Source organism: Mytilus californianus, unplaced genomic scaffold (genome assembly GCF_021869535.1).
Source record: "Mytilus californianus isolate M0D057914Y unplaced genomic scaffold, xbMytCali1.0.p SCAF_19, whole genome shotgun sequence".
Classification (NCBI taxonomy): Eukaryota; Metazoa; Mollusca; class Bivalvia; order Mytilida; family Mytilidae; genus Mytilus; species Mytilus californianus.
This window is the reverse complement of record NW_026262667.1, coordinates 10,603,304-10,727,489: the sequence shown is the minus strand read 5'-3', so window position 1 is coordinate 10,727,489 and position 124,186 is coordinate 10,603,304. Positions and strand designations below refer to the sequence as shown.

Here is a 124,186-nt window from a genome sequence, read left to right as displayed (position 1 = left end):
TTCATTCGGTAAACTTCGGAATTTTTTATCGGAAATTACCGAATACAGTCATAATTGATAGTGCCCCGCAAACATATTGAAACAGTTGTTGAAGTCATGTTATCAAGGCAATTCCACAGGCACTCGTCTCAGAAAATGTTTTCCTGTTATATAAAGGTATATAGGAAATTTTTTTCTGAGACGAGTGCCTGTGGGCAATTCGACTGAAAACTATATCAGAAAAAAATAACGCCTGCTATTGTCTGCAATTGGACAGACATAATTTTATTAATTTATTGGAAGTTCATTCTGAGGAAAAGATGAAACTAAGAGGTGAACGAGTGAACTAGTTCTATTCGTCGTAAGAAATACGCATGGCATTATGTAAGTTAAATAATGAAAGTTTTAGATAATGAATTATCGAAGGAAAATTTGTATGATATATGCCTCGAGTTCATTTCTTACTGAAGAACTTTAGCAAGGTGCCACTTTACAGTGCGGACGCATTGAAATTATTAAACGTGTTGTTTTCAATTTTTTATAGTCAGTACTCAGTTTTAAAAAGCTTAATTACATTTAAAATAAAATAGTCCTAAGTGCCATATTACGCTAGCTTATATATGTATTGATAGAGTCATTGTTTGGCATCGATTTTCAGAATTTGGCATTTTTACATGAATAAGTATCTAACAGATATGGAAAATGCAGTTTAAAGCATTTCATTGTAGGTGTTTAACATACTTTTACATCAATTATTCCAATTTTTTTTACAAGCTTTTTAGCACGTCAAACAGTTTGTCTTCTAAATATAAGCAGCAGCCTTATATAGAGATATAAACTTTCATAAAAAAATTTTACCCTTTCAAGACCCAGTTTAACATTTTCATTTATAGTTATCATCTCTTATGAAAACTGAGTTTGTGGGGGTGAATAAAACGTTTACTACGTTTGTTCGTCGGTCTTCACGGTTAATATATGAAAAAAAGTGGTATGCTTGCCAATGAAACAACTTTCCACAAGAGACCAAATGACACAGAAATTAACAACTATAGGTTACAGTACGGCATTCAACAATGAGCAAAGCCCATACCGCATAGTCAGCTATAGAAGGCCCTGAAATGATAAACGTAAAACATTCCAAACGAGAAAACTAACGGCCTAATTTATGTACAAACAAACGAACGAAAAACAAACATGTAACACATCAACAAACGACAACCACTGAAATACAGGCTCCTGACTTGGGACAGACACATACATACAGAATGTGGCGGGGATTAACATGTTAGCTGGATCCCAATCCTCCCTCTAACCTGGGACAGTGGTGTAACAGAACAACATAAGAACGAACTATGAAAATCAGTTGAAAAAGACTCAACTCATCAGATGGATACAAATATAAATACATCTAACAAAGTGGACGTGGCCGGGTACTTGTATATCCCAACAACAAAAAGACACTAAGTACTGATCTGAGAGTACTCGCAGTTACTGACAGCTAGTTCAAAGCCACTAACAACTAATAAAAAAATCATGCATCTAAGTTTTGCATTTAGGTAAAGATTGAAACAAACTGTGATTAAAAAAAGAATGATTTACTATTATTGGATAGTAACGATTGTCCATGAAAAAAGAGTAATCTTGACCTAATTAATTCTGGTTAAGATACATTAAGTCATAGAAGAATTATATCTTTTAGATCGCACTTCTTTGATAACAATGGACCTTGAAAAAAGTTGGTCGCCTCGACCTATATTTTACGCACGATTGGTTAATTCTGATTACAATTTGTGTTAAGGTCCAGATGATAGCAACAACACATAAAAGAGGAATGCTATTTGTTAATGAGCACCTCTTTGATTTTATTGAAGGTCCGCACAAAATTTTTGTAACCATATCTGAAGCACAATAAAAAAACGACACTCGTTATTATGTCAATATATAATTGTAATATAATTGTATTAATGGAGAACTACTAGTTTTGTTTTACTGTGAATTCTTCTCGTTGTTGTTATTGGCGTTCTAATTCTTCTCACATAAAAGCTTGTCTATAGTCTGGGGATTTCTGTTATTTTCGCTAACAATTTTTTTTCCATATCCCATGTTAGGATCAATGTAAGAGGTTGAAAATTTCATATCTGAATATTTTTCGTTATCTGGAAAGTTACTTTTGACGATGGATCTTGATTGTTTCTGTGGGGCTTCTTTCTCTTGTATATGGATCACTCACGGGGTAAAATTGGAAAATTGTCGAAACTTATTTGACTTGTATTATGTATAGCATAGTCCGAATTATATACTTAAAAGGATTAAAATTCACAAAATAGTTATTTTGTACTAAAAATTGCTGTGCCATGCCTTTTAAAATAAGATTGAAAATCGTATATGTTTTTAGTAAAAATCTATTTCGAATAACATCGCTGACCAACAAACATCGCTGACCAACATTAATAAAAAAATATAAAAAAATAATACAATGAACAGTATACTTCTGACAGATATTTGGTTCTCTTTGAAAAATACTGGGTCATAACATATCTAAATTGCAGTCCCGAGTAATCTGAAGATATTTATTAAGAGTTAAATGATCAGAAAAGCACAATTATATATGTGTATAAATATATATGTTTTAATACGACCGCAAATAATGGTCGTATAATGCTATCACGTTGTCGTCGTCGTCGTCGTCGTCGTCAGCGTCATCCGAAGACAGATGGTTTCCGGATAATAACTTTTGTATAAGTAAATAGAAATCAATAAAATTTTAACACAAGGTTTATAACCACGAAAGAAAGGTTGGGAGTGATTTTGGGTGTTATGGTATCAACTGTTTAGGAATTAGGGGCAAAAAAAAGGGGGGCCCAAATAAACACGTTTGTAGTTTCCAGACATTAACTTGTGTTTAAGTGTATGGATCTCTCTGAAATTATACCACAAGTTTCCATACCACAACGGGATGGTTAGGATTGGCTTGGGGGGAGGGGTTGTGACTCAAACCGTTTAGGAATTAGAGGCAAAAAAGAGGGAAGAACAAGGGTTTCTTGGTTAATGGCCAACTAAGACAATTTGAAACCAGTGTAAGGAAGGTAATCCAAATATATTGAGGTAATACAAACATAATGTTTGATAACCTCCCTTACACTACTTTAAAATTATGTGTAAAGAATTTTTTTTCTCTAATTTTTGTGCTATTTTCACATTTCCTGACCGCTGTGAGAAAAATATTTCTCTAATTCTTCGTCAATTTATCCCTTTCTGCACCCATTGTATAAAAAAAATTTAATCAACGTGTGGTTCGTTTGATCTCAGTTCATCATTGGTTAAAATCCGATTATGACATCGAATTTTCTTGCTTTCCTCTGAATTTCCTATTGTGACGGCATGAAAAAAGGCGACCATGTCTGATGACGTCACATAGAAAGAACACATCGTTTTGCAGATCATTCGAAAAGAAGGAATAACTTTGCCTGCATATTGTTAGAAAATCATCGCGTTTTAAATTTGAAAATTTAACTGTCTCGAGTGGATAAATATCGTATCACACTCGATGCAGTGGTAGAATCTATATTTCTCATATCAGATTTCAGATATTAAAAAGAAAATTTCTTCATATATTTTTTTGTTGAAAAAAAAGTGGGGGATACATTTTTCTTTTCTTTTTCGGGTTGGGGTCAATATGCAACAGCATAGTGTATTGCACAAAATCCAAAAAAAAAAGGGGGGGTATTTTTTTTAATTTTTTGGGAGGGGGTGGGGCAATTCGCAACAGCGTAGTGCAAAAGCAAAAAATTAAGTATAAATTCAAATTATATAACCAATTCTAAGTTCTTTGACTACAGTTATTCTGTGTCAGAAACCTATTATGTGTCAAATATTTAATTACAATCCAAATTCAGACCTGTATCAAGCGTGAATATTGTGTCCATTTTTGTCCCAACGGTTCAGGGTTGGACCTCTGCGGTCGTATCCAGCTGCGCTCGGCGAAGCAATTTATTAAATACTTAAAGTATATACATATTAATTGTGAATATGATGAAACTGATCAACAAAATAAGTTAAAAATGCCCTGGTGTGGAATAAATGTGTGGTAAATTGATCATACTCCTTAATTTCCTTATTTCAATCAGTTTTAAATATTGTATACTGCCTTACTGATAACATGACTTTAATAACTGTTTCAATTTGTTTGCTTGGCATTAATAATTATGGATTCGGTAATTTCCGCTAAAAAAAACCCGAAGTTTACCGAATCTGAACCACCACCATCACTCACATACATCAAACATCATCATCACCATCACTGATCATCGCCTTCATCAACAAAAAACGTATAATGTTGTGACCACTGCATATAATGTTGTGAACACTGCATATAATGTCCCGACAACTGTATATAATGTTTGGACCACTGCGTATAATGTTGTGAGCACTTCATATAATGTTGTGAGCACTGCATATAATGCTGTGAGCACTGCATATAATGTTGTGAGCACTGCATATAATGGTGTGAGCACTGCATATAATGGTGTGAGCACTGCATATAATGTTGTGACCACTGCATATAATGCTGATCATCAACATAAGGCAGTTATGGCGTTCCATATAATTAAGTATTCCAATTAGTAAAACATAGGGAGTTATCTTTATATTTTGTATGGACCAAAGGCTGGATAGTTTTAAAAATATGTATTTTTTATGTTTTTCTGAAAATACTTTTTTACTGGATTATCTCACTTGGAATAATCCACAAACTGCTTCTTGGAAATTTAAGTACTGATGAGTTACTAAAGCTTCAACACTTGATTATTCAATAAATCATCATTTTTTTTCTCGTTGTTTTTATGCATTCATAAGTTTCAGGGTGTTGAAATTGGTCATTTTCATAGAAAAATACTGCCTCCAACATGGGGAAACTGCTTCCCGGTACATTACAGCATCTCCTAACCGAAAGGCATGGGAACCAGATGAAATATTTGTTTTATGGACTTCTTTCATAATGTTGTTTAAGCACACAAAGTTTCAATTAAATCTGATGACCCCCCTTGTGGACTGTTTTGCATGGTTTTATGGTAGACTGAGTGTTAAACAACAAACAATCAATTAGTATTCATTTGATAATGATCATCTCCTTTCAATATTTCCTTGATAAAGGTTTGCTACTTACAAGTAAACAATTGAACCAAGGGTTCTTAGTTGTTTACGTTTGAAGTAATCTTTTTGAATGTTTTAAAGACACACACCATCATGACTTGTTTGACCTTTATAGAAAAATTGTATGATAGATGACAATGGTTATGTTCCATGTGTCTTAACAACATTCATGTCTGCCTTTCCCCATGTATGACTTTACGTCTTTGCATTTTTACTTGCATGAGAAACACTAAGTGCAGCAGAGCACTTGGTTGGGTTTATGTTGCTCAATAGATAGTTTTCTGTGTAGTGTTTTGAAAATATTGTCTTGTTTCCGTTTGCAATGCCTATGATGTTGTCTGTCCTTAAACTTATGTTTTAAATTATCCTCTCCCTGGGTAGAGTTGTACTTCGAACTAGAAAGCAACTGTGTATAACATATGGATTATGCCACTCAAAATCGAACTAGAAGGCAACTGTATACAACATAGGGATTATGCCTCTCAAAATCGAACTAAAAGGCAACTGTATACAACATATGGATTATGCCACTCAAAATCGAACTAGAAGGCAACTGTATACAACATATGGATTATGCCACTCAAAATCGAACTAGAAGGCAACTGTATACAACATATGGATTATGCCACTCAAAATCGAACTAGAAGGCAACTGGCAACTGTATACAACATATGGATTATGCCACTCAAAAACGAACTAAAAGGCAACTGTATACAACATAGGGATTATGCCTCTCAAAATCGAACTAAAAGGCAACTGTATACAACATAGGGATTATGCCACTCAAAATCGAACTAAAAGGCAACTGTATACAACATAGGGATTATGCCTCTCAAAATCGAACTAAAAGGCAATTGTATACAACATATGGATTATGCCACTCAAAATCGAACTAAAAGGCAACTGTATACAACATAGGGATTATGCCTCTCAAAATCGAACTAGAAGGCAACTGTATACAACATATGGATTATGACGCTCAAAATCGAACTAGAAGGCAACTGTATACAACATATTTGTCTTAGTCCTTTGGTTCCCCTTTTTCCTGACAAAACGATTCTAGTTGGTTGTCTACCGCTGCCTTCAAGGCAATAGAAAAACTTTAAGAAAAAAAAAACAAAGGTCGTTCTTTCAGAATTTTTTGTTCTGGATTTTTTAGGTAGGGTTGAGTATTTGGAAAAACCTGTGAAGATCATACAAAAACAATTTCAAGTTTGATTCAAGTTATCGCTGTAGTTTTTTTTTCAGAAATGCACCTGTCAATCATCTGACATTTGTAAAGGACCATCTGATCACATAACTACAAAATTTGGTTTTCACTGACGCAGCCCTCAATAAAGCAATAAAGTTTCTAAGGAGTTGTTGAAAAGGACAGTTTACGACGACAGACACAAAGTAACGATAAAAGCTGACATTTATCTGTAAATTCTAAGCAAATTAAAAATGCAGAAAATAATTTAATTATCTTATTCTTTGATATGTATTATGATTTATGAACATATTGATATAAAAATCCTTTAATCGTTAGATGTGAAATCAACCAAAAGCTTTCTGTACTAATCTGTCGACTTGGTCGATACTAATTCCCGAATGAACAGCACTATATGTGTCTCCTGTACCTGAACCGGAACCGGAACCTCCTGATCCTGTTAACGTTCCTGTTCCCGTCCCTGTTCCTGTTCCTGTACCTGAACCTCCTAATCCTGTTAACGCTCCTGGTTTATATGTACCAGACGGTGGATATGTGAATCCCGGACCCGGAGTAAGATATATTGCTTTAGTCGATGGAAGATCTGGTGGAAAAGGCTTCCCCGTATATCCTGGTGGATAAGTGTATCTTGGACCAAGAGTAGGAAGTGGTGCATACTTTCCTGGAACATACGTTGGATAAGGGTGTCCTGGAATATATGTTGGATAAGTGTAAGGTTTTGCAGTTGCCATATGGAAATGTAGTCGTACTTCCGCCATGGATGTAGCCGATGCTAGTTGTTTTGCGGCATCAGTTGTGCCTTCTAACGTTGCATTGTTTAATAACAAATGAGTCGACGTTGCTCCCGAATTAACTAGCTCGTTATATACAGTTTGTGAAATTTTCTCTTTATTAATAGGGCCTCCTGCTGCAATTGCTTTCTGGACCTCAGCCTGCACGAGCTTATCGAATTTTTGAATTGACAGTTCTTCTTGTGCACCACCTGTTATAACATCAACCAGAAGCTCCGGCCTTGACAGAGGTACGTATTGCCCACCGGCCAAATAGTCAAGTGCCATGAAAAAGTCTTTATACGGAAGTATAGCTGGTTCACAACCAATAACATATAAGGTCACACCCATTTGAGCTAGGTCACGAACTATCTTCATTGGATCGTGTCCAGTAGGAGATCCGTTTGGAAATGAACTGTCTTGCGACGGAACAAGTCCATGAGGAGGTGCATCAGAAATCAGTACAGTTATTTTGGTGGCCTCGGGACGCCATGATAGTTTCGTGGCTTTGAACAAAGCTTCAGCCACTGCCTCGGGACCATCCCCACCTCCAGTGGCGCGCGCAGCATTTAGCCAAATTTTCATCCTGAACACGGAATCGGTAAAATTATATGTTTTTGTAACAAACGTATTATCCTGCGGAGGATGATCTCGATATTCAATCAATGCTAAGCGAACAGTGGTGTTGGAAGAAGTTACAATTTCGTCAACAATGGCCTGGATATGTTGTCTGGCAGTATCTATATACGATCCCATGCTCCCAGTACAGTCCATAACAAATGCTAAATCCAGTGCTTGTCCACCAGAACTGCCCACAATGTCCCTTTGTACTTGTGGATTTAAACCATTGACGGCCATTGATTCTACGAGCGATACAAACATCAACAAAGCCAAAATCCTTTGACCAAGAGGATGCATAATGTGTACCATCTAGATATGTATCTTGAAATGACTTCACAAGATTAGTATACTTATTTATGTAGATTTGTCTATCGAAGATAATTTCACTAGCACCTGTTTTGTTTACATGGGTCCCAATAATAGACTGCCAGTTCCTGTTTACCATGATACCTATATCTTAGTAGGTGTATGTCACAGCAATCTTTATAAATCAGACCCACATAACCTTACATAATTGTGTTCTGTGTTTGATTTGATTATATATCAGAGAAGGCATAAGATAGAGGAGTTGCGATTGTTAGTTTAAGTCTCAAAGTAACGATACCAAATTTCAGAAGTCAGAGAGCAGGCAGTTTTAAATTTGAATATCTTCTGTCTGTAAGGACTATATTGAGAATTTAATTTCTAAGTGATTTTTTTTGTTTTGTTTTGTGTCGTTTTTTATACGACCGCAACCATTTGCGATCGTATAGACATAGACATAGACATATTGTATTACTTCCAACCAATATGCCCTAAATAGAGCAATACAATCACTCATAACTAAATAAACAGATTCATAAATAAACAAGAAAAAAGTTATTTTTATAATTGAATATTTATCATAATGGAGCAGAAAAAAAACCTGAAGTACAATATAATAAATTGATATAGGAAGATGTGGTATGAGTGCCAATGAGACAACTCTCCATCCAAGTTACAATTTATAAAAGTAAACCATTATTGTATAGTTTTGAGGCGTCTCTACCTGGGGAGGGGAGAGAACTCCTACTCCAAAGTAGCAATCTACTAACTGTAAAAATATATTAGTTATGCACATGACTAGTTTGTTAATATTTCCTCTCTTTTATCAAACAAAGTTTACAAGATACAACTTAATTTTAATATAATGTTTTAACTTCATTACTGAATAACCAAATTAATTTAGTATCAGGGGACAAAAAAGAAAAGTTTTACAATTTTTGCTGAAAAAATTTTATTAGTCATTTCTCACATTATGGAGACAAGGACAAGGAAATAAGAAGTGAACCTCATCTTCTACTTTATTATGGCAAATATCACATATTATATCTTTAATATCCAGCGGCTCTTTTCACAAAAAATCTTAAGAGTGAAAATACTCGTAAGCCATACACATTTCAGTATAACTTACGATCAATTTTAATCGTAAGATTTTTTGTGAAAAGAGTCGTAGATTCTTATATCTTCCCTTTTCAATATTTAAGCTATGAGCACTAAGTCTAAATTTAATTGAAAACTCCTCTGGTTTTCATTGCCATACCTCAGATATGTTTCAAGCTGAAAGCAAGACTTAAACTTCCTGCATGTTCTAAGCTTACTTCCAACTTTAGCATTATGTATATTATCATTATTTAGTTCTGCTGTTCATCAATGTATGAATTGTGTAGGTAAACAGAATTGTATTTTATTCAATATGTAATTATTAGTTATTTTAAGATCTCTTTTGAATAAATGACTCATATTTATGGGTCTGTCGTCGTTCGTTCACATTTGATTTCCAGGCTATTAATTTAGTTAGTGATATCCAATCTTGATGATAATATAATAGAAGCTTGTATTCCGAGGGAAAATACCTAAGTTTATTGATTTTGGAGGTTCCGACCAAACCCGTTTCTGAAATAGGGACAAGATTGGTAAAACAATTATATCAAGTTGTTAGCCAAAGGGACATAACTAAAAAAAATCATTTACAATTTAATATTGTATTATACTATACCTGAGAAAACTATCCCGGCTATTCCTGTACATTTGACAGGATACCTTGACAGGGTAATGGGTGCTTAGGGACAAGACAATATTTTTTAGCCCTCCCCCTTTTTTCTAAAATCCGTTATTTTTGTGTTTACTATCGATTTCAATTATTTTCTCGTTTTTGTGTATTATATGAACATAAATATACTAGAAATCACTTTTATTTGCTATTTTCTATCAATTCCTAGTTTACTATCCACAGCGGTCACTCCAAGTTTAATATCCAAAGCGATCAGTGACCGCTGTTGATAGTAAACTTGGAATTGATAGAAAATAGCAAATACAAGTTATTTCTAGTATATTTATGTTCATATAATACAGAAAAACGCGAAAATATTTAAAATTAAAAGAAAAAAAATAACGGATTTTAGAAAAAAGGGGAGGGCTAAAAAAAATTTGTCCTGTCCCTAAGTACATATGGACAGGGGATACGAGCCTCTATTCCCTATAAAAAAATATTACTAATGTTGAAAACAGGGCCGTCAAGTATGATATAGTTGTATATCAGTGACCACTGTGGATAGTAAGTAAACTTGGAATTGATAGAAAATAGCAAATACAGGTTATTTCTAGTATATTTATGTTCATATAATACAGAAAAACGCGAAAATAATTAAAATTGATAGAAATCAAAAAAATAACGTGAGGGCTAAAAACAATTGTCCTGTCCCAAAGAAAAAAATATGATTAATGTTGAAAACAGGGCACTCAAGTATAATATAGTTGTATTTCGGACTTCATAGGAGAAACGAGCTCATAGATTCCCGGTGAAGATCACGAATTACATGTAGTTTACAGAACTAATAGTGTGTCACTATGAGTATTGCGTTCCGATACTTGCCCAATTTTCAAATTTTCGACAGCTGCATGCTGTCGAATTAAGCTACGTTCGGCGCACCAATTTGTGTCATCAGTGAAGTTTCAGCTTATCTATTTCAGAAATCCAATACCAATATCATATACATAATCAAATTGTTCGGCCATTCGCGCACATGTATGACAACAGTAAAAAAAAGTTTCATTCTTTATTGTTTAAAGATATATCTTTTACCATTCCGAAAAATATATCAGATTTTTAAAATGGATGAAGTTAAGGGTTTTTCCTGATATCTTCGGATAGGGAATTCCAAAAATAAGAGGAGTGTAAATGAAAGACTGTTTCCCATACCTTGTGGTCTTATCATATGGAATTTGAAATCAATTAGAAAATTTAAAGTTGTATCTATTATCTTGTTTGACCATAAGGTCTGATAATACAGTGGGTGTTCAAATCTACTGATCTTACTAGTGTCAGCCTGGTACACATTTTACATATAGATTCTACCACTGCATCGAGTGTGATACGATATTTATCCACTCGAGACAGTTAAATTTTCAAATTTAAAACGCGAGGCTCGCCGAGCGTTTTAAATATTTCAAATTTAACTGTCGAGAGTGGATAAATATCGTATTACGAGATTTGGTGGTGGAATCTGTTTCTCTAATGATTTTCAAACAATACGCAGGCAAATTTATTCATTCTTTTCGAATGATCTGCAAAAAGATGTGCTCTTTCTATGTGACGTCATCAGGCATGGTCGCCTTTTTTCATGCCGTCATAATAGGAAATTCAGGGGAAAGCAAGAAAATTCGACGTCATAATCGGATTTTAACCAATGAAGAACTGAGATCAAACGAACCACACGTTGATTAATTTTTTTTTATACAATGGGTGCAGAAAGGGATAATATGACGAAGAATTAGAGAAAACAGATTATTATCTTAATGTTTTCTCTTAGATCTGTTGTCATTTTTTCTCGTATTGGAATAAAAACAAGAATGCGATCATAATCGGCAACAATTAAAGTCGGACAACATAATAAATCTATGAAACAATGGCAAGTCTATTAACTTTAATCAGCATGTGACCAATAAGCCTCAAAATATTTAAATGTTACACAGCTTTCTTGACATATATGCTTGATGAGGTTTATAAATAAATTTAACATCTAATTAATTTCTACACTCAAATAGTTTGACAGTTTCATCCCAAAAAATGTCTGCATTATCAGTAGTAAAAACATGGGTGCTTTGTAATAAGACTTTTCCACAACAGCAATTGCCTTGTTTTTTTTCTTGTTTGGCTGCATTAAGTTAAATGAAATAGCTATCGATAAGTCCCATGAAAGTAGCAGCCAAATATGCATTGCAATCTAAACCCAGTTTCTAATCTTTCAAAAGTTTTTAATAGTAGTTTTGCATTAATGTCCTTGCCTGACGGTGCAATAAAACCTATCAAATATTCCAATAACTGTGCTGCTAGCACTTTTTCAAATAATATAGAAGGAAATTGGAATATACTTTTTAATATAAGATGCTGCTTCCTTGGTTTATAGAATAATTTTCTAGTTTTGGCATTAGATTTCTGTCATTTTGGAATATGCTTCATTATATATCCTTCATATCTTATTTTAATGTCCATTACAATATTACTGATCAAACCACCAGCAAGAAAATAGTAAGAAGGCATCGGATAGTCTTCCACATTCATAAGGAAAGGGTAGACAATCGAAACGTTAGTCAAGAAGAAGGGAACACGGGACAAAGACAAATCCCGGGACAAGAAAGCGCACAACTTTTTTTCGCTTATCGTTAGGCCAAGAAGTTGTATTAGGTAGCTGAATACTTTTTTGGATGCACTAAGTTTTCTTGCTCAAACTAGTGGTTTGTCGTTTCTCTCTGACATCCGTCGTGTTTCTCATGAATGTTGTGTTCGTGAACAGATGAAAGGAAACTACGATCAAGGGAGAAACTCTGTCGTCAATCGGGAAAACAGACATCCAATTCACATTCGTTCCGGAAAACTCAGTCAAAAAGCAATGGGGTTAGGTGGAATACAAATGGCCAGATCTAACGTAGAACCAAAGAAAAAAATCTAGACACGCCGGTATTAAAGTAATAAGCCCACAAAATATACTCAGATATTCAGAATATTTTTTTTCGCATATCTCTCGATTTTCTATTCCGGACTACAAAATATCTAACCAAATTGTTCCATTCAAAACAAATGAGCATATGCAGAGATAAACTAGCAATTGAAGGTTGCTGATTTGGGAGAGGCGCATACAACTGTGGTTGGGATAAAATCTGGTTTAAAGAGTTAACATCATGAAAGAGATGCTAAGTATGCTCAAACCATTATGTCATTGGCAGAACAGAGAAATATACTTACTATTTAAAATATCATGCACGAAAAGGCACCGAACTTAAAGGTACGCAGAACTATATGAAAAATAAGAAAACTCTCTGTATAATAAAAAAAAAAAAATAGATTGATATTTTTGGAGGGTTGGTGAAAATATGCGATTCATAATCCTCAGTGTTTTTGTCGGAATATGGCATTTCAACAGGAATGAATGGAAACTCATTTTTGTAAGTACAATTTGGGTGTGTGCCAACGATGTAAACACCAGACTATCGTTAAAGACTATATGATACCCTGTTTTTGGCTGGAAAGGAAAATAATTTCAGTTTTCTTTACACAGCAGCGTTATGAACGACCGAGTTCGTTCCTACTCATTATTCTATAAAGGATCGAGTCCTTTCCAACTCACTATTCTATAAACGATTGAGGTCCGTTCCTTAGTACTCATTATTCTATAAAGATTGAGGTCTGTTCCTTCTCATTATTCTACAAACAACCCGTCCGTTCTTAATCATCATTCTATAAATGACCGAGTCCGTTTTTTCTCATTATTCTATAAATGACCGAGTTCGTCCCTACTCATAATTCTATAAACGATCGAGCTCGTTCCTACTAATTATTCTATAAACGATCGAGTTCGTTCCTACTCATTTTTCTATAAAGACTGAGGTCCTTTTTTTCTCATTATTCTAAAAACGATCCCGTCCGTTCTTACTCATTATTCTATAAATGACCGATTCCGTTTTTTCTCATTATTCTATAAATGACCGAGTTCGTCCCTACTCATAATTCTATAAACGATCGAGCTCGTTCCTACTCATTATTCTATAAACGATCGAGTTCGTTCCTACTCATTTTTCTATAAAGACTGAGGTCCTTTTTTTCTCATTATTCTAAAAACGATCCCGTCCGTTCTTACTCATTATTCTATAAATGACCGAGTCCGTTTTTTCTCATTATTCTTTAAATGACCGAGTTCGTCCCTACTCATAATTCTATAAACGATCGAGCTCGTTCATACTCATTATTTTATAAAGGATCGAGTCCTTTCCAACTCACTATTCTATAAACGATTGAGGTCCGTTCCTTAGTACTCATTATTCTATAAAGATTGAGGTCTGTTACTTCTCATTATTCTACAAACAATTCCGTCCGTTCTTACTCATCATTCTATAAATGACCGAGTTCGTCCCTACTCATAATTCTATAAACGATCGAGCTCGTTCCTACTCATTATTCTATAAACGATCGAGTTCGTTCCTACTCATTTTTCTATAAAGACTGAGGTCCTTTTTTTCTCATTATTCTAAAAACGATCCCGTCCGTTCTTACTCATTATTCTATAAATGACCGATTCCGTTTTTTCTCATTATTCTATAAATGACCGAGTTCGTCCCTACTCATAATTCTATAAACGATCGAGCTCGTTCCTACTCATTATTCTATAAACGATCGAGTTCGTTCCTACTGATTATTCTTTCTTACTGATTATTCTATATACGATCGAGTCCGTTCCTGCTCAATATTCTATAAGAGTTGATCTAGTACTTATAAAACATTTTCATCTGATTAAATCAGTTATCATTAACAGTTATTTGAAAGTAATATACCCCCACATTTTCACAACTGAAATACTTTGTTTACACCTGACTAGATTCCATGTACGTAGTTTAAACAGGAAGTGATAATATGTATGATATATATGGATTTAAAGTATACAAGCAGGCGTTAAGTGCACTTATCCTTATAAGTAATGGTACGTTTTCTACGAATCATTTGGAAATTCGACACATTATGAATATTCCTTGTAAAATAATTTGGTCTTTTTTGCTATTTTTGTCGGTCGTGGACTCAATGGCTTTCTTACAATTTATTTGATCCACAAACACGGAGGGACATTGTTGAGAGATCTAGTGGTCAAGAACTGGATTTTTCCTTTGTGATGTACTGGGAACATGGGGTCGTATATAGATATAGGCCATTGTTGACGAAATCGTAACTTCTTCCAACACCACTGTTCGCTTAGCATTGATTGAATATCGAAATCATCCTCCACAGGATTCTACCGTGGTTACAAAAACATATATTTTCACCGATTTGGATTAAAGCTGCGCGCGCCACTGGAGGTGGGGATGGTCCCAAGGCAGTGGCTGAAGCTTTGTTCAAAGCCACGAATCTATCATGGCGTCCCGGGGCCACCAAAAATAACTGTACTGATTTCTGATGCACCTCCTCATGGACTTATTCCGTCGCAAACCAGTTCATTCCCAAACGGATCTCCTACTGGACACCATACAATGAAGATAGTTCGTGACCTAGCTAAAATGAGTGTGACATGACCTTATATGTTATTGGTTGTGAAGCAGGGAATTCTTCCATATAAGGACTTTTATGTGGCACTTGACTTTTTGACTGGTTGCAATACGTACATCTTTCAAGGTCGAGGCTTCTGGTTGATGTTGTTACTTGAGGTGCAAATGAGGAACTTTCTATCCAGACATTCAAACAACTCGTAGAGCCGGAAGTTGAAATGCGGTCGCGAGGACAAAGATGAAAAATACTGAAACTGTTTATAATCATCTAGTTAATTCGGGAGCAAAATCGACACATTTATGGATAAACAATGCCACGTTAAAAATTCCTTCTGATTCTGCAAAACAGCTGGCATCAGCTACGTCGATGGCGGAAATTCGACTGCATTTCCATATGGCAACTGCAAAACCTGTCATTTATCCAACATATGCACCAGGATATAATCAACATAAAAGCCTTTCGTGTCATTTCCGACAGGATATCCAGCGATGACGTATACACCATTTACTACTCCTGGTCCAGCCACGTTTCCTCTAGTTTATAAAGCAGCAACATAAGCCATGTACACGTATCCTCCATTTCCCACGGCAGCACCAGGAGCCACGTTTCTGCTAATTCCAACAGGTATCCCTGCACCAGGATTGGCAGGATGACCTACGTCTGGTGACGCTTTTGGTGGATTGGGTGGATCAGGATCAAGCTTCGGAGATAAAGTCAGTACCGTTCAGTCAGCAGTTAGTAAAACCTGGGACATAATATATTATAATAGTCCCAGGTAAAACACAAGTAGACAGACAATATATTAGTCCCAGGTAAAACACAAGTAGACAGACAATATATTAGTCCCAGGTAAAACACAAGTAGACAGACTGGTACAACAAGTTCCTGGCCGATTATTTTCAAAAACTTAAATGAAGATATTTTGATTAAAAGGATTGGCAAACAAAGTGTCCAAGTGAATTGTCAATACCTAATTCCTTCATCAAGCAGTTTATGTAATATGATTTAAACACACAGACAATGTTGTTTGGGGCTTTATCTGCGAGCACAACAACATAATTGTAATCGAGGTAGGACAGGTGTTTAGCAACATTTGGGTCTTTAAAGATCGATGTAGCTTGTGTATTCATAGACTTAAAGGAGTCATTGTCCTTTAATGAAATTTTTACCAAGTTCATTTATTTATTATCCCGTATTATCTTAGAAAAGTATAATAAATAGACTTAGTCAGAGATTGAAAAATTGAAACTATAAATGGTGAAAATAATCAGCAAGACAAGATCTTCAAATATGTATAATGAAATATAATCTAGTTTTTCATGTTGGAGAGTTCGCATTCTTGAAAATGTTCGTAGATCCAGGTGAGCGGCACAGGCTATTAAGAGCCTCCGATTTTCTCTATCGTATTATTTTTTTAGTTATGTTCTAGTTCGCCAGATTTAAACGAACATAAATTATTTATACAATAAAACTCAACATATGTATCAGAAATGAGCTCTCCTTGTGAGAGTAGCATAGTTTTATTATCGAATGTATAAAAAAACTTCACAAAAATCAGTTCATTTTACTTCTCACCCACATTACGGCTCATTTCCAGTCGTTACTAGTGTATAAAACAGACTCAATCACAGCCATCCAGTCAAAACATACAAATATACATCAATCTTCAAAACAAGAAATACAAAGTTGATATAAAGTATTATGAATAACCACTACTTTCCATGATAAGAACAATAGACTGTCAAGATGAGGGTGGGTGGGGTGGTCTTAACACCGGCAGGGCATTTGTAAGGCCTGAGTATGCTACTCGGTGTATATGCCAGAACTTCGAATATTTACATTATAAATTACATTTAATTTATATTAAACGGAAAGCACGAGCACAAGCCAAATCATACTATACATAGAATACATATGTTTAAACCCAGGTATTCTAAAACACGTGTTAATGAAAACAAACACACTAGTTTTACCAAAACAAATACATGTGCTTTCGTACTATTAATAAATATTTTAAAATTGTTTAATTTTACCTGGGACCCCAGATCATACTATACATTTGGTATGTTGTTGCTCTTTTCCATACGATAATATTAACAGTGTAAGTTTTGTTTATCTTTAAACACTGAAACCTGTAACTACAAAAATTATCATCAAGGCAAGACAAACAAATTATTAATAAACAATACCCGTTATGAGAATGAAAGCTGAACCTAACGATAAATCAAATGGGTCACGTGATCTTACTCAGGTATATGAACTGTAATCTAATCAGTTAATAGTTGTGTTGGCGTAGTCAAGTGGTTACTTCGTAATTGTAATGGCACAAAATTCATATTGGAAATTGAATCTTAACGGGTTCGATTCCCGTAGAAACCACTGACGCTATCCAGCATTTTTGCCCCTCTTTTTGTGCGGTTTTGATTTGTGTGATGTCACTGTATATCGAGTCTTAGATTACATAGTTTAAACTGGTATATATATAATATATACTATTCCCAAGCTTAAGATTATAATTTTTGTTCTTGCTGTCAAATGTCAAAAAATTACAACTTACACCATCTCCTCTTAAACCGTTCTGGGCCAATTAGAAACAAACTTGGCCACACACATCATTGGGAATATCTCGTTTAAAAATGTGTCCGATGATTTCCAACCAACAAAAATGGAACATAGGGGTAAATGCATGTTTTGTCCATCATCTTGAAAACTGCTATAGATAGAGAAAACCTGACTGAAATGTTAAAATGTTGAGATACTGCCCATTTACACCAAAACTGTCAGATGACTCCTTTTAGGATGTATTGCCTTTAAAGACAATTTTTACTAATTTCTTTATTTTTGCCTTTTATCTATGAAAACTGTAAAAGATAGAGTGACACTTTATAAGGCGAATATGATTAGAAAGACGAGATAAAAATATATATTATGGCCGAAACGGCGGGTCGACTACTCATAGTAGTTATAGCCCCTAAATGACAATTTCTATCAAATATGTCAACATGAAAGAAATCGTTAGTAGACTCCTGGTAGGGGCTATTGCCACTGCAAGAAGATTGTTATCAATTTTTGCCTTTTTTGCCAACAATATAGATAGGAGAAAAACTGTTATCAGCAAAAATGATTATCAGTACAAGATCTACAAATTTGGCAAGATGGCATAAATCTTCGGTTGCCTCTTTATAGAAGCAGAGACATATAATACACCAAATATATGTGTCTGATAGTAGTAAGTTCACGTTCTTAAATGAATCTTTTTTGGCCATGTGAGTGAAAAAGATGTAGTGGAAAATTAACCCTACTTGTAATTTTTTTAAGTAAAACCAACTATATGAATTTACCTGCTATTTGGATTAGCCACAAATGTCAACTTGCCCAACAAAACTGGAGTTTTAGTATATGTGTCCATTTAATGTTCCCTATATGGTCTTACTTTGAAATTTATTCATTTTTATTTTTTTGTCATTCTCTTCTAATCTATAAATTCATATAGTGAAAGGTTTGTCGACTATAGCTATCTTCTAAAAGGGGCAAGAATTGATCTTTTTCTCTTTGGGAATAAGTCAAAATTTAGTTGTCCTATCGTTTTGACAGTGTCCCAAGGTTTTGTTTTAAAGCTTCAATAAATGATCTGTATGAAGTCAGAGGTGATGATGATGGGTTGGTGTTCCAGTTCATAGACAAATAGTATATCAGGACCAGAACATGTAAAACTATGACTTTAAGAATATGAATATAGACCCTGATCTGTACTAGATAGATACTCTCATCTGGCTTTTTTTAACGTTTAGTTTACTTTCCGAAGGAATATATGTTACATCCCGTATTATAAGCTGAGGAGAGGCAGCACATTTTACTAATATTAAGTCAGTTGGACTTGTTGGTCTATAGCATTACCTTTAATTGCCCTAGCAATATGCATTGTCATCATGGCAACTCTTCAATTGCCCTAGCAATATGTATTGTCATCATGGCAACTCTTCAATTGTCCCACCAATATGTATTGTCATCATGGCAACTCTTCAATTGTTCCACCAATATGTATTGTCATCATGGCAACTCTTCAATTGTCCCACCAATATGCATTGTCATCATGTGAACTCTTCAAATGTCCCAGCAATATGTATTGTCATTATGGCAACTCTTCAATTGTTCCAGCAATATGTATTGTCATCATGGCAGCTCTTCAATTGTCCCACCAATATGTATTTTCATCATGCCAACTCTTCAATTGTCCCACCAATATGTATTGTCATCATGGCAACTTAATATTTGAAAGAAACTGTTCTTGATACCAAATTGATATATGTTATATCTTTCATAGTTGTTTGCCAACATTTTGTGGTATAGTTTTATAGTTTTATCTTTCTGCAGGAAAACTGACAATCCTAATCATTTGTGATTCGAACATAAATAAGTATAATGAATTATAATCTAGTCATTTGAATGTTGGACAGTGACCATTGTTGAAAAAAAAACATAGATTCAGGTGAGCGACACAGGCTCTTTAGAGCCTCTGATAATCTTTATAGTTTTATTTTTCGAGTCCTTAATCTTTTTTAGGTAAATACTCTTTAATCATACTATAAATTTAATGTGTTTTGCTCTTATCCATACAATAATATTAACATCTCATAATGGATAATTAGAATACAGGGGCATCATATATGCATTCTGTTATTGTAATGTGGTATGGATCAAGAACACATTAAATAAATGAAAATATGTTAAATAAAGGCAAAAGTAGTAAAATTTTAAACATATTTCTTTCAAAAAAAAATTAAAACACAAAAACAAATATTTAGAAAAAGGGGGTACATTCCCTTAGCACCTCACGGTGGTTAAAACACTTGATTATTTACTTGCATTGGAATATTTCACATCTTGATCTCTTTGTTTAACTCTAATTCACCTACAATTACATATCTAGGTACAATATCAATTAAATCTTGCAGGATTCCTTATATTGATGATATTTTACTACTAGTATCTACTTAAGTTCATATGATAACACTTAAATGAAAATGAAATTTAGTTGGGTTGTAAATATAAAAATAAGAAGATTTGGTATGATTGCCAATAGAACAACTCTCCACAAGCGACCAAATGACACAGAAATTAACAACTAGAGGTCACCTTATGGCCTTCAACAATGAGCAAAGCCCATACCGCACCGAAATGATAAATGTAAAACAATTCAAACGAGAAAACTAACGGCCTAATTTATCTACAAAATAATGAACGAAAAACAAATAAGTTACACAGCAACATACGACAACTTCTGAATTACAGGATCCTGACTTGGGACATGTACATACAAAATGTGGCGGGGTTAAACTAGTTTGAAGGCGCCAATCCTCCCCCTAACCTGGGACAATGGTGTAACAGTACAACATAAAAACAAACTATCAAAATCAGTTGAAAAAGGCTTAACTCATCTAATGGATACAAATAGAAATACTTCTAACAAAAACACAGAGTGGACTTGGCAGGATACTTATAAATCTCCACAACAAAAAGACACTAAGTACAGATCTGAGAGTACTCGCAGATTCTGATAGCTAGTTCAAAGCCAATAAAAACGTATTGTATATAAAAATAATATTTAGTTTAATTTAAATTTACTGATAACAAAATCAATATTAATACCAATAAAAACAATATTCAAAGATCTAATTACAGTGTTGAATTGGTAACCTTTTAGAATAAGTTTATCTAAAGGATCGATAAGTTAATGATTGCGCTTTTTTTAAATAAGTGCTTTTCTTAATTATCCTCCCCATCATACCACCGTCAAACTAAAAAGTTTAGAGGGTCAAAATAAAGACATGCAAAAATTGTCCATATTTTAAGTAAAATATTTACAGGTCAACCAACATTTTGTTGACAAAAGTTCTGTAGGAACTAGACAAAGTTTGTAATTGTAGATTTTCTATGAGTGTGTTCTGACGTATCACTTAATTAGCTTATACTGAAACCTATTAGAAAAAAGTAAGTTTTTTTGTTTAAGTTCCAATTGAAATTAAGGGTGACTTCAGAATGGAATAAAGCATGGCAAATACACACAATCAACTTCTTCATGTCCACCAATGCTGGTGTTTGCTTAGACCATATGGAAAATAACATCAACAAAACCATTTCCTGTTATACTAAAATGTGTTGTCCTTTAAAGACCTCCACAGAACTTCCATCTCTGTTAAATTAACTGAATCCCCCTTCCTGCCATATTTTGCTTCTGCATAAAAAAAAAGCAACAACATCCAGTTTTTTTTTATATTATCATTAATTCAAGTTTTATACCTTGTAAAAAATTTACCAATACAACCATTCTATTGAAAATCTCTTGTCGAAAATAAACTGACAACATCATGGCAAAAAAAGATAAAGACTAAAAGACAAACAACAGTACACAAAACACAAAATAGAAAACTAAAGACTGAGCAACACGAACCCTACCAAAAACCAGCGGTGATCGCAGGTGCTCCGGAAAAGTAAGCAGATCCTGCTCCACATGTGGCACTAGTCGTGTTGCTCATGTAAGTACAAACCCGGTGATAAGTCTAGTTCGGTTGTTCTCATTCGGGGAAAAGAGGACGGGATTGTGGTAATAACTGGAACATTTCTGTCGTCATCTCTGAAACAGATATTCCATAACGGTCAATCATCTCGTGATGACGTCCGTAAAATTTACGAAGGGATGATTTCACCTTCACCACTTGGAACTCTTAGTTAGATAGCTTCCTTGTGAGCAGCAACCTTCTATAAAGGAAATCATGATGGGAAATGCAAGCCCTTCAATATCGTATCAATTGGGAGATATATACTCCATATGCATGCGCTGCTAGAACGTTTCTGCATAGAAATGGAAAGTTCACAATTGGGATGCTGAAATCATCTCTTTTGTCGTAAATTGTGTTTTCAACCGACCCTCATTGTCAATTTCTAGATGTGAGTCAAGATATGAGAAAGACTTAACAGTATCTGTTGTATCCTTTATCTCAAGTTCGATGGGATAGATGAGTTCAACATAGTCACCCATCTTTGAATTACTTAGTAAGAGAACATCATCTATATAGGGGAAAGTGAAGTTAAATGATAATGCTTACTTCTTTTCTTTCTTCCTAAGAAGCTCCTGTAATGAAGTCAGTCTCATATGAATAAAGGAACAAGTCAACAAGAAGAGGAGCACAGTTGGTTCTCATTGGATTGTTTTGTTAAAACACATCCTCCAAACCTAAAAAAATATGTTGTTAATCAACAAATCAAACATTTTTATAATGTCAGTTTTAGAGAATTTTTTGTTTGAATCAGAGTGATTTTTTTACAAAGTACGATGTATCCCTCCCTTACACAAGGTACGTGTATACCAAATAACAAATATGTCATACTCCCCATCAAACCCTATAAAATAGATACTGGGATAACTCATCCATGAGTTCTCATATAAAAAGTATTAAACGAGTGACCGTTATCGGTGTTACTCTGTCTGTTTTTTTCTTGATGTTCACTTTTTTTCTTTTGAATATTTTCCTTGATGGTTCCTCTCAATTTCTGTATTATTTTGCTTGTTTCTTGTTTTATCTATATGAAAAATGTTGTATTGGTATCAGGCATATATAACAAAACATAACAAATGTAAAGATAAGTATTATTTCTTAAAAAATCATCTATATTAAACTATATACAATCAAATCCACAAAGTAACAGAGCTATATAAATCGACAAACACCGACTCAAATATACTACCACACAAAAAAAAATATAAAGGAAAACGACAAAAATGATGGACTGCGTCAGTAGTTTCTACGGGATTCGAACCCGTTTAGATTCAATTCAAAGTTGAAGTTTGATACCAATTCAAAGCGAAGTAACCACTCGACTATGCCAACACATCAATTATTGATTTATATATATTATATATATCTACTTGTGTACTGTGACGACATGTGACACAGGTAATGTGATATTTACCTATCCACAAAACAACAAATACCCAATTGATAAAATGACCTTTTCAGTAGTCATAATATATTAGGACAGGATCAGTATAAAAGATTAATTTCAATTTAATATTTACACAACTATGTATATGAGTATTAATCTGTATCTGTTTCTTTTATACCTTTTCAACAACGGTCTACATCTACAGTTGAAAACGACTCCGTGTCGTTTCAAAAAATAATAATTATCGTATATTAAGGTTCATCATAACAAATGGACAAACATGATTGTATTAATACCTCAAAATCTACTCTTGATTACAGAATAACCTGGGCAGTTGTAAAATTTTTAAGACCTGACATCCACTAGATATATAAAATTTGAGTGCATTTTGTGTTTCAGAAAGATAAAATCTTTTTTGGATTTTGATGGGTATTTTTTCGTTCCTGCTGTTGGTGTAAAAATAAACAAACACCTGAATTACATTTGATACTGTTCACTCAGTTACATCCTTTAACTCTCCTATTGTTATGTAGATATCTATTGTCCTTATTTTGTCCATGTCAATACTATACAATACAGTTGTTACCTGAGATGGAGCCGATCTCAAAGATTTAACCCAACTTAGTTTATTTTTACATCTTCTGCAGGAACAGAAAAAAATGCCCAACAAAAAATAAAAAAAGATTTTATTATTGCAAAAAATGCATTTAACTTTTATATATCTAGTGGATACCAGAAAAAAAGTAAAACAAAAATACCGAACTCCAAGGTAAATTCAAAGGGGGATAATCCATAACGCTGACAAAGTCAAACTTAGCCTCGGATCCCTCAAAAACATGCTCTTTTCTTTAAAGTTTTTTTTATTTGCTGTTCAACTTATTCTATATTCAGTGACGTTTAAGATTTTGACATTTGCTTACAATTTTCCACCATCGATTGATTTGAGGTGTCGTGAATACTGTTAACAAAGGGTGCCTATTTGGGTACATTTTATCTCCACGGAAAACACAGTTTTTTGGGAAAATAACGGACCATGTCTACCAATTTCTTGCATCAACATGAATTGTCGGGCATTATTCTGATCAACACCAACCAGCTCGTGATGACGACCACAAAACTTAAAAAAAAAAAGGATTACCTCAATCGCCAGACATCAAACACCTGTTTCAGTCATAAGTTTGTTCCTTGTCTTAAGGGTCTCTGTATTGGCAATAAGCTCTCTAGTAATATAAGAGTTAAGAGATGTTAACTCCATACGCAGGCATATTGCTACATTGAAATGTAAAGTTGATTCAAAATTGCTGCAATAGCATTTAGGAAGTTTTTAAACATTAAAAAGGGTACAATGAAGCGGAAAATTCCCTTGGAACAAAAATAGCAATGCAACCTTGTCCTTCGTCCATTGAAATCATGCAATTTGCTCTTAGTCCTACCAATAGTTAATGTGTACATTAAGTGCGGTGAAGATCGGTTCAACCCTATTGTGCGATAATGCTCCAGAGGAGCTCTGCACAGAATAGAAAGAAGACGAAACAAGCCATACCATTTCCACACCATGTTTTACGAACGGACAGACAGTCACGTTACAATATCACGACCTTTGTTGCGAGAAAATTATGAAATGGAGACATGAAAAAGGCATTCCAAAAACGAGTTATCTTTAATCGCTTAATCGCTATTGACATTTGCCACAGTTTTCTATATATGAAAGATTACTACACATTTAAATTCATAGTCATATAGTTTTAGATAGAAAAGGGTTCGGATGTGAATTGATTGCAGTATTTTGTATTTGAAGGTTTATACAAGTCAACGTGAAATGCTGTAGAGAGAATAAACCCTGGAAAAAGTAAAATAACAAAAATACCGAACTATAAAGAAAATTCAAATTGGAAAGTCCCTTATAAAAGGTCAAAATCAAAAGCTCAAACACATCAAACAAATCAAACGAATGGATAACAACTGTTACATTCATGACTTGGTACAGGCATTTCCTTATGTAGAAAATGGTGGACTAAACCTGGTTTTCTAGCTAGCTAATCCTCTCACTTATATGACAGTCGCATAAAATTCCGTTATATTGACAACAATGTGTGAAAAAAAACAGACATAATAGGTAAAAATTTCAAAAATAGGGGTACAGCAGTCAACATTGTGTTATAATCTTAATCACTATAAAAACAAACAAATATGTCAACAAAGAATACCAAAATGGCATATAGACTTAGCACATAAGCAAAAATGAAAGACAAGAATACAAAAATGACCACAGCACAAAAACACATTGGCGGGATGCTTAAGTTCGGAGCCACATCAAAAGGATATTACCAAAAATGAACTAAACAGTACAGGTTAATAATTTAGAAAGACAAATAAAAGAACACTTTAACACGTAATTAAGATTATAAACAACGTCAGCACCTAGAATCTATACTTCAAGACCATCATGTATTATTTGAGAAGTTGATACGGAATATTTATCAACAAGGTCTTTGTATCTATTGATGAAATTTTTTCAGAAAAAGGACGAGACGTTCTTTGACTTAACCCTGCTTCATCAACTTTCTGCTAAGACTTTTTATGAAAAAAAAAATTGAGAATGGAAATGGGGAATGTGTCAAAGAGACAACAACCCGACCATAGAGCAGACAACAGCCGAAGGCCAACAATGGGTCTTCAATGCAGCGAGAAACTCCCGCACCCGGAGACGTCCTTCAGCTGGCCCCTAAACAAATATGTATACTAGTTCAGTGATAATGGACGTCATACTTAACTCCAAATTATACACAAGAAACTATAATTAAAAATGATACAAGACTAACAAAGGCCAGAGGCTCCTGACTTGGGACAGGCGCAAAAATGCGGCGGGGTTAAACATGTTTTTTGAGATCTCAACCCTCCCCCTATACCTCTAGCCAATGTAGAAAAAACAAACGTACAACAGTACGAAGTCTGAGTAGCAGCTGCAAGCTCTTGAAAACCGAATGAGTTGGGAAATGTATATTCCATATGCAGGTGAAGTTAGTATATTGTTACTAAGGTGGGGGAAATTGATAATTTCAAAATTAAAATCGTCTCGTTTGTCATAGATTCTGGTACTCAGATGACCGCTTATGTAAAATTCGAGGCATAAGTCTAAAAATGAGGCGGAGGAAGTCGTATCTGTTGTTTCTTTAATTTCTAGTTCTGGAGGATATATTAATGGAACCCAATCAGAAAAGTTTGGATTGTTAATGGAAAGAACATCATCAATATATCTGAATGTGAAATTAAATGATATGGCTTCTTTGATCTTCTTGTTCTTGACAAGTGTCTGACGGGACTCCGACTCATATGAAAATAAGAAGAGGTCGGCAAGGAGTGGCGCACAGTTCGTTCCCATAGGAATGCCGACAATTTGTTGAAAAAGTCTACCTCCAAATTCAACAAATATGTTGTCAATAAAAAACTCCAGTATACTGATCACTTGTTCCTTTGTGTAGCATTTTTTACCTTTTTGTTCACTATTAACAATATATGTAATGTGGTATCCCAAAATAATAGATTTATAGCGTATGGTACCATTTTTTTTTATTGAAAAGCATTGTGGATTATTTCTTTTAATTCAATTTCACATGGGGAATGGTGGTATAAAGGGTTGAAAAATCAAATTATTGCCACTGAAAGAAGATTGTATACCTAAGAACAAATTTATTTTCATTTACCTGTGTTTAAAGTTATTGCAAATGGCTGGTATTTTTGTTCAAGCATATTGTTTTCCTTAAATTGTTACACATTTCACAGCGGTATAACATGTTACTTTTATTATTCTTCCCTTAGTTTATTTATTTTGTATTTACATTGTATCATAGATCAAATTTATTTGTTCAGTGTATGTTCACTGGTGATGATATGTCTTTTGACTAAGTTAAGCCATTTCAGTTGATATTTTATAGTGTGTCTTTCTATATTGTGATGTTACACTATTGTTTCAGATAAGGGTGAAGGTTTGGTACCATCAAAACGTTTAAACCCGCTGAAATTGTTTGGACCTGTCCTAAGTCAGGAATCTGATGTTCAGTAGTTGTCGTTTGTTGATGTGATTCATAAGTGTTTCTCGTTTCTCGTTTTTTTATATAGATTAGACCGTTAGTTTTCCCGTTTGAATGGTTTTACACTAGTAATTTTTGGGGCCTTTATAACTTGCTGTTCGGTGTGAGCCAAGACTCCGTGTTTAAGACCGTACTTTGACCTATAATGGTTTACTTTTATAAATTTTGACTTGGATGGAGAGTTGTCTCATTGACACTCATACTACATCTTCTTATATCTATTTTTATCAATTTTTGCCTTTTTGGCCAACAATATAGATAGGAGAAAAACTGTTTTCAGCAAAAATTATTATCAGGACAAGATCTTCAAATTTGACAAGATGGCATAAATCTTCGGTTGCCTCTTTATAGGAGCAGAGACATATAATACACCAAATATATGTCTCTGATAGTAGTAAGTTCACGTCCTTAAATGAGTCTTTTTTTGGCCATGTGAGTGAAAAAGATGTAGTGGAAAATTAAACCTACTTGTAATATTTTAGGTAAAACCAACTATATGAATTTACCTGATATTTGGATTAGCCACAAATGTTAACCTGCACAACAAAACTGGAGTTTTAGTATATGTGTCCATTTAATGTTCCATATATGGTCTCACTTTGAAATTCATTCATTTTTATTTTTTGTCATTCTCTTCTAATCAATAAATTCATATAGTAAAAGGTTTGTCGACCTTATCTATCTCCTAAAAGTGGCAAGAATTGATCTTTTTCTCTTTTGGAATAAGTCAAAATTTAGTTGTCCTATCGTTTGGACAGTGTCCCAAGGTTTTGTTATAAAGCTTCAATAAATGATCTGTATGAAGTCAGAGGTGATGATGATGGGTTGGTGTTCCAGTTCATAGACAAATAGTATATCAGGACCAGAACATGTAAAACTATGACTTTAAGAATATGAATATAGACCCTGATTTGTACTAGATAGATACTCTCATCTGGCTTTTTTAACGTTCTAGTTTACATTCCGAAGGAAGATATGTCACATCCCGTATTAAATGCTGAGAGGCAGCACATTTTACTAATATTAAGTCAGTTGGTCTTGCTGGTCTATAGCATTACCTTTAATTGCCCTAGCAATATGTATTGTCATTATGTGAACTCTTCAATTGTACCAGCAATATGTATTGTCATCATGTGAACTCTTCAATTGTCCCAGCAATATGTATTGTCATCATGTGAACTCTTCAATTGTCACAGCAATATGTATTGTCATCATGTGAACTCTTCAATTGTCCCAGCAATATGTATTGTCATCATGTGAACTCTTCAATTGTCCCAGCAATATGTATTGTCATCATGTGAACTCTTCAATTGTCCCAGCAATATGTATTGTCATCATGTGAACTCTTCAATTGTCCCAGCAATATGTATTGTCATCATGTGAACTCTCCAAATGTCCCAGCAAAATGCATTGTCATCATGTGAACTCTTCAAATGTCCCAGCAATATGTATTGTCATCATGTGAACTCTTCAAATGTCCCAGCAAAATGCATTGTCATCATGTGAACTCTTCAATTGTCCCAGCAATATGTATTGTCATCATGTGAACTCTCCAAATGTCCCAGCAAAATGCATTGTCATCATGTGAACTCTTTTCTTGATAACAATTGCATCATATATGCATTCTGTTATTGTAATGTGGTATGGATAAGAGGAAGAACACATTAAATAAATGAAAATATGTTAAAATTTTAAAACATATTTCTTTCAAAAAAAATTAACACACAATATTTAGAAAAAGGGGGTACATTCCCTTAGCACCTCACGGTGGTTAAAACACTTGATTCTTTACTTGCATTGGAATATTTCACATCTTGATCTCTTTGTTTAACTCTAATTCACCTTCAATTACATATCTAGGTACAATATCAATTAAATCTTGCAGGATTCCTTATATTGATGACATTTCACTACTAGTATCTACTTAAGTTGATATGATAACACTTAAATGAAAATGAACTTTAGTTGGGTTGTAAATATAAAAATAAGAAGATGTGGTATGATTGTCAATAGAACAACTCTCAACAAGAGACCAAATGACCCAGAAATTAACAACTAGAGGTCACCTTATGGTCTTCAACAATGAGCAGAGCCCATACCGCATAGTCAGCTATAAAAGGCACATAAATGACAAATGTAAAACAATTCAAACAAGAAAACTAACGGCCTAATTTATCTACAAAATACTGAACGAAAAACAAATAAGTTATACAGCAACATACGACAACCTCTGAATTACAGGCTCCTGACTTGGGACATGCACTTACAAAATGTGGCGGGATTAAACTAGTTTGAAGGCGCCAATCCTTCTCCCTAACCTAGGACAATGGCGTAACAGTACAACATAAAATCAAACTATAAAAATCAGTTGAAAAAGGCTTAACTCATCAGATGGATACCAATAGAAATACATCTAACAAAAACACAGAGTGGACGTGGCAGGGTAATCTCCACAACAAAAAGACACTAAGTACAGATCTGAGAGTACTCGCAGCTTCTGATAGCTAGTTCAGAGCCAATAACAACTAAATTATATAAAAATAATATTTAGTTTGATTTCAATTTACTGATAACAAAATCAATATTAATACCAATAAAAACAATATTCAAAGATCTAATTACAGTGTTGAATTGGTAACCTTTTAGAATAAGTTTATTTAAAGGATCGATCAGTTAATGATTGCGCTTTTCTTAAATAAGTGCTATTCTTAATTAACCTCCCCATCATACCACCGTCAAACTAAAATGTTTAGAGGGCCAAAATAAATACAAAAACATGCAAACATTATCCATATTTTAAGTAATATATTTACAGGTCAACCAACATTTTGTTGACAAAAGTTCTGTGGCAACTAGACTAAGTTTGTAATTGTAGATTTTCTATGAGTGTGTTCTGGCATATCACTTAATTAGCTTATACTGAAACCTATTAGAAAATGTAAGTGTTTTTGTTTAAGTTCCAAATGAAATTAAGGGTGACTTCAGAATGGAATAAAGCATGGCAAATACACGCAACCATCTTCTTCATGTCCACCAATGCTGGTGTTTGTTTAGACCATATGGAAAATAACATCAACAAAACCATTTCCTGTAATACTAAAATGTGTTGTCCTTTAAAGACCTCCACAGAACTTCCATCACTGTTAAATTAACTGAATCCCTCTTCCTGCCATATTTTGCTTCTGCAGAAAGAAAAAAGCAACAACATCCAGGTTTTTTTTTTATATATAATCATTTATTTCAAGTTCTATACCTTGTAAAATATTTACCCATTCAACCATTCTACTTAAAATCTCTTGTCGAAAATAAACTGACAACACCATGGCAAAAAAAAAAGATAAACAACAAAAGACAAACAACGGTTCACAAAACATAACATAGAAAACTAAAGACTGAGCAACACGAACCCTACCAAAAACCAGCGGTGATCGCAGGTGATACGGAAAAGTAATCAGATCCTGCTCCACATGTGGCACTAGTCGTGTTGCTCATGTAAGTACAAACCCGGTGATAAGTCTAGTTCGGTAGTTCTTATTCGGGAAAAAGAGGACGGGATTGTGGTTACAACTGGAACATTTCTGTCGTCATCTCTGATACTCCATAACGGTCAATCATCTCGTGATGGCGTCTGTAAAATTTACGAAGGGATGATTTCAACATCACCACTTGTAACTCTTAGTTAGATAGCTTCCTTGTGAGCAGCAACCCTCTATCAAGAAAATCTTGATGTGAAATGCAAGCCTTTGAATATCATATCAATTGGGAGATATATACTCCATAGTCATGCGCTGCTAGAAAGTTTCTGCATAGAAATGGAAAGTTCACAATTGGGATGTTGAAATCATCTCTTTTGTCGTAAAGTTGTGTTTTCAACCGACCATCATTGTCAATTTCTAGATGTAAGTTGTTGCGTAGGTAATTGTTAACGAACACTATTTTGTTTGTTTGTCTTGATTGAGAGGTTCACCACTAATTCCACATTTTATAATGAAAAACACATCAGCGTTTTAACATTTATTTTATCATTTATAATACATCATACATACAGTTCACATATTCCAGTTCAATTCTAAAAGTTCCTCCAAATCATATTTTCCATTCTTATTTATAGGGACAAATAAAGCATAAAGCACGAGATATTAGTGAATATAAAGTTTTCTATAACAATTAACGGAGATACTCATTTATAATCAACGGAGAAACATATAACAATCAAAGGAGATGATTAACGGAGACAAAAGTTATGATAAAAGGAGCAAGTTTCATGTAAAACAAAATGTCAAAGGAGAAATATGTTTAATCATTAATAATGTTATTCGCAATTCGCGACATAAGTCAAGGTATGAGAAAGACTTAAGAGTATCTGTTGTATCCGTTATTTCAAGCTCGATGGGAAAGATGAGTTCAACATAGTTACCCATCTTTGAATTATTTAGTGAGAGAACATCATCTATATAGGGGAAAGTGAAGTTAAATGATAATGCTAACTTTTCTTTCTTCCTAAGAAGCTCATGTAATGAAGTCACCCTCATATGAGTAAAGGAACAAGTCAACAAGAATAGGAGCACAGTTGGTTTCCATTGGATTGTTTGTTTAAACACATCCCCCAAACGTAAAAAATATGCTGTCGATCAACAAACAAACATATTGATAATGTCATTTTCAGAGAATTTTTTTGTTTGAATCAGAGTGTTTACAAAGTATGATTTATCCCTCCCTAAGACAAGATTAGTGTTTACCAAATAACAAATCCCCAGCAAACCATATAAAATAGACATGCTACAATAGTTTGTTTGATTTTTATATATTTTTGCTTGCATTTCTCTGTACCTTTGATTTTATTGGTTTTTACAGAAATAAAGTATTGTAGTTGTTGATAAATATGGGATATCCAAGAATTCTCATATAAAAAGTATTAAACAAGTGACCGTTATCGGTGTTGCTCTGTCTGCTTTTTTCTTGATGTTCACTTTTTTTCTTTTGAATATTTTCCTTGATGGTTCGTCTCATTTTCTGTATTATTTTGCTTGTTTCTTGTTTTATTTATATGAAAAATATTGTATTGGTATCAGGCATATATAACAAAACATAACAAATGTAAAGATAAGTATTCATTCTTAAAAATTATCTATATTAAACTATATACAATCCAATCCACATATAAATCGACAAAGACCGACTCAAATATACTACCACACAAAAATGTATAGTGGAAAACGACAAAAATGCTGGACTGCGTCAGTGGTTTCTACGGGATTCGAACCCGTTAAGTTTCAAGTGACAGTTGAAGTTTGATACCAATTCAAAGCGAAGTAACCACTCGACTATGCCAACACAACAATTAATGAACTATATATATTATATATATCTTCTTGTGTACTGTGACGACATGTGACACAGGTAGTGATATTTACCTATCCACAAATTAACAAATAAGCAATGGTTAAAGTGACCTTTTCTGGAATTATAATATATCAGGACAAGATCAGTATAAAAGATTAATTTCAATTTAATATTTACACAACTATTTATATTGTGTATTAATCTGTCTTTGTTTTGTGGCTGTATTAACACCTCAAAATCTACTCTAAGTACAGACTAATCTGGGCAGTCGTAAAATTGTTAAAGCCTGTATAAATTTTGAGTACATTTTGTGTTACAGAAAGATAAAATCTTTTTTTCGTTCCTGCTGTTGGTGTTAAAATAAACAAACACCTGAATCATATTTGATACTGTCCACTCAGTTATACCCTTTAACTCACCTATTGTTAAGTATAGATATCTATTTTCCTTCTTTTGTCCGTGTCAATCAAGGACAATCAATACTATACAATACAGTTGTTACCTGAGAGTGAGCCGATCTCAAAGATTTAACCCAACTTAGTTTATTTTTACATCTTCCGCAGGAACAGAAAAAAATGCCCAACAAAAAATAAAAAAAGATTTTATTATTCTGAAACACAAAATGCATTTAACTTTTATATATCTAGTGGATACCAGAAAAAAAGTAAAACAAAAATACCGAACTCCAAGGTAAATTCAAAGGGGGATAATCCATAACGCTGACAAAGTCAAACTTAGCCTCGGATGCCTCAAAAACATGCTCTTTTCTTTAAAGTTTTTTTTATTTGATGTTAAACTTATTCTATATTCAGTGACGTTTAAGATTTTGACATTTGCTTACAATTTTCCACCATCGATTGATTTGAGGTGTCGTGAATACTGTTAACAAAGGGTGCCTATTTGGGTACATTTTATCTCCACGGAGAACACAGTTTTTATTGGAAAAATAACGGACCATGTCTACCAATTTCTTGATCAATATGAATTGTCGGGCATTATTCTGATCAACACCAGCCAGCTCGTGATGACGACCACAAAACTTTAAAAAAAAAGGATTACCTCAATCGCCAGACATCAAACACCTGTTTCAGTCATAAGTTTGTTCCTTGTCTTAAGGGTCTCTGTATTGGCAATAAGCTCTCTAGTAATATAAGAGTTAAGAGATGTTAACTCCATACGCAGGCATATTGCTACATTGAAATGTAAAGTTGATTCAAAATTGCTGCAATAGCAAAAGGGTACAATGAAGCGGAAAATTCCCTTGGAACAAAAATAGCAATGCAACCTTGTCCTTCGTACATTGAAATCATGCAATTTGCTCTTAGTCCTACCAATAGTTAATGTGTACATTAAGCGCGGTGAAGATCGGTTCAACCCTATTGTGCGATAATGCTCCAGAGGAGCTCTGCACAGAATAGAAAAAAGAAGAAGACACAAGCCATACCATTTCCACACCATGTTTTACGAACGGACAGACAGTCACATTACAATATCGCGAGGAAATTATGAAATGGAGACATGAATAAGGTATTCTAAAAACGAGTTATTTTTAATCGCTTAATCGCTATTGACATTTGCCACAGTTTTCTATATATGAAAGATTAGCACACATTTAAATTCATAGTCATATGGTTTTAGACAGAACAGGGTTCGGATGTGAATTGATTGCAGTATTTTGTATTTGAAGGTTTATAAAAGTCAACGTGAAATGCTGTAGATAGAGAAAAAGAGAGAATAAACTCTGGAAAAAGTAAAATAACAAAAAATACCGCACTCCAAAGAAAATTCAAATTGGAAAGTCCCTTGTAAAATGGCAAAATCAAAAGCTCAAACACATCAAACAAATCAAACGAATGGAAAACAACTGTCACATTCATGACTTGGTACAGGCATTTCCTTATGTAGAAAATGATGGATTAAACCTAGTTTTATAGCTAGCTGAACCTCTCACTTATATGACATAAAATTCCGTTATATTGACAACAATGTGTGAAAAAAACAAACAGACATAATAGGGAAAAAAGGTCAAAAATAGGGGTACAGCAGTCAACATTGTGTTATAATCTTCATCACTATAAACACAAACAAATATGTCAACAAAGAAAAACAAAATGCCATATAGACTTAGCACATAAGCAAAAATTATAGACAAGAATACAAAAAATGACCACAGCACAAAAACACAATGGCGGGATGCATGAGTACCGAGCCACGTCATAAGGGTATTACCAAAATGGACTAAACAGTAAAGAAAACAAAACTTTACGACAAAAGAGATGATTTCAACTTCCCAATTGTGAACTATCCATGTCTATGTAGCAACATTCCAGCAGCACCTGCATACGGAGTATATATCTCCCAATTGATACGATGTTCCCGGGCTTGTATTTCCTATCATGATTTCCTTGATAGAGGATTGCTGCTCACAAGGAAGCTATTAAACCAAGAGTTCCAAATGGTGAATTTGAAATCATCCCTTCGTAAATTTTACGGACGCCATCACGAGTTGGTTGACCGTTATGGAATAACCGTTTCACAGATGATATCGGATATGTTCCTTATGTCGTAACTACAATCCCCTTCCCTTTTCACGAATGTGACCTACCGAATTAGACTATTTACCGGTTTTGTAATAACATAAGCAACACGACGGGTGCCACATGTGGAGCAGGATCTGCTTACCCTTCCGGAGCACCTGAGATCACCCCCAGTTTTTGGTGGGGTTCGTGTTGCTTAGTCTTTAGTGTTCTATGTTGTGTCATCTGTACTATTATATGTCTGTTTGTCTTTTTATTTTTGGCCATGGCGTTGTCAGTTTGTTTTCGATCTGTGAGTTTGACACTGTCCCTCTGGTATCTTTCGTCCCTCTTTTTTAAAGGTTAATAATTTAGTAAGACAAATAAAATATCACTTTAACACGTAATTAGATGATAAACAACGTCAGTACCTAGAATTTATACTTCAAGACCATCATGTATTATTTGAGAAGTTGATACGATATATTTATCAACAAGGTCTTTGTATCTTCCGATGAACTTTTTTAGAAAAAGGACGAGACGTTCTTTGACATAACCCTGGTTCATCAAATTTCTGCTCAGACTCCTGTGACGTTTTATAAAGTCTGAGTAGCAGCTGCAAGCTCTTGAAAACCGAATGAGTTGGGAAATGTATATCCCATATGCAGGTGAAGTTGGTATATTGTTACTAAGGTGGGGGAAATTGATAATTTCTAAATTAAAATCGTCTCGTTTGTCATAGATTCTGGTACTGAGATGACCGATTATGTCAAATTCGAGGTATAAGTCTAAAAATGAGACGGAGGAAGTCGTGTCTGTTGTTTCTTTAATTTCTAGTTCCGGAGGATATATAAATGGAACCCAATCAGAAAATTTTGGATTGTAAATGGAAAGGACATCATCAATATATCTGAATGTGAAATTAAATGATATGGCTTCTTTGATCTTCTTGTTCTTGACAAGTGTCTGAAGGAACTCCGACTCATATGAAAATAAAAAGAGGTCGGCAAGGAGTGGCGCACAGTTCGTTCCCATAGGAATGCCGACAATTTGTTGAAAAAGTCTGCCTCCAAATTCAACAAGTATGTTGTCAATAAGAAACTCCAGCATAATGATCACTTGTTCCTTTGTGTAGCATGTTTTACCTTTTTGTTCACTATTAACAATATATGTCGTGTTGTATCCCAAAGTAATAGATTTATAGCGTATGGTACCATTTTTATATTGAAAAGCATTGTGGATTATTTCTTTCAAAAGTTTTTTTCAATTTGACATGAGGAATGGTGGTATACAGGGTTGAAAAATCAAAAGTTTTGATAGAATTAATTTCAGAGAAAGATCGAGATTTAAAATTATCCAGAAGTTCTTTAGAGTTTTTAAGAATCCACATATGGTTAATACCACTATGCGAGAAAACAGTTTCACAGTATTTCTGAAGACCCTCTTTCACTGCGGACAGAATTTTTGTCAATCTAATGGACAATTCTTTTCTAGAACATGCATATGAGCCGGCAATGTACCGTTGTTTGAAAGATTCGCATCGATTCACTAGTGAAGGACGGTTAGTACGATGCAAGTCTTGCATGTGGTGTTTGCTTGTGGGAAAAGTGATAACCCGTTCGAAGTGATATGCTTGTACTAAGTCCAGAAAGTACTGTTTACTCGTGTTGGATTTTGGTGGTCAATGCTAGATTGTGTTTTCAACAGATATTAGGTAGATTTTTATCTCCTCCAAGTCAAAATACTGATTTATTTCTAATCAAGTTGTAAGCGATTTGTTGTTATGAAGCGACATTTTCTATGTCTACAAGCTCACTAATATAGCTTTAGATGATTATATTCATACCTATATATGATTATCAAAATTATTGTGTCAATTTACTTTGCTCTTCACTGGCCTTTTAATTGGAATAGAAATATCTTATTTTATCTTATACCGTGTACCCATCAGGGAAGATCTAAGAGCTACTGATTTCACTACGTAGCCAAGTCTCTGTTCCTATCACTGACTTCACTACGTAGCCAAGTCTCTGTTCCTATCACTGACTTCACTACGTAGCCAAGTCTCTGTTCCTATCAGTGATTTCACTACGTAGCCAAGTCTAGCCAAGTCTCTGTTCCTATCACTGATTTCACTACGTAGCCAAGTCTCTGCTCCTATCACTGATTTCCCTACGTAGCCAAGTCTCTGCTCCTATCACTGATTTCACTACGTAGCCAAGTCTCTGTTCCTATCAGTGATTTCACTACGTAGCCAAGTCTCTGTTCCTATCAGTGATTTCACTACGTAGCCAAGTCTCTGTTCCTATCAGTTTACTAATATTTGGATTTGCCGAGTCTATCAAGTTGCACAGTTCTTCTTTATTGTTTTTAATAATCTGAAAGTTGACAACTGGTGCCTTTGTATTCCTAGGTTCATGTTAGTTGTTCCTATATGTTCTGTTGGTTTCTATTGGCGATGTTGTGATCGAAGGTAGGCCTTGACTCACAGTTATACATTAGAGTGACAAAGATTCAGGCATGCCACAAGTAACGCATTGCCATGACATGTTTGAGCTTGCTGAATCATTATATACAGGAGTTGACATGTGATGCACCGTACTACTTACTGTCGTCATCGCATACTATCCCTCTGTCCTTCCTAGTTACTGCAGTCATCGCATACTATTCCTCTGTCCTTCCAAGTTACTGCAGTCATTTATCAAGAATTTAATACTGAGCTCTAGAGTTTCATCGTCATTTGTTTTATTCTCATATGTTATGTCTTTCTCAATATAAAAATAAGGAGATGTGGTATGATTGCCAATGAGACAACTATCCAGCAAAGTAAAAACGGCCTTCAACAATGAGAAAATCCCATAACATATAGTCGGCTATAAAATGGCCCGACATGAAAAATATGAAACAAATTGAGAAAACTAACAGCCTAATTAATAACAAAACAATTTACGAAAAACAAATATGACAGACATGAACCAACGACAACCACTGAACTACAGACTCCTGTGACAGGCACATAAAGAATGTGGCGGGGTTAAACATGTTTGTGAGCGCTCAACCCTCCCCATAACCTGGGACAGTGGTGTAAGAGCCCAATATAAGAACAAACTATAAAAATCATAAGTCTACATCGGACTTATGATAAATTGGAATTTAAAGGTAACAAAAGTATGCTAATCCTAATATTTTATGAATTTTTACTGCTAACAAACTTTCCTATCAACTTTCAAAATATTAGACAATGACTTGCGTTTTATCCATAGGTTTTATTTCTAGCAATTTGGCATGGTGTTTGTTTTGTATGAACAAAAAACACGACTAATATACTATTAAAATCCCCCTTTTAAATTTGGCTTCACTGGTAAATTCACTGGGGATTTCGTTACCACAAATACTTAAATAAAGGCAACAGTAGTATACCGCTGTTCAATAGTCATATATCGATTAAGCGAAAACAAATTCGGGTCACAAACCAAAACCGAGAGAAACACATCAACTATTAGAGGAAAACAACGGAACAACAGAAACACTGAACTGCTACAAAAACAAACGCCAACACCAATTCGTGATGGTGTCCATAAAATTTTCAGAGTGTCATTTTTAATCTTTCCTCCTCATAACTCTGTTGGAGCAGTTTCTGCGTAAGGAGCACACTCCTGAATATGAAGTCCGTATAGTGTGGACATGCACGAGCATAACGTATCAACTGAGATATGTAAACACCATACGATGGAGCATAGGGTATGTTACTGCTGGGAAATGGGAAATTGATAATTAGGAAGTTGAAATCGTCCCGTTTGTCAGAGATTCGTCCATCTGTGTCAATATTGAGGAAAAGATCAAGGTATGAAGCAGTCCGTCTAGTATTAGTAGTATCCTTAATTTCAAGTTCACTGGAATATATGAGATGTAAGTACTGGTTGAAATATGGGTTATTCAGTGATAGGACATCATCAATATATCTGAAATTAAAATTAAAGAATTTCGCAAGGTGCTTTTTCTTTCTATCTTTTAGAAGGTTCTGAATGAGTTCTGCTTCATACGAGTACAAAAAACAAATCGGCCAGGAGGGATGCACAATTAGTACCCATTAGAATACCGACTGTCTGTTGAAATATCAATCCTCCAAACTCAACAAATATATTGTCGATTAAAAAAGCCAGCATTTTGATAATATCATCTTCAGTATATTTTCTGATAGAATCAGTGTGGTTCTTCACAAAATAAGAATTATTATAACCGAAAACAAGAAATTTTATGGTGAAGTCGATCTTTCAATTGTGCATGGGGAATAGAAGTGTGAAGCGTAGAAAAATCAAACGTTTTAATGTTGCTGCAAAATTGCAGAGATTGTGATCTAAGATTTAGCAGTACATCTTTAGAATTTTTAAGAATCCACACCTGAAAGACACCACTGGTTTAGTATATCTCATCACAATATTTTTGAAGGCCATCTTTTACTGTAGAAAGAATAGTAAAATTGAGAATGGAAATGGGGAATATGTCAAAGAGACAACAACCCGACCAAAGAGCAGACAACAGCAGAAGGCCACCAATGGGTCTTCAATGCAGCGAGAAAATCCCGCACCCGGAGGTGGTCCTCAGCTGGCCCCTAAATAAAATTGTGTGCTAGTTCAGTGAAAATGGACGTCACACTAAACTCCAAAACATATAAATGAACTAAAATTAAAAAACATACAAAACTAACAAAGGCCAGAGGCTCCTGACTTGGGACAGGCGCAAAAATGAGTAGTCAGTACTTTAGAAAGATGTTTAGCTGAACATCTTGATGATCCAGCTATGTATCGTTCTCTATAAGGAGTTTTGTGAAGTTTTGGTATCCAGTAAAATGACGGTAGATTTTCTTCGTTTTTGTTTTTTTTTATGTTTATACCGAAGGAAAGAGGGACAGATTTGTGATTTTGTAAAATTTCATCCTTTGTAAATGATGTTAAGGAAAATGTAGGATTACCAGTTTTGTTGTTTATTCCAAGCTCTTTTGTGAGACATTCCAAGTATGGTTTATACATATGAAGACAATATTATTGAAGGCTTTATCTGCTTGAACAACGACATATTTGTCATGCAAAAAGTATAAAGCATCCACAACCTCCGATATCTTGAATGGGTTAGAAACCCTTGTGCTCATAGTACATCGTAGTTTTTGAATACGTGTCTGAATGAATGATCGAATAGCTTTAATCCATTCAGACAAAGAGTCCAGTTCTGATTCATCTGGCTCGCACTTTACCCATTTTCTGGCATAGTCTTCAACTGCATCCATCAGTAACCTGAAGTTCTTTTTCCAGTTGATGGGCTTGGGAATTCTATATTTTGGTCCCTTGGCTAACAACTCTCTTAGTTGTTCATTGGTTACGATGCCAAGGTTGCCAGTCAGAATAACATGACCAGTTGGACTAATTGTATCTTGACGATGCACATGAGCAATCCGGAGGTTAAAGGCCTCTAAAACTTTCTTGTGGTTGAAAATCTTGGATGCAATAGGCTTGGTGTAAATATTTGAAATTACAGGTGTAGCTTGAATTTTGAAGTAATCAGGTATAGTTTTATGTACAGATTTCTGTTGGAACATATTGCAAATATTGATTTCATCTAAGCCTTTATTGGCGAATTCTACTTTTAAAAAAATACGTTTTTTCTCATCTTTAGAAGTAGTGGATACGGGTTTGAATAGTCTATGGTTAGCAATGTCCATGATTATTGCAACTAATCTCTACGAAACAGAATTAGAATCAATAACGGAAGTATTTTGGGCCTCTTGAAATAGTAAATAAAGTTTAGATAATGGAATGGAGTATAATTTAGTTCTGATATGGTGAATTCCTAAAGGTTTTTGAACAGACGATAACAAACTTTCAATTGTCACGCTGTGAACAACAGGTGGTGTATAATTTCTGTGACCATGACTTCCATTTCGTCGAGCAGAAGTGTTAAATAATTGTAATGTGTTGACAGTACTACACCTGGGACTATACAAAATACCTACACCATCAATTTTGTCATTGCATCCATAGGGAATGGCTGTTCCCAACTCTCTAATCCAAAAGTCTTCTCTTTGTAACCGATATGGTGTGCTCAATATTGGATCGTTTGTTGAATGATAAATTTTCTCTATAATCCGGACTTTCATTGAAACAATAGAAGGGTCAGACTATTAAAATTTTTATAGAGAAATATGTTGTTATTAGGATCATTAGCATTAGACCGATGGTCATTTATTCTAAAATTGAGTCTTTGTCGAGTTTCCCCGACATAGATCGGTCCACAAAGAGCACATTCAATACCGTACACAATATTGGAACCAGTACAATTTAAATTAAGCAGTACAATTTAAATTATCATGACTGTGTGTATTGTAACTTTTGGTGGTCAAGTTACTTTGAAAGTAGGTATCAGATATTAGTATATCACAGGTTTTACAGTTTTTACAGTTACATTTGGAAATAGAGCAATATTGTAAGTTGTCACTGAAATCTAAAATATCTGAAAGTTGAACAGTACATGGCCGAATATAACTTGTGACTAACTTGTCTGAATTATAGTACAATGAGGAATCAGAAGACTGCATATGTGTCGTTTTCATTACATCCTTTAAGATGATCCTTGGGACACCTGATAAAATCGGTGTTGTTGTGTCCTTGACAACATCCGATTGACACCTTTTTATCCTGGGCGACGTGTCATCCAGTAAAAAATTATTTATTCTACATGTATTCATGCTGTTTATAGGCTACTAAACGGGTAGAATCCTCAGGGACAGTACTGTCCACCAGCAGAGATTCCGATTCGGTGGTGATAAGTAACACCTTTACTAAATTCGTCGATAGGTACAAAGACTTTGTTTGGAAGTTTGACTGTACTTACTACTTACGAGAAAGCACATCCTAAATTTATGGTGATAATGTTTATAGGGCCTATAAATTTCGATGCAATCCTTGTAAACTTATCGATCCTTTGAAAAAACTTATTCTAAAAGGCTATTAATTAATCTGTTAAAACTGTTATAATATTTTTGATTATTGTTTTATAGTTACTACCATTGATTTTGTTATCAATAAAGTAAGAATAACTAAATATGTATTGCTATACAGTTGTCACTACTATGGTCCTACATCTAGTCAATATTTCTTTTTCGATATATTTTGGCATTATACACGGTTGTATATTCTCCTGGATGTTAATGACGTTTTACAATACATCCATTGGATGTATACTGATAGACATTTAGTCTTGGATACATGTTTTTTGTACATTTGTGTGTTGTACATCATATTTATGTTTCGTGTATAATTATTTTATATATAATGCTTTCTCGTTTAAATTGTATACCATTTTGTCATGCTAGGAAGTATGGGTTTTGCTCATTGTTAAAGGCCGTACGGTAGCCTATACATTTTTAGATTATAGCCTCTACGTTATTTTATCTCTGATGGATAGTTGTCTCATTGGCTATTATACAACATTTTCTTTCTTTTATCTCCAATTCAGAAAAAAAAAATGTTGGAAAGCGTCAGTGGTTCTACGGGGTTCGAACCCGCCAGTTAACAATTGTCATAGTTACAATATACAAACGAAGTAACCACTCAACTACGCCAACATCTCTGTAAACTGGTCATTTAAACTATATATTTTTAAATCTATACAATCCTACCAAGGTAATTCATCCAAATAACTAAGTATCGTGAATATTAAATACTTTCTATATAATCATATTAATGCCGAGCTACATTTCTGTTTGTGGAATTTAAAAAAAATCTCAATCGGCATCTGATACATGTGACACCGAGTTAATTACCCTTTCTAAAGGGGAAAGATAAAAACTATACTGTATAATGACAACACAAGATATCATATGAACACTCTCTACAAATTTAGGCGATCATTACGTTTTGGAAACTTTTAAATGACTTCTGATACCGATAATATAGGGTATAAACGAAAACTCTTCATATTCCCAATTTTAACCATGACGTCCGGTATTTTTTTAATGTATCTATTATCATTTATGAATATCTCTTCATATTGACGCCTGATAACTAATGTAGCGTGTGCACCGGGTTAGCGTGTCTATGATTTTTATTATAGAATATTGTCCTGTACGGTACAATTTGTGCTTGACAAGCTCAAGGATTTATATAGTAATCTTACTATATGAAATCTTGACAAGCTATAACTCGTACAAATAAAAAGAACAGGCACCAACCTTGCCCTTTGTTGAAGACTAAAATCTCTTATAATTACGTACGATACGTATCATAAACACCGTCTCCGTAAAAATAAGACGAATGACACTGAACCACTATTAGTGGCGTTTAACGACCTTGACTACCCCCGAATGCTCGTCTGTTCATGTATGATTCTAAGGGTCATACCATTATTGCAGAAGGGATGTTCCCTCACATCCTCATTGTTCATCTTAGAATTTCCTTACGAACTCACCGAAAATGTACTCGCCAATTATCTTGCTCTTTTCTTTGTTTTATCTGTGTATAACCAAAACTTAAAATAATATTGCTCGAATCCCGTAAACTGTCAAAACTTAAATTTAGTAAACATCACGCTAGTATATGAGCCATTAAAGAAACTATGACGTCAATTATAAATGAAATACACGTTTCAGTAGTGACGAAATGGACAAAGAAAATATCACCACCAGTTTTTGGTTGGGTTCGTGCTGCTCAGTCTTTATTTTTTTAAGTTGTGTTTTGTACACTGTTGTTTGTCTTTTGTGCTTTTTTCGTTTGTTTTTTTGCCATGACGTTGTCAATTTATTTTTGACTTATGAGTTCGAGTGTCCCTTTGGTATCTTTCGCCTCTCTTTCATAAGGGTGCGCCAGAAGTGCTCTTCATCAAGAACTATTAAGCCAAGTCTATAACAGTACTGGGAAAGGTGACGATGCAAGACTTGATTCGGCCATAGTACCAATTCTCCCATTCTTGGTTAAGGACATGCGATACAGTTTTGATCCCAAGGTGAATTATTGACGAAAATTTGCATACAAGGTATTTTTCACCTAGTCAATTAAAATATGTTATAAAAAAATACCTTCATGTGCTTCTTTTAGAGATAAATTTGTTCGAAATTATAGACATTTCAGTACTAAAAATTTCGGTTTCTTGGACAACTATCCTTTGGCAGTCATACCCAATTTTTTGGTTTCAAATGATAAACACAAGCGGATTTTTGTAATAGCATTTGGAATATCTTTTTGAAATAAGTATGCTCTAAATTTGTGTACAATTCTATGGAATTGATTCATTTGTAATAGATTTTCATGATTTTAGAAAAAAACGGCATGTTTTGATGTATATTTATCTAATTTAAAAAAAAAAATATCTGTGATTTGTTTATCAAAATTGGAACAAATAATCTTTATACATAACTAAGCTAAATGTAATTTTAAAAAGAGGGGCCCATGCACTTGTTTTCAAGCTAATGGTTAAAATCACTCGAAAAATGCATCTTTTCCCGAAATGTCACAGTTTGACGTCGCTTTAGTAGTTTCGGTTATGGATTTTTGTTATAATTATTATAATTCGGTGAGGGAAATACAGTGTATTTGTCTACCTGAGATAAGTAACTCCACGTTATGACAAATCAAACTCTTTTGAATTCCTTAGTCTCAGTGTCTACAAAAACCGACATGAACCACTAGAAAATACATAATTTGATTGATAACGTTTGATCTTGTCAAGTTTTTATGACTTTCCCTTATTGAATTTGCCTTGGAGTTCTGCATTTTTGTAATGCTTTTTTCATAAATCATGCTATATTCGCGGTTTATAAGACTTTGTTTAAATCAAAATAAGCACCAAATACAATCAATCAGAAGTATAATGATGGTTTTAACTTTTCTCTGAATCCGGGAAACAAACTGAAACCGAGGTAAACACATCAACTATAAGAGGAAAACAACGGACCACAGAAACACTGAACTACAACAAAAGCAAACTCCAACATACACAGAAACGGACTGTGTGATAACAACTGCCATATTTCTGACTTGGTACAGGACATTTTAAGAAAAAATGGTGGGTTGAACCTGGTTTTATGGCTAGCCAAACTTCCCGCTTATATGGCAATGTTAAAAATACAGCTAAAATAACAACACTTCGAGACAGGAATACAGTACAAATAAACGCAAGATCACTTAGCACAGAGAAATACATAAATATATAATATATTAGTACATTACAACATGAAAACCGCAGAATAACAACGGACACCTCTCTTAAATTTACGACAGCACAACAGGACACCACAAACGAAATATAAACTGCACGTCACATGAATGGATTAACGTCTCAAAAAGTGACGTATTATGTGACGTTCATATTATCACAGGTAAGTTTCTATAAAAAAAAGGCAACAGTAGTATACCGCTGTTCGAAACTCATAAATCGATAGAGATAAAAACAAATCCGGGTTACAAACTAAAACTGAGGGAAACGCATCAAATATAAGAGAACAACGACACAACAAAAACACAACATTAAAATGTAACACACACAGAAACGAACTATAATATAACAATGGCCATTTTCCTGACTTGGTACAGGACATTTTAAGAAAAAAATGGTGGGTTGAACCTGGTTTTGTGGCATGCCAAACCTCCTGCTTTTATGGCAACGTCAAACACAACACCAAAACGACAACATCACATGACAGGACCACAATACAAATAAATGGGAGAACATATAGGACAAAGAAACACACGAATAATAGCTAGCAGTAGGTACTAGAATTAAAATTCAATACGCCAGACGTGCGTCTCGTCCACACAAGACCAACCTGTGACGCTCAGATAAAAAAAGTTTGAAAGCCAAAACAAGTACAAAGCTGAAGAGCACCGAGGACCAAAACTTCCAAAAAGTTGCGCCTAACACGGCCAGGATTTTTTGCCTGGGACAAGAACATCCTTATTATTTATAATTTTGCAAACAGTAAATTTTATAAAATGACTATATAATAGATATACATGATAAAACCAAAGTGGGGACTAACTACAGAATAAAAACGGATACATTACATAAAACAACTTAATCCAACATATAAAAATACACAGCCGAGGTAGCTAAAGCCTCAACGCACAAAGTGACGTCACATATAAAAGATTGTTTTAAAGTCCTCATCATAATAATCCCAACAGAGACATATAATGTCTCGGATCCCACTGATCATTTGATAATTGTTAAGTAAATCCTTTCTTTGATAAATCTGGAATATTGATTATGCTTTTTCTAGTAATTGTTATCAATACTAAGAACAGGATCACACAGACACTTGGGTAATGGACTCCTCTTTTTTTTTTTCTTTTTAAATTCATAGAGTCAGAGATATGTCTCACGTAGAGTTGAGGGGTATCGCTCTATAGTAATGTTATTGTTGAATTATAAAGATAATAGCAAGAATAAAATAAAAAATGGGAAAAAAGTTAAAATACTTAAGATATAACGAAATTGTGTGTCAGTTTGGAGTGAAGAAAAACAATCGTTTTTGAGTTTCGCTCCGAGACATGTGGGTTTGATTCCCGTGTTATAGAAACTCAGATTCATATGAGGAATAAAAGGTTAGTAAAATTGTTCTGGAAAGGGTCCTTGGTTTCCACGGATATCAAACCAGGCTTCAAGGTGACAGTCGAAATTTTGAACCGATTCAAATGAAGTTACAACTCAAATACGCCAACATAACACAAATATAAGCCTAAACAATTATAATCACAGTACATATTTGTAAATATATATTTATGATTAGTACTATGTCCATTAAATACTAAATGAAACACTGCCGATCTTCAAACATGCCCGGTATGTGAATATTTAGAAAATGAATAATAAATAAAAAAAAACAAATGATTTGTGTATATTTGTTTGTTGAAAATAAATAGCATAAAATAATGTGCAAGTATAGCTTATTCCCCTGACTTTATTACACAATTTACACATACTTTGTACAACATACGTTCATGACTTTAAAGAGCATGTTGTGTTTTGTATACAGTTGTTTGTTTTTTGGTATTTTTTCGTTATTTCTCCTGGCGTTGTCAGTTTTTCAGACTTTATAGTTTGAATATTTCTTTGGTATCTTTAGCCTCTTTTTTTTTAAACAGATCAATAAATGGGTAGCGTATTAGTATAGAAAATAAACAGAAATCCGATCGATGGCTAAAGTAGAACTTACTGTCCTGTTACTTTGATCGATGGCAAAAGTAGAACTTACTGTCCTGTTACTTTGATCGATGGTAAAAGTAGAACTTACTGTACTGTTACTTTGATCGATGGCAAAAGTAGAACTTACTGTCCTGTTACTTTGATCGATGGCAAAAGTAGAACTTACTGTCCTCTGTCTGCTTTGTGAAAATTAGTTAGCTGTGATTTCATAGCAAACTCATTACTTTGAGTTAAAAGGAGAAAGAATGCAAATGACAGCCGTGAGAACTTAAGATCATAATTGTGATTGGCAACAATGATTATGGTGACTGTTTGATTGTTGGTGCTAAACGCCACTTTCAGCCACTTTGGCTATATCATGGTGACTAGATTTTTATTGTTGGTGTTAAACGCCACTTTCAGCCACTTTGGCTATATCACTTTGGCTATATCGCTAAACCTTCATTAGCGCTAATGGGAGTGATTGTACTGCAAAAGAGGGACGAAAGATACCAGAGGGACAGTCAAACTCATAGATCGAAAACAAACTGACAACGCCATGGCCAAAAATAAAAAGACAAACAGACAAATAATAGTACAGATGACACAACATAGAAAACTAAAGACTAAGCAACACGAACCCCACCAAAAACTGGGGGTGATCTCAGGTGCTCCGGAAGGGTAAGCAGATCCTGCTCCACATGTGGCACCCGTCGTGTTGCTTATGTTATTACAAATCCGGTAAATAGTCTAATTCGGTAAGTCACATTCGTGAAAAGGGAAGGGTATTGTAGTTACGACATAAGGAACATATCCGATATCATTTGTGAAACGGTTATTCCATAACGGTCAACCAACTCGTGATGGCGTCCGTAAAATTTACGAAGGGATGATTTCAACTTCACCATTTGGAACTCTTGGTTTAATAGCTTCCTTGTGAGCAGCAATCCTCTATCAAGGAAATCATGATAGGAAACACAAGCCCGGGAATATCGTATCAATTGGGAGATATATACTCCGTATGCAGGCGCTGCTGGAATGTTGCTACATAGAAATGGAAAGTTCACAATTGGGAAGCTGAAATCATCTCTTTTGTCGTAAAATTTTGTTTTCAACCGACCCTCATTGTCAATTTCTAGATGTAAGTCAAGATATGAGGCAGACTTAACTGTATCTGTGGTGTCCTTTATCTCTAGTTCGATGGGATAGATTCGTTCAACATAGTCACCAAATTTTGTATTATTTAGTGAGAGAACATCATCTATATAGCGGAACGTAGAGTTAAAGGATATTGCTAACTTCTTATCTTTCTTCCTAAGAAGTTCCTGTATGAAGTCAGCCTCATAATGATAAAGAAACAAGTCGGCAAGAAGAATTTTTTGTTTGAATCAGAGTGATTCTTTACAAAGTAGGATTTATCCCTCCCCAAGACAAGATACTTGTATCTACGTTCGCCATTCTTTTTAATGAAACAAAGTAATACCAACTCTTTCAATTTGTCTTTTAGTTTGGAATGGGGAATACTTGTGTAAAGTGTAGAAAAGTCAAATGTTTTAATACTATTGCAAGATGAGAGAGTCTTAGATTGTATGTACTCTAAAAGATCTTTGGAATTTTTTAGTATCCACATCTGATTCACGCCACCTCTAGAATAGGCAGTTTCACAATAACTTTGGAGCCCGGCTTTGATTGCTGATAAAATAGATGTTAATAATTTAGAAAGAGGTTTCGTGGAGCACTTGGAAGACCCAGCAATATCCCGTTGTTTGTAAGGACACTTATGTAGTTTAGGTATCCAATACAGTGATGGAAGATCCAGTTCTTCATCTTTGGTTGAAATTCCAAAGGAACATAGAACAGACCTATGATTATCCAGGATTTCCTCTTTGGTAAGTGTCGTGAGGGTATATGTTGAGTTTCCAAGTGAATTGTCAATACCTAATTCATTTATCAAGCAGTTTATGTAATGATATTTACACACAAAAACGATGTTGTTTGGGGCTTTATCTGCGGGGACAACAACATATTTGTCATGGAGGTAGGTCAAGTGTTTTGCAACATTTGGGTCTTTAAAAATTGATGTAGCGTGGGTATTGATATGCCCATTTAGTTTCTTAATTCGGATTTGTATCAACGACCTCACAGCCTTAATCCATTCGGAAAGAGTGTCTACGTCTTCTCTCTCGCGTTTATCCCATTGCTTGGCATAATCCTCGACTGAATCCATCAGTATTTTGAAGTTGTATTTCCAATTGATGGATTTAGGCTCACGATATTTCGGACTTTTGGATAACAAATTTCGCAGGAAAGTGTTATTGACAATGTTGAGGTCTCCGGTAATAACGTGGCCAGCCGGATTATACGTGAATTGGGAACTAGCATAGGTGCAATCAGGAGGTTTAGACTTGAAGTCGTCAATGTTGAGATCCTGCAAAACGTGTTTGTAATTGAAAATTTTAGTTGCAATTGGTTTGGTATAGGTATAAGAAATTATTGGTACAGACTGATCTTTAAAATAAGGAGGTATTTTCGACTGAACTAATTTATGATGAAGGATATTGCCTAAATTGACGCCATCGAGACCTTTGTTGGCAAAGGAAAGTTTAAGAAAAGATCTTTTCTCTTTTTCATCTTTTCCAATGCGAACTGGTTTGAAAAGTCTGTGACTTGCAATATCCGAAATGATAGCTGTAAGTTTGTATTGGTTTGAATGAGGGTTTGTAAAAGTGGTTTCCAAACATAAATTGAACAGAGAATGAAGTTTTGAAAGGGGAAATGAATACAGTTTCGTGCGAATGTGATGAATACCTAATGGCTTTTGTATAAATGGCAGCAAGTCATTAATAGAGACATCATGCAAAGTAGGTGATGTATAATGACGATGACCATGACTGCGTCTACGTCGAGGAGTAGAGTTGAAAATATTCATCACATTCACCGAGCAACAGGAAGGACTAGATAGAATACCTATACCATCAATTTTGTCATTGCAACCATATGGTGTTGCAGTTCCCAATTTCATCCAGTAATGGCTGCAAAACTTGTGAATCCAGTAGTCCTCTTTTTGTCTACGGAGAGGCGTTGCAAGTTGAGGATTGTTAGTCTTGTGGTATATTTTTTCGATTATACGAACTGTCATAGAAACGATGGAATGATCAGGCTGGTTAAAATGCTGGTACAGAATGTCGTTTGCATTGAGGTTGATATCTGATCTATGGCCGCACATACGTTTGTTTAGCCTTACTTTCGTTTCACCGACGTAAACCAATCCACAAAGGTTACACTCTAATCCGTAGACGACATTTATAGATTTACAATTCAGATCATCGTAACTTCTAGTAAAGTAAGACTTTTTAGTTAAATTGCTAGTGAATTGAGCGTCAATTATTAAAATTTCACAAGTTTTGCAGCCATTAGTTCCACATTTCGAAATGAGACAGTGTTGTTCAGAGTCATCAAAATCCAATTGACTATATACTTTTTCAAGAAACTTTTAAAGAATCTATCATTAATATTAGTAAATGTGAATTTACTGGGAATGTATCTGACCACTATCCTTTATTATTGACTCTGGATTTCCAAATAGTTAAGAGTTCAAATAAGAAAACAGAATTTAAGCCTAAAGCGAAAGTTAAATGGGATCAAGCAGACTTGTCCAAGTATACTGAGATAATTAATGAAGGACTTCTTACATCTCTACAAGATATGAAAACAAAAGACGATATCGAAAAAGGTTTTCATGATATAACTGCTGTAATAACTAAAGCCACCAATGTGATCGCACAAAAACCAAAAACTCGAAAGAATAAACCAAAATTACAAGTAATGTCTGATGAAATATTGAAAGCTATTAGGAATAAGAAAACAGCCTTTTATTATTGGAAAGCAAATGGACGTCCAACTGATTGTTTAGATCCTTTTCTATTTGAAAAGAAAATTACAACACAGGAATGGAGAAAGCTATGTAGATTAGAAGCTGCACAAAAACGTATACAAGACAGAAATGAAATTATTGAGGCAAGATCATTAAACAAAACTCTCTTCTATAAACTTATTAACCAGCAACGTGGAAAACAATCGAGACGAATTGATGAGCTAAATGTAGGAGACAAAATTTATAACACTCCGGATCAAATAATGGAAGGATGGAAGAAACATTTTGGTCAATTAGCAGAAAACACCCTTAATGATAATTTTGATACGAACTATCTAAAGATTACAGAAAATGAATATAAAAACATCATTGAACTCTGCAGTGAGCAATTTATACATGTTGATGTAACACAGGAAGAAATATTAAAAGCTACAAACAGTTTGAACCGCAACAAGGCAGCAGATTTCGATGGCATTACAGCGGTAAATATTATCTATGGTGGTGACAATCTAATAACATATTTACAAGCCTTAATCAACAAATCTTTTCAAATGCATTTTATTCCTGATTCACTCAAAATTGGAACCCTCTTTCCGGTATTTAAAAATAAAGGTGACTGTAAAAATGCAAAAAAATACAGATGAATTACTGTAACACCAACATTTTCAAAAGTAATTGAGAAGATACTGAAAATGAGAGAGAACTGTAAAATAATTTTATGTCAAAATCCATTACAAAGAGGTTTCACAGAAACTTCATCACCATTACTTTGTGAACTTATAGTAGAAGAATTTGAAAGAGAGAATAAAGATCTTAAACGTCCCACATATATAGGGCTTTTAGATGCAAAATCAGCCTTCGATGTAGTGGTTCACGCAAACTTGATTAAAAGACTTCATCAATATGGCTTTTCAAATCAATCAATATTAATGATCGACAATCTTTATCAAAATGCAGTTTCACATGTCAAATGGGACAATGGCTTTTCAGAAGATTACTTTAAAATAGAACAAGGTGTTCGGCAAGGTGGACTTATATAAATTATATATAAACCCTCTTTTGAATTTTCTATGTGACTCAGGGCTTGGTTGAAAAATTGTTGTGCCCCAACCTGTGCAGACGATGTTGCATTACTTGCTTGTAACCCTTTAGATATACAAACAATGGTAGATATTGTCGTAGATTTCAGTAAGCGTGAAGGATACCAGCTACAACCTTCAAAAAGCGTTATTTTACCTGTAAAAAAACAGGCTAAAAGTATAGAAACTAATTTAGGATTTTGGAAATTGAATGATACTGTAATGCCAGTAGTGGACAAAGCTACACATATTGGAATACCGAGATCTCAAATCAATTCTGCACAATTAACTGTTGAAGAAAATTTAAAAAAAAACAGAAGAGCTATCTACATATTAATGGGAACTGGTCTGCACGGGGAGAATGGACTTGATCCAGAAACTTCAATTGCACTGTTGAGAACTTATATTCTACCAAGACTAACCTACGGGCTTGAAATTGTGTTACCAAAAGGCAAAATTCTTGACAATTTACAGCTCCAATACAAAAAGTTACTTAAACAAATTCTTTCTTTAAATATTAATTTTGCTGATCCTGATGTTTATTTAATATCTAGATTACTACCCATTGAAGCAGAAATACATCTGAAAATCCTTACAATGTTTGGAAATATTACAAGAGCAAATAAAAACTCATCTGAGTGGAGGCTAGCAGAAAGACAACTACAGATTAAGAACATGGATAGCAACACCTGGTTTATAGATATGAAAAAGATCTGTATCAAATGTGATTTAGAAAACCCATTATCAGTACTTTATAATGGAAGAAAATGACTACAACAGCAGTACATAAATATTGGACAACAAGAATTAACGAAGAAATAATGTATTACTCCAGCATGAAATACATTCCGACATCTTCATATAAAATTGGGAAAATTCATCCTTTGGTCATAGCGAATAGTGCTAATCAAAGAGACATCAACAGAATTCCAATTAGAGTAAAAATTGCAACTGGAACCTATATTCTACAGAAAAATAGAGAAGCTTACAATCAAAACAACGTTGATCCAACATGTAAATTATGTGACCAGGCTGAAGGAACACTAACACATTTTTTGCTGTGTTGTAAAGCCCTAGACCAAATTCGAACACCAGTACTGAAAAACATTATATGTAAATGTAGTGAGCTTCCTGCTTTGCAATTTACTAATACACAGCTAGACATTTTGAAACTAATTATTAACCAATTCCACTATGCTAGCAGTGATGATTTAGAAATTGATAACAGCTGTAAAATAGAACCTCTGTGTAGACAACTAATCTATAACTTACGCAAAAAGAGATATGAAATGCTTGCAAAAATGGACTTGATAAGCAGTAGGAGGAAAATGAACTTTAAAGTCAAATAGATAGGTCGCATAGAGTGTTTGCAGATCGCCTAGACTAAGTCTTAAATAGAATTTTTAAATTTCTACTTTCTAGTATACAGACATTTTTTTATCTTTTACATAAACAATGATAAATAAGTATCTTAATTGAAACTGTGAACTGTTTACATAATGCTTAAAGTGAAAATATATTGGTGGAAGAATATTCATATCCTATTGCGGTGGTGGAACTATTTTATTGTTTTACTCAAAAAACGGAGGTGTGCCTATATTGGCAGAATTTCATTGGATAAAGATACAGATACATGGTGACCAGATTTTTATTGATGGTGTTAAACGCCACTTTCAGCCACTTTGGCTATATCATGGTGACCAGATTTTTATTGTTGGTGTTAAACGCCACTTTCAGCCACTTTGGCTATATCATGGTGACCAGATTTTTATTGTTGGAGAAAACAGCAGTACCTACAGAAAACCATCGACCTTTGGAAGGAAAACTAGCAAAACTTGTTCGTCCAGATTGGAACCAAACACACATAGCCATGAGTAGGGTTCAAACTCATAAACTAGTGGTGACTGAGGACGAACTACTAAGACCACTTGACCATCTAGGAGCCTTGATGTTGATAAGGACAGTTGTTTTCCATTCTTTTGATGTGTTTGAGCTTTTGATTTTGCCATTTGATAAGGACTTTCCGTTTTGAATTTTCCTTGGAGTTCGGTATTTTTATTATTTTACTGTTTACAATGATGATGTATAAAAATGGCAATGAAATTATACAAAAATTAAAAAAAATAAAACCAAAAAAAAATAATAATAGATGAGATTCAATGTTTGTGCTAACTTAACAAATACAGTCAAACCAGCTATTAAGGTCACCCCCATCTATTAAAAGAAACCCTGTCTTGTCAGGTCACCTTTTTCTTGTCCAGATGCAGTAATACCTATGCATTTCAATCCAATTCAAAGGTCAACCCTCTTACATATGAGGTCAGTTTCTGCAAAGGTTTTACTGTGTGTTTGAACAAAAACAAAAAGGGATATACGAAAAATCTATTTATTTAAGAACAAATTAAAGATATAGTATGCACAATCATACTTAACATAAGACAAGGAAACATCATTAGTCAATAAGCATTTTATATAAAATAATTCCTTTTTTTCACAATTATCACAGATATAACATCCTATGTACACTAGCACTTCCTCAGTATTAAATACACTATGAGGTATAAATTATCAAACAAATAAGATACCATTTACTAAAGTAAAATTGGTAAGACCTAATTCAAATATGGCTGAACCTCATTAATATACTGCTAAATACTAATGGATAAAAAATGCTAATAACTGTTTAAACAATTAAACGTACCATAAGAAAACATTCACCTTCAAGTTTTGTAACCTTTAAATAAAAATAAAAGCATTAAGATAAAAGCTTGCCTTACATAAAATAATAAAGTACAATAATTTACACTATTACTTATTATTTGCATGGTTCAAACTCATAATCACTCTTAATAGAGAAATCAAATGGCTAACAGATGTGGCTGGAACATCCATGGTTCACTTTTCTCTTCACATATTCAATCACATATTGATGAATAGTCCATTTGCCCATTGCCCATTTTAATTTGTTATCACTACAATAGTTGCTTCCCTTTGTCAATCCTAGACTGGTTCTATACCAGACAACATTGGCTTCTGCCTTCACGAAGCATGATAAGTTGGAAGTGATATATAGATATTTTAACCAATTCTTAGTGAAAAATAAATACTGGTATCAAAAGTTTTAAGTTTAACAAAAAATGAATGCAATTAAAAGATTTGAAAAACTTAAAGGTTTAACACACATTAGGAACAGATACATTTGCTCTTTCCTCTAGCTCTCCATTGTCACTGAAAATTTCTTTCACTTCTAACCAAGGCATCTAAAAAATGGATGTCTAATTGCAAGGTAAATTTGGGGAATTGGCAAATAGATTGGTGCCAAGGTAATTCAGGGCTTTATGCTAAAATTACTAGGAAATTAATGAAATATAGTAAATCAATTTTAACCTACAGGATGTGTTAATTTCACTTAGTTTTTAAGTTTATATAGGGAAGTCACAATTAAGTGAAAGAAAGAAAACCAAAGATAATTTTGAAATGATATATATGAAGAGGTAGCTTCACTGAATACTTCATGAAATTAAAATTAAAAAAAATAGTCACAGTGCTTGTTTTCTTTCAACATGACAGAATAGGCAAAAATAGAGTAAAATCTGTTATAACAATATATCATTGGAGTTACTTCCCCTTAAACATATCTTTTTTTTTTTTTTTTTTTTAGAAATCATAAGAAAATTTCTGTATATGCTAAAAACTATGACAACACTTTAAGAGATTATCATACAAATAAATTATCTGCATTTTCATATTTAAGTTCACTTCATTAGTAAAAATCAGTGCTGACCATTTGAGCAACCACCAAATTTAAAGTATTCTCAACCACCTTAAGCATTAATACAGCAATATACAAATCATTCATACTGAAATACCTTTGAAAATTACATGCTTTCAACAATATACACCTAATTATACTATTTCCAAATCTATATTGTATTATTTTGATTTGTTAGAATTGTTATGTGTATTCTAGCATTATTTACAGATACTGGATTTGTTTATTATATCATTGTACTTTAAACCTTTTCTCATGACAGTAATCAATTGACTGTCAACAACCTTTTTTTCGTTTAAACGATGAAACAACGTAATCATATAGACAAAACACTAAAATCAAAACCAATTATTGTTAGTATTTTTTTCTGGTGTTTTGCTTTTGCGCCAATTGGCATTTCATTTGCGCCAAAAAAATCTTTCATTTGCACCACAAACCATATTTCATTGCGCCAAAAATAAAACATTTCATTTGCGCCTATACAACTGGTAAATACAGATAAATAATATAAAAAAATAGATTTATTGAAAAGAGACTTTTAATAATTACTTTAAAACACAGTTTTTGTTTGCATAATAACACATATTCATCAGAAATATATTGTAAAAGCAATAGTGTATCGTATTTGGCAAGAGAATTTTCTTGTAGTTCTCTGCGTATTACATTTGATGGTCCTTTAGAAATGTCACCAGATGCTTTTTCGAATTTTGATTCTGAGTTGTTGTGATTCACGATATATCAATGACTATTCAAACTTTTCCGGTATATGTTACCTGCAAAATGGTGCAAATATAGTTTTTACTTTTTGGCGCAAATGAAATATAACCTTGTGCCACAAATGAAAGATTGGATTTTGCAAAAATTGGCCCAAATGCAATGCGCCCATTTTTTTCCACTATCTGCATCTTGGTGCAAGATCATACATTAACTATGTGATATTATATAAAAACTATACATCTGAAATGAAGGTAAATATGTGGTATAAATTCTCTGTTAGCACTAAACAGGAGCCTGTTGAAATTAAAATAGTACATCATATGGTTATACTATCATAACTACAATATACCATCTGATTAAATACGGCATCCAGTGACATGTAAATATTCCTTTCATTCTATCTAAGAAAAAGCTACCACTTAAATATAAAACATTGTCTGAGTTCACAGGTTTAACTTTCTCTCAACCTCCTCCTTATATATTTCTATAATTCCATTTTATTATATTATTCTTTTACATTGCTTGAAGTGCAATACTATGATTCAAATAAAACCTGATATTTCACCTGTTATACATTCTGTAGTTTTACTTGTCTGACATCTTACAACACTAGACGATGTCAAAAGAGTTGCATCAAAACTAAGTGACAACACATGGAAAAAGTGTAATCTTATTTGATTAATTCCAGTAAACACACAAAATCAATGAGTCAGATGTCAATTTGTTCCAATATCTAATTTAGAACTAGTTACATTTTCAGAATTAGTGTTTACAGTAGCACAATGTTTACTAATATACGTGTAATATAATTTAAAGGTGTTTCCATTTAATTATCTGATTATCATCATGGGATGGCAGAAAACAATGGATGGCTGTTATTCACATTATGCAGTTATTTAAAGAAAAAAAAATTTCCATTATAAGATTGACATAACAATGTACTCATTAAATGAGAAAAGTATTATGCATTGAATCCAGTATATCATCTCCTACATTTGTATATTTTTAAGGATTCATAGGTTTTTTTTTCATTCTTTTACTAATGATTTATATATAATTACTCACTAACTAAAATTTTAATTTATCTTAAAAAAATTACAATACCACACAGTTATAAAATTTCTCTACTAAATTAAAATCACATCTATATCTTTAGCTAAGAGCTTTAACTTTTTTTAAAGTCACATACTATATAAGTAGTCATTTTTGTGGTGTATGAATTTTCTCTTGCAATTAACCCAGAAACACGTAAATAGAAACCCACTAAAACTTAGATTATTAATAGAATACTGATTTAAAACCAAACTAATAAATACTTAAATGCTGTCACAAATATTTCTTTGTTAATAGTATATTGTCTATAATATAAAAATATCACACAAGTCAAAGCTGAGGGACAGAAGTTAACTTACAATAATATAATATAGCTTTTCTTTGACAGGAAGGTTACTTATGAATTGCAATCATGTTTTTAACAGGTATATATATATATATATATATTACTTATTCCTCTCATCAGTAGAAATATGGACAGAGCTGTTTAATTCTCAAACTTAAACACTTGTCCACTATGACATCTTAGGGCTTATGTAAAGCATGTCATAGTAACAATAAAGAAAAATTAAATAATTAAATTGGAATAATACATTCATGGGCTTTAGTCAAAGAACTATTCCAAAGACTTCTCTTTAGAGGAAAACATTCCCTAAATCAATTCTCCTAGTACATATAACACTGTTCTACCAATGTTAACTTAATGAAGTACAATTTCAAAGTGCAACAACTATTTTAGAATATAAATTAACATTTCCAAATATCCAGTTGAATAAGTGTGAAGCTCCATCCTACATATATACCAAGGACAAGCATCACCTATAATGTATGGCATCTCATGAAATACATCATTATTATCATTGTTCAATCCCATGGTCAGACTTGCTATTTCATACAATAGGTTTCCTTTCATACATAAATGACTAATATTTGACACATATTTCACAGCCTGAGAGGTTAGTTTTCCCATCATGCATCTGTCTGTCCAGATCCACTCTTTAGTTTATCCAAATTATATTCAAAATTCTTACAATAAAACAACTGAACTCCAGTCATAGCAAACTTCTCTGGTGTCAAAAGTTTTATCAACTTTTCCTGAAAGTAAATAATATTGGATGAATTATTTTTAATATTGTTTTTACTGATATGATTTAAATTGTTCTACAATGGCCATTTTTTTTTCGTTAACAAAAACTGACTAAAACTAATATCTTGTATGACTATACGATTTTACACTGGTCGATTCATCACATTAGCAAGTAAACCAACTAAAACTTACATCATATATTTTTATAAGATTTTACACTGGCAATTTAGTCACATAAACAAGTACTGACAAAATGTAAATCATGTAAGACTATATTGTTTTAGATATGCAACAAAAAAATAGAATCCATTGAACCTTTGTTTATCAATATTGCCATATTGATTACAATATTAATTCTTCAAGATACATTAAATTTTTAAACTTTTTAAGATGTGTAAATTTAACTATTGTAGTCAACAGGGTAAAGTGGTAGAATCTGTTTCTCTCGTAATAAAATGGAAAAGGCGGAGTGCAATGTTCCAAATGGATATTGCAGGAAATTACAAGAGACAACATGTGGTTTATCAAAATTATCAAACTGGTCAAAACAGGTTTAATTGCATTCAAATCTATGTAAAAATACTATATTTGAGTTTTCTTCAGTAGATCATACATCAAATCTTTCTGTTACTAGATTAAAATTACCTCTAATTCCATATTGTCATCTGTAGCATCTAACAGGTCATAGGCTCTCCTAAACATGGGAAATCCTAATACTTTACAACAGTGCCTGTCAATTAAAAATATCAATCCTTTCATAAAAGGTCTGTACGGAAATTCAGGAAAATCTATCAGCTATATTTCAGATCTATAAATTTTCTTCATTTTTTGCAGATTTTTTATTTGACTAAAAATATCACAAATAATCAGAATTTCAATGTGAGAGTTGTAAGGAACTTATCAGAAATGTTCATAGCATGAACTAATTTCATAATTAACTTTTTTGGTTGTAATAAACATATCTTATTTGGTAAATAACATTTTTTTCAAAGTCTTACAACATGTAAAAAGGAAAAAATACATGAAATTTAAATTAAATAGCAAAAATGTTTTCCTTATTTGTGACTTGCCTACATAAATCTATCAGTACAAATAATCCTACAAGGCAAGAAATATTTAGCCTAAGGAACCTACAGTGTAGGGCGAGAAAAAAAAATTTAAGCAGATTCTAGATTTCTTTTCTTTTGATTTGAGACCCAAATAATACCAATGCAAATATAAGGTAAAAGTCCGCATCAGCCTTTTGCCGCCATTTTTAAAAAATCAAATATCTCAAAAAGGAGCTCCATAACCTATCAATATTTCTAGCTTATTTTGTTCCTCTGACTTATAGTATCAATTTTAATTTCACCTAAGTACAGCCTTAACTTCTAATTATGGATTTCAAAAATGACTTTTCGATGGATGATCTGTTGCCAGATTAAAAAGGCAGATTTCACTGCATAAAACAACTTACGCTTGAAGCATAGCTATCTGATGTAAAAGTAGTTCTTCAGGTGTCATTTTAGAGGTGTCTGTAAAACATAATCACATACAAAATTAGGACTCATAGACTTATCTACTTAATTCAATATATGCTTTTATTGTTAGTGATTGTCTTGTGTCATTTATTATCGGCTTATGTGTTATTTTGATAATTTGGTGTTGATGGCATTTCTGTTTAATTTATTCACAACTTTTTCTTATTGACGTATATCCAAAATCTTCTTTTATTCATATTTTTACAGTATGACTGCAATATTACAATGCCTATTTCTGGTGGCAGCATTATCAGGATGTCCATTTCTGGTGGCAGTATTATCAAGCTGCTCCTTTCTGGTAGCAGCATTATCAGGATTTCCATTCCTGGTGGCAGCATTATTAGGAAATTGGAGTTTCAAATGCCAAAATACAGTATGAAGGAATGCCTTATATAATTTCAATAAATGTGGATAGTGGCCACATGTGGACACAGTTGATGCCCCCGCTTGCATATCACATAGTTATAAAGGGACATAAATGAAGAACAATAAAAGTGACGCTACCCAAATTTGAACTTGATCTGAGTTTTGTGGTAATAAGCATTGTGAGTAAGTCTCATAACATTTGGTTGAGGCTAACTTAAGTAGAGAACAGAAACTAAAAATTCACCAATTTTTTTATTTGTAAACACGCATAACTCTAGAACGGTTGTGTGTAAGTTTTATAACATTTGGTTGAGACAAACTAAAAAATTCAGCAATTTTTATGTTTATAAAGGGACATAACTCAAGAATGGTAAAAGTGTCGCCACCAAATTTCGTACTTAATCTGTATTATGTAGTAATAAGCATAGTGTATAAGTTTCATAACATTTGGTTGAGGCAAACTAAAGTTAGAAAACGGAAACAAAAAATGTGTACTTGATCTTAGTTTTGTGGTAATGAATATTGTGTATAGGTTTCATAATGTTTGGTTGGGGCAAACTTAAGTTACAGAATGGAAACTAAAAATTTTGCAATCTTTTGAATTTTAAAGGGGCATAACTCAATAATGGTTAAAGTGACACTACCCAAATTCAACTTGATCTGCGTTTTATCACTGGAAGTCAAAATTAAATATTGCATTGTATAAAGCATTTATTGTAGTTGATTCAACTATAATCATGGACAAAGGAAGATAACTCCAATTTTAAAATTAGAAGAAAATAAAAATTTTGCAATTTTTCCATTTATAAAGGGCCATAACTCTAGAACAGTTAAAGTGACGCCACCAAAATTAAAACTTGATCTGTGTTTTGTGGTAATAAGCATTGTGTATAAGTTTCATAACATTTGGTTTAGGCAAACTTAAGTTAGAGAACGGAAACTAAAAATTTTGCAATTTTTCCATTTATAAAGGGCATTACTCTAGAACGGTTAAAGTGACGCCACCAAAATTCACACTTGATCTGTGTTTTGTTGTAATAAGCATTGTGTATAAGTTTCATAACATTTGGTTGAGGCAAACTTAAGTTAGAGAATGGAAACCAATTTTGGGACGTACGGACGTACGTACCTACGTACGGACAAGGGTAAAACTTAATGCCCCCACCGCTATGGAGGGGGCATAAAAATTAACTGCTGTAACTCCATACAAATATTAGGCAAACAGAAACATAACTTGTTTTCCTATTTCTACCTATATCTTGACTTTTAATTATCATCTCAAGCAGATATCTTGGAAATATATGTTATGAATTATTAATGAAATATCAATGTTCAATTTAAAAATGTTACTTGTGTACTTGACAAATTAGAAAAATAACCAGCATGTCCCATATACTATGCATTTCCAGTGATAATAGTTAGTGTATAGACAACAAACCAGTCCTTATAATCTGAACAAAGAAAATTACCTGCAGCATTCAATGCTATAGGATTAGTGTCTACTTCACCATCTTCTCCCTAAAAAGGAAGTATTTTTACATAATTATCACAAATAAATTAGAAATCTTTGGACTGGAATTCTGATTAGACAAGGTCTACGTAGTTTATAGGAGAGAGTTTTACTAAGAATATTTTTTTTAAATTTGGGAAAAGAAAAACAGTTTAATAAGGTACTGATTTTACAGGTTTTACTGTATTTTGATTTGATAGAGTGAGAAAATAATAAATGATTTATACTTATTCACTGTTGTTCCTTCAACCATGAGGATAGACTTTCACTGATAAGTATCATTTAAATCTACACAATTTCCAATTTATAAACAAGTTCAGAAAAGAAGACATTATTTTTTTGAATTAATAGATATTTCCATCTATACTACTAAAATAACGAGGTGCAAGTTGTTAGCCGGCATGATGTAAAAATGATGAATCAAAGAATTCAACTTTATATATTACTAATACAGGACAATGGTGTTGTTTAAAAATGACACCATTTCAGGCCCTTTTGTTTTCCACATAATTAATATTACCAATAATTAACAAGTTCTGTGTCGAATCTGATACTGATACCAATAGTATATGTCAAATGTAGTTTTCTGTTATAGTTACCTGTTACCTTTTGTAAATCCCTCCTCTATCAGGAGAACCTGGAATTCTTCCAGTGGTTATTATAATATATCTATGTTACACTATAGAACTATTTTAATAAAAATTCTGTTTTCTTACACCTAAATACCACTATTAATTTTGGTTAATTAGTTAAAATATCAAATTTAGTTTATAGTATAAAGTTTATTGTAGCAAGAAAACCAGGACAGGTTCAAACGGAAAGATTTTGAAAGCAGAGAAAACTGTGCACCTTACAAACAGCATGACTTTATCAGATGACAATACAAATACTAAAAATCCAAGCTAAAAATAAGGCATAGGGTACATTGTACTTTAATTCAGTCATGGACCCGCGATGTCGAGGGTGTCTTCTAGTTTTAGTACAATAATGTGCACTTATATAAAGCAAGCAAACATTAAAGAAAAAAATGTCATATATAAATTGGGTTGAATAGGAATCAAACTTGCAAAAACATGTGCACATTTAATAAAAAAATTCGTAAGGGTTCCGCGGAACCCAGTGTCTCGCCTACTTTTGCTGTTAATCGCAGGCTCAACAAAAATGAGGAAAAAAATAAATAAAAATATTCCTCTCTATACTATCTTTTGATTGTTAGTAGCTTCTGTCCAAGTTTGGTAAAAATCCAGGATAGTTTATGAATCTAATAAATGTTTAAAAACTTAAACTGCAGACTGTATGTAATGTTAACTGGAAGAAAAACAAAGTCTATTTATAAGTAAAATACGGAAAAAATCAAACAAAATTTTAACAAAATTTCCTTCTAGATACTAGCTTTTAATCATAAACAAGCTTCTGTCCAAGTTTGGTACAAATCCAGGATAGTTTAAGAAAGTTGTTAAAATTTTAAAACTTTAACCACTGAGTGAATGTAATGTTAACTGGCAGAAAAACTAAGTCCATTTATAAGTAAAATACGGAAAAAATGGATTTTTTTTTTTACAAAATTTACTTCTGGATACTATCTTATGATCATAAACAAGCTTCTTTCCATGTTTGGTAGAAATCCAGGATAGTTTAAGAAAGTTATTAAAATTTCAAAAACTTCAACCACAGAGTGAATGTAATGTTTCTTGGCAGAAAAACTAAGTCCAATTATAAGTAAAATAAGGAAAAAATGGATTTTTTTTTTACACAATTTACTTCTGGATACTATCTTATGATCATAAACAAGCTTCTGTCCAAGTTTGGTAGAAATCCAGGATAGTTTAAGAAAGTTATTAAAATTTCAAAAACTTTAACCACAGAGTGAATGTAATGTTTCTTGGCAGAAAAAACTAAGTCCATTTATAAGTAAAATACGGAAAAAAATGGAATTTTTTTTTTACAAAATTTACTTTTGAATATTATCTTATGATCATAAACAAGCTTCTGTCAAAGTTTGGTAGAAATCCAGGATAGTTTAAGAAAGTTATTAAAATTTCAAAAACTTTAACCACAGAGTGAATATTTGTGGACGCCGCCGCCGCCGCCGACGACGACGACGACGACGACGACGCCGACGGAATGTAGGATCGCTATGTCTCGCTTTTTCGACAAAAGTCGAAGGCTCGACAATAAAATAACATGTTATTGTTTAATACTTACCTTTAGAAATATCTGTGTCAAGGTGTGTACAACTAAATTCACCTTGTGTCTTACCTATGGAAATATCTGTGTCAAGGTGTGTACGACTGAATTCACCATGTGTAATACCTTTGAAAATATCTGTGTCAAGGTGTGTACCACTAAATTCACCATATGTCTTACTTATGGAAATATCTGTGTAAAGGTGTGTACGACTAAATTCACCAAATACTTACCTTTGGAAATATCTGTGTCAAGGTGTGTGCGACAAATTTCACCAAATACTTACCTTTGGAAATAACTGTGTCAAGGTGTGTACGACTAAATTCCCCAAATACTTACCTTTCGAAATATCTTTGTCAAGATGTGTTAGACTAAATTCATCATGTGTCTTACCTTTGGAAATATCTGTGTCAAGGTGTGTACCACTAAATTCCCCAAATATTTACCTTTGAAAATATCTGTGTCAAGATGTGTTAGACTAAATTCATCATGTGTCTTACCTTTGGAAATATCTGTGTCAAGGTGTGTACCACTAAATTCCCCAAATACTTACCTTTGGAAATATCTGTGTCAAGGTGTGTGCGACAAATTTCACCAAATACTTACCTTTGGAAATAACTGTGTCAAGGTGTGTACGACTAAATTCCCCAAATACTTACCTTTCGAAATATCTTTGTCAAGATGTGTTAGACTAAATTCATCATGTGTCTTACCTTTGGAAATATCTGTGTCAAGGTGTGTACCACTAAATTCCCCAAATATTTACCTTTGAAAATATCTGTGTCAAGATGTGTTAGACTAAATTCATCATGTGTCTTACCTTTGGAAATATCTGTGTCAAGGTGTGTACCACTAAATTCCCCAAATACTTACCTTTGGAAATATCTGTGTCAAGGTGTGTACAACTAAATTCACCAAATACTTACCTTTGGAAATATCTGTTTCAAGGTGTGTACCACTAAATTCCCCAAATACTTACCTTTGGAAATATCTGTGTCAAGGTGTGTACAACTAAATTCCCCAAATACTTACCTTTGGAAATATCTGTGTCAAGGTGTGTACCACTAAATTCCCCAAATACTTACCTTTGGAAATATCTGTGTCAAGGTGTGTACAACTAAATTCACCAAATACTTACCTTTGGAAATATCTGTTTCAAGGTGTGTACCACTAAATTCACCACATACTTACCTTTGGAAATATCTGAGTCAAGGTGTGTACAACTAAATTCCCCAAATACTTACCTTTGGAAATATCTGTGTCAAGGTGTGTACGACTTAATGCACCAAATACTTACCTTTGGAAATATCTGTGTCAAGGTGTGTACGACTAAATTCACCATATGTCTTGGATCTATAGGTCTCAGTGCTTCATCCTGTTTTAGTGTATCCTCAAAATCTACACCTATATCATCTGTGTTTGCTGGTTTCTTTTTCTGCATAAAACTCAAACTTTTTAATGTTTTATCTTTATCATAATTTTTCTTATTCTCAGTAATTGTCTCCTCCATGATATTCTCTACCCCTTTAGTAGAAGCTGCCCATACACTGCGGGCATATTTTTGTTGTTTGTCATTCAATGTTCCTACTAATTCTTTCATATCAAAAGCATCTTTTTTCTTTGCTGTTCCTTGCATTATGATGCTTTCAAATCCTGCTTTGGACATGGTTGAGGCAAACTGGCTTTTCTGTGGGAGCACTGCGGGAGGGGTCTGCAAAACAGAAAAAATATAATATATACATTCAAAAATTAACAAATTAAACTTTAAAATTTTAGAACTGTATATCGTAGTGTGAAAGAATGATATGTTGGACACATTTAAAAATTCTAAGAATAACATATAAATATGTATTTACTAAGGAAATATATTAGACAGCAACCAGACAAAACTTTAACATCATCATCATGTGAACAAAAATCATGATTCCACTTTTTGGTTTATTTCCTTTAGCATAGTAGAAACAAAACAAATGCTGTATCTGCAATTATTATCATCAAACTATTTTTTCATTAAGACTGCACACATCATTTTCTCTATTATTCAAAAACTTAAACATAAATTCATATCATTAAAAAGGAGACAGATTTGTAAAAGCAAAAATGCTTGTTTCTGAATCCTAAATACTTATTGCAATTGTATTATATCGTCATGTGATGATTTATCTGAGAATAAATATTGCTTAAACTAAAATGCTTCCCTCTAGTTATGTTTTTTTTTGTTGGGTAGATGCGTAATTCCCACATCTACCTTTATTCATGGTCTTGTGTCTTTGGTATGTTTATCTTGTGTCTGGTATGTTTATCTTGTGCCTCTGGTATGTTTATCTTGTGTCTGGTATGTTTATCTTGTGTCTGGTATGTTTATATTGTGCCTCTGGTATGTTTATCTTGTGCCTCTGGTATGTTTATCTTGTGTCTGGTATGTTTATCTTGTGTCTCTGGTATGTTTATCTTGTGTCTGGTATGTTTATCTTGTGCCTGGTATGTTTATCTTGTGCCTTTGGTATGTTTATCTTGTGCCTTTGGTATGTTTATCTTCTGTCTGGTATGTTTATCTTGTGCCTTTGGTATGTTTATCTTGTGTCTGGTATGATTATCTTGTGTCTGGTATGTTTATCTTGTGCCTCTGGTATGTTTATCTTGTTATGTTTATCTTGTGCCTGGTATGTTTATCTTGTGCCTCTGGTATGTTTATCTTCTGCCTATGGTATGTTTATCTTCTGCCTATGGTATGTTTATCTTGTGCCTTTGGTATGTTTATCTTGTGCCTGGCATGTTTATCTTGTGAATCTGGTATGTTTATCTTGTGTCTTTGGTATGTTTATCTTGTGTCTTTGGTATGTTTATCTTGTGTCTTTGATATGTTTATCTTGTGTCTGGTATGTTTATCTTGTGCCTCTGGTATGTTTATCTTGTGTCTGGTATGTTTATCTTGTGTCTGGTATGTTTATCTTGTGTCTTTGGTATGTTTATCTTGTGTCTGGTATGTTTATCTTGTGCCTTTGGTATGTTTATCTTGTGCCACTGGTATGTTTATCTTGTGCCTCTGGTATGTTTATCTTGTGTCTCTGGTATGTTTATCTTGTGCCTTTGGTATGTTTATCTTGTGCCTCTGGTATGTTTATCTTGTGCCTGGTATGTTTATCTTGTGTCTGGTATGTTTATGTTGTGCCTCTTGTATGTTTATCTTGCCTCTTGTATGTTTATCTTGTGTCTGGTATGTTTATCTTGTGCCTCTGGTATGTTTATCTTGTGTCTGGTATGTTTATCTTGTGCCTCTTGTATGTTTATCTTGTGTCGGGTATGTTTATCTTGTGTCTGGCATGTTTATCTTGTGCCTTTGGTATGTTTATCTTGTGCCTTTGGTATGTTTATCTTGTGTCTGGTATGTTTATCTTGTGCCTGGTATGTTCATCATGTGTCTGGTATGTTTATCTTGTGTCTGGTATGTTTATCATGTGTCTGGTATGTTTATCTTGTGCCTCTGGTATGTTTATCTTGTGTCTGGTATGTTTATCTTGTGTCTGGTATGTTTATCTTGTGCCTTTGGTATGTTTATCTTGTGCCTTTGGTATGGTATGTTTATCTTGTGTCTGGTATGTTTATCTTGTGTCTGGTATGTTTATCTTGTGTCTGGTATGTTTGTCTGGTATGTTTATCTTGTGTCTGGTATGTTTATCTTGTGCCTCTGGTATGTTTATCTTGTGTCTGGTATGTTTATCTTGTGCCTTTGGTATGGTATGTTTATCTTGTGTCTGGTATGTTTATCTTGTGTCTGGTATGTTTGTCTGGTATGTTTGTCTTGTGCCTTTGGTATGTTTATCTTGTGCCTTTGGTATGTTTATCTTGTGCCTCTGGTATGTTTATCTTGTGCCTCTGGTATGTTTATCTTGTGTCTGGTATGTTTATCTTGTGCCTCGGGTATGTTTATCTTGTGCCTCTGGTATGTTTATCTTGCGCCTTTGGTATGTTTATCTTGTGCCTTTGGTATGTATATCTTGTCTCTGGTATGTTTATCTTGTGTCTTTGGTATGTTTATCTTGTGTCTGGTATGTTTATCTTGTGTCTGGTATGTTTATCTTGTGTCTGGTATGTTTGTCTTGTGCCTCTGGTATGTTTATCTTGTGTCTGGTATGTTTATCTTGTGTTTATGTTTATCTTACCTTTGGTTTCTTAAATGTTGTAAACAGGGAATCAGATAAAACATCATCAGCAGAGGGTCTGGTTTTGGAATCTTTACACATCATTTTCTCTAACAGACTACAAAACTGGGCACTGTATTTATCTTTTGGCATTGGAGGTAGCTGAAATTCAAAAGTGCGATATAATTACAATAGATGCATCCTCTTTCAATAACCAATTATTATATATATATATATATAAACATCTGTACTTAAAACTACAGATTTATAAAAAATGTAAGAGTGAACTTCATTTAATATGAAAAACAAACATATTTTTTACTATTAAATCCCCTTTGAACAAAATTCAATGATCTTCCCAGTTGTAAATGAATATTATTAGAACAGTTGAAGTTTATAAACATGTATTATAAAGAATAACTGTTACCAATAATTATTTGACTCGTATTTATACATTTTGGACTGTTTTTCTGTATTTAAACTTCATATTTAAACAATGAATGCTTAACTTGGTGAACTATAGGTTTTGCAGAAGTATGAACAGCTCACCTGGTGATGATGGGAACATGAATTCCTCACCTGACATCGATGTAAAACACTAAATCAATCTAAGTTCCAGTAATGTAAGCCTATGTTCTCTGGACATAGAGTCTGGAGGCTGGTAGCAAAATTGGATATAACATTGAAACAGATGCATTTGTAATGATTCAATGACAGAGTCATGATACTTGGAGAATATAAGTGTATCTAAGTATCAAAAAAACTTTAATCAAAAATTTAAGTCTTTGTTTTGTTGGACTGTATGTTGACCTCTGTATGTCTTAGTTTGGATATCAATATTTGTGTTGATGGGTTTCTGTTTCATTGATGTATACCCCACATAGCATTTTTTACACTATTAATAATATAATTACCTCTCCATGTACAATTTTAAACACAAGCTGTTGCATCAACATAGCATCAAATGGTCTTTCTAATGTTGACATTTCATATATAACTACACCCATTGCCCAAATGTCACTCTGAAAAAAATAGTCTTAAGTAGCTAAAGTGATTTTAAGTTAAAACATAGATTACTAAAAGGAAGAAGAAAAATACTATTTTGTTTAAGTGGAATAATTTTCATGTACTGTGGATTCATTAATATTCGTTGGATACCAATTTTCGTGGATTTCGTGGGTACAGGGGAACCACGAATTTAAATGTTCAACGAATTACAAATTTCCTAAAGGAAATATGCAGACTTTGCCGAAACCACGAAATTAAATATCCACGAAAATGCAAGTTTTCTTCAATCCACGAAAATTGGTACCCACGAAAATAAATGAATCTACAGTACTTGTTTTCAAAGACTTATCACAAATACGGCATCTTATTAAATAGATTTTAATGTCATTCTAAAACACAAAACCTTACCTTTGTATCGTAAGGTTTACAAGCAAATATTTCTGGTGACATATAATAAGGACTTCCACAAAATGTAACAGCTTTGGCATTAGGTCTTTCTAAGACTCTGTGAAGAAACAAAGTAAATAATTAGATAAATTTGGCATACATACCTTATATTGCTGCTCCAATCCAACTTATATCGTCCTGAACATGAATGAAATACTTGCAACTGGACTTTAAGCAACCAACAATCAATCAACCAATCAACTTACCAGAAGCAAATTGAAGTCATGAAATGTTTTTTTTCTATTTAGTATTAGCAGTTACCTTGTTTATAATGATATAGATGTGCTAACCCCCCTTCAAAACCATCAATCAACCCCAACTCAATTTGTGTGTGATTTTTTCCAAAATTTTGTTTATAATTGAAGCATGTTGAATTGAATATCCCATTTCCTTTTGATTTCGCTAAATTAAATGGCAGTATATTTGTCACACAGCTATTATCTCCTTACATTAAACCCTATACAATTTACTGCCATATACAAATTTATTGATGATCAAATATTAATCAGTCTTCATTTGCCTGGAATTTTATGCCCCTGCAGTAGATTGCAAGTGCTTAAATATACAACATGTGTGTTTTCTTTTGCAAATACTATCAAATACAGGTAACCGATTTTATGACATATGTGTTTTTTTATGTAGTTTGCGAAAACAAAGCATTCAATTTTTATGCCTTAATATCGTATGCCCTTAATTGGCTCAAAACTATCTCTAAAACCTATTATTGTTTCATGGGCTGAAGTCATTCTCAAACTATTATCATTGTTTTGATAGGCTTAAGTCCCTTAAGTGTTTTTAATAGGCTGGAGTCCCTTAAGTGTTTTTAATAGGCTGAAATCCCTCACAAACTCTTTCAGTGTTTTTTATAGGCTGAAGTCCCTCCCAAACTCCTTTGGTGTTAATAGGTTGGAGTTATTCAACAGTTAGACATTGATCAACTAGCAGTGAACCCAAAGAATTACCAAAGCAGATAGATGTACAAACACTCATAAAAGATCAATACCAACATTTAACACTTGAAAATAAATATTTGGGCAATTCAAATTATAAGAAGATTGGTATGATGTAATGGTACTATGTAATTAAAGAGGAAGCATAACCCTACCTAGTATAAAACTTCTGCCAACAGTAAAATGGGGCATGAAATAAAGAATTATTAAACTAGTCTTTCAATAAATAATTTCTTGTTTAAGGCACACTGGTAATGTTAAATTTGGAAGAAGATGGAAATGTAAAATCCTATGTGGCCTGTATTTGGCAATTTTTGCATCGATAAATACAAGCCAATCAGGATAAAAAAAATCTTTAAAAATTGTTCAAGAGTAGAAGATAATGTATAAAGTGAAAGTACGGTGGAATCAGTGTGGTGGTATAGTGCTAACATTGGGTCAATTAAGTAAAGTCAGCTCAAAAATTAAATCAAATAATGAAATAGAAAAATGGTGACAAAATTGAAAACAGATTTAGTCTCTGATGCATGATTTTTTATTGTTAATTATTTTTGGCTTTTAACTAGCTTTCAGTAACTGTGAGTACCCTCAAATCGTACTTTCGTGTTAATTTGACCTGTTGACACAATTTGTAATGCATTTCTGTAATTCAATGTTTACTTATTTTGTGTTATATCCCATCTCACTATTTTTAATATGTACCACCTTTGATAAGTATTCAGTATAACGATAAATTTTCACTTCTGTACTTGTACTCTGAACAACAAATTTATTAATTTTGTAAAAAATATTTACTTCCGTACTCCTAACAACAAAATTATCATTTTAAATTTTCCTGCGTACGTTGTTTTATCCCAGGTAAGAGTTGTCTTATTGACACTCTTCCTACATCTTTTTTGTTACTACCTGTAACTTCTATGTTATATAGGCACCTACGTTTTAATGTTGTATTTATATTGTGTCATAGATCAAACTTATTCGTTCAGTGTATGTTTACTTGTTTTTGTTTAAATGTCTTTGTGATTGAGTTAAGCCATTTCAATTGATATTTTATAGTGTGTCTTTTTATGTTGCATAGATGTCAACCCTGTTGTGGTGCAATCAGTAAAAAGGTATTAAAATTTCTGTAATTTGTGTCTGTTTTCAGTAATAATATTTACTTCATAAAATGTATAATAATCATATGAACAACTAGGCACACAATGATATGATTGATTGATTATTGGTTGCTTAACATCCAGTGGCAAATATTTCATGCATGTTCAGGACGAGAACAAATAAACAATAAATGACACTCTTACTAATTTAACGTCCCCATTCTGACCGGACGTGGCTGCATACTTGTACATCCAGCACAGCCAAACGGACACCCTACTTTGACAAGGGTTTTACTGCCTATTGGAAGAAGACCTGTATTGAACATTTTTCTATTCCACAGTCACCCTTTGGGATGACACTCAGTGACAAATAAATAATTTCCTTTATCTATCAGAACTATGATTCAGAGTTGATGAGCAAGTGAGGAACACTGACCATCGCGTTAAATGGATGTCTTGTTCATCATATATGCAAAAGGCATAATGTTCCAGTTTCCTAGTTTTCTTTCCTTGCTTCAGAAATTTAATTGTTTCAGTAGACATTGTAAAATTGAAAACAAAGACTTGTTTTCTCATTGGCACTCATACCACATCTTCTCATTTATACTAAAAATGTTTCTTCTACTTCATTTATTGCTTTAATCAAACCATCCCAATATTTTTTTCAAATTAACAAAGGGGAGGTAATTATTTTTTTTTTTTATCTATATATATTTTGCTTGCATTTAGTTACACGGCACAATATATTTTAACAAATTTTATAAAACATGTCATATGTATAATGTTAAAAAACATACTTTGCTAATCCTAAATCGCCTAACTTTGCAATTTTCTTTGGTCCTGTCAAGAAAACATTCTGTGTCTTTATGTCTCTATGTAAACAATTTCTACCATGAAGATACTGAAAAACAAACAACAACAACAAAATAATGTAATTTGTGCATTTTGACAATCTTTACTGGTGAAGGACATAATTAAAATCCATATTGAGAGCAATAAAAAAAAAATATGTTTAGATTGTCAAAGGGGAGGTTTTTTTGCACTAAAAACTGGTTTAACCACATATATTACTTGCCTGTACCAAGTCAGCTATAATGGATCAAGTCCTGTTTATCTTTGTTTGTACATTTATTTTCTCATACAAATGAATAAAAAATGTATATGGGATATATATCAAGGTATATGTTAAAAACAATAAATCAATGTGGTATGTATATAAAAATATGGAGATTTGCTATGATTGACAATGAGAAAACAACCCATCAGTTACCAAAAAATGAGTATCTGCTAGCATTTTTTAAATTTATTTTATAATTGTTCACTGTTTCTTTATTCAACTAAAATATCTGAACCATAAAATAACTTTCAAATACTGATTTTTTTTCACATTCTATTTTTCCTAGAAGAATCTAAGTCGATGCTTACCTGTAAGCCACTACAAATCTGTCTGAACCAATTTACAAATCTAAGTGGATGCTTACCTGTAAGCCACTACACTACAAATCTGTCTGAACCAATTTACAAATCTAAGTGGATGCTTACCTGTAAGCCACTACAAATCTGTCTGAACCAATTTACAAATCTAAGTGGATGCTTACCTGCAAGCCACTACAAATCTGTCTGAACCAATTTACAAATCTAAGTGGATGCTTACCTGTAAGCCACTACAAATCTGTCTGAACCAATTTACAAATCTAAGTGGATGCTTACCTGCAAGCCACTACAAATCTGTCTGAACCAATTTACAAATCTAAGTGGATGCTTACCTGCAAGCCACTACAAATCTGTCTGAACCAATTTACAATTTGATCTTCGTTAAATGGCCTTCCACCTCGTTTTTCAATAAATTCTGACAAATCTCCACCGTCACAAAATTCAGTAACGATACACAAAGCACCCTTTTCTTGGAATGAATCTATATAAGCTATGATATTTTCATGTTTAAAATCAGACAGCAATCTGGCCTCTCTTTCAGCAGCTTCTCGCTCTTCTTGAGGAGACTTACTCAAATCAATTACTTTCATAGCATACTGAAAATAAAAATATTTTTCTTATTATGCTTGAACATCAAACATCATTTTTTTGTCATGTACTGATAATTTGCAGTATAGTAATTTGCCACAAATATACCATTAACCAAACATTTGATTGGTAGCTATTTATAAGTCAAATACATGTTGCAGATGGAAGGAAAAATAAAGTGAAGACACCAAACCAAATATATACCCTGACTTTTCACACAGGACAAAAAGGTATTAAAAACTAAGAAATGAACAGTAGTATTAATAAATCTTACAGATATCTGCCATTTTCTATATAACCCTTGAGTTGGAGTAAGAAATTTGAAATATACCAGTGATATGAAGTCTCTATCAATCAAAAATATAACTGTGGTGCTCAAAAACATTGGTACTAAGATTCAAACATATGTGTGTCAACAATAAGTGTCAGTTACATATGTCAACAATAAGTGTCATGTACATGTGTGTCAACAATAAGTGTCAGTTACATATGTCAACAATAAGTGTCATGTACATGTGTGTCAACAATAAGTGTCAGTTACATATGTCAACAATAAGTGTCATGTACATGTGTGTCAACAATAAGTGTAACATACATTTGTGTTAACAATAAGTGTCAAGTACATGTGTGTCAACAATAAGTGTCAGTTACATATGTCAACAATAAGTGTCAAGTACATGTGTGTCAACAATAAGTGTCAGTTACATATGTCAACAATAAGTGTCAAGTACATGTGTGTCAACAATAAGTGTAACATACATTTGTGTTAACAATAAGTATCACATATGGCAAAATTTGCAAAGCAGTCATATTTACTATATTTTGACAACAGCCATTTTAATAGGATTATAAATGCCTAAAAAATTTAAAAGAGGAAATATTCCCATTCGTATGTCTTATCAGCAATTTATCCCCATAATAGAGTTGAACTCTACACATTTCTTTCCTTCTGTAAGTGTACGACTTAAGATTGTCAACTTCAAAAACTTTCAGCCTTTTTAGTTTTAAAAACTGAGGTGTAACCTTTGTATAATTGCTTAATTAAATAAACCAAAATTTGTAAAATTGCAAGATCAAAGTACTAATACAGATACAAAACACATCAAAGATACATGTACTGGGGTTATAAATAGATTGTCAGACACACATTTCATCTACATGAATGTCAGACACATGTTTCATCTACATGAATGTCAGACACATGTTTCATCTACATGAATGTCAGACACACATTTCATCTACATGAATGTCAGACACACCTTTCATCTACATGAATGTCAGACACACCTTTCATCTACATGAATGTCAGACACACCTTTCATCTACATGAATGTCAGACACACGTTTCATCTACATGAATGTCAGACACACGTTTCATCTACATGAATGTCAGACACACGTTTCATCTACATGAATGTCAGACACACGTTTCATCTACATAAATGTCAGACACACGTTTCATAAATGCCAGATTGTTCATTATTTGTTTGCATAAGGAAAAACATCTTTGAGGTTGAATTTTTAAAGTAAATAACTTTTATCTCATATCTCTGTTTTCTTAACTTCTTAACCAAAATCTTTTAAAACCTTTCATGTTTCTCATCCTATAGGTTGCACTTTGTAAATACAGCTGATTTACAAACCACGCCACTTTTGGGGAGACATATAATATTCATAGATATTTTGTTTTGTTTACCTGCTGGTTCCCAGATATGATCTCTATGTTTCATTTCGTAGAGCCATAACTTGGGAATGTTACCAGTAACTATACACATGCATAGCGGTCAAATTGAAATCTGTGGAAGGGAAGGGAGGGGTAGTACAGAATTTTAGTATAAGTTTAAAATCTTTTGAAAATATGCCGCACAGCCCTATATTTTGACCTTTTAAAAAAATAGTAGTGCATATGAGCATTCCATTCTAGGATGTAATTTTTTACGAAACTTCATAGTAAAAGTGGTACAGTTTTAGCCGTAAAGGGAGTTCCTATGGGAAATTGCTTCGTCTATATTTACAGAGTTGCAACATATAAACATTCCAATTTTGAACATTTTCTCAGAATTTCCCAAATGTTTGTAATTATCTCCACAAGGAAGTTTTCTAATATTAGTTTTACAACCAGGAAGAAATAAACTTGATTATAAGTAAATCTAATAAATATTTCATAACTTTCAACCGTTAACCAAGGGAGGTTACCGTCTTTAGGTGTGTATAGTATGCACCTTTTTACCCCCAAAAGAATTTGGTAAAGGGGGTGTGTATTATACACAAATATAGATGATTTTTTATTTTTTTTATTAATAACGTTTTTTTCTTCATTATTGTATATGTTCCAGATGTTTTTTATTTTCTTTCTTTATTTGTAATTTAAAAAAGTTTGTTTTTCTTCTTTTTTGAATACACAAGTACTGGTGTGACATCCTTCTTTATTTGTAATTTTAAAAAGTTTGTTTTCCTTCTTTTTTGAATACACAAGTATTGGTGTGACATCCTGCATGAGTGAGCTTAAAATGTAATTAAGGATTAAGTATGGGTGTGTAGCCATTGAATAATCATGTCAACTTTTGACAGGTGTTCAATATAATAAGCTTAGGCAGTGCTCTAAAACAACATGATCAATGAAAAGGAAATATTGGATTAAAGAGTCATCAAATTTTAATTACTGCTAATCAACTTTGAAAATGTTCGAGGTCTAATTTCTTTTGTTTCATAACATTCTAATTATTACCTTTTTTTTTGAATATCTGAACAGAGCATCAGCTTGGACAAGCTTAGACAAACATTGATTTCAAAAGGGATTTTTATACTTTTATACTTTTTTTTTTTTTTAAATTTCTCACGATTTTGGAGGGATGTGTGTATTATACACAACCGCGTACTATACACGGCTAAATACGGTATTGATTTAAATTGATTGATTGGTTGGTGTTTAATGACACTTTTAGCACTGTTGGCTATATTGTGGTGGCCAGTTTTTATTGGTGGAGGAAGCCATAGTGCCCCGAGAGAACCATCGACCACTTATAGGAAAACTGACAATCCTATTCAATTAGGATTGGAGTTGAACGCACCTGCCACTTGTGGGATTTGAACTCACAACCTCAGTGTTGAAAGGCTAGTGATACAGTAGTTGGACTACTTAGACCACTCAGTCACAGACCTTATTGATTTAAAAGGGCAGGTCATGTGATACAAATCTCAAGAATGAAGTACCGGTACTGAACATTTTGCCATATGACATGTGATTGTTTCTAAGCCTTTACAAAAACAGGGTTTAGGAGACTGCAATCCACTGGTTCCAAGCAGGTTTCAAGAATGTGTATATAAACAAGTAGCCCACAAATAATACACATTCACATTGTATCTGTACTATCAGATGAAACAGTCACAAACGTAGTGCTCTCATCATTATTTTCAAATAGCACCATCAAATTTGAACAAAAATCGAAAGGGAGCTCACGTCAATAGATATAAACAATTCACCAAAGTTTCATGAAAACTGCTCAAAGCATTTATGAGTTATTGTCCGAAAACTGGTTAATCCCCCTTTTTTAATGAATAAAACCCAATAACTCGGAAACGAAAAATCCTAAATTTATAAAAATCGAAAGGGAGCTCACGTCAATAGATATAAACAATTCTCCAAAGTTACATGCAAATTGGTTAAAGTGTTTTTGAGTTATTGTCTGACATGTTGACAACGGACCGACGGACAGACAGACGGACGGTCATACGGACGGAAAACGGTATACCTTAATACGTCCCGTAAACAGGCGTATAAAAAGCAGTTTCCCAAAAATAATAGCACCACATTAATAATACATTCTATTATTACATTTAAGATACTATGCACCATGATGAAAAATAGAGCATGTTTATACTATGGTAATATAATGCCCTTGGGAGAACACTCCAACTTTATAGAAGTAGCCACAGACCTGTAACCAGTAAAATTAAATCTGTTTTAGCAAGTAATTATTTAAACATCAACAATAATAACACCAATAATGAAATATACAATCCACATACAGTCTTATGATGGACAAGTGGCCATAGAAAATAGGAATAAAATGCCACAAGCCTACCCGGTAGTTGTGAATTAATATTACCTTATTGAAAAGCAGCCATCAGCATCAACATTTTACATGAAAAAAAAGTGATTGAACAACTGATTATGACAGACACATTAATCTAGAGGTGAGTTAAATTTATTTTGTGAGTGCTCAGCCATCCCCTAATTACTCAATATGCCATCACAGATAAAAGCAGTCTTAACTCCCATTCCTTGATAATGCAATGAAAAGATCATGCAAATGTTACAGATTTATACTGACAAACCAACTTATACACCTCAACATTTGGACTTCAGTTCATCTTAAGGTAGATTGAGGGGGGGGGGGTCTAAATTAAAATCCATAGAATTTTTTTAATAACTTGTCAAAATGTAGCTTATATCATGCTTTTTTCAAAAATATAATAAAAAGTATGGGTCACTGGGCTTTTTTTCACGCTACAGGTTGTGCAAAATTGGCAGATTTTGTATAGATTATGCATGGAAAACCCAATTTTGTGTGATAAAAAGAAACTACACCATAGAATTTTAAGATAAAATATGAAAAGGATAGCTCTAATAATATTCTTTCAGATAAGAAAAAGAAAAAATGGGGTCACCAGACTCGTTTTCTTGCTACTTTATAAAATAGGTAAATTCAAAACACATTCTGTTATAAAAGTTACTTTATCTGAGTTATCTCCCCTTATATGGCAAAGTTGGAAAAAAATGAATCAAACAAAAATATTTTGTTTTTTTTAAAATACAGCCGTAATATGATAAAACACAAAATTTTCTATATTAACATGAAAAGTCTTACACATGAATTACATACTACTCTTGAAATTTGCACATTTCATTAAAGATCTACACCGATTGTTATCTGCTATTTCAAAATCCAAGATGGAGGAAAACACCCCAGCTACCTTAAGGAACAAAAGAACTAGAATCATATCAAAATGGTAAGACTATCTTAAATATCTTATGAAAACTGGAATTCATCATGCAAAAAATTTCAAATTTAAGAATAACAAGTTAGAGATGGAATAGTGGAGCATAACATTACCCTCCCTTTTTTCTTATTAATTCATTGCAACTGCAATCACAACAATTACAGCTCAGCAAAAACGACTGTTTCCTTCACTGAAACAGTCAACAACATGAACAAATATGAAAATACTAGTGAAATAATCTCAAGTTGTCCAACACCAAATTGAAATATATTGCTGACTAAAGCTAAATTTATTAGACAATTCAAATATTGCGCAAAATGTGGTGACCCAACATTTGGGACATGTGAAGTTATTGAAAAGGCACTATCAAAATCACTAAAATGTGGAAAAATCATAAAACCAAATATCAATAATGACCTCCAAGTCTCAAATATTGAATACTGTTCATATTGTCCTACCTGTAATTAATTCTGTCTATTCACCAAACCAATAGATTAAGTTTGCATTCAAAAACGAAAGATAGAAGATTCAGCAGTTATATATAGATATAAGAAGATGTGGTATGAGTGCCAATGAGACAACTCTCCATCCAAGTCAAAATTTATAAAAGTAAACCATTACAGGTCACAGTACGGTCTTCAACACGGAGCCTTGGCTCACACCGAACAGTAAGCTATAAAGGGCCCCAAAAATTACTAGTGTAAAACCATTCAAACGGAAAAACCAATGGACTAATCTATATAAAAAACGAGAAACGAGAAACACTTATGAACCACATCAACAAACGACAACTACTGAACATCAGATTCCTGACTTGGGACAGGTGCAAACAAATGCAGCGGGTTTAAACATTTTAATGGTACCAAACCTTCACCCTTTTTCTGAAACAATAGTGTAACATCACAACATAGAAAGATATATGTCTAGTAAAAAATTTTATTGTAGTAAATTTGGAAAAACATGGTAAAATCTTTTTTTTAACATTAGGAATGGTGACAAAAAATACAGTACAAAAGATGTTGTCAAAAAATTATACAATCAGACATCTTTTAAAGAATTGTTTTGTATGACTGATATATTCTGTAATATACAAGTACCATTACATCATACATAACATTATAACAATGATATCCACAATTTCATACTACTGTTCTAACTGGGGGTGAAGGTGAGAGTGCTAAGAGAAATGACTACAATATACTAAAAATTATGTGATTTCTGTGTTTTATCCTTATTCCCTTCAACTCTATTATCCTAGTCATCTCTTCATACACTTGCATGTTGTTTTGTGACCATGACTTTTACCTAGAATGTTTAATGTCACTCACTGTAATATTTGATTCAAGGTTGATAAGTTTGACATATATATCTCTCTTTAATTTATACAACTAAATTCATGTAAAAAAATATATTACATTTTTGTTCTAATTATGTTAAAAGAAATCTTAACACTTAGCAGTCTTCGGATGTATGACACTTAATTCATGTAAAAAATGTACTATATTTCGTCCTGAATGGTATTCAGTTTTTAATGAACAGTTTAATTAATGCAGACTTTGGGATAGATGGAGGACAAAACAGAATCCATAATCTGATGTTAATGGGAGCACTACCTGAAAATCATATGACTTTATTTTCACACAATATATTAGCTGTCATTTAACCTGGTGCACTGCTGTCTGAATCCGCACCAGGTCAAGGGTAAACCAACTTCTCCTGTTCTTTTGCAGATGTGTACCATATATTATTAAATGATATGAGCAAATCAGCCCTAATACGGATAAATCAGCATGTGCAATACTGATGACGTCGCCCTGTCGATATAAATCAAGAGTTAATATTGCTTTTCGGACAGGGCCAATACGGTAAAAAAGCCGTATTGGCCCATGGGCTAATACGGGACGTTCACTTCCGGTTTCAATTTTCTTATGCCTTACTAAACTTTGGACGTATCGTTATGCATAAAAAACATTTGTATTATATTTTTTTAACTTAAAAATCATAAAATAAAAAATTCAAATGATGTTCAGTGTTTTGTAACGTCTCGAAGTCTTGAAACAGAAAAATTTCACAGCCTTTTCGAGTACGACTTTCGATAATTGACAATGTTTCATTTCCGTTGACCAAGCATCAGAACGCAGAATAGTTAAACTGTCTGAACTATTCTTCCCAGCTACTTAATATTTGCTAGATAAAATGAATTGTAATAGCATAATATTAAGTACTTGGACGAGAAATCAGAAATTACATCTGACAATATTGACAAAAAATCCATGGACGTGAATGCGAAAAGACAAGTTCAGATATGAAATTCTGTATCTTCTTAAGTTTCTTAGTTTATTCTAATTAAAAGAATTAAAATCATTTAATAAAAGTGTTATGAACTGACTGTTTCTGTATTGGCCCTGTTATAGATTCTCAATCAGCTGTATTGGCCCTCGACTCTTCGAGTCTCGGTCCAATACAGCTAACCTCGAATCTATAACAGGGCCAATACAGAAACAGCCAGTTAATAACACTATATTATATGCAAGCCAACACTGGACATCAAGTTTATCTACTTTCACTTTTGTTCCCAGTGCATTTGTATGTGAAAAAGAAAGTAGGTAGATAATGTGAAATATAACTACTAAATCTACTGCTTGTTAACCAATTTATCTAATTAGAATACAAAAAATCTGTAAAATAATGTACCTTTTGTGATTTATCTGTTTTGTCACAACATAAAAATACTTTCCCAAAAGCCCCTTCTCCAAGAGTCTTCTCCAACTCAAACTCTATCGGACCTGCCGCAGCGGCCATTCTAATCACTATATTTTACAACGACTAAGAGTTATTACATCTACATCTGAATTGCAGCCCTCTGGATATTGTAAGATTTACTGTCAAACATTAAACAAACGAAACTCAAAACAGATTTTATGGGTCACTGAATTTTACTTCTGGGTTCACGAGAAAAAAGAGTTGTCTCCCATTAGTCACATCCAGCCAGATGGGAGACAACCCTACAAATTTTAGCTAGAGGAACTTTTGTAAATCGAAATGCTGTCATTGACTTTAAAAGAGGTTAATTTTGCATTAAAGAGTGATGTGATATCGACGACATTAAACGTCTAATATTTTAAAACCTGAGAACTCAACACACACACTTGCTAGAATACTTAAAAATGTTGAAACAAAACAAAACAAATCAGAGATTACTGTAACACATGTGTTTTAGTAATCTCAGAACAACTTCTAAACTAAGGATTTTTCTAAAGATTTCTATAAAGTCAACCATAATTTGCTCACACATAAACTTAATCACTATATGATACTGTGTAAAGCAAATGCATAACGTCACAGTACCCAAATAGCACCCATTTTAATAGCAAAAATAGCAGGGGAAATCTTACAAGTTTTCTTAGACTTAGGGCAGTGTCTGCGCGACCCCGCATGCGGGGATGAGTAGCCAAATTGGCATTCATAGGCTACACGTACCCCCATCCCGTTTAATAATTATATGTCATCGGATCAGGAATAAAACGTGAAATATACACGAAAATTATCGGTAATTTGCAGATTTTATGAATTCAGTGAAGAGAATGTTTAATTAGTATTTATTAGTTAAAAATACATAATAAACATTGCAAATTATATGCACACAGTCACTAAAGAACAAAAACTGTACAGTCCCTGTAAAGAAAACATGATAAAATTAGAAAATAAGGCGTACGATACAGTTACAGGGGAGGAAATGATGTTGCTAACATAAAATGTTATTTTTGCGACGTCAAACTGTGACATATCGGGTAAAGATGCATTTTTCGACTGATTTTTATCATTTAGACTGATTTAACTAGAAAATGAGTTCATGGACCCCTCTTTTTTAATATGACATTAGGTTTGATTACGTATGAAGATTATTTGTACCAATTTTTATGAAAAAGTTGAGGATGAAATTTTTTTAAAATAAGATAAATATACAGCAAAAAATGCTGTTTTTTTTTTCTAAAATCATGAAACTTTGAAATTATTTCCAAAGAATTTTTATACAAATTTAGAGCATACTTATGTAAAGAAGATTTTCCAAATCTTTTTACAAAAATCTTTAGAGCATACTTATGTAAAGAAGATTTTCCAAATCTTTTTACAAAAATCTGTTTGTGTTTATCTTTTGAAACAAGGGGCCTCGGTGGCTGAGTGGTCTAAGTAGTTACTACTGTAATCACTAGCCAGTCAACACTGAGGTTGTGAGTTCGAACCCCGCTCCTGCGGGTGCACTCGACTCCAATCTTAATTGACTAGGATTGTCAGTTTTTCCTATCGAAGGTCGGTGGTTTTCTCTGGGCACTCCGGCTTCCTCCACCAATAAAAATTGGCCGACACAAAATAGCCCAAAAGCTGTGCTTAAAAGTGGCGTTAAAACACCAAAAATCAAAATCAAATCTTTTGAAACAAAAAAGTTAGGTATGTCTATCCAAAGGATAGAAATGCCCAAAAAAACGAAATTTTGAGTAAATGTCTAAAATTTTCGACCCCATTTATCTCTTAAAGTAGCACTTGAAGGTATATTTTTTATAACATATTTGAATTGACTAGGTGAAAAATAGCTTGTATGCAAATTTCTTAAAAAAATCACTGTGGGATCAAAAGTGTATCGTATGTCCTTAAATGTAAATGCACATTTTAAAAGAATAAAATGATACTGAATTTGAAAAAAGCTATGTAAAAACTCGAGAGTGAAAATAATTTTCTAGTAAAATGCAAAACAGAAACAAAATTTTAAAATATCTAAAACGACTAAAAATAAATCTTGAGTGTATACATAAATTAAAGAAGCAAGTAATAAGATTAAATTCCAGTTGTATAAAAATAGATGCATTTGATAATTATACATCCATTCAGAACTCCGGATTCATCTTTTTCTACTTCTACTGTAGCACCTGAGATATAATGAAATATTTCAGGTGTTCATATATTATAGGTTAACATGAACAATGTTATGTATGATGAGTAAGTTAATTTGAATTAATTATGTGTTATATATATATGTAGGACTCTAAAGTGCGATGGTCACGCTAAAGTACGATGGTCTACGCTAAAGTGCGATGGTGTCAGACGCTAAAGTGCGATGGTTGTTTTTTTTTTTTTAAGTGCGATCAGATATCACCCTAAAGTGCGATGGTATGACACGCTAAAGTCCGATGGTGTAACGGGAATGTGGTTCAGGCAATGGTTTTCGTTTGTTGCTGAGTTCCTATTACATTTTCGTTTATTGTTTTATTTATATATCAAGCCGTAGTCTTTCTCTTTTGAATTGTTTTACACTGGTCATTTTATAACCCTATATAGCTTGTTATGCGGCATGGGCCAAGGCTTTACGTTGACGGCCGTATGATTATTAGTTGCATACATGAACGACATTTGGGGTTGGATTGATAGTTTATACTACATCTTCTTATTTTTATTTAAAGTACGATAGTTGTCCAAAAAGTGTAATGGTTAAACTGCAGTATAGTAAGTATATCTGGAATTTAGTAGAAGTCGTTTTTTAATAAAAAATAATATGTTGTGTAAGATAATGCTCCGCGTTAAAGGTCATACCTAAAGTTACATACATCAATGACATTAGGTCGTGGATAGAGAGTTGTCGTATTGGCAATCATATTTTATGATGATACTACACATCTGTTCGTCATGTTGCTGTCTAGTTGAAGTATATTCATTAACAAAAATAACAAACCATATTGTAATTTTTTTTTATAGAATTATTCAATTAGAAAGTAACTGTTTTGATTAAAGCTCTTTTTACAATTTTACAAATTAAGTTAACCTCTTCCAGCAACGACCAAAATAGTTCCAGATTGTGATCATTTGTTTCTCTCTTCTTTCTTTTCTTGTGTAATACAAATCCTTAATCTGGACAAACAATCTCGTCATAATGCTGTCGAACGTTGCTAACGTCGATACTTTTGCAGAAAAACGCACTTTAGCGTGTTCAAATGAATAGCACAGACCATCGCACTTTAGCTTATCAAACCATCGCACTTTAGCGTAGGCCATCGGACTTTAGCGTGACCATCGCGTTTTAGCGTCCCCATCGCACTTTAGAGTCCTACATATATGTATAGATAATCTATTTTATTTATATATTCGTTTTTAGAACTTAAACTGTTTTTATTTTCAGTTCAAACCCATTTTTCTATGATTCAATATGGATTCAGAATTGCATTGGTGGAACTATATAGTAAATAAGGACTCATCTACAAAATAAATACAGAATTGAAACTTTTGTCTGCATCATAAATAAACATAGGCGAAAAAACTGTCAAAATAGGTGCAATTTGGGTACCCTCACGTTAGATACAGTGCTTCTTATGTCGCAACCAATAAGTTATCCTAGAGCTTTCATGTCGATCCAGCCCAAGTTGATCCCTCCCAAAGCATTCCTTCCAGCTCCAATTAAAAAAAATATTTACAAGGGATAAAAATTATATATATATTTGAAATGTAGTTCATAAATATTAATGAATTTTACAAATAATAGCTAAGGTGGACAATCAAATATTATTCCTTTGACGCATATTCAAATATATAATTTTCATTAGATGAGACAATCATTCGAAAATATTGAATTTAATATTTTAGATATTTACATGATTTCATATCGAAATACATATATTTTTTAAATGTAAAGTATTTATATTTTAAATCAGATTATCACCTTTAATGAGTATAGGGATGATTTATTACAATTTTATTAGAAGTTATATATGAAGAATGCTGGGTGTGCATAATTATAATAAAAACATAATTTATATAACAGAAGTTAGTGCAATCATTAGTCAACATTAATCAGCAATTTTTGGGTAAAGATTGCTTGAAATGCAATCAAAACCCTATGGTACTGACTTGATATTTAAACCTTCCAAGGTTTATCTCTACTTTTGAGATACACAAAATATAGTGCATTGATCAATACATTCTAAACATCCTATCCACGAACATTTTCAGAAGTTTATCAATGAAATATATGCTCAGATATTCAAGTTACGAAATGATGTTGTACTTGTCATGAAAATTACATAACTTGTGCAAGGTGTAGGAATCTAAGATCTGTTATAAAAATATCAATGATGTCATTGTTAAAGTAATCTTTAAAATTGGAGTTATCTTCCTTTGTCCATAATTTTAGTTGAATCAACTACAACCAATGCTTTATACAATGCAATGTTTAATTTTACTTCCCACTGATAAATTAAAGCAATCTTTACCCTTCAGTGCTTACAAGCACTTTGATTCTTATGACTTGGATCAAATACAAATACAAATATTTTATTGGCACAAACTCGTGAACGATGGTTTAAAAGACCTATTGCATATATAATTATATTGATTGACATAATAGAATGAAAAGTTACATATTAATATATCATATTAACACACTATTCCTTATATTTAGACACTCTGATATGAAAGAGGAAGACAGTCTAAGTAATAATGCTGAGCTATTGTTTACCAAAAGAGATACTTATTCAGCAGTGTTAATGTTAGCTGTATTTTAAATATAATTCCACCTTATGTAATAATGCTGTATTTTGATTGGATGAGAGACATGGTATTTTTCACCAATTTCTATGTATTGAGATTTTTTTTTCTCTGCTGGTGTATTTGTCATTAGGGAATTCCATGTGCCATGGTATTTACTAGCAAATACCATGGCAGATGGGGAATACCATGTCTAAAAATAACACAATGAATTTTTTTTTTATTCTAATAGGACAACTTTAGGGTTATTCTTTATACATGCAACTCCTACAACTGTTCCAAATGAAATATTTAGGGGAAAAAAACATCATTATTAAATTTGTAGCGAATAACGTAAAAAATCCGCAAACCTGTACTTTTAATGACGTCATAAATAAAATTCAACGGAAACGCATTATCAACGTCGGAGATATATACAGTCACTGACTATGGATACACAATTATCAGAAATGATTATACGGCTAATGCAATTTGACTGCGCAAATACCACAGCTGCAGTATATACAAAAATTATATAGTCAAGTGGAAACTCCATATGATATATACCTGATTGCAATAAAATTTCTGAGGTGAAGATGGATACAAAGAACATTAGGTGGAATTAAACAATTATATCATGCTTACAAGGGGTATTTGCCAAAAATACCGGTTTCGAGGTAAACAAATTTCCCTCGCCTGACGGCTCTGGAAATTTGAACCTCTCAACCGGTATTTTTGGCAAATACCCCTTGTAAGCATGATATATTTGTATATAACTATTTTATTATCTAATATTTCTCGTTTTGAGGTAAATCACTATATTTTATAATAATCTTTGCAACTGATGTAATAACAAAAAAATAAAAAGCAATTCTGATCAGCAAGACAAGATTTGCAAATAGATCTTTAAAAAAAAATATAGAAAGATGTAGATGTAAGCTACTATAGATCACCTTACATTCTTCAACAATGAGCAAAACTCAAACTGCATAGCAAGCAATGTCCTCTGAATATTATAGCTCTACTAGCACTTAATATAACCACCGTACGCTCTGTTGATTTATGAACATTGACAGCTCATTGACAGCCAATTGACAGCCCTAAGTGGCATTTCTCATTCACTTATATACCCGTGGCCAAATACATTATTTCCTGGATATAAAGGGGTGTTCCCTAAATGTTCCCCTTACTGAACACAAGAGTCCCTCACAAACACCCCTATAACATTCGACCTGGCCACGGTCTAAATCTATGCGTAAACCATGTATTGCTACAATAAGATCCTTCTTATTTGTAACCATTACGACCAATAAACATTACAGTGCTATATATAATTATACACCAGCACCCACTTAAATCTAATATTCACTAAAGACATATCATTAATCCACCAGTTCATGCATTTAAGGAATGACTGTAATATTTTTTCTATCTATGAAGAAATGACATCAAAAATGTGGTGCACACAGAATAACCTGCGTATTGTGTTATTTAAAAGTGTGCACCACATATTTTAGGTTATTTTAAAAAGACAGAAAAAATGTTAGTCAGTCCTTATAATTTAAATCTAAATTCCATTTTTAAAGAGTAATTCATGAAAAAAACATTGATGACGTCACGGCCACATGACAAAATTATGTCTATGAGCTGATAGACAAAAAACTTTCAGCCAATCAGAAGACTTGTTACATCCAAAATTAAATTATATATATATAAAAGTAAAAATGTGCTGTCATAGACATGTTTATACTTCTGTGCATTACATTCGGTTAAAAGATAGAAAATAATTGAAGTATATAAAAATCATCACTTCTCCATGTCTAAAATACTAGTTGCTATTAAATGCAAGGTATGAAGATATATTCATTAACCTTAAAACAGTTTCGTGCAAAGCACAAAAAGTTGATGTCATAATTTCCATATATATGGACAATACTCACTGATTAAAAATGTTCACTTGTAGTTTGTGTATAATATGCCCAATATTAAAAGGGAACATTAATTTGACCTGTTGACACAGTTTGTAATGCATTTCTATAATTCAATGTTTACTTATTTTGTGCTATATCTCTTCTCACTATTTTTAATATGTACCACCTTTGATAAGTATTCAGTATGACGATAAATTTTCACATTTGTACTCGTACTCTGAACAACAAATTTATTAGTTTTGTTAAAAATGTTTACTTCCGTACTCCTATTAACAAAATTATTATATTTGAATTTACCTGTGTACGTTGTTTTATTTAACGCCATTTTGTCCCAGGTAAGAGTTGTCTAATTGACACTCTTCCTACATCTTTTTTATTACTACCTGTAACGTCTATGTTATATAGGCACCTACGTTTTAATATTGTATTTATATTGTGTCATAGATCAAACTTATTCGTTCAGTGTATGTTTACTTGTTTTTGTTTAAATGTCTTTTTGATCGAGTTAAGCCATTTCAATTGATATTTTATAGTGTGTCTTTTTATGTTGTAATGTTACACTACTGTCTCAGGTTATTGTGAAGGTTGGGGCCTGTTAAAACAGTTAAACAGGCTGCATTTTTATGCACCTGTCCTAAGTCAGGAGCCTGTTGTTCAGTGGTTGTCTTTGTTGGTGTGGTTCATAGGTGTTTCTCGTTTCTCGTTTTTTATATAGATTAGACCCTTGGTTTTCCTGTTTGAAATGTTTTACACTAGTCATTTTGAGGCCCTTTATAGCTTGCTGTTCGGTGTGAGCCAAGGCTCCGTGTTGAAGGCTGTACTTTGACCTATAATTGTTAACTTTTTATACATTGTGACTTGGATGGAGAGTTGTCTCATTGGCACTCATACCACATCTTCTTATTTATATTAAAGAACTATGTGATAAATAAGTAAAAAGTAAAGAACTACATAGTAAAGTATTCAATGAAATAATAATCAGGGGCTTTGCTGGGTCCATGTAATGTGCACGTCCAAATGAAGATGGTCAGAATTTTTTTTTCATTTCTAAAAATTTTCTGTGGTCAGATGATGTGCACACCATGGCATGTTAGAGTACATATAGAGCTACGCCCCTGATAATAAAGAAAAAACGAATATGATATACAGGAGCAACAACAACCACTGAATGACAGGCCCTGACTTTGGACATGCACATACAGAATGCGGGAGGGTTAAACATGTGACACTGTTTAAAAAAAAATTATACCGTCTTTGATCTTAGCAGTGAATTGTTTTTCATTAAAAAGATGAAATGAAAATCAAAAAAAGTATTAAATATTTATTTTCCTAATAAAAAAGATATTCAAAAGTTCTTTACAAGAAATTTAAACATTTAACACAAATTTAAACACAAGTGAACCAACGCCTGGTAAATCTTCTGTCAGTAGATTCCATAAAGTGGATACCTCGGGTATGCAGGGTCATTATGATCAAAACATAAAATGCCTAGCCACCGAAACATGTCGATCTCATTAAATTACTGGAGCATTCATTAAAGTGTTGTTGTTACTGGACCTTCTACAATTAACACAAATGTTAAGGCTTTTCTTTATACATAAAACTTTGTTTACATTCTGTATAGATAGGTTTGGAATGACTTAATTTGATTTTTTTTCTCTTGGCCACCCTTTTGGAGGGATAAATTGTTAATTTTCCTATTTGACTAACTAAATTGAAACATGCGGTACTAACAAGTCTGATAAAAGAGCCTTACTATATCATAGTGACGAATCAAGCAAGGCTATAAGAAATTGTTTAACATGTAACAATCGTAAATAAGGACATACATCACTAAAAGAAATTAGGCATATGAAGCCTGACAGTGAGTACTGATTTGTATGATCAATTTTGCAGAGATGATTGACAGGTGGGGTATGTATACTTTTCCTACTTCTTCCTTTTCTTCTTTTAACCACACTTCTTTAATCAAACATCCATCTCTTTTTTTTAGTCTAACCCCCTTTCCTACCTTCCCACCTTATATTTTCTCACTTTTTTACTCTTCACATCTCCCACCTGTTATCTGCTGCCCTTCACCAGTAACATACATGACATGATATACATGTATATGTTATTTTTTCCAGGCTGTACACAAATTAAGAGATGGTTCCATCACAGCTAAAGACTTGTGTGAAAAATGTATAGAAAGATTGAACAAAACCCAACAGCTTAATGCCTTTATCACAGAGACTGTGGACATCAGTAGAGATTCTGCTGCTAAAACTGATAGAAAAAGACAAAAAAGTAATTACATTTGATTATCAAGAGAGTCAGAGACCCTCTTATATAGACAATATGAGAGTAATAATTTGCTGTATTTGTATGAGACTCAAATGTGAGCATTAGAAAAAAAGTGATATTGGGTATACAAATCAACTCAACCACACAAGGATGTCAATCAATCAACTGCACAATAAAACCAAAAGACCCTTCTAAAGGCCAACAAAAGAAAAGTACAGTAGTGTCTGAGTTTTTGTTCCATGGATGTAAATATACCCCACATCTCTTTTATTTATATTTTGCATAAATATCTTTACCACAGGTAAACCAATGAAGTGGAGAAAATTAGAAGGCCTTCCTATTGCTGTCAAAGACAACTTTTGCACTGCTGGTATTAGGACATCATGTGCCACTGCTATGTTACAGAACTACATTCCTCCCTACACTGCCACAGTAGTTCAACGATTACAAGATGAAGGAGCTTATCTCATTGGTAAAACAAATATGGATGAATTTGCTATGGGGTAATCTTCTGTACATTGTTATGGTAATACTCTGTATGTTTTAATATGAACAAAATCTCATGAAGTGAAAGTTATATGGTTGATAGTTTTCCAGGTTAGTCAGAATAAAAAGTTACTAAATTGTTTCAATTTAATCATTCTGCTCAGTGTAAGTATTATAGCAAACCTTTATTCATAGCAGTTTATAAATTTGTTAAAGGTGTTAGAAAGGATAAAAATGAGTAAGAATGGTTATGCAGAAAGTCTATGTATTGGCCATGTTTTAAGTAAATGAAGAGCAGTATTTTTATGATGAGATTAAAGGAACATGACTTATAAATATGACATATAAATCACTTTTAATGAAAATGAATGATCCTATTCACTTTGAGAAAAGATTACTGGTATATTTTTTATTGCTTCTATGATGCTAACTTACATTAAAAATACATTCCTTTATAACAGAGACGAGAAAGTAGCAAATACTGCACTTTAAACAAGATTGTAAAAAAAGTGTTTTATATGAATATTATGTAAATAAAAGTACAATCAAACCTGTATTTAAAGGTCACCCTTTGGACTAGTGAAAACTGACCTTATAAGAGAGGTGTCCTGTGAATTGAGGTTCAAAATGCATAATATAGTTATTACTGTCAACTGGACAACATCAGGATAAGAAGAAGGTGACCTGACAAGACAGGTTTTCACAAAGTAAATAGAGGTGACCTTTTTTTATTTTGACTGTAAAATAAAATGAGATATAAACATGCATGATAAATGTTTTGAAACTATGTTAACAAACAAATTTTGTATGATTTTAGATCAGGAAGTGTTGATGGCATCCATGGTTCAGTCAGAAATCCTTGGAAGTATAAATATACCAGTTCTCAGCTAGAAAATCAGCAGACCAAACCCATTGAACAAGTCAGTATGAGAAACTATCATACCTCAACAGAAGATTGGCATATAGCTGGTGGCAGTTCAGGTGGCAGTGCTGCAGCAGTGGCTTCAGGGGTTTGTTTTGGGTAAGTGACTTCACCTAACCTATTGAACAGGTCAGTATGAGAAACTATCACATCTCAACAGAAGATTGGCATATAGCTGGTGGCAGTTCAGGTGGCAGTGCTGCAGCAGTGGCATCAGGGGTTTGTTTTGGGTAAGTGACTTCACCTAACCTATTGAACAGGTCAGTATGAGAAACTATCACACTTTAACAGAAGATTGGCATATAGCTGGTGGCAGTGCTGCATCAGGGGTTTGTTTTGGGTAAGTGACTTCATTAAATGATTGGATTGGTATGTGACTATTGAAGTTTAGATGTCTGAGCTGTAGTTCCCTGAAAGACTAGCATAAATCTGATGGCAATGCTGTTGATTTGGCATTCAGGGTTTGTTATGAGGTAATTATTACAACCAAATTGAAGTAAACCTTGCAGGTAACCATAATTTAGCATTGCTAGTATTGTACAATAGGGTTTTATTAGTCCCCTACCGACGAAGTCGAAGGGGACTTTAGGTTTGCACTCCGTCTGTCTGTCTGTCTGTCCGTCAGTCCAGCAAATCAGTTTTCCACAATTTTTTTCTTCGTTCTTGAAGATATTGATTTGATATTTGGTGTATTGTTTTATCATGACAAGTTACAGATCAAGTTCGAATTTTGTTCCGGTCTGACGATTTTGTGCAGAGTTATGGTCCTTGAACTTAGAAAATTCACTCAAATTTTCAGTTTTCTGCACTTTTTTTGTCATGCTTGAAGATATTGATTTGATGATTGGTATATAGTTTTTTCATGACAAGTTACAGATCAAGTTCGAATTTTGTTCCGGTCTGATGATTTTGTGCAGAGTTATGGTCCTTGGACTTAGAAAATTCACTCAAAAAATCAATTTTCCACATTTTTTTTCGTCATGCTTGAAGATATTGAATTGATATTTGTTATATAATTTACACCATGACAAGTTATAGATCAAGTTAGCATTTTGTTCCAGTACAATGAATTTTTAACCGTATGGGACTATGTATTGCCAGGCAATACTCACAGAATGCTTGTTTAAAATTGGTTTAAGAGATGAATAAGAGCAATAAAAAGCAGTGTTCCTTTGCTTTTTGTGTGTTTTTGTCTGTGGATGTACTGATTTTTTGTCATGGATGGATACCCCATATCCTTTGTTTTTTTATTATATTACAGGTTACATGTATTTGTCATTTTATTGATAACTTTGAATAAACCTTATCACTAATTGATATGCTATATAAAAAAAATTGAACAACGATTTTGCAACACTTGACCCATTGACATGAAACAGTAATCACTTTTAGTTGTATTAATTTAGGACCTGGTGATGGAACTGGTCATATTTCAAACTTGCGATATCTTATGAAACAATATCTACCCCAGTACCTTTATTGTTCAATGCAGTGCTTTAAGATACAAGTGATTGGTTGAAAAATGATAGATGAAGTAGGACTCTTATCAACCTATTTTGCAATTTAGAACAACCCTTTGTGCAAATTAACAGATGTATAGATGTCAACATTTAGAAAATAAATGTGCTCAAACCTGCATTGAGGTCATCATAAACCTGCAGTAAGGGGTGAACCATTGTTCCGTATTTATGGTGTCATATTAATTGAGATGAAAAACAGCAAGAAAAGCATTGTTCCTAACCTTCAGGTTTTGTTTCAAGTGTGTGTATGGATTTTGTGTCATGAATTAATAAACATTATCTGTTTTTAATTCTGATGCATGATGTCAATGAAATTATTACTTCCTTGATTCTACTCATCTAGAACTAATTCATCAATCATTGTAGAGCACTAGGGTCAGATACTGGAGGCTCCACAAGGAACCCAGCAGCTTATTGTGGTGTTGTAGGATTTAAACCAACATATGGCATGTTATCCAGACATGGATTAATTCCCCTTGTCAACTCCATGGATGTTCCAGCTTTGTTTAGTAAAACAGTGGATGATGCAAGTATTTTGTTCAGTAAGTTTGGGCAGAGAATTTTCATTTTATGTCCCACTAAAAATATGACTTAAGTTTTAAGATTTACCCTTATCCTTACTTTCCACTGTATTTATGTGAATAGAGGAGATGTGTGATATATGCCAGAGACACACCAACCCAACAGCACAAAAACCACATAGTTCAGTATAGTTTTGTGCTTTCGTCTATTTCGGAGAAACCTCTACAATACAGTCCTCTTTTAATCAAACTACACTTAATACTTGACTGGTTTGATAAATTTCATCTTTCATTTCTCTTAACAATATGACAAAACACACAAAGAACGAACATAAGAGTACTCACAATTACTAAAAGCTACAAAGAACAAACATAAAAGTACTCACAATTACTAAAAGCTACAAAGAACAAACATAAGTGTACTCACAATTACTTAAAGTTACAAAGAACGAACATAAGAGTACTCACAATTTCTAAAGGCTACAAAGAACGAACATAAGAATACTCACAATTACTAAAAGCTACAAAGAACAAACATAAGAGTTCTCACAATTACTTAAAGATACAAAGAACGAACATAAGAGTACTCACAATTACTAAAAGCTACAAAGAACAAACATAAGAGTTCTCACAATTACTAAAAGCTACAAAGAACAAACATAAGAGTACTCACAATTACTAAAAGTTACAAAGAACAAACATAAGAGTACTCACAATTACTAAAAGCTACAAAGAACAAACATAAAGAGTATTCACAATTACTAAAACCTACAAAGAACAAACATAAGAGTACTCACAATTACTAAAAGCTACAAAGAACAAACATAAGAGTTCTCACATTTACTAAAAGCTACAAAGAACGAACATAAGAGTACTCACAATTACTAAAAGCTACAAAGAACAAACATAAGAGTACTCACAATTACTAAAAGCTATAAAGAACAAACATAAGTGTACTCACAATTACTAAAGCATACGAAGAACGAACATAAGTGTACTCACAATTTCTAAAAGTTACAAAGAACAAACATAAGAGTACTCACAATTACTAATAGCTACAAAGAACGAACATAAGAGTACTCACAATTACTAATAGCTACAAAGAACAAACCTCTCCAATACAGTCCTCTTTTAATCAAACTACACTTAATACTTGACTGGTTTGATAAATTTCATGTTTCATTTCTCTTAACAATATGAAAAAACATACAAAGAACAAACATAAGTGTACTCACAATTACTAAAAGTTACAAAGAACAAAATAAGAGTACTCACAATTACTAAAACCTACAAAGAACAAACATAAGTGTTCTCACAATTACTAAAAGCTACAAAGAACAAACATAAGAGTTCTCACAATTACTAAAAGCTACAAAGTTCAAAGCCTATTACAACTTATGAATAGGCCATGTCAGGGGTCATGCAGACAAATTATCTACTTTAATATTGGTTTTCTGAATGTAGAAAGATATGTGTAATGCTTTATATCTTGGTTTCATCCATTTTAATTTACATTCACTTAAATTAAGTTCTTTACTTTGTTGATGATAATTAAGTAAAAATAAATCAACATATTTTGTGCTTTTTATAAGTATTATATTTTAGCCCATTTGATATGTGTAGAGATACTTGATATTCTATGCAAAATATTCTCAAATTAAACCGTTTAATTACTGAGTTAGTTCCCCTTTACATTCAGTTCTTGTAAACACAATTAAATTTCAATTACATTAAACAATTTTTGTTGCAAACTAAGAAAACAAACAACTTTCAAAAGATAAAAACCATGATTTTTATTTCAGATGTAATGGCGGGTCATGATGTGCATGATTCTACAACTGTAACTGATACATTTAATCACTTTACATTGCCTGATAAAGTATCTATAAAAGATCTTCATATAGGTATACCTAAGGTAGGATAGTTTTATTTTATAAATATTAAGTATATTTCTCTAAGTTATAAACTTAATTTTGATTGGACAACTATATAATGTGTTAATCTTATGGACAGTCATCCTGTATTTATATGTACCAACATAATCACTATTGAGTTTGAAATATATCTCAAATATTTTAATTTGCCCATCAACAAACTCATGCTAAGATGCTTTTCAATCTGTCCACATTTTTGTATTCTTTATTTGGAAACTTGACGTAGTTTGTATTGGCTGAATCTCATAAAATTTGTACATGATAATAATAATATAAAAATAAAGAGAAAAATTTTGCTTGAGATTTTTATGAATTTTTAGTGATTCTTGTTTATGTATATATAACTTTTAAAGCTTTAATTTAATACAGGAATACCATGCTCCAGGGTTGTCAAAAGATGTTCATAATGCCTGGGTAGAAGCTGCAGACATGTTTGAAAAAGCAGGGTCAAAGGTCACACAGGTTTCGTTACCCAATACACAGTATTCTATCCTATGTTATATTGTATTGAACTGTTGTGAAGTAGCATCTAATATGGCTCGCTATGATGGAATAGAGTTTGGTAAGCATTAGTATGCTGTTAGGGGATTTTATTATTATACATTATGTTAAATTGCCAGTTTTCTATTAGTTAATATGAGGGTAACATTCCACTCACATGACTCAGAGGTTAACAACTTGTTTTTATGTTACCCTCTATTATTAACCAATAAAAAAACAAGGCAAAACAAAAACAGATTATTGAAAAAAACAATAATAACAGAAAAGTAAGTATAACAAATTTACTAACACAAATAAAATGAGAGGGTGATAGAGCAGAGTGTTTTACCTCGAAAAAACATTGGCAACCAAAGCAAACCCTTTCAGGAATAAGTTGTTTATATAATGAATTGTTGCTAAATAGGATCGCTCATTACAATGAAAGCTATATGGAAAGCATATTTAAACAGGAAAACCAACGGTCTAATCTATATAAAAAACAAGAAACTAGAAACAACTATGAACCACACCAACAAACGACTACCACTGAACAACAGGCCCTTGACTTAGGACAGGTGCATAAAAATGCATTGGGTTTAAACATTTTAACAGTGCCAACCTTCACCCTAACCTGAGACAGTAGTAAAACATTACAACATAAAAAGACACACTTTAAAATATCAATTGAAATGGCTTAACTCTATCTAAATGACATTTAAACAAAAACAAGTAAACATATACTGAACAAATCGCAAATTGTGTCAACAGGTCAAATTAACATGAAGTACGATTTGAGAGTACTCACAATTACTGAAAGCTAGTAATGCTATTTTTAGATCTTCTTGGACAGTCAGTGCCTGTTTGATAATACTTTAAATATTTATTATACCCACTGAACATGGCAGTTTTTGGTGGATGTCTATTAATAAGTGGGGTATACTTTGCATAACATCATTTGCAACTCCTTGTTTTCTATAATAAAATGTTTCAAATTAAGCTTATAGTGGCCTTGATCCTAGTTGTGTAAACATCTTAACTTTAATTTTAAGGTCACAGAGCAACAAATGAAGATTCAACAGAAGAATTATATGCTGCCACCAGACATGAAGGATTTAATGATGTTGTAAGGGGCAGAATACTGGCTGGAAATTATTTTTTATTGAGACAGTAAGTACAATTAACAGTCACATGGGCAGATCCAGGATTTTCTTAAAGGCATGAAGGGACTAAACTCAATAAGGGCTATTCCATTAAAATGTATGTGGGAGGGTAGGAAGGGACTTTCAAAATATCCCTACAACCAAGAACCATTTTTTAGATAATTTGGATAATGGTAATAGACACATACTGAAAAAAGACCCATGACCCACATTCAATAATTAAACTTCCCTTCCAACCCTCCCACATACATTTTAATGGAATAGCCCTAATCAGAAAAATATACTGAAAGACAAAATTGCAAATTTAAGGTACTAAGTATGAGCATTATTGCATGTTTTACATGATACAGTATTATTTTGTTTTATTTGACTTACATTTATTCCCAACTATGTGATGGTATTGATGTATCACCATCGTTTGTAATTGGACAGAAATTTATTCCCAGCTATGTGATGGTATTGATGTATCACCATCGTTTGTAATTGGACCGATCTTAACAATTATTTTAAGCTTTGATTGATTTAGAAACTGATTCTTTCAAAAGTATTTTTAAAATATCAGAGCTAAGAAGCAGACAACAGTTTTGCAAAAACATCCTTTTCTGTCTATTTTTACTTGATTAAAATATGACATCTTATCAAATCTTTTAAACAAGACTGCTGAGACTGTATATTCCTATCATACCACAAAAAGACTCTTTATTCTTATCATACCACATCCGTTGTAGAAAAAACACATTAAATTTCAATAAAAATAAATACATAAATTAAATTTAATTATTTTTTCCTTCAAATAACCTGAAAAAATTTGTGAGACATATGTTCTGTTTTTATTCCACTGTTAGCTTTATAATAACAAATGTTTTTTATCCAGCTTTATAATAACAAATGTTTTTTATCCAGCTTTATAATAACAAATGTTTTTTATCCAGCTTTATAATAACAAATGTTTTTTATCCAGCTTTATAATAACAAATGTTTTTTATCCAGCTTTATAAATTATAACAAATGTTTTTATCCAGCTTTATAATAACATGTTTTTTATCCAGCTTTATAATTACAAATGTTTTTTATCCAGCTTTATAATTACAAATGTTTTTTATCCAGCTTTATAATTACAAATGTTTTTTATCCAGCTTTATAATTACAAATGTTTTTTATCCAGCTTTATAATAACATGTTTTTTATCCAGCTTTATAATAACAAATGTTTTTTATCCAGCTTTATAATAACAAATGTTTTTTATCCAGCTTTATAATTACAAATGTTTTTTATCCAGCTTTATAATTACAAATGTTTTTTATCCAGCTTTATAATAACATGTTTTTTATCCAGCTTTATAATAACAAATGTTTTGTATCCAGCTTTATAATAACAAATGTTTTTTATCCAGCTTTATAATTACAAATGTTTTTTATCCAGCTTTATAATTACAAATGTTTTTTATCCAGCTTTATAATTACAAATGTTTTTTTATCCAGCTTTATAATTACAAATGTTTTTTATCCAGCTTTATAATAACATGTTTTTTATCCAGCTTTATAATAACAAATGTTTTTTATCCAGCTTTGTAATAACAAATGTTTTTTATCCAGCTTTATAATTACAAATGTTTTTTATCCAGCTTTATAATTACAAATGTTTTTTATCCATATATTTGTTAGGAACTATGAAAAGTACTTTGCCAAAGCAATGAAAGTAAGAAGATTAATTTCTGAGGATTTTAAGAAAGTTTTTGCATCTGGTGTGGATGTATTACTGACCCCTACGACCTTGACAACAGCACCAACATACAAATGGTTTACAGAGAGAGATAATAGAACTGCCTCGGAGGAACAGGATATCTTCACACAACCTGTAAATATGGCTGGTATGTACCAATTATATGTTGACTGGCATGCCTGTCTTTAGTCTGAATTGTTGATTGATCGACTGTTGTTTGCTGACATCCAGCGGCAAATAATTTTTAAGTTAACAGCTTTCTAGTACTCATTATACTCATAATTTATATAACATAAAAACAGACTTCCATCTAGATATATTGCCTTACTTGAAACTGTCTTAATTGTTCACAGTAGGAAAAGGGCAGACAGTTTGGTATTTTAGTGTTACATTCAGTTTATACAACAAAACCGTTGATCGAGGTTCCTTTATGTCATGACGTGATATAAATTTTACAGTTTGAAATTAAATATTCCAGCTTTTTAGTCCTAAAAAGATGTCTGTTATCACTTCAAAAAAAATGTTGTGACCCTTGGTATACATGTTTACCTATATATTATTAAGAATGACGGGTTTAGTTCCTATACTTGAAATCTGTGTTCAGATTATGCCAATCAGATGTTGATATCACTCTATTTTACTGTCACATTTTAATATCTTGTGTCATTCACCTTGTGTTACATATTCTTATGCAATTTTTATGTAACAATTTTTTTCATTGGCTAAAAGTTACCATCAAATCCATAGTTGACATGTTGTAACTAAGGAGTGACCCGCCATTTTGGATTGCTTGGATCAACAATTGTTTGATTACTACAATATTATAGAAATTATAACAAAACCTACCTAAAAAATTCCATTATGATGTGATTTTATTCTTATTTGATTTGTAGAAGCATGGAAGTATTATATTGACAGGAACTACAACGATTTATGAGCACTTTTTTATAACCCGGGGAGCGCTGTAGAAAAGATATGGAAACTGTCTAATTAATGCGCTATCGTTAATTTCTTTGTGTGACTATCTGCGATGCCGCGGTCATAAATTGACCAGAGATACTTCTTATCAATCACATGGTTTTTATCGAAACATGTTAACACCAATACCTGTCGGAAAACACCTTTGCTTATTTCAATCGCGTCGTTTGACCTTTAATCATAAACAACTTATTTAAACAAATCGACTGATTCATAAAAAATGAAAATCGGCCCAGAATTATTGATACTACAATCTTTTAAAGTAGTAATTGACATTATTTTATTTCTTCAGGGGTTATGTTAAAACCGTCATAATGGTGTGTTCCGGTTACTGCCGAGTCACGAAAATGTTCCTGATATAAATATACACTGCGACAAATCGATTAATATATATAGAAAAGAGCCTTGATTAGCCTGGAAAGTAGAAATTTTCAGTTTTATATGCGAATTTTAATCGATCAAGGGCTGAATAGCATAGAAATTATATATAAAACAAATATAGTAAAAAAAGATGCACCTTGTTATTTATATATATGTGCGTTTTAATTTTTTGACATTTGATTCAAAACTGCTAAAATATTCATATATGAACGAATTTTGTACGATTATATACAGCCGTGGTCAGTATTTCTATTTGTACATTTATGAATATGCCAATCATGACTTGTGATTTGATCCGTATTTATCAATTTGACAAAAAACGAAGACATTTAAAATGTTATATAATGGCTAAACTATCTCTATCCCATAAAATACTTTATCACTTTCTGTCCAAATGATACTAGTAAATATTACCATCATTCAACACACTGGGCTCAGCAGAAACATTCTTATACAACCAATGATCTTACCCTGGATGTAAAGCAAAGCCTTATAATTCTAACATTAAAAATCTCTATTATTTTTTTTTTTATTTTAATTAGAACAATCAGTTTACAATTGTCTTAAATATGCATGAAATGTATGCCACTGGACGTTAAACAAACAGTAATTAATCACAACTTGCGATATATACAAAGTGCAATTTCTACAGAAAAATAAATCAATAAACATGGTGTATTTATTCAATTGATATGGTACAAATTTCCATCGTCAATATGTTTTTTTCAAGAATTTTTAATAATGTCTCGCACAAATCAATTAGCACACATAGGCAAATGTAGGGTAACGGAATCTACCGAGGTTTGCCGATTGCTGTTTCCTTAGAATTTATGACAACTTTCGATTTCTTTGTTTATTTCCGTAATGGCGAAAGCAACCAAGAATGAGAAAATTGTAGAGTGCCTCACGCTGATGTGTAAATAACGTACCATGTTTCAAGTTAATTAACATGTCATTAAATTAAAACGTTTGAAGTCAGGTCGTAGTAGTTCCTGTCAATATAATACTTCCATGGAAGAAGTAACGTTATAACCTTCAGTTTCTAAGTTCTCATTTGTATGATGTGATGGTTGACATCACATTTAGCCATGACATTTCGCAGAATTTTATTTGATTTCAAATTTATAGCTTTTTTTCAAGCTCTTTACTTATTTCTTTTTGTACTGTAGTTGAAGAGTTGCCATCGTCAACTGTCTCAAATATCTGTACGTATTATTTCTTTTTGTAATGCATTTGAATTTGAATACCAGTACTGTCGTTGAAGAGTTGCCGCTGTCAATTTCGATTTGACGGTCGACAATTGATGGTTGCAACATTTGTACTACAGTACTGTTATTCCTTAATTCTGATTTCTAATGTTCTAAAGGTATATACTAAAATTATATAAGTAGTTACTACAGTGTTATATATATAACTTTACACTAATTGTTGAGAATACCAGTACTTTATTAAATCTATAAGCTTTTCATCATTCAAGCCACCGACTATAGAGGTAAGGAAATTTGATGTAGTAATAAATGCCACTATATTTCAGGTGTGCCAGCCATTACAGTGCCTTCCAAGCTTTCTGGTGATGGATTACCTATAGGATTACAATTTATAGGACAAAATTTCAAGGATAAAGAACTGTTAACAATAGCTAAATGGTACGAACAGCAAGTTCAATTCAAACAACTGGATTTAGATTATCTGGATAATGTTTCTTGACAACCGCTGATTAATAATAAAATATAAAATGATAATTGTGTGAATACATTTTATTTCACTCCACAATCTTGTTGAATAATACTAGAACATTTGACATATGGGTGTCACATTGGACATATGGATGTGAAGAACTGGATGCCAATTGTAGCTCACCAGGTTTTTAGAGCAAGTGTGAACTGTTGCCATCACTTTATCTCTATCATCCATTTTTCCGCTAGCTTTTCAAAATTTTCAAAAACTTTTCTAAAACTTCGTCAGTTGATTTAAACATGCAGGAATAGTACAAATATTGGAGGTCACAGATATTGAAGGTCACAGATATCTAAGGTCGTCCATCAAAACTCCTCATATTTTTTTAGTCAGTGATTAACTTGGTCAAAGAATACCAGTGAATGATACTGTTATTGAGGGTCATTCATAAAAAGTATTCCTTGTTTTATTTTCAGTCAGGGGAAAACTTGGCCACAGAAAACCAGTAAATATATAGTTATTGCAGGTCATCCATAATAACAATTAATGCTTAATTCCTATCAGTTATGGGGAAAACTTGGTCAAAGAATAACACATAAAGACAAATAATTGATTTGATATATCTTCTCTGAAACTGGAAGCCTGATCTTTTCAATCCTAAACAATTATTGGAGAACATTAACAACTGCTGTTAGTTCTTAGAGTCTTGCATGTAGAGGTAGATTAAAAGTACATGTTGGGTATAGGTTAATGAGACAACTGAACATCAAGAATAATCAAAAGACTTTTAGAGGGTAACATAGTTATTTTAAAATAAGACAGGTGTTAACAAAATATGTCAAGCTCTAAATAGACTCAACTCTTTATAAAAGTTGTGAATAAATTTAACAGAAATAAAGCAGTCAAAGATCAGTCATTAAAACAATTCTCCAAATAATGAAAAGCATTTAAAAGATAATAGACATTTGTCAGCTGTTATTCAGATGGATGATCATGTGATCAACTAAGTTATTTTTATTTTGGTATTTCTTTCTTTATGCTAGATTTTAACCTGATGTGACTAGTGTCATATGGTGGGGTTGTTGTGACTATCTTTAGTTTTCTGTGTGGTTTTTATTGTCTACTTTTTATTAGCTCACCTGGCCCATAGGGCAAGAACTTAAAAAGATAGAGAGAAACTGTAAAAAATGATCAGCAATACAAGATGAAAAAAAAAAAGATTTTTGTCATTAATTCTATTCTAATCCACAATGTTGGAGAGTGTCCATTGTTGAAGATGCACATTGACCTAGCCCAGGTGAGCAACACAGGCTCTTTAAAGCCTCTTGTTGTTTTTTTTTTTTGCCATGGTTTGTATGTTTTTTTCCCTTGGTATCTCCTTTTTTGAATGTAGGACAGAAAGTCACAGGACAAAAAGTCACGGACAAAAAGTCACAGGACAAAAAATCATAATTCAGTTTTGAGATTATTTTTCTTTGAACAAGAAAAAACTAATTTAAAAAGAAATAGTTTGTTTTTTTTCTTAAACTATTATTTATAAAGCAACTTTGTAATTAAAATTTATGCAATAAATATTAATAATGATCAAATAATTGCTATGAAAACAAAATGTCAAAGAGGCTTGATCCTTAAATGGCTTCATGGTGCCAAGAAATATATCCTTTGCACGATTAAAATTTAATAAATTTTTATTTATCAAGGCTTATGAACAATTTCCTAAACTTAAAAATGAATATATGTAATAAAAAGAAAATATTTCAAGATCTTTCTCTTGTATATTCAAACAATTGTCAACAAACTATTTGTGACTTTTTGTCCTATCAAATTTGTGACTTTATGTCCTGTGACTTTTTGTCCTGTGACTTTCTGTCCGTTTACCTCCTTTTTTCACCATCCATAAATTCAGAAATGTCCTTTTCTTATTTTAGTGTTTATGGAGCAATGCTATGTAATAAATGTCTTCATGAACAAATGATACTGATCTACAGAATATTGAATTTTTGTAAAGTTTGGTTTTGTTGTCCTAGAATGTGATAAGAAATAAACAGTTTAAGTATTGAGTATGTACCTATTCATTTAGTAAGTTATATCAAATATTTAATGTGCAACCAACTATATAATACATTTAACTTGATTAAATGTCAAAAATAAATTGAAGCTAAACTTTCCTCAATTAGTTTTTAGAATACACACACAACAACTCCATCCATATTAATATTTAATTAAACTTCAGATAATTAATCTATAATGAATAATCTTCACAACTTAATCAATATAAGCATGAAATTTATCTGAATTTTTATAATCAAACACACTTATCTGCCATCATAGGCTTGATTTATTGTATGGAATATTCCTGTAGTAATAACTAAAATAATCTCAAGACGATGTTTTACAAGCAGATTGTATATGATGGCTTTTGCACATTAAGTCTAGAGTTTTATATAGGTGCATGCATTTTGTAGTGGAAAATACCTCTGGAGCAGTTTCAAATAATTTTATTTGACAAGACTCAAATTACATAATAAAACTATTATATCATGCCACAAACTATAAGTAATATGGGTATTTTGTAGTTTGATTGATTATTGCTTGCTGAATATCCAGTGGCAAATATTACATGCATATTCATGACGAGGACAAATAGATAGACTCTGCACAGTGGGTCAATCAGGTTGATGGGCAGGAATTTGGATATGGGCAAAGGATTCTTTTGAACAGGTTACCCACAGATCCCCTTTAAAGAATTGTTGCAAGTGTTCTTTAATGTTAAGTGAGCCAGATAATGGTCCCTTTTTGACTTAACGTTGCTGCAAATTTATTCATCCTGCACAGACAAACACATCTCTTAAGGCACCAACAATTGATCTTTTGTGGGGGATTGAGTAGGGTTTAAATCATTTGTTTGATTATCAATTTCTTGAAAATCGTCCTTTTTAATACATTTGGAAAGTAGAAAAAAAATTGCTATTGAAAATTAGTACAATAAAAGTAACTATTTTATATAGAAATTTTGATGTGTGTTATTGAAAAGTTTTTTTTTGTCCTTTAGAATATAAATTCTGCAAAATCAGGAGGTTTATGGAGTTTGTATATTGTTTCTTAGGTAATAGACTGTAATTCAGTTTATTTTTGGTTTGGGAGAGGGAAAGAGGGTTAAACATTTGAAATCTGGTTGTAAGCCCATGCTACTTTTTGTTGTTCATTTCAAGTGTCATCTTTTCAAGGGCGCTTCTAGCTTTTACAAAGTTTATAGAGTAAGCATCCATTTCCAATGATTCCGAGAATCTATTGATAATATCATTTACAAAAGCAGTGCCTCCATTTTTCTCCTGCCATTTCAACAGAATGAGAAAACGAGCAATTGTCAAACTACCACGAGCTTGTTTGATCATCTGGTCCAATTCTGTTGAACTCAGCCAAAATGCAGTTCTAACAACTTCTAACTTTGTTGGGATAATGGCCTCACTGAAATTCTCTAGGTCTTCTTCAGTAAGTATCTTGTGTTCGATTTGGCGAGGAATTTTACCGACCCACATGTGACTTTCTCCCTCTGATAGTGTAGACACAAAGCTATCTTCAGAATGGTGTAGTTTGCTGTCTGCAATTATATTGACGTGTTTATTGTAACATTAACATTAAAACGGTAAAGAAAACATATAGAACTTGGCAATTTGTAGGGCCATTTATAAGTTTTCTCCTATATTGATTTCTTCATATTTGACAACTCGCAAAGTAATTTTTGACATAAAACTTTAACATATTGTATTTGATACATTTTAGTTAACACGTACCTCGGTTTGATTGGGGGAAATATAAGTACATGTATAACATCGATTGGTTGTAGCCAGGTGTATGTCTGATGCATAAGTGTAATTCATTTACCCTTTAGCTTTCATGTTTTGCAAATTTGGTGAATCCGTTTTTATTTGGGTGTTTTGTTTCATGAATTATTTCATGTTAATCTTTACATGTTGTTAGGATGTCGTCTCATTGACTCATTGCACATCGATTTTTATTTATATTTAGAATTAATGAAATTTAGGTTTTAAATAACTAACAACAGGTAATATTCTTTGCCATTCTATTTCTTTTATACTTACTCTGAACTGGCTTTGGCTGTTTGTGTGTTTTCATAATAATTTTGATTTCGTCTTCAGCATTTTCTATGATCTGTACATACTGCTGATCAAATTCCCTTAGTATTTTCTTCAAGGCGCCATACTTTCCGACCTCAACAAAATGGAGCTTTTCTAAAGATTCAAAAATATCTATGAAGTTCTGAGCTTTCTTAGACAACATTGATACCATGTACGGAACCAGTCGTCGGATTATTGCATCATATCGCACTTTGTTAACGGACGGGTCGATCACATTACTTAACTCTGCCAAAAGTCTTAGATGGGCCTCTTTAGCTGCAGTTGGATAGTTTTTTCGTGGATCATTAGAATCTCTGTAGTAGTTCCTTGCTGTAACATTCATTTCAAACACGTCCGATTTTAAGTTAAGCGGGTATTTTTGTATTTTGATTGGTAAATAAAAATGTCTGATGTCTATTAAAAGTGTTTGTAAGGACTGACATATGGTAGAATAAGTAGATATCACTGGTTTTAAACCAAAGAGTTACATACCATGCAATAATTTTTAACACTTTCGATTCAATTGTCTTTGATATTTAAGAAATTATTAAATGTGAAACATAAACAAAAGAATCAAACGCCATAAAACTTTACTAAATACATATGTAAGCTTGACTTATTGTCCTACATTTTACACTTACGAAATGTTTTATAATAAGAAAGAATGCGGTATATTTTAGGACAAGGATGTAGTTCTTGAACCTTTGAGAAACCCTCTTAGATATGTTCACGGACTTTGAATTTAAGAATTTTAAATTGTAGCTTCATTGAAGAACAAATAACAGCGTTGACGGCCAATTTAGCCTTCTGTCAAATATTATGCAACCAATTGATCTAGTCGGATCTTATTACTTAATTTTTTTATTAAATAAACGGAAAATACTGCGTTCAATTATAGTAAATTGTGTCATGATTTCCCCAAAAAAATCTTTGCAATTGGAACAAATATCGCGTTAGAACAGAGGCGGCACATACCAAAGGGATATTTAAGTTCATACGTCGAAGACAAACTGACAACACCATGGCAAATAATGAAACAAAATACTAACAATGAACACTGCCCTTTCCTGGATCTTGATATCTATATCTTTAACGGGAAGCTTAAAACCAAAATTTATGATAAAAGAGATGATTTTTCATTTCGTATTGTTAATTATCCATTTTAAGATGATGACGTTCCCTTGTCACCATCTTATGGTGTTTAATATATATCTCAACTTGTTCGATTCGCTCGTGTATGTAACAACGTATTTGATTTTAACGAAAGAAACCTCTGTATTACTGAAAAATTATTACACTAGGGTTTTTGATATCACAAACTAGTCAAAACATTTACTAAATTTTATCATCGGTACAAGGACATCATTGGTAAATATAAATCAACATGCAGACATCTTATACGTTCAGGTATTTCACATCCAATCTTTTATGGTAATATTCTATACAAAGCACAAAAATGTCGACATTCACCTCAAAAGCTAACAAAACCTTTAAACAGATTTATTCAGAAGGGATATAGTTACGATACTGTTGTCAGGTCATTAAAGATGGCATTTTTTGGTATTAATATTGATTCATTCATAGGGCCTTTGCATCGGAAATAAACACATTAATTCTAAAACCAGTTGTTGGCATGATACGGGTTATGTATTTTATGATGGTATGATACTAAACCCCTAACGGGAGGGATTGTGCTTGATTTTCATATGATGAATACATAATCTTTCAATCAGTTTAATTAAGGTCTGGAGCTGGCATGTCAGTAACTGCTAGTAGTCCTTTGTTAATTTATGTATCATTCAATTTGTCATTTTGCTTAGTTTCTTTTGTTACCTATTCTGACATCGGACTCGGACTTCTTTTGAACTGAGTTTTACTGTGCGTATTGCTGTGTGTTTGTTTATTCTACATTGGCTAGAGGTATAGGGGGAGCTAGGGTTGAGAACTCATGCGTGTTTAACCCTGCCGCATTTTTGCGCCTTTCCCAAGTCAGGAGCCTCTGGCCTTTGTTAGTCTTGTATGTTTTTTTTAATTTCAGTTCATTTATATGTTTTGGAGTTACGTCCATTTTCATTGAACTAGTACACATTTTTGTGTAGGGGCCAGCTGAAGCCCGTTTCCGGGTGCGGGATTTTCTCGCTGTGTTGAAGACCCATTGATGGCCTTCAGCTTTTTTCTGCTCTTTGGTCGGGTTGTTGTCTCTTTGACACATTCCCCATTTCCATTCTCAATTTTAAAAGTCTACAAAACACAACATAGAAAACCAAAGACCGAGCAACACGAACCCCAACAAAAACCGGTGGTGATATCAGTTGCTTTGGAAGGGTTAGCAGATCCTGCTCCACATGTGGCACCCGTCGTGTTGCTCGTGTAAGAACACATTCGGTAATAAGTCTCATTCAAAGGTTTATTTATGATGTAGTATGACGGGTATGCGATTCGTTGGATTCTCCAAAATCAAATTGTATGTCGCACAAGGCTTTTCATTATGCCAACTAAAATTCAAAACTTATTATTATTCAGCTGATGTTGTAGTCTCTACATAACCCTACCATTGAAGGGAATCAGGTAAACTCAAATAAAAGTATCTGTTCATTTGGTTGTGTATCATATTTTACAAGTTATGAGAGCATTATTAATTTTTTTTTTGTTCCATTTTACCATTCTTTTATCGTACGGGTCAGTACTATTAAAATTTATAATTTCCCTCTTTAGCCGAAAAGAATTCCTCACGATATCTTTATACACGCTTTTAACTTGACGTAATGCATAGAATAGCTTTTTCATTGGGTTTATCATAGCAAAAGTAGAGAGACGCATAGGATTTGTCTTTTTACTACAATGAATTTAAATCCACAAGTACACAAGGAAACACTTGACAAACATTTTTTATGATAATTTGAATATTCAGAAACATATATATGAAGAAAACCTATTATTATATACACTCATTAGATTTATCTGTTCATTCATGATTTATCATAATCTCCGGAGATTACATTCCCTTCTGACAATTACTTGTAATGTCGCTTACAAAGCAATCAAATATAAAAATTGAACTTAATTTGTTGATTTGACCATTTGGTTTTGTGGCGTTTATTCTGTCGTCTCTACTGAACAATAATAATGTTATCTACATCTTGGGCTATTTCGATATGAATAAAAGGGAATGTTGTGTATAGGTCGACAACGCAACACGACAATTTAACCAAAAAATATAAAGACATCTGAAATTTCACAAGATGTAGACGTTTGTTCACTGTAGGATACTTATGACATGTCTTGTCTTGGCTAACGCGTTGATAGATTCCAATTGTGTACTTTCCGTGTTAATACAGCACCATTCCTTCACATGGAGCACATATATAGTTTCGCAGTTGAGACCACAAATCCGCCACCCTCCCAACGATCATCACCGAATATCGCCGAGTCGGATTTCTGCTTATCACGATTAACTAGAAAACATATTTTGTATATTGTATGCAATCCGTATTGATTATGACTATTTCACAACCGAACCAAAGAATTGCATTTTAAATTGAAAAATTACCTGAAGTAAAAATTGTTTTTCCGAAAACCCGATTTAAATTCCAAAGAGTCTAAATTTAGATATAGAAATCGGGGATATTGACGTTTTAATTATTGGCATAAACTGTTCAGGTATAAAATCTATATTTATCTACCAAAAAGGAAGTTATAGTATACAGTATATTTGGAAATGTTCCATCCTTTGTGACTAACTTTGAAAACATCAGTTTGTTTGAATACATTGTACAAAATGGATGCACAAAATATAATTGGTAAAAACTGTGGTGAATTTACTGTAGAGAAACATATTGGGAAAGGCACGTTCGGACAAGTGTATCTAGTTACCAGAACTGATCAGATCCCATCAAGGACAGGGTCATTTCAGGTCAGTGTGTATTTTGTCTTAAAAGATATTGCTCAATATTTTTGTCTTTTTTTCATATTGTCATACAAGCAATTTCCAAAATGTGAAAGACAGGAAACTAAAAATTAATAAAACAGTTGCCATCAGCGCTAACACCTATCTGTTTTATTTCGTTCTTTGTTTTTTCATTACTCGAGTATGCTGCGGTTTTATCTTTCAGACCCCATAGAGAGTTGAATAATTTTGTCAACATATATTTCACTCAATGACGGCCTTGTTGTTTTGAAATTTAAACGGATAAATAATATAAGTTTCTTTCTTTAAATCTGATAAAGCGTAACTGATTTTATCATCAGATTTTTCAATAGACTTTTAAGATGTGTGCAGCAATATAAAATTAAAGTTTATTTGATGCGTGCATGATTGCACTGACATCTCAGATTTCAACTGAACTTCATAATCAGCGCGAAAAAATAAATAAAAACGGGTCAAAACTTTTGCTTAATTTTATGTTTGCGACAACATTAAGTAAGAAATAGTTTTGACACGTTTCGATTGATTTGCTTCAAAGATGAACAACAGTATGCAACAAATAATATCGAAACAGCCGGAAGCCCTGGTTCCAAAATCCTAATGAGGTTTTTTTAAATAATTTTCTCTCTCCTTATGTCATTTCATATTTTTTTAATTTATTTTATATATCTTAAACCTTAAATCTTGACTTTTGGTATTTTGTATTTTATTTTTTTTTGTTTTTCAGCCCACAAACTATGCTATGAAAGTAATCAATTTAAGCAGAGCTAACAGACGAGAGCAAGAACTTTTAGACCGAGAAACTCAAATACTGTCTGACCTCAAACGGTTCAAACATGAGAACATAGTTCATTACGTAGAGTGCTTTCGCCAAGGAGATAGTGCTTACATAATTATGGAGTATTGTGAGCGTGGTACTTTATATGAGTATATCCGACAAAACAAAGTCGTTTCAGAATATATGTTTGTAGAATTTGTCAGACAGATGGCATCTGGATTAGAAGTAAGAAATGTTATTTTATTTCCTACTGAAAAACAAAACAGTCCAATATACTAATGATATTCTATCCCAGGAATAGATTACCGTAGCTGTATTTGCAAAATTTGTCAGATTCTTTTGGTCCTCAATGCTCAACTTCGTACTTGATTTGGCCTTATAACTTTTTTATTCGAGCGTCACTGATGAGTCTTTTGTAGACGAAACGCGTGTCTGGCGTACAAAATTATAAGCCTAATGTCTTTGACGATTTTTTTTTTGTCACCGCAAAGCTTCAATAATATGTTTGATGATTGATTGATTGTTGGTTGCTTAACGTCCAGTGGTAATCAATAAGATGAATAACGACGTGAAATATGTGATACAATCATCAGGGTCATTTAAAGATGTGGTGTGTTTGTCAATGAGACAACTATCCACCGAAGTCTTAAAGGACAAGGATGTGAAGAGCTACTGATACCTTCAATAATGAACTCTTGCTGTATAGGGGCCCGATGATAAAAAATGTGAAACAATTCAAAAGAAAAGACCAATGCCCTGTTATAACAAACAAAAAATGAACCAAGTTTTAAAAAAAGTACAGTACAAAGAAATGACAAATTTCCCACAAATCTGTTTGATTCAGAGGTCAAAATAGGAAGGATGACGAAGCCTAGCTGCATTTAAATATTAAAGTTTTATCATCATTTTCACATAAGCCCATAAATGCGAGAGCGTTAATAATCTTCATTCCAAGAATACCACCTATAGACTCTCTAATATTCAAATGCAACAAGGTTTCGGCACATTTCTTAGTTGATATTTGTATCATTATACCGTTTTACCTTAAGTAATACTAATATTTTAATAAATTAAAAAAAAAATCATAGAAGGACGTTTTAAACTAAATTGGATTAGTTAGTACCTTAACGATAATTTGTAAAGCTTTAATGTTTACGATTAAATCTTACTTTTGTTTTGGCAGAAGTAAATGGGAAATTTGCGAAAGTTTATTTGACATGAGCATTCTTTTCTGATACTGATCCTTCCAAGTCCCAGATCGTACCATGTATTGCAAATATTTAAATGAATACGTCTTATTACAGTAGTCCCATTCAGAGCACGTATAAAGTAATTGAAGCATTTCGTTCCAGTCAGAACAACCGATAATATGTCACCAGTATTATCATGTGCATTTCACTATAAAATTACTAGCTATAAAATCAATATACTATTTGTATACAGTTTAAAACAGATGAATTGCATTTAAATTGTAAAAAGATAACAAAATATATATATATATTTGTCATTCAGACCTATCTAATGACATGTATGTCTATATTGATGTCTTCAGGGCCCGTATGAAGTAGTTGAAGCATCTAGTCCCAGTCAGAACAACAGATAATATGTCACCAGTATTATCATGTACATTACGCTATAAAATTACAAGCTATAAAATCAATATACTATTTGTATATATAATAGTTTACAATTGATGAATTGCATTTAGATTATAAAAAGATAAAATATGTGTTTTTAATATGATTTATTTGGTCTTGTTAATCATTCAGAAATAACTAATGACATGTACTTCTGTATTGATGTCTTCACGTTCTGTCATTCAGCCATATCAGTAGTGGATCCAGGGGGGGGGGTCCGGTGGTTGGAACCCCCCTTTTTTTGACGATCAATGCATTAATTTTGAATGGGGACATATAGTTGGAACCCCCCATTTATCCTGGGTTGGGACCCCCCCCCCCCTTTTAAAAAATGGCTGGATCCGCCCCTGCATATCTAATGACATGTATTTCTGTATCGATGTCTTCACGTTCTATTATTCAGCCATATCTAATGACATGTATTTCTGTATTGATGTCTTCACGTTATATTATTCAGCCATATCTAATGACATGTATTTCTGTATTGATGTCTTCACGTTCTATTATTCAGCCATATCAAATGACATGTATTTTTGTATTGATGTCTTCACGTTCTATTATTCAGCCATATCTAATGACATGTATTTCTGTATTGATGTCTTCACGTTCTATTATTCAGCCATATCTAATGACATGTATTTCTGTATCGATGTCTTCACGTTCTATTATTCAGCCATATCTAATGACATGTATTTCTGTATCGATGTCTTCACGTTTTATTATTCAGCCATATCTAATGACATGTATTTCTGTATCGATGTCTTCACGTTTTATTATTCAGCCATATCTAATGACATGTATTTCTGTATCGATGTCTTAGCCCTATCTAATGACATGTATTTCTGTATCGATGTCTTCACGTTCTATTATTCAGCCATATCTAATGACATGTATTTCTGTATCGATGTCTTCACGTTCTATTATTCAGCCATATCTAATGACATGTATTTCTGTATCGATGTCTTCACGTTCTATTATTCAGCCATATCTAATGACATGTATTTCTGTATCGATGTCTTCACGTTCTATTATTCAGCCATATCTAATGACATGTATTTCTGTATCGATGTCTTCACATTCTATTATTCAGCCATATCTAATGACATGTATTTCTGTATTGATGTCTTCAGTCACGTTCTGTGCATCATTATCCTTCTTGATCAAATTTACATTTTTGTAGACGGTAAATTATATAACTACATTGGAATGTTTAAAAGATTGTGATCCTAGGATTTAGTAGGCTTACAATTTTTCATTTGCATTGGTTGTAGAACTCCCAAAATGTATTATTACCCCAAACTATTTTTTTCAGTTACATTATGAGAATGTCGCTTTGTTGGCACCTTTTTAAGTGAAATCGGATTTTTATTTTCATTTCATTTAAGTCACAGGTTTTATCTAGATGAGCAACTACATATACATATATCATGACGACATAAGATACACACTTGGTCTCGCATTATATTATGAGCAGGAACTGCTGACCCTTCCGGAGTACCTGAGTTCACCTACGGTCAATGATCTCGGCTTTACGGTTTTCTGTGTTGTTTGTAAAAATGTGTTGTTTGTCTTTCCGTCGTTATTATGTTTGGCCATGGCGTTGTCTATTATTATTTGACTTTTGATGTTTTGACAGCCCTTTGATATTTTCTACTATTCATTGGATTGCGTCTGAATATCGTCTTTAGTCGGGTATTTGCATCATGCTATAAAAGTATCTTTTTGTTTAGTTATTGTAACAAAGGAGCTGTAATATGATTCTAAAGTTGAAAATATTTTAAAAACAAGTTTTGTCTGCGTGTTGTAACAGTTCTTTTAAATTAAATTATTGTAAATTTCAGTTTCTACACAGTAAAAACGTGTTACACAGAGACGTAAAAAGTAAAAACATTTTATTGACTGCTCATAACGACGTCAAGATTGCAGATTTCGGCGTAGCAAGGTGAGTAGACTTTAGTTTATCATTGCCATCCACTTGATCGATATGATAAAGAGTTCGTTTCCGTTTTGCCTACTAGATTACTTCTTTGTATTGATTTTCCTTTATTTTTCTTTCAATCACCAAATAATATTCCGTCTGTTTCTTTCAAATGTCGGAATGAAAAAAAATCGTGTGCGCAGTCATATTGCGCATTGACAAACACATCTGTTTGCTAGCCTACATTTAATAGATGTGAAACGGCTAATAACACAAGTTATCTATGCTTACACTAATAACCGAATTTATGCTCAATCATAAATTCTATTATTTCAATGAACTGCAATTATGCGAAGCATCCATTTGTGCTGCAGATCAGGAAGTCAAGGAGAAATAAACGAACACGTCATTTTTTATTTGCACGTTTTCTACTTTTCGATATTTGCATTTTCATTTTAAAAGCAAACAAAAAATGTTATTAATTGCATCTAACCTGTCAAAAATCAATTATATTACAATGTAAAAGAGTTACGTTGAAATAATGCCATATAAAAATACGAAATATATTATTGTACTTGTAACAGTTTATTATGTAGGTTGATGCTTTGTAATAAATCGTATTTAAATATGCTGTTACGACATCTTAATTCCATTTATATTTTTCAGAGAGATTCCAGTGGCGGCTCCTGGTAAAATGTCTGTATTTATCGGCAGTCCACAATACATGAGTCCAGAGATGTTGGCAAAGAAACCGTATGACGAAAAGGTAGAGATTCGCTTGGACTAGTAAAAATTAAACATACTATATCCCTTTTTAGAGATTGGCATTATTATAGTGTTTGCCTGTATATTCAGCCGAGCCTTGGAATAAATCTATAAATATATTTCGTGCACGTTATTATAGTTCCATGCGTTATTCATAGTGTGTTTAAACCGTGAAATTGGATTTTAATAGTATTGTATAAAAACAAGTAATATGCAAGTTTAAACGCTTTCAATGAAATCAATTTATGATGTGAGTAATTTTAAAATGCGTCCGGAACTTGTTTTTTATTTATTTATTTATTCATTTTTTTGCTTTTTTTCTCTTTTTATCAAATGATTGTTTTGCTTATTTTAGACTGATATCTGGAGTTTAGGGTGTACGTGTTTTGAAATGGGTACCGGTGATTATGCATTTAAAGCAGAAAATATACAACAGATCAGACAACTCGTTGAAAAGAAACAAGTAGGTGTTTGTCACGCGGTGTTTGTCATATCGAAAATACTATATTGATATATATATATAATAACCATAATAACGCATTATAGATATGTTGCCTGACATATACAGTTTTGTGTTGAATATAATCAGACAACTTACTCTTTATTTGTTTAAAATAGTATCCACTTACAAGTTGATAGTCTTGTGAGTACTAAAAGTCTTATCTAAATTTTTATGCACATAGATTTACTTGGGAAGCTTCAGCTTATCTATGCAGGAGACATTTAAAATATGATACAAAGCAATCAAATATAAAGGTCAACTGTTTTTCGGAGTACTTTATTTACAATGTTGACACATAAGAATATTGTGAAAATTAAAACTTTTTTGTAATGTTTTGCTTGTGGTTATAATATTAAATGAAAGCATTCAAATAGTGCGTCTTAAAAAGTTTCAAGGTTACGATTGATTGTTGGTTGCTTAACGTCCAGTGGCAAATATTTCATGCATGTTCTAGACGAATTCAAGGTTAAGCTCTTTGGGGACCGTCTATTGAAACATATCCTGACAATATTACTGTCTTGATTATACCATGGAAGTATTATATTGACTAATATTATCAATATTATACTTCCTTGATTATACATTGCATATTAGCAGACGACATTTTTTAGTTAATTTTGTTTACAGCTGCCACCAATGGAGAACGCTGATTACTGTGACGATGTTAAGTCTATCATTATGTGGATGTTACAAAAAGAATCTGCTAACAGACCGACGGCCAAACAAGTAGCAGAAGTAATAGCTAGTCATAAATGTAAAAATATTGGCACTCACACTGCAGTAGAGTTGTCAAAGGCTGTAGCCAAAGGTACATATATTTACACCCTTTAAGGCTTCTATATCGCAATAATTTCACTTCTGGAACCCCAATTCAAAATATTTTTGAAGAATGTTTTCTTATAAACATAAGGGCAAGTGATAATATAAAGTAATTTTTGGTACTATTTAGTGCTTGACATGTGGTATAGACGTCTATCTATTATTTTCTAGTTCTGATTGACTTTTCTTAACATTTTTCAGTGGCACCAAGGAAAAAGGAACCAAAAACATCGAAGACAAAAACGAACGGTAAGAGTATGAATCAACTGGGTCTTAAATTGCATGAGTATGAAGAATGCATGACGGTTAGATCGTATAATTATATTGTAGATTGTGAAATCTTGAGTTTTTATAAGAAGAAAACCCCTATTTATTATAAAAAGAACTTTTTTAAACAATTGATGGTAAAATCTATACCAAAGTCCGTGCAATGAGAATTTGAAATAGTAAATATTCCAAACGAGTCACATTTATTAATTCTTTGACAGACGCTTTTTTAAAATACGATCTTAAATGAAAAATCCATTGATATTTTTTTTGTAATCTTTTAAGATAATAAAACTTTTGGGTCGTGAAAACTAAAAATCGATATTTTGATGAAATAATATGACGTAAGTTGACACCAATCGAATTTGAAAGCACGAGACTTCTCAAGATTTCAATGTTAGTTTGCATGAATATTTACAGTAGACATTTTCTTGTAGATTCTGGAAGAGAGAGTGGTGTGTTTAGTGAGCAACCATCAGAATGTGGATTAACAGGTTAGTTATTATAGTGATTTATTCGCTTGTCTTTTATATATCAGGAAGCATTTTTCAGAAAAGTTCTATTTAAAATGATCTTGACGTGAATATGACGGTCCCTTCACTCTAGATAACATAATACTATACTACATGACTAATAATACATAATTTTTATGTACAGATGGGGTTTCGACTGATAATTAATATTCATATATTGTACTTTAGATAAGTCTGCAATGGGAGCTACGTATAATGAAGTGTCCAATACACAGAATCAACAGGATTATCTCCAGAAACAGTCAAATAAATATCAGGCGTAAGTAAAAGATACACTGAGTTTGCATTAACAGTCAAATAAATATCCGGCGTACAAATAAAAGATACTCGGAATTTACATAAACAGTCATACAAAAATCAGGAGTGTAAGTAAAAGATACTATAAATTTATACATACAGCGAAACAATGATCAGGCGTAAGTAAAATTTACTCTGAGTTTTCATAAACAATCAAACAAATATCAGGCTTAAGTACAATTAATTCTGAATTTAAACAAACAGTCATATATCCGGCGTAAGTAAAAGATACTCTGAATTTACACAAACAATCAAACAAATATCTGGCGTAAGTAAAAGATGCTCTGAATTTACACAAACAATCAAACAAGTATACCCGGCATACAAGTAAAAAATACGCTGAATTTACATAAACAGTTAAACAAATATCAGGCGTAAGTAAAATAGTTTTCATAAACAGTTTAGAGATTCATAAACATTAAATCATGTTTAAATCGGTCTAACCTGAGACTACTATAGCACAGTAGTCTCAGCTCTAACATAGTGTTGCAGTAAAACCATTTTCTTGGTTATTACTTATCGGCATTAACATCTATCCTTTCGGTACCTGAGGATTGATAGTTTTACACAGGTTTGGAGTCTACGGTTACTAAAACATTTGTCGACAACTATAAGAATGCATAATTTGACAACAGTTGAGAGATTTATAAGTGTACGTTTACTGATATTTATGTCGATACCAACTAAAAGTGACAATATTTCATATGTTGTATAATATTTATGAGTTTAGATGGATTCTCAGACACAAAAGTGAAGAAATGAATGTTTCAGGTTGCTGTATTTGTTGTCTGCATCTATAAATGCTGCCAATATCTATCCTTTTTGATGATACTTGTGTGCCAGCATGAACATTTTATTCTTTTGATGGATAATTTGACACTGTATAAGTCTACGGTTACTTATATTTGTGTCGATAACAATAAAAGGCGACAATATTTCTTTCTTTTTGATGATACTTCTGTGCCAAAGTTTATTGTGTTTATCAAATATAGGTATTATGTGTAGCCAGACAACGAGGGTATTATCAAAAGTGTTTCCTCAAAAAATAATTTTGGGTATTTATAGAAAAACTAATAGCGATGTTTTATCTCAAATTTTTGAGAAAAAGAGGCGAACGATACCAAAGACATATTCAAACTCGTAAGTCTAAAACAAACTGACAACGCCATGAAACAAACAAAAAACGACGAAAAGACAAACAACAGTACACAAAACACAGCATATAAAACTAAAGACCGAGCAACACGAATCCCATCAAAACCAAGGTGCTCCGTTAAGGTAAGCAGATCCTGCTATACAGTCTCATGCAAGTACAAACCCGGTGATAATTCTTATTTGGTAGGTTACATTCGAGGAAAGAGAACGGCATTGTATTTACGACAATTATAACATATCCGTCATTCCCTGTGAAACAGATATTCCATGAATATATACGGAATACGATAACGTTTATTATAAAAAAAAATTATTCACCTCGTATGTAAAGCAAACCAGCATAAAACTATATATCCCTTGTAAACCGCTAAGTTTGAAATATTTTTCATTTGCAGGCAAATAGTTCGATTAATGGGTGGCAACAAAGCAAGTGAACATGTCTCTAAGATTATTAAAGTATGTCGTAAACATCCAACAGATTACGAGAAAATAAAGGTATTATTACTTCTGAAGTCGCTAGCTCAAACTCAATTTTCTGAGATCTACGAGCAATTTTGTTTTACTTGTATATCAAATTATTTCAGTATTGAAATAGTCATTATTCTACCTTATATAATCTAATTCAGAACAGATTATTTTTATATCAATGTTAAAGACAAAAAACGTTTATGTGAAAATGACAAGAAAACTTGACTTCTTCATTCATTTTAAATATATATTAAGCATTGGTAAAATAATAAAATACATTTTGAACAGTTACCATTTGTACTTATCGATACAGCAATCTCTTATGTTAGAAAAATGTATGCGTTGTCGTTCTGAAATGTAAAGACAGTGATATTTTTACTCGATGTTTTTTAGACTGTGGTGAAAAAGTATGTTCGAGAAGACCGTTATGAGAGGGTGTATCCGCTTGTACTAGCATTGAAAGGTGTAGAGGAGGCCATAGCACTACAGGACTCACCCCCATCACACGTAGATTCTAAACCCGATCGAGCAGATACCTAATGTCATAGAAGCTAAGGACAATAATCATTTACACACAAGTTTTATATGCTGTCATGTGACTTGCCAGTGTACAACGTCCTTGGACAATTTGTACGATGATTAAGAAGAGAAAGAAGGAACCCTTGAAGATATAATGAAAAGGAATGGTATAGGAAAATGCATTGCAGGAGTTATGAATATCAATTTCGAGGCCAGTAGGTGTAAGGAATGATATGACATTTTCTCATGTTTTTATTTGTAACCGGTGCTTTTGTCATTTCTTATTTGTTAGAATAGGTTGTCTCCCCACAAGTGGCATTACTTGCAGATTCATTATTAAGCAAAGTTGTCATTTTATACATTTCTTTTTTTTTTTAAATATTTGATATTTACACATGTATTTTACACTTATTCTCTCGTTTGTTTTAAGTCATATGATAGTTTCAATTTGTATAAATAAATGAAAGACTGACAACCAAAGTACCCAGACAGTATGCTGTCTTATAAAAACACTCATTCGTTATTCAGCTTTACTTGAAAGCGTCTGATCACAACTCTGTAAACAATTTTATGCGGTTTTTCTGTTACTAAGTTAACATTATACACGATATGCATTTTATACGCGCGTCTGGCGTATTAAATTTTAATCCTGGTACCTTTGGTTACTATTCAGCAGATCAGGAACACATTCCTTGTTCAATATCTACAAGAAGGTAACATATCTAAAAATGAAAGTTTTCTTTTTGAGTAAGAGTGGCAATGAATTGATGAGAAACAAATCTGGTTCCAGACCCGTTTGATGGGTAATTACAAAAAAACCTCCTTGCTTTTACGTCTCTGCATGTAGATACATACACGAGTGTTGTTGTTTTGGTTTTTTTTTAATTTAAGACTGTTTTTACCAAAACAAGTATTTTTGTTCTTATTCTTTATAGTGATATTAGTTAGTAAACAGCATCATTGACTGTCATAAAATGTGTGTGTGATGTGGAAGAAAGTAAATTGATGTGTGTGTGTGTGTGTTTAAGCATGGAAGTAATATTACTTCCATGGTTTGAGAGAGAGTTATGCATGACCCTAACGATATATGATAAACGATATCATATGCTACAATAATTTTGAATGAATACTTTTACATGGTAAATGTGATAGTCCACTTTAGCTGATTTTACATGATAACTGTGATATTCCATTTTAATTTATATTTTTATTAACTGTGATACTACGATTTATATGTACTTTTTGAATAAAGAGATAGAACTTTTTTTTGTTATTTCGATTACTCGAAGATCTAACCATCATAACTTGACAGAATATTAAATTCACAGTTTAACCAGAGATCGACATATAATACATGTCTCTGGTTTAACATAAGAATAAGAATAAGAATAAGAATTTTATTAGTTTAAAATCCAAACAATAGGATTGTTACTAAATAAACAAACCAATACAAAACCAAAACAAAATAAACAAACAGACAGACAGGCATATTAATGACAAAACGATAGACATTAAACAATACAAACATGTAGCTTTGAAAAAAAAAAGATTATTAATATTAAGTATAATACTATTTTTGACAGCATCCATATGAACCAACAGAAAAGTAATACAGATTTGATCAAAGGTTCATCTTATTTATTCTAATAAATAATAAATCACAGCAATATATTTAAGACATGATCTAAAAAGATAAAAGAGAGACTGTTATATTTACTTGTTTACATCAATAGTAAACATATAGAATACTTATATATCACCCCCAGTTTTCGGTGGGGTTCGTGTTGCTCAGTCTTTGTTTTTGTATGTTGTTTTGTGTACTGTTGTTTGTCTGTTTGTCTTTTTCTTTTTCTTTTTAGCCATGGCGTTGTCAGTTTATTTTCCGCTTGTGAGTTTGAATGTCCCTTTGGTATCCTTCGCCTCTCTCTTACACCGTACAAGTATAATATTAAAATAAAAATAATCTTATTTTCCTTCCAATTGAAATAAATTTTCGTGTGTTATTCTATCAAATATTGGCCGATTTTTTTTAGATCTTTCGGCTTTCACATTCGTTAGTTGAAAGGATGCAGGTGTCGTCGTTCATGTATTGATAGAATAAGAAATCCGATATCAACTCATGTGAGAGGAACAGCTTCAGATAACGGAACAAGCGACGACGGCATCACAGATACCCCACAAAGAAGTTATCACGTACTTGACAAACTGGGTCGGAACCTTATATGTTCTAAATAAATCAGTGGGGATGGAAATGTGCTAATTTGTCGTTGGAGTTCATGTTAATATAATTCTTCCATGGTACAACGGTGATGCATGATCGTATCCGTCGGGTTTTCTAACAAATGGTAAGGTTCGGTTGTATGGTGTGTATATGTATCTGTTTCTGTGAACATATTATGTTGTAGTTGCTAAAGCTTTATATAAACGAAGGAAATACATGTGTGTTTGTAAATCTCACTGTTTAGCACTTTTTAGATTTGTTTGTTTATTCTGAATGGGATTGTTCCCTATATAGTCATGTAGTTAAATTGTCGATTTAATTCGTCTTTTGGTTTTGTTTTTGATTTCGATAACTGGGTAGTGTTGTGGATCAATCTCTGTGAACACCCCGAGTTATTTTGTAGAGGAACGTTAGCCTCGAATCTTTCCTCCGTTCCTGGAGTGTCAGCAGTTCAAGATTACTCCGTAGCCGTCAGATAGTACCGTCTTTCCTTGAGCGATAATTTCAGCTGATACAACAGGCATCTCTGCTTATGTAAACGTTCAATTTTATCGATGTATCCCTTCATGTAAGGATCCCAAATTACTGCTCATCACTCGAATGTCAAATGTATGTAAATTATTCCTGCAAGATATTAAACAGTGTCGTAAATGTCTACGAAGAAAGTCTGATGTTTAATTGTTATTAATGTAAGTGCTCCATTTTATTCTTCTGGAATCATAATTCCAATATACTGATTTTTTAGCACTGTTCGGAGTATATGCTCGTCTAGATTGTAGAAGTAGGAGTCACGTGTTTGTGTTGAATGCGTATCATGTTTGGCATTAAAGCGCATACCCAAATTCAGCGTGTATGGGAACAAACTTTCTGAAAGTGTCAAGCAAAAAACAAATTTCTTTAGTCCTTATAGTCAAGAAGTTAGTCAGTGTCCTCTTTCATTTTTTATTTTCAATAATTTATTTCTAAAAAGGGGTTTTAGAGGGGGGGCAAAAACTTAGTCTCTCCCATCTCCGACGCTACTGATAAGCTTGCTTAACTAAAACAGATATACCTACTAATTAAATAATATGATATGGGATACGAATGTAACAACCATACAAGAACTCGTACCAAAAAATACAAAATCAAACTGACGAAATCTCATACTTTATTAACGTTCATGTACTGTTCACTATTTCACAATTAAAAATTTTCTTTTCAAGTAAACGAAATCTTTCCAAACCCAACTAAGAACTTTTAAAGTAGATTCTTTTTAAAAAGATCTGTGAAAATTTTTTACCTTTTCATACGTCATGTAAAAGGAGACCTGACACGCCGTACCTAAATATACATGGTTTAAATTGAGTACGTGTCTTGAAATAAATATTATAAATCACAAATCTAAAGATATTTAAATCAATTTGTAATAAAACTATCTGTTCAATGATATATTTTTTTATTTCAACCTGTGCATGGGAACTTCCTCATTCTCTTGGAAATTTCCTTCACAAATAAATATATACGTATATACTTTGTCTGAAATTTAGCCCAACAATGATAAATCTGCAAATTTGCTTTGG

General features: G+C 32.8%; 5 protein-coding genes across 9 annotated transcripts; 2 read left to right on the top strand and 3 right to left on the bottom strand.

The window, feature by feature from the left end:
• Window positions 1-6,666: 6,666 nt before the first annotated feature.
• LOC127727006 (uncharacterized) lies at window positions 6,667-7,968 on the bottom strand. Its single transcript, XM_052234377.1, has one exon. The coding sequence runs from the start codon at window positions 7,966-7,968 to the stop codon at window positions 6,667-6,669; it is 1,302 nt and encodes a 433-aa protein (XP_052090337.1).
• A 46,702-nt stretch (window positions 7,969-54,670) lies between these two features.
• LOC127727260 (serine/threonine-protein kinase Nek5-like) lies at window positions 54,671-82,123 on the bottom strand. The gene is made up of 11 exons (XM_052234752.1): window positions 81,875-82,123; window positions 73,921-74,184; window positions 72,952-73,055; window positions 70,069-70,165; window positions 69,567-69,674; window positions 68,674-68,814; window positions 65,808-66,221; window positions 62,283-62,331; window positions 60,384-60,441; window positions 59,573-59,657; window positions 54,671-58,935 (listed from the first exon to the last, which is right to left on the bottom strand). Exons 1-11 carry the CDS (start codon window positions 81,980-81,982, stop codon window positions 58,810-58,812), a joined length of 1,554 nt encoding a protein of 517 aa, XP_052090712.1. The 5' UTR covers window positions 81,983-82,123; the 3' UTR covers window positions 54,671-58,809.
• Window positions 82,124-82,140: 17 nt separating this feature from the next.
• LOC127727259 (glutamyl-tRNA(Gln) amidotransferase subunit A, mitochondrial-like) lies at window positions 82,141-102,749 on the top strand. Of its 4 annotated transcripts, none has more exons than XM_052234751.1 (11): window positions 82,141-82,246; window positions 90,747-90,906; window positions 91,205-91,406; window positions 92,207-92,309; window positions 92,572-92,651; window positions 94,198-94,373; window positions 96,155-96,267; window positions 96,656-96,848; window positions 97,816-97,933; window positions 99,591-99,796; window positions 102,542-102,749. In XM_052234751.1, exons 1-11 carry the CDS (start codon window positions 82,223-82,225, stop codon window positions 102,712-102,714), a joined length of 1,548 nt encoding a protein of 515 aa, XP_052090711.1. In that variant the 5' UTR covers window positions 82,141-82,222; the 3' UTR covers window positions 102,715-102,749. The 4 variants fall into 4 exon arrangements, with proteins under 4 accessions (XP_052090711.1, XP_052090708.1, XP_052090709.1 ...); XM_052234748.1 differs by lacking the exon at window positions 92,572-92,651 and adding an exon at window positions 92,441-92,541; XM_052234749.1 differs by lacking the exon at window positions 92,572-92,651 and adding an exon at window positions 92,502-92,541 and having other exon boundaries at window positions 92,207-92,370.
• A 2,418-nt stretch (window positions 102,750-105,167) lies between these two features.
• On the bottom strand, window positions 105,168-107,314 carry LOC127727261 (uncharacterized). Its single transcript, XM_052234753.1, has 2 exons — window positions 106,788-107,314; window positions 105,168-106,285 (listed from the first exon to the last, which is right to left on the bottom strand). Exons 1-2 carry the CDS (start codon window positions 107,164-107,166, stop codon window positions 105,873-105,875), a joined length of 792 nt encoding a protein of 263 aa, XP_052090713.1. The 5' UTR covers window positions 107,167-107,314; the 3' UTR covers window positions 105,168-105,872.
• A 3,114-nt stretch (window positions 107,315-110,428) lies between these two features.
• Window positions 110,429-121,670, top strand: LOC127727257 (serine/threonine-protein kinase Nek4-like). 2 transcript variants are annotated; one of them, XM_052234745.1, is made up of 11 exons: window positions 110,430-110,736; window positions 111,476-111,751; window positions 115,005-115,105; window positions 115,748-115,847; window positions 116,202-116,309; window positions 116,976-117,156; window positions 117,369-117,416; window positions 117,872-117,928; window positions 118,136-118,226; window positions 119,815-119,914; window positions 120,281-121,670. In XM_052234745.1, the coding sequence occupies exons 1-11, from the start codon at window positions 110,602-110,604 to the stop codon at window positions 120,425-120,427; spliced, it is 1,344 nt and encodes a 447-aa protein (XP_052090705.1). In that variant the 5' UTR covers window positions 110,430-110,601; the 3' UTR covers window positions 120,428-121,670. The 2 variants fall into 2 exon arrangements, with proteins under 2 accessions (XP_052090706.1, XP_052090705.1); XM_052234746.1 differs by lacking the exon at window positions 117,872-117,928 and having other exon boundaries at window positions 110,429-110,736.
• The last annotated feature ends 2,516 nt before the right edge of the window (window positions 121,671-124,186 follow it).

What these genes read in the sequence shown, in the direction of transcription:
- LOC127727006 (XM_052234377.1), bottom strand. Translation starts at nt 7,968, where the DNA reads ATGGCCGTCAATGGTTTAAATCCACAAGTACAAAGGGACATTGTGGGC.
- LOC127727257 (XM_052234745.1), top strand. Translation starts at nt 110,602, where the DNA reads ATGGATGCACAAAATATAATTGGTAAAAACTGTGGTGAATTTACTGTA. An exon ending in GTCAAAGGCTGTAGCCAAAG is followed by an intron (nt 117,157 to 117,368) that starts GTACATATATTT and finishes AACATTTTTCAG; the next exon opens with TGGCACCAAGGAAAAAGGAA. An exon ending in CAGTCAAATAAATATCAGGC is followed by an intron (nt 118,227 to 119,814) that starts GTAAGTAAAAGA and finishes TTTCATTTGCAG; the next exon opens with GCAAATAGTTCGATTAATGG.
- LOC127727261 (XM_052234753.1), bottom strand. Translation starts at nt 107,166, where the DNA reads ATGAATGTTACAGCAAGGAACTACTACAGAGATTCTAATGATCCACGA. An exon ending in ACAGCCAAAGCCAGTTCAGA is followed by an intron (nt 106,286 to 106,787) that starts GTAAGTATAAAA and finishes ATATAATTGCAG; the next exon opens with ACAGCAAACTACACCATTCT.
- LOC127727260 (XM_052234752.1), bottom strand. Translation starts at nt 81,982, where the DNA reads ATGGCCGCTGCGGCAGGTCCGATAGAGTTTGAGTTGGAGAAGACTCTT. An exon ending in AAACAGATAAATCACAAAAG is followed by an intron (nt 74,185 to 81,874) that starts GTACATTATTTT and finishes TTTTATTTTCAG; the next exon opens with TATGCTATGAAAGTAATTGA. An exon ending in ATGACAATATGGAATTAGAG is followed by an intron (nt 58,936 to 59,572) that starts GTAATTTTAATC and finishes ATTTACTTTCAG; the next exon opens with GAAAAGTTGATAAAACTTTT.
- LOC127727259 (XM_052234748.1), top strand. Translation starts at nt 82,223, where the DNA reads ATGCTGTCATTGACTTTAAAAGAG. An exon ending in TGATGCAAGTATTTTGTTCA is followed by an intron (nt 94,374 to 96,154) that starts GTAAGTTTGGGC and finishes TTTTTATTTCAG; the next exon opens with ATGTAATGGCGGGTCATGAT. An exon ending in ACAACCTGTAAATATGGCTG is followed by an intron (nt 99,797 to 102,541) that starts GTATGTACCAAT and finishes ACTATATTTCAG; the next exon opens with GTGTGCCAGCCATTACAGTG.